The 139,915-nt window shown below is 40.3% G+C and overlaps 3 protein-coding genes across 3 annotated transcripts; all 3 read left to right on the top strand.

Moving 5' to 3' along the window:
* The first annotated feature begins 924 nt into the window (after positions 1 to 924).
* Positions 925 to 34,395, top strand: myo9b (myosin IXb). Its single transcript, XM_034702847.1, has 41 exons — positions 925 to 1,122; positions 1,334 to 1,571; positions 1,669 to 1,696; positions 9,171 to 9,265; positions 9,450 to 9,513; positions 9,728 to 9,827; positions 10,995 to 11,095; positions 12,162 to 12,285; positions 12,596 to 12,685; positions 12,781 to 12,897; positions 13,108 to 13,242; positions 13,495 to 13,616; positions 14,605 to 14,746; positions 15,068 to 15,257; positions 15,424 to 15,499; positions 15,611 to 15,703; positions 15,815 to 15,854; positions 16,033 to 16,155; positions 16,830 to 16,910; positions 17,010 to 17,120; positions 17,421 to 17,543; positions 17,830 to 17,979; positions 18,184 to 18,326; positions 24,036 to 24,371; positions 24,593 to 24,674; positions 26,138 to 26,247; positions 26,380 to 26,459; positions 26,920 to 27,107; positions 28,384 to 28,491; positions 28,650 to 28,820; positions 28,906 to 28,947; positions 29,025 to 29,136; positions 29,230 to 29,303; positions 29,402 to 29,594; positions 29,951 to 30,079; positions 31,180 to 31,285; positions 31,418 to 31,549; positions 31,671 to 31,794; positions 32,062 to 32,162; positions 32,253 to 32,377; positions 33,237 to 34,395. The coding sequence occupies exons 1-41, from the start codon at positions 925 to 927 to the stop codon at positions 33,512 to 33,514; spliced, it is 5,175 nt and encodes a 1,724-aa protein (XP_034558738.1). The 3' UTR covers positions 33,515 to 34,395.
* Positions 34,396 to 35,160: 765 nt separating this feature from the next.
* On the top strand, positions 35,161 to 55,526 carry mfsd14a2 (major facilitator superfamily domain containing 14A2). The gene is made up of 12 exons (XM_034702549.1): positions 35,161 to 35,430; positions 38,339 to 38,434; positions 43,117 to 43,179; positions 44,241 to 44,368; positions 44,595 to 44,709; positions 44,869 to 45,087; positions 46,789 to 46,902; positions 48,167 to 48,238; positions 48,933 to 49,045; positions 51,749 to 51,846; positions 52,032 to 52,189; positions 52,285 to 55,526. The coding sequence occupies exons 1-12, from the start codon at positions 35,347 to 35,349 to the stop codon at positions 52,495 to 52,497; spliced, it is 1,473 nt and encodes a 490-aa protein (XP_034558440.1). The 5' UTR covers positions 35,161 to 35,346; the 3' UTR covers positions 52,498 to 55,526.
* A 15,622-nt stretch (positions 55,527 to 71,148) lies between these two features.
* insra (insulin receptor a) lies at positions 71,149 to 139,493 on the top strand. Its single transcript, XM_034702921.1, has 21 exons — positions 71,149 to 72,333; positions 84,263 to 84,811; positions 106,393 to 106,729; positions 111,811 to 111,950; positions 113,730 to 113,874; positions 114,219 to 114,433; positions 117,313 to 117,439; positions 117,937 to 118,190; positions 121,106 to 121,273; positions 123,149 to 123,347; positions 123,499 to 123,785; positions 125,449 to 125,588; positions 126,177 to 126,336; positions 130,950 to 131,049; positions 131,140 to 131,207; positions 131,785 to 132,014; positions 133,999 to 134,109; positions 135,047 to 135,206; positions 135,912 to 136,041; positions 136,654 to 136,788; positions 137,589 to 139,493. The coding sequence occupies exons 1-21, from the start codon at positions 72,228 to 72,230 to the stop codon at positions 137,944 to 137,946; spliced, it is 4,119 nt and encodes a 1,372-aa protein (XP_034558812.1). The 5' UTR covers positions 71,149 to 72,227; the 3' UTR covers positions 137,947 to 139,493.
* Positions 139,494 to 139,915: the final 422 nt, after the last annotated feature.

A 139,915-nucleotide genomic window follows, 5' to 3' on the forward strand; every position in this document is an offset into this window, starting at 1 on the left:
TGTTCACCCGTAACGCTCCTTATTAACTTCTCCTCCTCGGTAAAATGAAAGTGTCACCTTCTCTGCTTCTTTTAAAAGCCCTGTAGTGTTTTATTCTCAGCAGCTTTATCTCCTGCTGGCTGACTTCTTACATTTCTCAGGTCAGTGAAGGGAAAGGTATCCATTTATTTTCACACCGTCGAAGGGCTGAGTGTGTCAGAGCGTCTGTGGAGAAATCTAGGAAGTAACGTGAGCCTAACTTAACTCCTCGACCAGGACGACGCAGAGAAATCAGTCCTCAAATTCCTCAAATATTGTGATTTAAACGAGGAATAACGTGGCTCAAGAGTTGGAAATTACTGATCATCAGTTTTACCTGCCATAGTGGAGTTTTTTGACTCACCTTTTACGTGGAGCACAGGTGAGGAAACTTTTTCTCCCCATAACTTGTGATTGGAATTCGTCAACTCTCGAAAGTGCTAAACAGATCCTCTTGTCATCTTTGCTTTCAGGAGTATTTCGACTTTTTAAACTGCAATGAGGGTTTAAAATCGTAAGGTAAGTCTTGTTTTGACATTTTGTACAGTTTGACACTTTGTTAGTGTTTGTCATTTGTGGGGGGGGGGGGGGGGGGGGGGGGGTTGTGTGGAATTTAGATGAAGGTATGCACATGTACAAAGTAGACTATCAGATACTCCCTGCGTTTTCAACTTTCATTTAATACCAGAAATAGTGAATTTGATTATGAAGAGTATGTAAAAATGTACATAGTTTAAAGCAGTATTAAAGCTAATGTTAAGTCACTTCCATTACATTGATCCCAGCTCTTTCCCTCTTTTTAAGATTGTACTTGTTCTGATTCATTGCGTTTTTCCACAGTGGAGGCTGGCATAGAGTTGGCACTGTGCGTTATGCTGAAGCCCGCCTGTATTTCAGCGTATCAGGATGAGCACTACAGATGGAGCCGGGGCCCCTAAAAAGGATGAAGAGGCCCGTGTTGTGCAGATCTACCCCAGGCTGTCCCAGAACACAGCCTCTCACTGTCCCCTGCAGGTCAGCTACGGGGACACGACAAGGACAGTTATCCACAATGCTTCGATCACTCTGGGCCTGGATACCAGCCTGAAGTACTGCCTGCTGGAGGTGAGGGAGAGCAGCAGAGAAGAGAGATTACTACAGGCAGGGGACTCCCTTTTGGAGAGAGTCCTACTGTGGCCACCAAACACACAGAAATGGCATCCAAAGAGCCAAGGTACTATTTCATCCTGCAACAAGCTGTCAATGGAGACAACCAAGTAGAAAGCAGCACAGAGGACTATAATGATTTGTGTAACCTCCAAATGTAACTGAGGAGAATATTCTGGATGCTCTACGTGAGCGTTTCTACAAGCTCAAAATCTACACCTACGCCAGCAACATCCTCATCGCCCTCAACCCCAATAAGTTCCTTCCTGTTTACTACAATCCTAAGTACATCAAGATGTACGAGAACCAGCCACTGGGCAAACTGAGCCCTCATATATTTGCCATAGCAGATGTGGCTTTCAGGGCAATGCTGAACAGGCAGGTTAACCAATGCATCGTGATATCTGGTGAGAGTGGCTCGGGGAAGACTGAAAGCAGCAGTTATCTCATCCACTGCCTGACTGCACTCAGCCAGAAGTCGTACTCCAGTGGGCTGAAACGGACCATCCTCGGAGCTGGACCAGTGCTGGAGGTAAGTCACTGTGAGGGGAAGTCAGCCACCTGCTAAAACCACAAACACTCATTATAGCGGTCCTCATGCGTAACTTTGCATTAACGAGGCTTTAGAGAAAGTGGGTTTCACCTTCTGTGCTACACAAAGAAATGTAAACAATCATGGTCTTTCTAAATTCATATCTAAAAATGTCCAACAGAAGAACTCGAGTTAAAAGTAGAGAAAACTGTCAATCATTTTCTGCTTTCAGGCAGAAGATGATGCAGGATCTTATTCCAAATAAGGATTTCAAAACACTCTATTCGTTAAAGAAATACATTTCAATTATATAGAAAATCATTAAATCAGAATGACTGATGATAACTCAACATGAGCACCTTTTAAGAGTTGTGAACTCACAAATAGACAGCCCTTCATTTATTTATTTATTTAAACTCCTTGATGCACAGAGGCCCTAACTTATGATAACCTGATCTAAAGTTGCATGAAGAACAGGATGACGTTTTCAAGGATTGCAGATGTGGTTTACATGAATGATGATGTACAGTGAACAAGTGATTATGTGAATTAGAATCAGGACAGGGTTAGCAGGATCCATATGTGAAGTGGAAAGGTCTTGTCCACCCTGAAGGGGTTCTATTTCGCCTGCTCACTGTACGTTATCTCATGTATTACTCGACTACCACCTTAAAATACAAACAAGTTGACTGAATAATGTTTTGAAGATGATTTATTTATTTTTAATTGGAATATTTATGTAGCAAAAGTGCCCTGTGATAGGTTAGCGACCTGTCTAGGGTGTACCCTACCTTCTGCCTTAAGTCAGCTGGGATTGGCTCCAGCCCCCCATGATCCCAAAACGGGATAAGCGGTCAAGATAATGGATGGATGTAGCAAAAGACAGTTCCATAGTGGTTCCATTGGGATGGTGGTCTTCTCATCATCCTTAGGGGTCAATTCACATTTTCATATATGTTGAAGTTTTCTTTTTTTTAAGTTATGTTTTTTAGACATTTTTGCCTTTATTGGATAGGAAAGCTGGAGAGAGACACGAAATGTGGGGAGTAGAGAGTGTGGATGATACAAAGCAAATGGTAGAGGCCAGGAGTCAAACCTGAGACTGGACTATAGCCTCTGTACTGTATATAGCGCATGCTTAAACGGCTAAGCAATGGCGCCCAATGTATAAGGTTACACATCAGCCAGCTTTACTAGCAGAAATCACATCAAACTTCAAATTTTTATTCATGGTAAAATCAAAACATTAGCATTTTCCTGTTAGCATTATAACAGATTTAGAAAGTAACAGCAGCACCTCTATAAGGTCTTCTTCCTGTAAGTTTTCTGTTTTTTTTCCATCTCCCTCAGTCCTGTTACTCTGCTAAAACCATACAATATTGCAGTGTGTGCCTGTTTTCTTCAGTTTCTTCCTCTTTCGCTAGTTTCTGTACTGTTGTCCCCCTTTTGTCCTCTTTTCTCTGCTTGTGAACGGTCAGCCATTAGCCATGTATCTAAAGTTTGTGCTCTTTTATAACTATTGGATAGTCAAGACGAGTAATGTAAAGATGCAAACTTTGTAAGTCTGTAGACCGGTTGAACTAACTCTATATTTAAATCAGTCACCAGCGGCAAGCACTCAGAAGATGGAATATTGTGTAGGATTCTCATTGTTCGTGCAGCTTTTATCAATCCCAGCATACCTTGTTCGTGTCTTGTTTTTGACTGTAAGTTCAAAGACGAAGAAAAAGGGAAAAACTGCTGTTAGAAAATCTGGAAACAGAGAATGATGAATGTAGTTATCATTCAAAACATTTAAAATGTAGCCTCCCACAATGTATTTTGTTTTATAAAATAAAATTTGGAAGACCCTGCTATGATCTCTGTAAAATGGTGGTAGATATTTTTTATTATTTTACTCACAAAGACTGGACATCTTATTAAAAACCTAATATCAGGTTCATCAGAGACTGATGTGAGAAATGTATAGTTCCTGAGAGCACACAAATTAAGCCCTCCAATTTTTAGTTAGCAAAATATTTTAAGGCATTTCCTTCTGTTAACTTCCGTGCCTGTCTTCAACCCTGACAAAGACTGACTTGCATATCATCAACAAACCAGAAGTGACGCAGACAGTGGTTGGATTTGAGAGATAGATAATCATATTATGTTAACCATCTGATCGTAAGCATTTGCTGATGTCTGCATCTGCAGTTTCTGTTCGCTGGGTTAATGAGACTTTCTTTTGACTGTCTGATCCTGCAGAGTCTGATCCTGCAGAGTCTGAACCTGCATTTGCTTCATACAACTCCCCATTTTAGTCTCGTAAACCCTTAGTTTTAGATTCTTGTTCAAAAACAGAAAGTTTAAATATAACCCACTTTGAACAGGAAATATGCATCAGCATGATTTGTTCACACTTCCTGCGGAGTAATCAACAACAACCACAAAAATGCTACATGAGCTCATTAGCTTTCACTGAGAGACAATCTGTTAGTCATTCATCTGTAAACATTCAGCAGATTGAAAAAGAAGCAGAAAAGCTGTGTTGTCTGTGCTGAACTCTCTAAATCAGATCAGTCACATGTCCAATAATCAGTGTTTTTAATCCTCCTATCAAAGAGCGTCACAATCAACAGGGAATTCACACATTGCTATGTCACAGTTTCACTCTCGCACATCTGCGGTAAAAGGTCTCTTTGTTGGCTGACACTTGAGCGTTGTGCTACAGTAACCGTGTCAATGAGTAACAGAAGACACATTTGCCTACATTTCCTGATGTGTGTGCTTTCTGTTTCATTTGTCTCTAAGAGTACACAATGTGTTGAAATGATTACTGATTTGAAAATAAGTCAAATACTTCTTTTGGGGGAACATCTGCCTGCTTGACACTGAACAAAACACTGTTTTATGGGAGAAAAACAACAATGATATAATGTAAGTGTGTTTTTAGTGCTCAAAAACACGGGAGAGAATCAGCAGGTGGGAGCGAGGCGTTAGCTGGTCTCAAAAAAATCATTATGAGACAAATAAGTCTATCTATTCATGTTGAAATCTGTTCAAGTGAACCAAACGTGAAGATCTTGAAGGAACAGTAGGTGTGGAGATTATGGTTTATCTGTCCATCTAGAGACCAGCTAACCTTTTGCACAAAGGATCCTGGCCCGCACTGTTACTGATCACACCCACACACACATGCATTCAATCCCAAGGGGCCCTGTGCGTTGGCAGAAAGCAGTTAGATAAAGATTCTTCCTCTTTCTGAACAAGTCTGACAAGTTACTCCTTGAAATACGCAACAGCTCATGTGTTTTTCTCCTGAAAGCTGATCTTTCTGGTTGTCGGTTATTTTGTGTTTTTTGTTCCCGGGATTAAAAGAGGACAAGATTTAGCACGTGGGAAAAGAAGTGTCATGTGGTTTAGGGGTGATTTGAAAGAAAGAAATAAGGAAGAAGTCAACTGTAGACAGAGGTCACACCACAACAACAGAAGAGGAGGCCCTGCACAAGTGTTTACACTAGAGCTGAATATCAATAGAGGCTGAGCTCAGACTGAAGAGGGTCAGTTGATGTGTTGATCTCTTTTAAGATGTAATGGTTTTGTAATTTGGGTATTTTGTAAAATCACTCTCACCATCTTGGGGTTTCCTTCATGTAATTGAGTCACACCCTGAAGTTATTGTTCCTGTTAATCTGAAATCAGAGACGTGTCACTCCTTCCCTTGTTACTGTTGATTGAATTCTACTTTGTCTTTTAAATTGCACGTTATTCCCCCGGGTGCAAGAAAACAGCCTCTGACTGATAAAAACAAAGCATCTTTAAATCATGTCAGATATGAAGAATTTAAATCAGTGAGTTTTAAGTTATTGAGATTTCAGATCAAGAAAAGATCTTCAGTCTACAGTCAGCAGGTGATGGCATCATGGCACCTTGCTTTCATGTGCGATGGCTTCCTGAGTCCAGGTTTGTGTCGGGTGTTGGCAACCAGGAAGCTGAGAGCTGAGCTCCGCAGCTGGGGGGGGGGGGGGGGGAATGTGCAGGGCGTTGTCTCTAAGGGAACACCAGAGAGGAGAGAGAAAAAAGGAACGTGTCAGAACAGGCTCGGCAAGGTCTGCTGGCAAACCTACACAACAAGTATAAACCTCCTCCTTTCGCTCTCTTTCTTTCTCCTCGTGCAAACGCAACCGTCTCTGCTTCTCCATTTTCATTCAGACTCCAGGATCGTCTGTTCTTTCAGTTCAAGTTTTTAAAGCAGAAATACAGTCCCAGGGTTAATATTTGAAGATATGGCTCCATATTATTTACATCTCTCCTTATCCTGTTTTCCACTTATCTTAGGTTGATTTATTGTTAAGGGGACTGCAGTTATTGTTGGGGAACGCATGGCATAAACAAAAAGTCATCAAAACGATCTATTAAAAATTATGTTTAGGTCATTTATTTTAAAATTTTAATTTTAAAAATCTATCTTTTATTTGTTTTACGTATACACTGATTATCAATTTGCAGCTGATGATGATGAGTCACAACCAGAGAGCTTTTTGGAGCTGCCAAACCTACTGAATGAAAGAGCCACAGTAGAACATACATACAGTAAACTTCATTATTTGTTAGATGTCTTGTTGATTATTTATTTTTATTTTTTTCTTACCTTATATTTTTTGGGCCATTTTTGCCTTTATGATGGGACAGCTAAAGAGAGAGAAGAAATATGGGGAGCAGAGAGTTGGGGAAGACATGCAACAAATGGTCATGGCCAGGAGTTGATCCAGTGTTGTGATACATGCGACTATGTTACCAAATCCCAAGGACACCATCTGCAAGTCCCTTTTTTTACCCAACAATTGTGAACCACTTAGCTACTTATTCATAGTGGTGCTAATGAAAAAAAGCAGAATTCTTAAATTGAGAAGTAAGAATCAAAGAAAGTTGGAACTTTTTCAGAAAGATCACACTGCATTGCATAATTTTGGAAGGGAAGTGGCGCAGCTCATTCTGCCAGCTCCAGGACTGTCACTTGTTCCATGCCACCGCTAGTGTTTACCACATTGTTGGCCTTTTTTTTTGAAGGCCAGACTCCCGGTGATAAACTGGGATAATTGTTGACTTAATGAGCTCAGAAGTTCCTCTTCAGTGTGTCATTTTTTCTCAGTTAGGAAACAGAAGCTCCTCTTAGAGAGTGACAACCAGACCGTCCAGCCCCCCAGAGTGGGACGTGGCAAACACCTGTTTCTCCCCCTCTTCCACATACCATCTTCCCTCCTCTCTCTGCATGCCTTTCATCCAAACCATGCTGCATTCAGCTGCTTCATATAAGTGTGATTGATCTTATCTAAAAAAATAAAAGCCAGGTCTGAAACATCTCGTGCTGTGTTTGCAGAGGAGCACCGGGTAGGAACATTCCAGCGATTCAAAGCTTCACCTGTGTTGGTTGAGTACAGTGTTCAGGTGTAGCTCACTGTCAGTGCAGGCGTCACTCTGGCCTGTTAAGACACGACCCTCAGCAAAGCTCACATTGGAATGAAGGAGAGTGCTACCTTAAGGATTCTTAAAATGGGCTCAGTCAGCTGCAGCCGATGAGCGTCATTTTACCCAGGGACTGGGTGGTGTCGTTTTATGTTGTTGATGGTAACCAAAACAATCATTGCTATTGTGAGAAGTTTCCTCTGCAGCTAACGTCATTTATTATCCTATCATTTTTTTTCATTTCATTTTCACTGATACAGTTGTAGAACAGGTGTGAGCCTCCTAGTGTTGCTGGTGATGATAAAGTTGTAGAGCATACGAAGGCGGATACACTACAACTTCCTCTCAGTGTTAAATTGAAGGCAAACTGTTTCACTTAAGAGATGTGAATAAAAATTGTGACTTAAATTGTATTTTTATATTAAACATCCTTGCATCAGATAGTTAAAACTAACTTATCAAGTTTGTAGTATAACTGATCAATTTGAGATGTTTCCATTAGAGGTTGACCAATTAATTATCATCAATTATGTGGATAAAGTGAGGTGATAAATACCTGTGCTCACAAGGCTGTGACAGCATAACAAATCTAAAACATTTTCAGGCTGCTGTTTATTATATATTCTGTTATGATGTTTAGAATAATGCAGTTTCGTATTGCTTCTGACATAATATCTGTCATATTCTGAAATCTATAGCATCACCCAGTGTATTTTTCTACTTCAGGAATCTAGTTAAAAACCCATCAACTAAAAGAGTTAAGTATATTAGATTTCTACATGGGTAAAGTAATTATAAATTACGTTTTGTTGACGTTTTTTTTTGTTTTCTATCCTAAATTTTACCTTGTAATTTTTCTAATTTCATACCTCCAGATGGTTGACTTTTATTTATCAAAATTTCCATCCACGCTCAGCGGCTTTGTTTCTCATTTTTTGATATTTTAAATTGTTTTATCTTATCAACAGCGTGAAATCTGCATATATATTGGCCATCATTTGACCTGCTCTCATTATTTGCATCAGCATCGGCTATTGAAAACAACATCAGTCAATAGTCTCTATATACTGCACCCTGTGATCTGCTTACGCCTAATTAGTTCAGAGTGGGCCTGTGACAGTTAAAGGATTCAGCATCATTTTTGTTTTTAAATAACTTTCTTCCTTTTATGATGTTGTGAAGAAAAAGATACAATGTCTATATTCATCCTTTTTATGTGAATATTTTCTTGTTTCTTTTGTCTTTTTATTTCTAAATGATATGCCTTTGTGTTTTTGACAAAGCAAACAATTTAACCCCCCCAATGCACTTGGAAGATGGCCTGAACAACGTGAGAAAAAAATGATATATGATTACATTGTTGAGTTGTACGATAATCATGTACTAGTGCATACCAAAAAAATTGAATATCACAAAAAAAGTTAGATATTTCCTATTAGTTATTTGAGAAAGTGACATTTGATATATTTAAGACCTATTACACATAAACTAAAACACATTCAAAAAATAGAATATTTTATTTTATACTTTACTAATTTTGAGTTCTGAAAAAGAAACCTTATCACGATATTCAGATTCAGAAATACACTAGTAGGAGCAGTGAGTAAGTAAAAATGAAAGTGTTTTTTTCATCACTTCATTGGCATCAATTAATCTGTGGGAAAGCAGAGAGCTTCATCTGATGTGAATTGTGCAACCTCTCTGGACAGTTGTGGTAGACTTTTTAAGAGCATAGAACATTGTTTAGACCAGAGATTGCTCAATGGGTACAGAAAATAATGAATGAGTTATAGAAATAAGGAATTGATAATGAGGATAACCGACAACAGCCCTAATTCAGAATCCCACAAACCTGATAGTCAAGTGTTTCATGAGGTTGTTTACAGACACAGTGCCCAGTCAGAGATTTATTTGATAGCTGCTCTGTGTTTACAGTGTCAAGGTGCGAGAGCCAGCGTCTGTGAGAAACATGCCCACAAACTCTTCTGTTTACTTTAGTGAAAACTTATGTTCCCTGTGTCTCAAACAGGCCTTTGGCAACGCGAGGACTGCAGAGAATAACAACTCCAGTCGCTTTGGGAAGTTCATCCAGCTCAACTATCTGGAGGGCGGCGTCATCAGAGGGTAAGGCTCTTCATGTTTGAGTCTTCATACCTACTGTCTGTGTTTCCTTCTGTAGCAGAGTAACAGTTGTTTGGGTTGATTTATCAGTATGTTAACATTTGCTCTATCATTGGACAAAGATAGCCAACCTTCCAAAGCCTCACAGGTTTTGTTATCATGCTCCTCTTGTTTTTTTCTCTTGCAGGGCAGTTTGTTGAGAAATACCTGCTGGAAAAGTGCAGAGTGGTATCCAGAGACAAGAATGAGAGGTATGATGGAGGCTCAGCCGGCTGAATTTTATACCCTCTCAGGAATATGCCTCATTCACATAGTACTCTTTATTATTGCATTCCTGGTGTATGGCATAAGCAGAACACTCTCAAAGAAGTCAGTGTATATAAACCATGTGGAGTGAAATATTCAGTCTATAACAAGTCTGATTGTATCTGACTGTATTGGCTCTGTGTGACCTCTGGCCTGCAGGAACTACCACGTGTTCTACTATCTGCTCATGGGAGCGTCCAAAGACGAGCAGGAGGAATTTCATCTACTACAGCCACAGGATTTTCTCTACCTCAAGCAGGTACCTTTGATCGCCCACTTTACAGTCACAGTAATTAAACAAGGGGAGGGCTGGCATCCAGCGTGATGTGTCATTTGATGTTATCGAGTGGGGAGAAACCAGAGGTAGATGTTTGATAGAATCAGACCCACAATGTCTGGAAGCTTCACAGGAGTATATTGTAGTGCTTCAAAGTTTCCTGTGGGTGGTGCACAGATAAACACTCTCATAAAGCAGTAAAATGCTGACAATGCTGCCCACATTATGATTGTATTATGTGAATGTACTCATACCTCTACTTGCTTTTTTAAAATGGTCTTTTTGAAAAGGTGTGGACTAAAGATGTATATCATCATGCTGTTGCCAAATTAGAAACAGCTCTTCAGTAGTTTTGCAAGAGCTCTTTATTTATAATTCATGACGTCATTTCAGACACATAGTTTGTAACTGTATTAACTCACAACTTTATGTCATTATGTTGCTTTCCTCTGAAATTAAAAAAACAAACTGGTATAGCCTTGTAGCTCACCCAGGTGCAGCAGAGTTTGCTGTGAATCATTGAATGGAACTTTCAGGATTTAGGGCCTCAGTGGCAGTAGCCCAGGCTGTAGGGACAAGGGTTGGAAACTGGAGGGTCTGTATGGAAATTGGGCTGTTAGCTGGAGAGGTGTCAGTTCACTACCTAGGCACTGCCAATGTGCCCTTGATTATTGCACCAAACCAGGCATCCTACCTCTGATATCTTTCCATAAGTGGATGATCCTGTTTGTGCATGTGTGTGTATTCCAGCCCATGTGTGTGCAGCATGTTCAGCACCAGATTGAATAAAAGCCCCTTGGGGATTAATTAAGTAAATCTTGGACAGTTTTCTGATGCAAACTGTCCTTGAAGAGTTATCAGTCATAAGCGTTTAGAACTAGATAAAAGCTTGAGATATGACCTGGACAAAAATTGAATATAGCTAAGTAAATTTACTTCATTGTAACTATATACCAAACTACTTAACAGAAAGTCAACAGTTACAACCAGACAATATGAAAATCAGGAGATGAGATCATATTTCAAGGGGAACTAATGAAGAATGAAAACAAAGCTTAAGAAAAGATAGTTTATTCATAATGACACATTTCATCTGTTGCCATGTTTGCTCACCTCTCTTTCTCCATGTCTCATCGGATTATTCTGCAGGAAGGCTTCAACTTGGATGATGAGGAGAAACTCAAGCAGGAGTACAAGAGGCTTCATCAAGCCATGGAGATGGTTGGCTTCCTGGCCACCACTAAGAAATAGTGAGTATGATTTTGACCAGATTGCTGCAGGTCAGTGATTTAGCTGTGTTTGTGGTAGACAAATAATGGACCAGTGTAAATGATTTGATGTTAATAGAAGATATGACTTTAAAGGGTTTTCTATTCTGGGCTCAGTTGTTTAAAAATAATAAGTAATGTTTGGGGTCAGACATGTGGGATTTGTCATTTAGAACACAACATTACATGCCAGAAAGCTTAGTCAGTCTGAGTAAAGTGTTATTTCTGTAGAGCTCACTCACTCGGTCCTCAAAGTGGGTGAAGAAATCCTGGAATGACAGAAAATATTTTAAAGAGGAAACTTTTTGTTTCACTCTGACTCTCAGTCTGACGGTGTTTACAGGGTTTGTACTGTTTACAATGACGCAGCACATCTCTGTTAGTGTTACCAATCCAAAAAACCCTGTGGATACATGAAGTAATTTATAATTTAACTGAAATCCGTTGAGCAGTTTTTGCTTTCTGTACTGGTGTCAGCAACAGGTCAGAGCTTGTCAAGTCAAGCAGGAGAGAAAAAAATGCAGTGAGCATGTCGATGAGCGCCTGACAGCCTGGGGACACTGCACTGAAAAAAAACCACATACACTGTTGATGGTAACCTGTTCAGGTTGGGTCCCCTGGTGAACAACCACAATAATGACACAGCAGTAAAACATGTGAATACATCATTAAGTGAAGATTACAACATGACATGAAGTCAGAAATACAATCAATTAACTATTTTCTCTTCAATAAAGATTCTTCATACATTCCTTAACACAACTGTAAACTGCTATCAGCATAGAAAACCTGCATCCCCACAGTTAGCTTCTCCAGTACTACATGTGCTTGCTCAAAGGCAACACTGATACACTTATGTCAACACAGTGATGTTTAGCCTTCCATGCACTGTTGTTAGTTCCCAACTGTTCTGGCTTCTTACTGACATGCTATCAATAAAAAATACCAGCAAACACAGTAAACCGCAGTGTCCAGATCTGCTGTACGGAGCTGTGTCATAAACAGAATAACCTCATCATGTGTCTTTGTCTTTCTTTCCACATTGCAGCATCTTTGCTATCCTCTCTGCCATCCTGCACCTCGGCAACGTGACCTACACACTGTCAGAGGAAAATGAAGTCCTGGAGGTCGGACCTGATGAAGTTCTGCCCACACTGTGTGACCTGCTGAAAGTACGTTTCCTAAACTGAGAAAGCTGATTATTTATCCTCACTGATGATGGCATTTCTAGGATTGTGCAAGATCAATAGAATGTTGCTCTTTGGATGAAATCACAGTAACTCAGTGAGGAGAGCAGTTCCTAATGATAAACTGTGTGAGTAATCGCTGTGCTTAAAATAGCTCTCTGTATTGTGTAAGAAAAAACACACTGCAACTTGCCCTGCTGCTCGAATTAAAAACTTAGTAGTCTCTTTTTTATGCATTTATAGTTTGTCACGGATTTGTCATAAGTGTTTGTGTTGTTGTTGCTGTTTATTCAAGGTAAAAAAGGAGCTACTGGTAAAGGCTTTGACCAAGAGGAGAGTCGTGGCCGCGGGTGCCACTGTAGTTTCACAGTACACGCTACAAGAGGTACAGAGTTTAGATTTAGTTTCCTCACATTATTCTTTTTTTTTTCCAAACTTGAGTTGAGATAACTTATTGATCTGATGTGTCTGCACATTTAGGCCTACACAGTGCGGGACTCCATGGCCAAGTCTTTGTATGGTGCTCTGTTTGACTGGATCATACTTCACATCAACCACGCTGTGATCAACAGACGAGACATGGAGGAGTCTGTCTCTGTAAGTCATGTTCATGCAATTTACAGCTGCACTACCAGGACGTAAAAACCACCTGCATGGGGGTTATTTTATTAAAATGCAACGGTTCTCCTCATTAAATGAATCTGCAAGATTTTGACCTTATTACTCTGTTTTTTTTTAAACATATTTATTTATCATCACTTGTCTGATGATTGTAATGAATTCCCTGTTTTGCGATTTTTGTTTTAGTGTTTGTCCATCGGTGTCCTCGATATGTTTGGCTTTGAGAACCTCCAGATAAACAGCTTTGAGCAGCTGTGCATCAACTACTCCAACGAGAAACTGCAGTATTACATCAACCAGCACATCTTTGAGATTGAACAAGTAGGTGTTTTTCCGTTGGAATATCTCAAATAATTTATCAAAAAACAGGACTGTTATTGTTATTAATCATCGCTGTGGTTTAGGTATGTTTAGTGCTTCTTTTTTCTGTCTTTATTTGATACATTTTTTGCATTAGGGAGCGTGAAACATGTTATTTACTATTTCAGATGTTGCCCCATGTCCTTATTTCAGTTTTTACTTATTTCTGCCAGGCTGCTAACACTAGATAACTGTGTTTGAAATATATTCCAGGAAGGCTACGTGTCAGAGGGCATCACCTGGCAAAACATCTACTACTCTGACAACAGTGACTGCATTCAGCTGATCAGTGAGAAGTCAACCGGACTGTTTGACCTGCTGGATGTGGAGAGCAAGTATGTGAATACTTTTTTAATAACATTAAGTGTAAGTGAAAAAATAGTTTGTCCAGGGTCTAGCAGAATAGTAGTTCAATAAATGTAACCTCAACTACTTTAAAAAAAGCTCTAGAAGTATGTGTAGAGGATACAGCTGATATCAGAATCAAAGTATTTTCTGTGTAAAGTCAGCATGTCTATTTCAGCGTGTGTACAAATAAATCTTTTAAATTTGCATAAAAAACATCCTCATCCAAAAGAAATAATTTAAAAACCCTTGGTTTCATAATAATAATAATGATAATAGTGATAATAATGACAATAATGATAATAATAATAATAATAATATTAGTAATAATAATAATGATAATAATAATATAGTTATAGTTATATTTATAGCAATAGTAAAAGGTTTATAATTATAATAATAACTATAATTACTATAAAAAAATTAATAATAATAATAGTTTTATGTTTAGAGCACTTTAAAAAAAATAATAGTAATAAAACAAGCTGTTCATAAAATCACACAAGGCAAGTTTAAGACACAAAACCTATTTTAAAAGACATTAAATTCCTCTAAAATAACTCTACATGAATACAATTATTTTAAAATATATTTTAGAATGGTTGAAATTAAAAAATAAAAGTTAAAGAAAAATCAGGAAAAAATGCAGAAAGGCTCTGTGATAAAAGTATGTTTAAGAAGGGATTTTAAGAGATCACTGACTCAGCAGACTTGATCTCCTCGGGCAGATTGTTCCATAGTTTTGGACCCTCACAGCAAACCCTCTTTCCCCTTTAGTTTTCATTTTGGCATTTGGAACACAGTAAACCTCTGCCGGAGGATCTCAACATACGCGTTAGCTCCTCCTTTCAGGAGTTGAACCCGAATGATTCTGTCTCTCGTCTTGTTCCATATTTCTGCTCCATCAATGTCTCAGTGTCTCATTTTCTGACCCAGTTATTACACATTGATGTCTCTATCTTCTCTGTGTATCTTCAGCCTCCCTCAGGCAACAGATGAAACCCTGTTGAACAAGTTGACGCAGCAGCATCAGGACAGTCCCTTCTTTGTACCCTCTTCAAAAACGGAGTCAACCTTTGTCCTCCATCACTTTGCTGGCAGGGTCAAATATCACATCAAGGTGGAGTATATTCTCACAATTTAAACTTGTAATATTCTGTAAAGTTTATATTTGAAGTCATCCAGCTTGTCCACAGCAGCATAGAGCTTGTCATTCAGTAGTGTTGTTGATAAGCCACCGTGGGAAAAGCATTGAAAGTCTTTGTGCTAAATGAATCATTAATGAGGCTCCCACCCTTTAGCAGACTAGGAACTGTTGCACTGCACAGTTTAAAGTTGTGAATATATGTAATGGATGAGACCGATACTGTCCTGATTGTCTTTTTTAACTGCAGAGAGAATTAAAGAGTTCAGCATGTTAATCTTTGTTCTCGTTCTTCAGGATTTTCGGGAGAAAAACACAGAGCACATGCGTCCTGAAGTCATATCACTTCTCCGGAGCAGTGAACGAGCGTTCCTGCATCATTTAGTGGCATCGAGCCCGCAGGCTCTTTTCAGATGGGGAGTCCTCAGAGCCACCATCCGCATCCTCACAGTATTCAAGAACTTTGGACGCAGGAAGGCAGAACTGAGTAAGTGACTAAGCCTAATCCTCATCCGCTAACCTTGTGCGCATGTTTGTCTGTCTATGTCAAAATCACATGTTACTCTGCTTGACTTTTTCCTAACTAAATATGATATAATTTTCTCAATGCTCTAAGCTTTCTAAATAACTGACATGTTGTTTTGTCATCACAGTTGCTAGAAGACAAGCCTCCCGCAAGTCCCTCAAAGAGATGAAGCAGTGCAGCAGTCCTATGAACAGGATGTCCAGGTAAGCTCACATCCCTGGTTCATTTAACATGTGTGGCTTTACCTTCATGAACATATTAAAGCTAATGCACTTTAAAGATATGAAAATAACCACCTTCTCTGTTATTTACAGCAACAGCCTGACCCTGGACTTCTCCTTTGATCGCTCTGACGAGCTGCCTCTTGATGTGTTCGAGGACATCTTTGCAAATTTTGAAAAGAAGAAGTAAGTTAGCTGCATGGCTTAAGAAACTGATTTATTTAATGTCAGGACTCTCACTTTCTATTTACAGCTGCATGCGAAAAATAGAAAATAATGTGTCTGTATTTTCTGCAGGAAAAGTCGAGGTGGTCGTCAGAAGCAGCTCATTCCAAAGGTAGAGTTTTAATGTATTTGACGCTTCAAATCATCTTTCAACACAGATTTAAGAAAAGGAGCATTCATTCTGTTTTTTGCATTTTTCAGGTCAACTTTCTGTCAGCCTGTGTGCCTCGTATTGAACCATTCATGAGTTGGTGTAATGTTTACAGACTTGATTATGCTTTATTTGACAGAACCTTATGAATTTCAACTCACTTCAACATATTGTTGGCCTGACTGCGCATGACCGAACCAGCAAAGTCATCCTCCACCCTCATAGGACATCAAAGCCTCCTACAGTCAGCACACAGTTTCAGGTTTGTCCTCTCAGTGCCTTGAAATGCTCTTTTTCATCAAGTGCAACATAATTTTTGACTTTATGTGACTAACAGGGAAGAAGATCAGATATTTAAAACGTGACATTTCATGCCAGGCCCCCCTTTTTTTTGTTGTTGTAACATTTAGAATTTGCAAACATTATCATCTCTTCTTCTTTTGGTTTGAAGCATGAAGTTTTTATTTTATTATTGTGTCATGCATACAGTCATATGCCAAGCCCACATGGGCTTACAAGAAACCATAAAAATTCGTGCAGTCCAGGGTCAGAGCGCACAGCACGATCATTGCTTGTAAGGAAACTTGGTATTTATGGGGCGATTATTTGGATTTTTTAAAAACCTGTCCCCTCTCTCAAATCACTTCACTGTTACTAAAAAACTAATTAAGCCCATCAAATGTTCTGAGAGCTGAAGTTTTAGTCTCAGGTATCCACATCAGTACATTACAGCACAACTTACATCTGCTGATGAATAAGTTTGTACAGTTCAAAAAGACAACTTACTCCATTTTTGTCTGTAATTTCTGTCATTTTTGTTTCAGCACTCATGCACTTCAAAGGAGATTAAGTTGATACAGCTTTAAAAATCTCAAACGTGTTTCTCTTTATTATAGAAGAAAATGCATCACTCACTTTATAATCTGTATCTCACAGGCCTCGCTCAGAAGGCTGATGGAGACAATTGAAAAAGCCGAGCCATTCTTTATTTTCTGTCTTCGCTCCAACGCTGAAAAGGTAAAGTTCTGTGTGAATCTGTGCCAACATGCTGTTAAATGAATCCATACATGTTTGACTGTGAAACAGTTAATCATACTGAAACGTTTGTTTTTGCAGAAGCAGCTCCGCTTTGATGATGAACTAGTGCTGCAACAAATCAAGAGCACAGGCTTACTGCAGATGGTTCAGGTCCAGAAGTCTGGCTACAGCGCCAAATACACTTTTAAGGTGGGCGATATTAGAGAACGAGGATTTATGTCATGTTTAAATTAATGTAACTATCCCATGATGTAGATGTTCAAGAGAGTACAATAAAAAGGACAACAGAGTAACTACTGGACCTGACAATGCCGGAAAAGTTTATTTGTACTCGTGATCTTCTGTTTTTTGGGGCGAAGCTGGCCTAGCAGTCTAAGCTTGCCCAGTGTACAGAGGCTATAGACCTCGTCACTGAGGTCGTCTTGTCAATGGAGGTGAAAATGCCCTAAAAATATAACTCATGATCTTCTGTTTTTCTTTCACCGACAGGAGTTTGTTGAGAAGTTCAGAATGTTGCTTCCAAAAGGAGCAACAGCAACACCAGAGCACATTACAGAACTATTCGAGAGGATGAAGCTGAACAAGAACGCCTATCAAATAGGAAAAACAAAGGTAAAGATGTGTATTTTTATATTTTTGCAGCAGTATAAGAAAGGGGATGAAAATAATGTTGCTATGCTGTGGTTGGAAACTGGCTTCACATTGGGGTCATCCAACCAAATCTCTGTGATGGGTTTTAGATTTAAAACATCCAACACACAACATGTAAAAAATGTTTTTGAATATCAAATGTCTCTAAAGGCAAAAGGTAAAGGTGAAACCTTAGATCATTAAAGTAATGACAGTAAAATCTTCTCATTGCTTTTATAATGAGTAATCTTCTCTTTTATTCACTCAGGTGCTCCTGAAGGAGAAGGAGAGACAGCTGCTGCAAGATTCACTAAACAAAGAAGTGATAAGACGCATCATCGTCCTGCAGCGCTGGTTCCGTGCCTGTCTGATGAGGATGCACTTCCTGCAAAAGAAAGATGCCACTATGATCATACAGGTACCGCTTACAGAGCAGACTAGTGCAAAATACAAGACAAATTAAGACATTCAAAACACTCAGCTTGCTTTAGTTCTAATAAGGTTGGCGTCTTGGCTTGATAGTTTATTGTCCCAGTAAAATTATAATTTATTCTAAAGGCATAAAGCAAATAAAGAACATACCACAAAGCTTTATTTGACAAGGACTTTTGGTGTTTTCCAGAGGAGCTGGCGTGAGTTTTATGAGAAACAAAACAAAGCTGCTACAGTGATCCAGACAGCATGGAAGACTTCCCTGAAGAAGTCGAAGCACCCATACGAGAAGGACAATGAGAACAAATCCAATGCACGGCATGGACGGGACAAGTATAAAAAACACACAACTCACAGAGATCACATTGTAGAAACTCAAAACACTTTTAAGAGATTATAACTTAAAGAAAGGATGCTTACATATAGTATAACACATCCTCAGTACTGCAGCAGGTTCACACAGATTGTTAATGCCAATAAACACGACGTTTATTTCTTGTTACCGGATCATTTATTACCGCTCAGGTAAAAACACACAACGTAACACATCGGCTGTCTCCCCGCGCTAGAACCACACACCGCGCATGCGCCACCCAGTTCAAGGGTCAACCTCAAAACACATTTTACCGTAACAAACACAGAGATACATGTTAACAATCTCACTGTACTTTAAACAAAGAAAAATAATATATATATATGCTTTTTAACATGTCTGTTTTCTGACAGACAATTACACAGTAGTTGTAAACAAAACAATCCCTTCCTTTCATATTAGTTATTTGTTTTTTTTTTTTTTGTTTTTTTTTGAAGGGTAGATCCCTGATACTCAGTAAATACAGTATTTAGCTCAGAGTCCATAGTCCTGCGCTTAGTGCCTTCAAAAGCACCAGGGCTGATGCTCCCTTTTTTGTGAGACAATCAGCAAGTTGGGCCTTTGTATCTGACCAGAGTACTTTCTTGATTTTCTTGCTTTCCATGAGCTCTTTGATGCTGCTTATGTCCAGTCGTAGTCTTTTCTCTGTGACCTGTTTCGTTGACTTGAGAGCATCGAACAAGGAGTGATTGTCTGTCACACAGACCAACGAAGGAGCATTCAGTTCAGCATTTCCAGTGGTGAGCTCAGAAAAGAGAGTTGCTAAGAAAACAGCATTGTCAATTCCGTCTGACATAGCAAGAGTTTCACCTGCAAGGGTGCTCCGTACTACACGTCTGATTCTTTTGGATTGCCAATAGAGGGGAGAAAACTTCCCTCCTTCCCCCATTAGAGCAAGGAGAGCCCCTCCTTGTGTCCCACCATCTGGAAGGTTTCCAAGGGAAGCATCACTGAAAACAACCAAGTTTAGAGCATCATTGTTCCCCAGATGTTGAAACTTAAGAGTCACCTTTTCAGACTTAAGTTTACGGATTACTTTGTTCGCTTCATGAATAGACTGCACTGTGGCATTTTTGGTATTTGATGCTAGAGCACAGGCATCAAACATAACATCTGGTCTGGTCTGTCTAGCAACCCACAGGATCTGTCCTATTTTTGATCTAAGCTGCTCTTTCTCTATTTCATTAAGGGGGTCATCCCTCTGTGTGGCACGAGTTGCTTGCATGTGGAGCTGTTGAAGATTCTCAATGTAGGTGTGTTGATGTAACTGTACAACACCATCAGCAGTATTAAAGTCTATTCCCACATAGCAGAAGTTTTCATGCTCCTCACGCCCAACAAGAAATGCAGACTTCAGCTGAGGAATCACTTCAGATGTAAAGTCTTGCGAGCCTGCCCAAAGAAAATCATCTACATGGCATGCAAGTACCCCAGTAACCTTACACTGCTCATCTAACCAATAGAAGACTGCTGGATCCACCTGTGAGATTCTACCACCTGTCTTTAACATGATGTCTTTTACTTTGTTGTACCAATATAGTGATGCATCAGCAAGACCATATACACATTTCTTCAGTTTCCATAGGACACCTTCACTGTTTGCCTCAGGAGGGGGGCGGATATGGATATCTCTGGACAGTTCCATCCCCTGTAAGAATGCAGATTTGATGTCCATTGAATGTATTTGCCAGTGGTTTTGACAGATTACTGCTAACAACAACCTTAGAGATTCTGACGCACAGGTTGGGGAATCTTTCTGCAAGTCTTGAATATGAAGCTCTTCAAAACCTCTGGCAACAAGGCGAGCTTTAGGTACAATACCCTTAGCAGTTTCTTTGAGACTACAGACCCATCTAGTGGAAATACACTTCTGACCTGCATCTGTTACTTCTTCAAAAACACAATTTTTGTGCCAGTTATTTATTTCCTCTTGTTTAGCTGTGTCAAAAGAGATGTCTTTGGTTATAAGTACATCAGCCTCTCTGTCTTCTGGTTCAATACTAAGACTGTCAACGCATGAAATGTCAACTGGTTCTGTCTGACCATAACAACCATCAGGTTCAATATATTGCAGGTTATACCAGTGTTTGTGCTTCCCTGTGGCTTTGCCAGCTCTGCCTAAAACTTTGGCTTTTCGAAGGATCCCATCATCTCTGTTCTGAAATGTTAAAGTCTGTCCTGTTTTGAGTTTTCTTTCAGTTTGTGTTGTGGAAGGATACATTACTTCTGTATTGTTTTCCTCTCCACTTGTGTTGTCAGTTTGTGTTATCATGGGTGTTGGCATATCACTTGTGTTAACTTCACCTTCACTGGTGTTGCCCTGTTCATCTTCTATATTCAGGTCAATATCTGCTGCATTGTTTACAATGCCTTTCTCACTACCTGTCTCTCTATTTGCATCATCTTGTGTAGTTTGCTTTTCGTCATCATGTGTGTTAATCTTAGAAAGTCGAGAATGATGTACTCTCACAAGAATTCCACCATGACGTACAAATACCACAGCTCCATCCTGACCAATGACTACCCCTGGTCCCTTCCACTCAGTACAGTCTGCTCTTTTGTAATAAACTTTTTCTCCTGTCTCATACTTGTCATCTGTAGGTCTAAGCTGTTTGCGGAGTGCTCTTCTTATCCTCTCTGAGCACTCAGCTTCTGTGAATGCTTTCCTAGAAGCATGCAGGGCTGATATGTGTTCTCCTACCCTAGTACTTACAGTAGTACCCTCTAAAGCAGGTGGTCTATCAATGAGTACAGAGGGAAGGTTGGGATTCTGTCCAAACACCAGTTGATGTGGGCTGTAGCCATTGACATTCAGCATGCTGTTCTTAGCCATAAGGGCCCAGTCAAGTGCAGTGTTCCAGTCACAACCATTTTCTTGTTTCACCTTCTGGATGATCTCTGTCAGGGTGTGGTTGTGTCTTTCTAGTAATCCGTTGCTCCATGGGCTGTATCCAGCTGTTGTTTTGACCTCGATGTTGAAGTTTTCTGCCATGTCTCTCATTTCTTCATTATTAAATTCTCCACCATTGTCGCTGTATAGCCTCTTGGGTGGACCGTGGACACTTATCCAAGAATGGATGAAGGAGTTGACGATTTCAGAGGCCTTCTTTGTTTTCACAATGTTTCCTGCACTGAAACGTGTGAAATGATCGATGATATGAAGATACCATACACTGGGTTCCAGCTGATGCAGATCTACTGCTACAGTTTCATTGTACTCTGAAGCTAAAGGCAAACCTACAGCAGGTTTTGGTTTTGTCTTCCTGTGTCTCAAACATATGTCACAGTTTTGTACTATGTTTTGCAAGATAATACTGCATTCTTTGTCTTTATTCCCAGAGCTCAGGAGGAGTCTTTGTAGTCTGTCTGCAGATGCGTGGCCAAACTGTTTGTGGAGCTTCAGGAGTGCTTTCTGTTTTTCCCCTGGAGAGAGATTCTCTGTCACTGCAAGGACCTCATCTTCTGTCCGATCCTTTTTTGATCTTTCGTCACTCTCTGTCTCTTTATCCCTTATGTCCACACAGTAGTGCCCGGAACTGGTGAATTCAAGAGGAACAGGTTTCTTAAACATTACAGCCCTGTCTTTCTCCATGTCCAAAACAGTTCCTGCCTTTTTCAAAGACTCTTTACTCAGCAGCAGTGGGATGTCAGCTTGGACTACTTCAGTTTCAATGTGACATTTTGTCTGTCCTATCTTGGCAGGTAGCTTTACTCTTCTGTTTGAGTGAACAACATTTCCATCTCCAAAACGAAAAGGCCTACAACTGGGGGCTTCCGTTTTCAAAAGGCGATTGACTTGGTCTTTGCTGAGGTCATTAATGTAGCTTTCCAACCATTTCTCTCCACAAACTGTTCGAGTACAAGCAGTGTCAATAATAGCTGATCCCAAAGATTCCGTCAAGAAAATCTCTGAGTGAGATGGGGAAGCTTCTGTAAACAATGTGATGTTGCATTCTTCCACATTTTCAGTTAGTCTTACTTGTTCACTCTTGTGTGGACAGTCTTTGGCCCAGTGAAAAGTACTCTGACAAATGGCGCATTTTGATCTCTTACCGAATTTATCCAGTGGATTTGTACCCTGCAATGGCTGCTTTTGTTGTCCACTCTGTGATGCTGCGATCCGTTTACCTCTTCCTTGCTGCCTTTGCTCTGTAAAGAAGGCTACGTCCTGGTTTACTTGTATGCCGTTTGAAGAGCCTGTCGTCTTTCCTCCAAAGATTCTCTTCAACCCTGACTTCATTGATGAGAACGTCAAATCTGTGCATGCTGTCAGCGCCAGTTGCCTGTTTTTTTCGTCTAAACAGGCCGTGTCCAACAGCTTAAATGCTAACACCGCATCTGGAAGAGTCATATTATACTTTTTCATCCGGTTATACCGCTGTTCAAAGTCAATAATGTAGTCCGCCATTGAAACAGGGCCGTCTTTCTTGATCCCGTCAAAATGAGAATAAGCTTCGTACGCGCGGTCTTTTTCCTCCTTTAGAAACACACCATCCAATTTGGCTAGCAGCGTAGTCATACCGTTATCACTGTCCAGATCTTCTACGGGTATCTCCATCGCCGTTTCTCTGGCTCTCCCTTCAAGCCCCAATGCTACAGCGAGGGCTTGTTTCTTTTTGTCGAGTTCCGTGACTCGCGTCCATATACTGACTTCATTTTTCCAACATTCATATGGCCTGGCTTCATCAAACCTCGGCGGGATTTTATAATTAGCAGCCATCCTCTGCTACCAATGTTAATGCCAATAAACACGACGTTTATTTCTTGTTACCGGATCATTTATTACCGCTCAGGTAAAAACACACAACGTAACACATCGGCTGTCTCCCCGCGCTAGAACCACACACCGCGCATGCGCCACCCAGTTCAAGGGTCAACCTCAAAACACATTTTACCGTAACAAACACAGAGATACATGTTAACACAGATAACTTCATTTAGTACGTTAAAGTGCAACATGTATCAACGTATGACATCCACAAAAGATGTGTTTACAATCACAGGGTGACAGATTATTTATTCAAACACCAGGATTAATGGTGTACTGCTGTTGCAAAAAACAACTCTCACTTTAAGCTACAGAGGCATTCAAATCATTTATGTGTTGCTGCTGCATTCAAGTCCAAGCTGCATGGAGTAGCATCACTCAAAGCTTGCACATAATATTGACTGTGTACATTTCAAGTCACTGTTTTGGTGGATGTTGTCTTCAAATATTCTCAAAGCACTATTTCAAGGTGGCCTTCAGGCATTATGTTTTGTTTAGGTGTAGGACAGGTGGGCTGTAATTCAGAGACAATCATACATTTGGCTTTAAACATAATCATGTGGGAACAAAATGCAGCCTTTACATTTTGCCTAAAAAAATTTGTGATGAAGATATATGCTGAGAAGGACAGTTTAAGATTTAAGAGTTGCATCCCAGTGCTCTCTGGTGGCAAAATATTAAACTGCATGAACATATTAGAAAGGCTGCAAGCAAGTAAGCAGAAATACACAGTACACTATAAGACCTTAATAAGAGCAACTTATAACTAAAGATGAGGCGTGTTTTGTTCAGCTTACTGTCCGTCTATTTGAACATAGACTTAGTGCAAATAGTTACGCATTAGTGTATAAGATACAGTTGCGATGATGCCAGTCTGATTATGTGATTCTCACCATAACAGCTCAAAAAAAGAGCTGAAGAGGCAGAGCAAAGTGGAGCTCAGCCCCAGCAGAACCCAGCAGCCTGACCCGGTCAACGGCCAATCAGCACAGAGGGACCGGAGCAGAGAGAAACGAGAGGGCAGAGGATCCCCTCCCCCTCTCAACAGACCCCTCTCCCTCCCACTGGACCCGAAAGTTGTCATTGATGATTCCTCAAACAGCCCCTCTTCGACAAGCTCACTACAGCGCTACATGGGAGGCATCAAGGAGAAGGCGGTGAAGTGGCGGGGAAGACAGAGTGACGACTCAAGTCCGGAAATGCGGCGACGAGAAGAGGACCCAAAAGATGAATTTCAGTAAGAGGCACAAACAAGGCTTTCTCCACCAATGGAGATGATATGTTAACATGACCCCTACCACTTCATTGAATTATGTACATTTTTGTTTAACCTTCAGTATAAAATGACATGGCAATCATTTTTAAGAATATATATCCTGATAAAGTTATCATGAATTACAGGTTGATTCAGTTCCAAAATAATCCACAGCTCCTCTTTTATTGTCTTCTTCAACACAGGCGCAAAGGAAAGTCCATGTCTGTTGATGAACTATCAAAGATCAGCTCATCAGGCTCTGATAGCTCACCCACCACCAACGAGGTAACCTTTACAAATATGTTCTCAAAGGAAACGTGTCTCCATCCACATCCACAACATCCAATTATTTCTCCTTTGAGCTTCTCATGTAGTTGTTGTTAGTATCTTCTGCAACTGTAAATGTTGGTTAGTACCTTTTAGAGTGTAGTATTCATTTGTGCTGTTAGTTGATTATCACATACAAGGAGGCTCCTCACACATGAACTAAAGCAGATATCACAGTCCCTGCCTCATCACATTTCCTGGCTCAATTAGGGCCGGGTGCGTCTTCGCAAGCTGCCCAAACGCAAGCGGCGTTTAGCCTACGCCCGCAGCGGCTTGATGATTAACTTTGGGGGTTCCAAGGAGAGCGAGTACTGGAGCTTTCCGCTGCCTCCAATCAGCCCCCATGTGTCAAATCTGAAGAACTCGGCCAGTAGCATGGATGTCCGGGACCTCAAATCCCAGGTCAAGGTACCTGACCGAAGAGACATTTCCACCGACCTCAGCACTTCCCTGCATGCAGGCCTTGCATGTGTATGCCCCAAACTGACTGAAGGTTGCATTGTTCTGGAACTTCTCATTTCTGCTTTGCAGCCAAGGACAAAAAAAATGAGCTGTTGCTTTAGGAGAGGAAAAGGAAATATGGAAGCCCGTTTCCAACGCTCATTTTTTTATCTTTTTTGTCTCATCGTCCAAATACGGCATGGGACAGCAAGTACAGTCCCAGTAAAGTACAGTAAACAGTGAATTTCTTTATGTCAGTGTTTTTGGTTTCTTGAGAAGTCAGGACGGGATTTAAACTTAGATTATGTTAGCATTATGATTCAAAAGCTCTAAATACGATTTCAGAATTTAAGACAGCTGTTTGATTTATTGTCATGATTTCACCTAAATGATAATAATTTTTTAAATCAGCATCATATCCTCATATTAACCAACCATGAAATTAAACCTCAGTTTATAAATTAGCATATAAATGTATGCAAAATCATTATCCTCCAGCAAATGTCAATATTATCCATAACAGACTAAATTAATAACAGAGAAATGTGTGTACAAAGATCTGATCACATCTAACAAAGAACTTATTAACACGGGTGTAAAGGAAATCTGTAAATTTGTCAATGAAATCTCATCTGATGTGTGTAACGTTCATAACACACTGACAATGATATGGTAACTAACTTGGATCACACTAACTAACTGAAGCAAAAAAGGTCAAAGTTCAGCTGGTGGCAGGTGACAGTTCAGCTTTGCATGAGGAGAAAAATCGGTGGAGGACTACCATTACGGCGCTATGATGTATCATGTTTATGTGGTCCTGTTTGGTGGTGGAGGAGCTGTGCTGCTCTTTGCAGGAGGACGCGGTGGGGAAGGAGGCCTAACTGTTATTCTGAATACCACAACTATTTTGTTTTCCTGTGAAGTTGCTTATTCTGATTTTACACCTAAACTCAGAACATGTTAATGTTTTGGTGCTGTAGCGGATACCTGCAGAACCTGATGGGGCAAGGTTCAGTCTACCAGCTACAAGCAGCAATGAAAACTCAGGACAGCAGGGATCGAACCAGTCACAACTCACAACTCCTGAGAGGTAAAACCCATCACTCAGCTTAAAGGAAACTGAGTTTTCAGGACTAAGTTTCAGGATTTTAACTAAACATATCCCTTGATTAATTTCTTTGTTTTTTTTTGTGAAACTGATACACTCTGTTTTTTTCTACAGGATTTGGTTTCTTAGTAAATTCCTCAAAAAGCGTGGGCCGAAATATGCTCCCGGCACTGACCCTCCACCAGAGAAAAATGGTCAGTAAATATTCAAACACTTATTCCTCAAAGCAGCAGCATTGACATATCAATTTATACAAACATCTAAATTTACTTTAAATAATGAACATAAAGGAATAAACAGACTGAAAGATCAAAAAGATATAAGAAAAAGGAAGAAATGGACAGCTGTGCCTTTTTTGTGTATATTTTATTTTTCACATAGTGTCTGTGTCACTTTTCTGGACATCACTTTGTGTTTTATGCTCCTCTTTCTTTACATCTTCTCTTTACTGCCATCTGGAGTTCTTTGTAGATCAACAACAGGCATTAAACTTAAGAGCCGTTGTTAGAGCACCATATTATATTACTATTATTTCAAGGGTTGAAGAGACTCTACTTGATTTATGAAATTATATTGGTGTTCTTTTTTTAACACATTTAGTGTTTGATTCTGTCTGAATGATAATAATAATGCCACCTTTACCTCTTCAAACAGCAATAACCCTGGCCAGCTACACTCCCCAGTCCTACCACATGCCCAAACAGGACGACGAGAGGGTGAAACGAAACCCAACCATTCGGATCAGCCGGGCGACACGGGTGGCGCAGTGTAACGTGTCTCTGGACCGCGAGATCACAGACACCGAAGAGCTGCGTAACCTGGACGAATTCCTCGGCAACCAGGTGAGGCCATCAGCTGATAAGGGGAAAGTGGAGCACAGCAGATTGCCAACTCAGGTGTTATTTATAGCACCTCCAGATCTTGACCCACATATGGCTCTCTCTGGTTTGTGCTGCTGGTTTTGTATGTTGTTGTTTTTTTTAATCTTCTTAGAATAAGACTGTGTAACTTTGTACACATTCAGCTGTCATGGGTGAGACTGTGTGTGTTGCTGAGGCACATGACAGTGTTGTTGAAAGTTCACTATGATATGAAAGTGTAACTAGGAAAGCATAAAAAAAGTGTGAAAACTAGGGAAGCATATTGCATTCACATGAGAAAAAAAATCTGTAAAATCCCAACAGCACCTCAAGGCAACACAAGAAAGTAAACATGCCCTGGTTGTTCAGTTTAATCCAGTATTATTTTGCTTTGGGTTTAAGACATTGGGAGATACTAGTGTCTTTAAGAAACATAGGTGGTATTGTTATTAGTTTGTCCACTATGCACAGGCACCTGTTTTTAGACATAACTCGACTCAACTTTATTTATTTATATAGCACCTTTCATCCATACAAGCATGCAGCCCAAAGTGCTTTACAAAAGAACAGAGACAGACAGTAAAATTAATAAAATAAGTAAGAATAGAAAGAGAAGTTAAAAATAAGGTTAAGTGAAAAAGATCAGATAAATACAAGAAATAGATAGATAGATAGATAGATAGATAGATAGATAGATAGATAGATAGATAGATAGATAGATAGATAGATAGATAGATAGATAGATAGATAGATAGATAGGCATTCTTCATGGACATAATATGATGCATCTGAAATGCATTCAAGCTGGCTACGTGGTGACTCAAGAGACAATCAGACAATTGTGAGGCTGAGGCTCTGGGTATCTTGTTAATTCAGGAAAAAAGAACAGGTTTTTTTTTCTTCATGTGAATGCAATATGCTTCTGTAGATAACAGCATTTTAAATTAGAAAAAAATCACGTGAATCCTTTCTTGAGTGGGGTTTATAATTTACAAGACCAATTAATTGTTTTCTTTTTATATTGATTACAAACTAATTCATGTTTTGTTTTCTTATCAAATTTGATTTTGTATCTTAAGGAAGCTTTACAAGATGGAGATTAGTTGTGCATATATCCTGTCCAAATAATCTTGCGTTTCTGCTGTACTCCTGCAGGGGACCTTTGTTGCATGTCATACTCCTCTCTCTCTTTTTATACCACAAAGAAAGAAATGGAATGAGTCATGTGTCTTAATCACAAAGTCATCTTTGTCCTCAGGTGAATGAACTGCGATCAAGAATAAAAGAGCTCTCACCAACAGAGAGCATCTTCCTCGCATCCACCATGCAGTTCAGAGACACCATCAAAGGAATGTACTCTATGCAGGTCAGTCCAAATAGTCCTTTACTACATTTTACAATAACATCAGTACAAATAATGATCATGATCATGCAGTAAAAACTACATGTTAAAAGACGTGTTTCTCAGCTTTGGAAGTGGAGATTGGTCACCGACCAACCAAACTTTTCATTTGTGACTACCAGATGCCTAAAATTGGCTACAAAGATCTGATGAAGGGCTACCACAACAAAGTGAACACTCTCGCAGGAACCAAGGAGAAGTCAGAAGTCTCTCTTGTGGTCAACTTGTTTCAGTCTGTGCTGGACGGCTTTATCAGGGGCGAACTGAAACGAGCAGACTGTGAACCAGCCAAGGTGAACTCAAGTTTCAGCCAATCAGATCATCCAGTTAGAAGAAAACATTATCAAACTCACTCGTGATCTCTTGTCTTGCTCTCAGACCACCAAGACAGAAAAGAAGAGAAGGAAAAAGGACAAATGCGTAAGTTGATTACTTTTACCTGCAGAGTGAATTTCTGTAACAAAGTCCAGGTAAATCATCCTGTCCACTCCCTACAGCCTAACAATCCTCTGGATCACCGATTCAGCACGTACCAGGTCAACATTATGCAGTCATGTGACCTGTGTGGCTCCTATATCTGGGGAATGGAGAAAGCTTACATGTGCAGCGGTAAGTTCAATGAGCTGCAACTAAACAAAGTGAAAAACAAACACAAGAAGGACAGAGCTGATTTGAACTCTTTGTTTGATTTGTTTGTTACAGCTTGTAAGTTAATTTGCCACAAGAAATGTCTCGACAAAATCATCACAGATTGCTCAACACGGTGTGCCAGGCAGGTAGGGACCAACATTTTAAGTGATTGAAGAACTTGGAAAAACAAGACTGCTTTTCCATGAGTTTTTGGTGTAAACTCCTCTCATCTTGCTCATGATAGGATGACAGTGTACCAGGCTCACTTCACTTTGGGGTGCAGGTGTGCGTCCTCACCAGCAAAGTAAACCCTGTGCCCAAAGTGGTGGAGGCTCTGCTGATGCATGTGGAGCTGAACGGCCTCTACACGGAGGGAATTTACCGCAAGTCGGGCTCAACCTGTCGAGCCAGGGAGCTCCACCAGATTCTGCAGACCAGTAAGAAAGTCTTAACCAATCAGATACAACCTTAGAAACACCAAACTCATCTTGGGAACCAGAGGAAACCAGTTAGCAGTATGGTTGGAAGCAAAAAAATGACATTTTTGTGAACTTAAAGTTGGATTGAATGATCCACAAGGGAGACACTTGAGAGGGTTTATCGCTCCCTTGATTTCCCATGTTTCAGCTGTTTTCCTTTTTTAATTTCTGTTATTTCTTAGTCTTTATTGCTAATAATAATTATAATCTGCAGAGTGTATTAGAAAAACAATTTAAACGATTTATTAACTCAATCCTCTTCTTGGGATCTTTGTCATATTTTTAACCCAACTTCTTCATGTCTTTGCCCTCAGATCCAGAGGCAGAGTGTATAGAGAACTACCCGATCCACACCATCACAGGGCTGGTTAAACGTTGGCTCAGAGAGCTGCCGGACCCGCTCATGACCTTTTCCCTGTACAGTGACTTTCTACAAGCAGTGGGTAAGTTCGTATAAAATATTGAGGTTTAAACACAAAGATTCTAACAGCACGTGTTGCTCTGTAACTGTGTTGTTCATACTGTAAGTTAACTGTTTAGAGGGAAGTATTAGTAACTACTACTGTTTCTTTGACATCAAGCTAAGGTGGCCGTTGTGTATGCACTGTGACAGTTATGTTCTGAATCAATTGTCCCTCAGTAGATCATCAATAAATAATTTCCGATCAAATAAATGTTGATCATAGCTTCCCAGATGCAAAGATGAAGACTGAAGACGTTCTGTTTAAGATGTCAACTGAGCAACACTCAAAGCTCTTCAGCCTACATGTTAAATAAAAGAGAAAATAGCCAGTCCCTTCTAATAAATACTGCAGTTATTTTCCAATTATCAAACTCAACTTTATTTATAAGGTACATTCCATACAGACAAGCATGCAGCCCAAAGTGCTTCACAAAAGAACAGAGAGACAGAAAACAACAGAAATGAGTAAGATAATAAAAAACTAAAACAAGAAAGAAGATGATGATCATAAAAATACTCCAAAATAAAATAAAATCAATATAATAAAGTTAAAAAAATAAGTGAGGGTTGAAATGAAAATTTAAAATCAATTAAAGTTGAAAGGATCAGATTAATACAATAAATGAATAGACAACTAAATGAATAAGATAAATACATGTTGTTAAATAATGAAGTCCAGGGCTAAAAATGAATGACTCCAAATTAAAAGCCAGATTAAAAGGGTATTTAGTGTACGTTTAAAAACCCCAGAGACAGGCAGAGAGTTCAGAGTTAAGAGGCATAAAAACAGAAAGCTCTCTCTCTTTGTTTGGGGCACGTGAGGAACATTTAAAAGGGAAGCCTTCGAGGACCTCAGGGATCGACAGGAGTTCTGTGACGTATGGAGGAGCGGGGCTGTTAAGAGCTTTAAAAACAAGTGAATGAACTTTAAAATCAATTCTAAAAAGAAATTGATTTTACAGATTATCAGATGGCTACTTATTCATCAACTTGTGGATCAAATGATGATTTTTCTAAGCTTGTCATAAGGTAAGAAATTTTGATATTAACTTGTTCATTAATCTCTGTGTCTGTCCTCAGAGTTTCCAGAGAGAGCAGATAGAATCAGAGCTATTTACCAGAAGGTTGATGAGCTTCCTCCTGCTAATTACAACACCTTAGAGCGGCTCATCTTTCACCTTGTCAGGTTGGAAAATCTTTGTTACTCTCCTCATTTCCAGAACATTCAAAAGTACATGTTTCAAATAATATTGCCCTCCTCGTGGTTATTATCTGTGTTAATTTAAGTCATGAGAGTTATTGATCTGTGTTTTCTTAGAGTTGCAAAGGAGGAAGAGCACAATAAGATGACATCAAGCTCTCTTGCTATTGTCTTTGCGCCCTGCATCCTGCGCTCACCTGATGTCGACGACCCCTTCCTTGGTATGAGGGATGTAGGAAAGACTACAACGTGAGTCATTTGCAGCTTTTCAAAATTTGTTGTGTTAAGGAACAACAAGTCTTGCTTCAAAATACCTGATGTGTTGTTGAACATATGGGAGTGTATTGATCTCTGACTGTGTTGTGTGCAGGTGTGTGGAGATCCTGATCTCTGAGCAGTTGAGACGCTACAATGAGAAGATGCAGAATATCCAGGAGCTGGAATATGCAGAGGCCCTGGCCGTCAATCAGCTCAAACTGAGGAGACAAAACACGGTGAGAGAAATCAACAAGGCCAAAGAAGGTTGCCCCAAAGAAGGAACAGCCTCTTTCAATAATTGAACTCTGTAAGATTGTTGATACAGCTGTTTGTTGCAAGGATGCATAACTCAGAAACAGAGAAATCCAAATTCAAGCACTGTTTGAATCAGAGTCACTTGTTGAAAGAGAACATCAGAGCTGTTTAAACATTGCTCTTCTTTGGTATAAACTTAGTGCCACTGTTTTCACCTGACACCACAAACTACTCTGAATCCTGTGCAGGTTGTTGAAAAGACGTCAGAGGTGGACGCTCCTGTGCCGATATCTTCAGATGAAACAGAGAGGACTCTCATCGACAGGATCAAGTCCATCAAGCAAGAAAAGTGGGATGACATCATTTTCATGGGAGTGATATTTACTGTGCATTCTTCATTTCAGTGATGTTGAATATGATCTTGTGTTACTTCTTTCAGGGTGGACTTGGCCTGCAGGTTGCCTGAATTGGAGCAGGACACCTCTGACAATGACAACTTGGACTCGTCATCATCAATGAGTACAGAGAGCCTAGAGGACCGACTGGACAGCCTGGACTCCGAAGGTCAGTAGGTAGGTAAGGTACTTTTACCTTACTCTGAGTTTAAGGTGAAAGATAAAGTTAAAGTTATCATATTCTTTTATCATTGGGGAGGTGGATCTTGAATACTCCGTTATATTTGATGTTCTCAATTTACACTGATGTCAAATTCACAATCAATACATTATTTGTTATAAAGGAAAGCTTGTTTCAAGATTTACTCCAGCCAGCTCTGGGCTAAAAAAGGAGCAGGGGCAAACTACTACCATACTACTATTTTTAGAAAATGACTACATCAAAGGCTGCAAAGGGTGCATAGTTAACAGGGCCATGATTGGGTTTGCAGTTCAGAGTTGAGTTGAATCCATATTTTCTCACATCCCTATTTATTACATCTCCAATAATGGTTTGTGTTAAATTGGCTTATATGTTCTTATGACATCTGTGTATAAAATATAAGAACCAGCACATGATGGAAACATTACATTCATGTGTTTATTTTTCACGACAAATTCTTGGTCGTAAGAATTTGCCAAGCCGGCATGTTGTTTATACAAAGTTCTAAAGTTGGCCTAAAAGTGGCTGAAGTAGGATGTAAATCAGATTTTTTTTTTCGTATGAGTGTCCACAAAAACAGCCAATGGGCAACACCATGGATGTGTGCCGCAGGCAATGTGTCCATAGCACAACGAACGCCTGAGAAACACTCACCTCAGTTGTTCGTTAATAAGAACAACTGGTGCAGTCAAAAAACATGAAGTGTTTTTGTTCCCCGCTCCATAAAAATAACCTGCATGAGCTAACCTACTGACCGACTTTTACAATGTGCTTTACAAGAATCTCATGCAAAACAAGTTAACTAGTCTGTGGTTTGTGTTATCAGGAAAAGTGACCATGCGATCAAAAACCCAGAAACCTGAATGCCCGCCTAAACCTCCTGACTTGGCAGAGAGAGTCAGAAGTCTAATGGCTCTGTCGTTTGACGATCAGCTAGAGTTCAGACAAGGACAAAAACCAGATGTTACCCAACCCATGTGCTTCCTGCCCAGCCAAGACAACCCCTCTCCAACAGACAGACCACAGGACGCCAGCAAGTCCATCAACAGGAGCTTTGAAGATCTGGACATCCCTTACATTGATGAGGATGAAGATCCATCTTGAACAGAACACTAAAAGCTGTTATATTTGAATTTTTTCAAGTTTGTGTTAAAAGAAGATTTGTGCTATATCAAAATGAAACTGTGCACTTTGTTTTACAGAATTTTCCATTTGTCTATGCTGCTATGGAAACAAATTGCTTTAAGAATTTATATGTATTTAACAGGAGATCGTACAGACTATGCCTTCAGGGTGTTCTTGGCAGATCTGAACCCAACAGCAAGGACTGTTCTGCCTCTTTTGTCAAACCATTACACCATATGTGATTTTAAACATACTTCATGTTTGTAAAGTACACTTTTTTATAACAGGTTGGTGTTCTGGACCAGTTCTGTGAAGCTGTGTGATACTAGTGTTTCATCTGTGGAGAAAAACAGGACAGCATGATTAGGAGCAATCAAAAACACAAGCACCTCTTTTACAAAAGGACTTCATTCTGAGCATGATCAATGTGCTACTTGTGGGAGATTGTGGTGTTTTGTGGAGAAAAAAACAAGTGTGCCTTAAAATTAGGATCAGAGTGATCCTCAGTTGTACAAAGCAACGTTGAATTGTTTTCTCTCAAGGAGCACATTTTGTGCCGTTTAAACGTTTTTCCTCTGTTCATTTTCCTGTGGTTCATATCATTGCTGTGACTGACAGTTAAGTCATACTACTGTAAAGAGAAAGGTCATAATGCTGCCTTTAAGACTGACTGAAAATACTTGCCTCTGTCACTTTTTGTGATATTGCATACAGGTACAGTTTCACCAAGTAAATATTCTATCTCTACATGTAGGTTTTTTTTAAATATGCATGAATGTACATTTTATAATGGGTATTAATAATTCATATTTAGGTGAAGACCCTCAAAGTTTGAAATAAACTGACCATTTTCAAACGTCTCCTGCTGTAATATAAAGATCAGATGTATACAAGTGACTACAACTAACAATGCAGATTTACAGCGAACAGTATATTCAATTCAAAACTTTGATCAAAAGCACTAGATAAGAAAAATATACAACTTAGAAAGACAAGAAATTGCACATAAAAAGTGTAGAACTGATTTATGATGCTTTATTAATTATTCAAAAGATAAATGTGCTGAAACAGTGCTTTTGTGATTTTTTTAATCTATAGTCTAAGGTTTTCAGACAACATAAGAGAGAAAACAGGTTATATTTGATTGATTACGGAAATGCCACATATTTAAGAACTATTTTAATTTCTATGGTGTGCATAGGTAGAATGTTACTCACATGTGAAGCAATATAAACTGGAGAGAATGTAATCACAATTATTGTCAGTGATTTTAATCCTTCCCACAAGTATTATCAAGCGTTTAAGACATTCATCAGAAGTGTTGAATCCGTTTTTAAGGTGAGAGCATGAAAGGGCGGATGTTTTATACACAATTCACGCTTTAAATTCATCGTTTATGTTCGTTGATGTAGCTGAACATCTTGTACACTTTCTTCGTAAACACAAACCATTCCCCGTACATGGTACTTCCTGTGTGTACATCGAACCCGCGGTGTGCTGCTCACAAATCACCATGTGAGGATCAATAGAACAGCGTTTCTCTTAACCAATCAGAAGCTCAGCCTGGAGTTGCCTTACATTGGTCAACCAATCACTGAGCAGTATTTCATTAGAAGGGGCGGGTCCATGTTCGGTTCAGGAAGACGGGTTAGCAGTGAGGTGGGGAAGAGAAATCATCACTTAGCCCGCTGCTAGCTGCTGCCTCCTGTAGCCGAAGTGTTATGAGCGAAGTAGCCAAAATCAGTAGATTGTTTTACTCTCGATAGGTGCAACGATGACCCTCTGACACCAAGAATGGACATAAGTTAACAATGACGGGGGAGAAAAAGAAGAAAAAGCGGCTGAACCGCAGCATTCTTCTTGCAAAGAAAATTATAATAAAAGATGGAGGAAGTGTGAGTTAAATATTTATTTATCTTCGTTAGCTTAACCACTGAGCTGACCTGGCTCACATCAAATGAGTTTTTCTTATGTTGACTAAATCGAAGCAGTGAAAGCAGTGTTTGTTAATATCTCGGTGTCTTTAGATGGTCGAGCTCATAATGTTCACCGTTAGCTGGTCCGACTCGCTACCTGGACGCCAAGCTAACTAGTGCTAAGCTAATGTTAGCGGCCTTCGTTTACACGTCAGCTCAGGTAGCCGCTAATGTCATCGTTAGCTATGTTTTCTTTGATGTTATCTCACCCTTGTACATATTTTAACCTGAATACAATCTAATCTAACTTGAATCGGCTCTTTATATAAATGCAACATCACTACTGCTCCAGTCTTGTTGAGAATACTTGTGATTAAGGCATCAACCCGGGGCTAACATTAGCTCACTAGCAGATGTGTTTAATTGGGAGTATTTTTACTCCCTTACGATAAACAGTCTTTATTTAGCTTTAAGATACGATCGTGTGACCCAGCTGATTGTTTAGGAGACACTGCACTGTAACTTGTCAGGCAATGTAAGAGGTCTTTATTCCGTGGTTTGTAAAAGGGCGACGGCATTTAAACAGAGAATGGCAGCGTTGGTTTAACACAAGCAAACATTTGAGTCAACAATTCAGAGCAAACTCTGAGTGGCCAACATAGTATGTAGCTGTATGATCCCTGTGAAGAATTTCGTGCTAAATATTCCTGAAATAGCAATACAGACTTGTTTCTGCCACCCTGTTTTCTTTGCCTAAGATGCCCTTGACTGTATGCAACAATCATACTAGAGAAGAAAAGAATACAATAGAATGTACTTTATTATATTGTTATCAAACTATTTTACTACACTATTATTTATTATTATTATACTTCATATACAATAAGCAGATCACATATTCATCTCTTTAAAAGTACTTATTTACCTTTCTTCGACAGATAGTATTTTCATTTAGAAATTTTGGATTTTTGTTTAGGTTTATATATTTATTGTCCTTACTGTCTTGCTAAGTACCAGTGTTTCAATCACCACGTCAAATTCCTTGTGTGTGCGAGCTCACTTGGCAAAAAAGCTTTCTTGAATCTTGAACTAACACAGGATTACTTCTTGTATTTGTGTATCCCAAAGGGGTTTGAAGTTGTGATGGTCCCTATTTAATGAGGCTGTTGGCAAACAGCGGGTAAGCTAGGACTGTTAAAAATACAGTGCAGATTATGTAATCAGTCAGGATGCTTTGCCAAACATGCTAGATATCCATTAAGAAGACAAACACAGTTGTAGTAATAATGACGAGAACCAGACAATGTTGTTTTCCCCAGTTTTGCTCCTGTCATCCTCATTACTGACTCTTCTCATGACATACTCTCAACACATGACATATTGCAGCTCTATTTCCATTTCCATTCTTGTTTCATATCATTGTGATTGTCTCGTGTTATTGCAGCGAGGTCTGACCACTTAGCCATTATGATTTCCCTCGGTGTCCAATCTGAGCATCCAACAGGCTTGGATGCTCTCTTGTTAATAGCACTGTATGAAATCCAAAGATATAAAAGGCCATTGATTTAATGGAGAGGAAGTAGCAGCATCCATATAATGCGACTGCTACAGAGAGTTCCTCATTTTCTCAGCAAAGCAGGTAGTGTGATCATCGAAAGACGAAGGGAGGGTGTTTTCACAGATTTGCTGTCACACACACACCTAGCAACTGGTTTTCTGTGATGTGATGTTCTGACTTTCTCCACATGGAGAAGTGACAAACCACATGAGATGATAAACTTCGCAGTTAGTGTCTTTTGATAGGGCGGCCCTGGCCTAGTTTACTCCACAGTTGTCACACCTTCCTGCTCAGCATCCTCTCGCGTCACCGCAATTTATCTGTACCTTACAGTCTGCAGGTTTAACTGCGTTTTATTTCAGAGGGGAGTTAAATTAATATCTATTTGTGTTTTAACCATTGGGATTTAGAATGACCCAGTAAATTTTAAGACACTTAATGCTTTTTTTTACCTTCTTAACTCAAAACAAAAGCAAAAAAGTGACACCACTGATTCTTCTTGGTGTGTGTCATAGTGTGATTACTTGCATTCAACACATTTCATTAATAATAATAATAGTAAGGGCAATGTAACTGATACTACAAGTGATGTGAACAGCTTAACCGTGTTATCCCACCCCCATCATCTTGTAATCATACTAAGTATGACTGAATTAATGGAGCCACAGTGTCTGCCTGCTTTTTAATTAGTCTTAGCACGTACGCAGCTTAGTTACTTTGTGTTTTGGGATTTTGATACTGTGACACAACAAGGTGAGATTGGGTAAAGCAGCCGAACACTGACGTCATATTAAAAAATGTATAGTTGTATCCTAAGATGAGCAACTCTTGTGTAGAAAATGATTCCTTTGTTCACTCTATTCTCAAATCCGGTTTATCTTAAGGATACAGATTTCTCCTCATCTTGTAAAGCCACCTTCAGGGAGTCGCTCTGAATAATGTAAATGTCTTATTCAAATATTTCCCTCTCTTGCAGAAATCAAATTATTTGAGTACATGTAAATCTACGGATTGTTATATATGTGTGTCATGTGATTGTGACCTGAGCGTAGAGAAAAAATAATCAATGTTATAATGTAATTTGATGATTAGATTATTGCTGTTGTAGATTCAGTGCTGTGATGGTTTAGTCACAGTCAGGTCATTTTTCGTACCCAGTCCCACAGGATCGGCTGATGCAGAGTCTTTGCTACCTTGAAATAGATTCCAGTTTAACGCTGGATCTGTTAATGTTTTACCACTGAGAGGCACCTTGATGCATGTAAGAATCTTTGTACCTCTCAAGCTGATCTCTCCTGTGTGTGTTTCTCTCTCTCTGTCTCCATCCAGCCTCAGGGAATCGGTGAGCCCAGTGTGTACCATGCTGTGGTGGTCATCTTCCTGGAGTTCTTCGCATGGGGTCTCCTTACCACCCCGATGCTCACGGTGAGCCCTGCTACACACACTGTTATGTAAACTGACATCATGGTTTGTAATATATTCATACGCCTACACCTCTCTCCTCTCTGGAAACCAAGCCAATGAGTGGCATTTTCCATTGACTGGAATCACACAAGGCCCCTCAATGTCTATGACTGATTTAATTCCTAATCAAATGAGCAAGGCCTTGTGTCACACAGGCTTTTTTTGTGTGTGTATGTGCTAGTAGGTGTTTTACAAAGTGCTAATGGACTGAGAAATATGAAAAGAGCATCAAATAGTTGTATTGTTTGAGCTGCAGTTCTTTGTTAAACAGGCTTAAGAGGGGGTCAGTGGTTTGTGTTGTCAGACCACAGCACAGATGCCTGTCAGGCAAATACAACACGCTCACTTCGGTGCACAGCAGAAAAGTGTGGTTTAGGTATTTGCCACAGGCAACACTAACTTTATTTGAGAGGTTTCTGTTTAAAAATTATGGCAACAGAAAGTCATTTGTCAATACTTCGAATAAACATGACTGTTTCCCAGAAAACAGATCTCCTCTTTGAGAAAAGTGATGATGACTCACTGAAATACTTCATTTCCGATGAGCAGGAATCATGGCTTTATAGTTTCACTTTCTCACTGTAGTTTTTGAATTTTCATCCAAGCTCCAAATTAATTAAATTCCTGCGCCTTTTTTTCCCTCAAACTTCACATATTTTCCAACCAGCGTGCATATCTTCAGCTAGAAACTAGTGTCTGAAACAAATGATGAGCACACATCTGTGAGCCACATGAAGTAGACCAGACAGGCTTAAGCAAGGCATGTGTCCCAGCCATGTCTTGTTTGAAGAGGTGGTTGTGTGTGACTGTTTAGCTTTAATTACTGGAGGTGTGTTGTCGTTAAGAGCCCTGGGCAGAGGCAGGATTTGCATTTTGGACTAATCAGAGGGCGCCTGAAGATGAGAGGGACTGCTTCACTGCTCCCAATAAGAGCTGTGCTTCATTAGTATCCAGCAGCAACAGTCCTCACTGAGCATTCACGGTCAGTGTGTGTGTTGGGTAACAGCCTCCCAGTGGAGGAGAGGGGGGGATTCTTCTCAGCAAGACCATGAGCTAAACAGAACCACTAGACAATAACCAGACCCTGAGGTTGAGTTTCTTTTAAGCCCCTCATGCTCTAAATGAAACAAAGGCCTCATGTTCCTGCTCCATGTCATTGGCATTTTCACTCTGCATGTGATGCACACTGACGTTATGGACTTTGGACTGAACATCCCATTGATTTTTAACTGCGTGAACACCCCTTTCACCTATTTGGAGCAAAAGTGGAGCATTTCAGCACACAGTGTCTGGATGTATACGTCTTTGAGTACCCTCCTATGGTTCTTTGTATTTGCCTGACAATATTGACAAAGTAAGCAGGGTCAGGAAAACAAAGAAGCTCCCTATAGCTTTGTTTTCTTTGTTTTTTAGTTGTCAAAGTCCTCTTGTGCACACAACAGTAGTTAAGTTTTCATTTTTCTTTATCCTAATCATTTTCTTACTTTCAAATGATAAAAAAGAGCATCTCTGAACTTTTGAAGCATGTAGAGTAGCTCTAAGGAACACCTTGGTGCTCAGCTGGTAAATAAGCATAGCATTGAAGACTTTGTCCCCTCTGTAGCAGCCCAGGTTCAGTATAAACCTGGACCCTTTCCTGCATGTATGTATAGTTTTTGTACTTTTTGTTATATAAAGTCCATTATGTCACTGTTGTAAAATGACATCAGAGATTTAACAAAGGACATTGTTTCGCACCCTGAACCTGTGTACCTTATACCAAGGACCTTTATGTCGGGGTTGAACTAAGCCGCCATGCTCACTTGTCTGTTTCAGGCTGCTCTGTTAAGGTCGGACATTTATTCTTTCATTCAATACAAATGTGAAACAGTCAACCAGACACAGGTTTCAGACAGAACAAGAGCTCAGCTTTTCAGTCTGACGAGAGCTGTGAATTCACCTCTAACCATCCTGAATATCCAAAATACGATTCAAAATATGAAAACGGAAGGTGCCTGAATGGATTGACCTGAAGACGACCCTGATTACAAGGCATCTGTTCAAGACACATTTTTAGGGAGAGACTTTTGGGACCAAATCTTGTTTTCTTAAAGAAGATTATTTTTATTGAGCATAATAATAAATCAAACAGGAAAAGAAGAGGGTTGTTTTAACACATTTTAGATAGGACTATTGGATTTTCAGTGTGTTAAGATTAATAGGTTGCATTTCAGTGAAATGCCTAGCGGTCTAAGCAAGCACCCCGTGTACAGAGGCTGCGGTACTCGTCGTAGGTTCAACTCCCAGCCTCTACCATTTGCTGCATGTCTTCCCTCCCTCTCTCTACTCTCCACATTTCCTGTCTCTCTCCAGCTTTCCTGTCCAATAAAGGCAAAATGCCCAAAAACATATCTTTAAAAAAAGAAAGAAACGAAAAATGATCACATGTGTGCATTAAGCGCTAAAGCATTGTTATTTAATCAACATAATAATTCTAATAACCTGCAGTCTATCAAATAGATGACAGGTCTGGTAATGTGCAAACCTTTTATCTGTTTTTCTTTGACAAACCTACTTTTAGACTATCTTTATGCTCTTGCCATCTTTGGACATAACGATCTGTGGCACCATTTCATCTTAAAAGGCACCATAACTCTGCCTCAGTTGTTTGTTTACTTGTCCTACTTCTGTGCTATTTCGCTCTGGTCACCATGTCTCTCCAGCTCTTATTTTCGTGCTACTGTAGCAGTGAGTGGCGTGACGTCTGGTCTCAGTCATGAGGAGTGTACCCACTAAGGGGGACTGTCCACTGTCTTGACATTGAATTACTATACCCTGAAAATATAAGACAACCCCACCTTTTTTTTCAGATTATTTCAAGTAAAAAACCATCTTGTATTCTGGTGGTGGTATTTAAGCAGCTGACAGAGTAAAGAAACACCAGCTTCCCAATCGTTGCCCCTTTGTGAATCTCTTTGTCTTGTGATTTGGGAAAACCCATGATCCCGCAACATCAAAACACATCCAAGAGAAGGAACCACTTCTGTGAAAAGAGAGTAAAACGCTTTTTAAACTTAGATTTACTGTGAGTGGCCACCAGAAAGACAGTCTGTTGCTTTTATGAGCATAGTGCATTTGTAAATTTGACAGGGTTTGGGCTCACATGAAGAATGAAGGCTATGTCTCTCTGCAGTCATGCTGGCATTTAGTTTGAGGAGGGCCTAAATGTAAACACTACTGTTATATAAGTTACACATTAAAAGGACCAGTTTAATGATTCTTAACTAGAGCAGAGGGAGAAGTTATATTTCACATTTAGAAAGATAATTTGATCATTTTTGGCTTTTTAAAGCTGGGGTTGGTAGTTAGATTTAGATACATTTTTTGTCATACTGGTTAAAATGATCTTTATGTCCTGATGGCAATCAATACATGATGTGTTCCTAAAAAAGAGTGAAAAAAAAGAGTGAAAAAAAACTGCTATCTACAGCCGGAGTAAACCTGGGAAAACACCAACCAATCACCGTTTTTTGGGTCCCCAAATTTTAAACCAATCAAATCCCGTCCAGCCGTTCTGCCCTCCTCCTGTGCGTACATTTCCCCGGCGTGCACTCCTCCGAGTCCCCGTCTCCTGCCTCTACTTTCCCTGACTCTATTTACTGCCCCTCTCGCTCGTCCTCGGGCCTGTCCCCTCTGACCTGCTGAGGTGCTTTGCTCAGGACTGTAGTCCGGATCAGAGTCTAAAAAGCTCTCACCAACAAGCAGAATAATTAATGACATTCAGTAAGTCCTACAGAAAATATATATGTACTGTAGCGTCCGTCCGGACACAGGAACCACAGGAACTTTACCCCTGAACTATGTGCGTTTCAACCGGAGGAACCAGGGTCTAAATTTGGCTCAGGGGTAGATAAACTCCCCCCTGAAAAGCACCTGCTTGAGGGGTAGTACTTTTCAATGGTCCTGGGACTTTCGGTTGAACGTTACGGTGTTTGTGGATTTTACACAGTTGTTGAAACACAGAGGGAACTCCTGGGAGTGCATACTAGCTTAGTTTTTCATTAAGATTTCAAAATCTTATTTTATAGAATTTTTTTTCTCCATACGTCACTGGCCTGATTTGCACAATTTACTCAGGACTTCAGCCCATGGTCAGAACGCAGACAACAATGGGGGCACAGGAACCGTTTAGTTCCGGGGAAAGTAGTTCTGGGGGATAAAAGACCCCGGAACTCTTGGTCGAAATGCACCTTGTGCACTGATTTCCTCTCCTCACACGGCTGTGTCACATGTCGACACTACAACACAACAACAAACATGTTACATGATTTCCTGTTTTGACGTGACTCTTGTACTCCATGATAAGGAGATGTTAAAGACGGTTGTATTTGTGATGTGCCTTAATGGAGGTCTGCATTAATGCATTGTAGTGAGTCTGCTCCATTACTGTCAGTGCGGGCTGAGTCCTCACACCACTGACGGTTATTCTAGCCTGCAGACTCGCCTGATATACACAGCTCTGAAGAATATCATCGAGGCTCTCACAGCATCACAATTTCAATGCTACTGTCCATGTATGCAATCGCTGAGAAATCCACTGTGGGTTTCTGTTTGAAGACTCTTTTCATGAAGTTGATGAAGTGTGATCTGTGTTTGTTCTCCAGGTTTTACACCAGACATTCCCCCAGCACACATTCCTGATGAATGGGCTCATCCATGGTGTCAAGGTAAGACATCAGCACACACAAACAACACAACAAGGCTCTGTGTGTTATCTGTAATGAGGCGTATAACAGTCAAGCATGCAAACAGACAGAACACACGCTCTGCATGTTATCAACACAGATATCTCAAGTGTTTTACTGACTGCTTCAGCAACAAGTGATGTCTTTGTGTTGTTCAATTAGTATGATTTTAATAATTTTGTGATACACATTTTTGTTGATTCAATTGAATATAAAAGATTTCCTCTCCTGGTGTCATGCAGCCACACAGTGCTGATAAACTACTCCTGATCTTCAGCCTTGCACACGTGTCCCACTTTAACTCATCTCTGTGACACTCTGCTGAGCTTTCGTTCAGCACCTCACCGCTTGACACTTGTTTAATGACATGTTAACACCTGCGAGCTCTCCAGTAAATATTACTGGTTGTCCTGCGGGCTGCAGAATAGCTCACTGAATCACCTTCTCATTTAAGTGTCTCAAGTGCAAGTTGACAGTGACTTTTAAATCAGAGGAGAGTGTGTCTAAAGAGTGTCAGAGAGTAGAAGCTGGTGGGAAAGAAAAAAGGATACGGAACTGATTCAGATGTTGAAAGACTTCTAATCCTGTGTGTTGCATGGCCGCGTCTGTCCGTATCTGTCCTTGTTATCGAACTTTAAACTAGACCTCACAGCAGCAGGCCCTAGATGCTTCTTAGTCCTGATTCCTCAGACCATCTGAATTTGAAAAGGGAAAAACATGACTTCTCCAGTCTGATGGCTGTGAAGGCACCAGACATCCTAGTTCCTGTTAAACACTTCTATTTTCCAGCAGCCAAGCAGTATAAACTAGAAAAGGTCTTGTTAAAGATCATGTTTGCCATGAGGTGAGTTCAGCTAGTAACAACAAAGATGATTTATCACAAGACTGTTATCCACTTGAGTTGGAGAGTCGTGTTTGTGTCTGAGTCTGCACTCTATCTGTGCCAACAGCGTGCCGTCCCTGTGAATCTCTAAGTGGTAGCTCAGTCGAGTTATCCGTTTACACTCTTGTGATTCATCCATCCCTGTCTCCGTCCTTTCCAGGGCCTATTATCTTTTCTAAGTGCTCCGCTGATCGGAGCACTGTCAGACGTATGGGGTCGCAAGTCTTTCCTGCTGCTAACGGTCTTCTTCACGTGTGCGCCCATCCCACTGATGAAGATCAGCCCATGGTGAGTGGAAATGACTGACAGTCATTTTTAAGACTTTTAAGGTCAAAGATGAAGTTCTATCCTGCGCTGGCTTTCAATATAAAATACAAATCAACCTGATTACAAAAGGATAAAACTTAAAGGTAAAATACACAAATAGTATTTGAAACCTCCAAAAAGTAGAGTTTAAAATATTGAAGAGGATTATCTTGTTTTCCTGATGAGACTATCTCCTTTCTTCTTTCAGGTGGTACTTTGCAGTCATCTCCATGTCTGGCGTTTTTGCCGTCACCTTCTCTGTGATTTTTGCGTATGTGGCAGATATCACGCAGGAGCATGAGAGGAGCACAGCATACGGTTTGGTAAGCAGATGTTTGACTAAAACTCTGTCCTGTTAGAATAACGTCTCCCGAAACTTCTCCAAGAAGAGCCTGTATCTGTTTAAACAGCTTGATATGTTAACTTTCTGAATGGACAGATCAGTCACTTCCTTTTCTCTCCCCTCATCTCCTTCCCTCCAGGTATCAGCTACCTTTGCAGCCAGCCTGGTCACCAGCCCGGCCATCGGAGCGTACCTGTCTGTGACTTACGGTGACACCTTGGTGGTGATCCTGGCCACAGCCATAGCCCTGCTCGACATCTGCTTCATCCTGGTGGCCGTACCGGAGTCACTGCCAGAGAAGATGAGGCCAGCGTCATGGGGAGCACCCATCTCCTGGGAGCAAGCAGACCCCTTCGCTGTGAGTAACAACACAACACTCTTTATTTATCATTATCAGCCAAGGGACCCGTTCTTCCGACACATTCTGAATCATTACTGCATTTGACTTTAGCATTGTTTAAGACTTGTTTTCACAGTTTGTTTATAATGTAGCACAGTGTTGATATTGTTCCTTATAACAAGCGCCATCAGCCATGGAACTCAAATCACTTCCTGATGCTCCAAAAATTAATGTTTAGGGTAACGATACTAATATTATAAATGTGTGACATCCTCACACTACAGGCCGATAGTCGAGTCAGAGGATCCTAAGTCTGGGGCCGTCCTCTTGATAGGCGGTGTCGGGTGTGGAGAGTAGTGTGTTCTTAAACAAGTAACCACACCCGGCAGTTATGACATAGCATCATGTGCACTTGTATGTCACGGTAGCAAAACACGAGTCATGTGCCGATATGTGTATCAAATTTATTATATTGACAACAGTCTTCCTGTTTGTGCCTACCATTAAAAGATCACTTCATAATTAGAGATGGGCATCTGACTACACATGGTCACTAGGAACTATTTGAGAATTGTTCAAATAGCACCCCCCTTCCTCCTGTGGGCACATGCAGTCATAAGGTGCTTTTCAACTGCAGGAACTTTCCCCACGAACTAGGAACCTTTTGAGAAACTATGTGCGTTTCAACAGCAGGAACCAGGGTCCAAATGTTTGTTCTGGGGTAGTTAATCTTCCCCTGAAAGGGACACATACGCAGTAGGCTCAGAGAAGACGACTGTTACACAGCTATTAAACAAAGTGAATCCCAGTTATGTGTGGTGAAAAAAAAACACTGCATTTACTCTACCGATCAGAAACCACCCCCCATATTTTCCTGGACCTTTGGAAAGTACTACCCCTAAAAGCAGGGCCTTTTCAGGGGGAGATTAAGTACCCCAGAAGCACATTTAGACTCTGGTTCCTGCTCTCAAAACACAGTTTCTCAAAAGATCCCTAGTACCTGGGGAAAATTCCTGCAGTTGAAAAGCACCTATAAAGACAGAAAGACACCCGTGAATGTGCATAGCTGCTGTATGTATGCAAGTTAGATAAATGTATGGATATGATGCTGGTTTCAGTTGCAAGTATTCCACTTGACCTCCTTTTTTGTTTGTTATAGTTTTAGTTTCCAAAAAGCTCCACATAGAATTCTTTGACTGCTTCAGAAGTCTGAATTTTTCTACAGTTCTTTTCTCAGTTTGGTTTCCAGCCACTACTAGAACTTACGTTTTCTTCTTCTGTTGTTATTTAATGCCAGTTAGCAAACAACTCAGAGTTCACCTTATTTCAATCAGACAGGAAAAACAACTGAATAAATAGATTTTTAAGATGTGATCAATTTGTTGTTGCTTGAATATTTGATCCCTGTCCACGACTTCCCTAGAACTTCAGTGATTGGGGCATAAAGTCCACAGTTCTTGTTCTGTATAAGATTATGTACTTTAGATAATAGCCAGTTGTCTGTGATCATTAAATCATCTCTGAAGTTGCAGTTATTTAAAGTTTTATTGATATGAAATGAAGTACTAGCAGATAAGAGATTTAATCTGCTTCCATGTAGAAATGACGGTCAAAGTTTGGCTATTAATTGAGCAGTTGATGTGTCTGTTATTGCAAAGTCGTATTTCTCCAAATCACTCACCCGTGCATCAAGTTAAATGTTTTCTTTCTTCTCTTCAGTCTCTGCGTAAGGTGGGCCAGGACTCCACAGTGCTCCTCATCTGCATCACAGTGTTTCTCTCCTACCTCCCAGAGGCCGGCCAGTACTCCAGTTTCTTCCTCTATCTCAGACAGGTAACACTCTGCTCTCTGTGTCCACACATTACCACAAAGTCCACAAACATGACAGAACTGAAAACACAGAATTGTGAATTTATAACCCACATGTTGTTGCTCATACTCAACTGAACGTGACAACAGATCGTGAAATGATTCAACTGTAACCTCAATCTGCCCTCATCACACACAGCTCTTTCTGTAGAGAGCTAGTAGAGATGTGGACCGTCAAATACATGGCTTATATCGCAATTAGGAATGGAAGAGATTGCCTTTTTAAGGGGGTAAAACTGTCATTGAGAAGGACAGGATAATTTTGTATGCTACATCATCATTAGTATTACCAAGGAGAGACTGAAGTTTCCACAGGAGACTCGGGGAATAATCTCAGTACCCAGGAACTTGTGTAAATTTGCCAAACAAACATTTTCATCCACATGGCTTAGAGATGGGATCAGCAGGTTTGTGAGCAGCCTGTTAAAGTGAGTCTCAGCAGAATGCCAATGCAGGAAAATATATTTTAGTGTGAAGAAATGAACCATGGATTGTCAGGCTGCTGTGGCTCAGGAGACAAAGTGGGTGGTCCACTTATTGGAAGATCTGAAATTCAGTTGCATGCTCCTCCAGATCGCATCTGGAAATGTCCTTTGGAAAAATACACCCCCCCCCCCCAAGTTTTGTGAGTGTGAATGCCATTAAATGAAAATGCTTAGTAAGCAGAGAGCTAAGAGGGCATTTCAGTCTATGTGCAGCTTCATCATCGGACAAGGTGTGATCTCCTTGTCCAAGCTGCTTGAAGTGAGAGCTGTGTAGTTTGTGTACATAGCGTCACAAGAACCAGTCTGACAAGTGTGTCACACAAATGCACACTGTCTCACGGTCCTTCAACCATCCGGGGTGTTCCTGGAGCAATGGAGCTAACGTTACTCCACACGCCTCCCTCCCTCCCTCGTCCCCAGGCTCCTCACTCTGCTGACGCTGCTTTATTCTAAATCTCTCCACATTCATTGTCATAAATTTAACACACCTTGCACCAGCTGCCTTGCCACACATGTGACCCAAATACACCAAAGAAAACAAGAGGAGGAGAACGGCACTCTTTTTCTCTAAGAACCAGCATAAACATCGTCTTTCCACAAAAGAGCAGAGTGAAACCCTCTCCTTCCTTTGTGTTCAGGGAAAAATAGGTGAAGTCTTTGTGTTTGAGGTACATGTTTGTCTCTCACTCTGCTTGTCTCTTCTTGCCCTAACCCCTGTTATCTGAATGCTCTCTCGCCCTCAGGTCATAGGCTTCACCTCAGAGACAGTTGCTGCCTTTATCGCTGTGGTGGGGATCCTGTCAATACTAGCACAGGTACTTAAACAAACATGTAGGCTGTTAGATTACATGTAACATGGAGGCATCCTCTTCTCATGATTGGACTTAATGTCTTGTTCATCTTAGATTAAAGAAGAAAAACAACAATTAAAAATATTTCCTGGGGCCAAAGTTGTTGACTTGGAGTCAGTTGTGTATCTTAAAACCGCAAAAAGCTTTTAAAAACTTTAAAGTTTCCACACCCATCATTATTATATTCAGTTTGGATAAGAAAGAAAAAATTTAACATGCTATAAAGGATAAAAAGGAGGAGCGACAGAGGACAAATCCCTCCCTCCTCCTGGGTCATCATTTATTTTAGTTTTTCTGCATGTGTGATAAGAAGCATGTGCTTCTTTATAGAGCTTCTTTTGTCCTAATTGAAGAATCTCCAGTCATCCAAAACACAATGGTGTCTTTTATATTTATATATATATATATATATATATATATATATATATATATATATATATATATGGAGAGAGAGAGAGAGAGAGAGAGAGATTTTTGAAGTGGAACTTTAAAAAAAAAAAAAGAAAATATTATAACAAGTTTTCTATCCATGCATTATTACATCCATGGATATTAGTTAATTTCAGTCAGAGTCCCTGTTAAAGAGTGTTTTCAAAGTATGACAGATAGTTGCTGCACTGTTTCATGTCGTCTTGTGTGACCTGTGCTCTTAAAACAGACGGTGGTGCTGGGTATCTTGATGCGCTCAATAGGGAACAAAAACACGATCCTGCTCGGCCTCGGCTTCCAAATCCTCCAGCTGGCGTGGTACGGCTTCGGCTCCCAGCCCTGGTAAGTAACATCCGCATCCTGTTTCTTACACTTACAAACACCTTTACACTACAGTCCTATTAAAGGGATACTTTTACTGTAAAAACCAAACACATTTATTTCTATTGATTTTGTAATTACAGTGCATGTAAGCAGTGACGGTGTGAAAAAGGAGAGACAAACAAGTGTGTGCACCATTAGCAGTACTAAACTACAACAACCATACTGTCATTATCATAAACCCAAGCCCCCCAGCCCCCCGAAACCTTCTACGACTTTTATAAAGAAAAAACAACAACAATTGGTAATTAAATGATATCAATTATAAATAAATGAATACAAAAAAGGTTGAATAAAAATATGAGATTAAAGAAAGGGGTGAGAGAGGGAGAAAGAGAGAAGGTGGGGCAACTAAACCTCTTCTAGTTGTATGATAGTTTTGGGTAAATATTCAGTGCGGGCTCTCCAAGACTTGTCAAATCACCTGTTTGACCCATCAATTTAGAATCGGATATTCTCAAGTTTAATATGACTTAGAATCTCTTTGAGTCAGATGTTGTGTGAAGGAGGGAGTGTGTGCTTCCACCTGAATAGGATAAGGCTTCTTGCTTGCAAAGTTGTAAAGGCTAAGAAATGCTGCTTGGTCGCTGAAAGGTTGAACATTTCAGGTGGTGGGACTCCAAATAGGACAGTGAGTGGGTCAGGCAGAAGGACTGTATCAAAAACTGTTCAGTGTGTTGAATTTTAGACTCCAGAAGTCTTTTAGTTGACGGCAGGGCCAGAACAAATTGGTGTGATTAGCAGGTAAATTCTTGCATGAAGTACCGTCAATTTTTGGGTTAATTTTAGCCAGTTGGACATTTGTGTAGTGTGCTCTAAAAAGGATCTTACATTGCAATAAACCATGACTGGTACACAAAGCTGTGTGGACAAGAGCAAGGCTTCAGTCCCACTGGTCATCATATAAAGGCATGTGAGGAAAGTCTGCTGTTGATTGGTTGCTGGGTCAGAGTTGGGGGAGTCAGTGAAGCTGTACAACAAGATGAGGTCTAATAACCAAACAGTTAATGAGAAATTGAGTTTTTATTCCTTTTATTGGTTCTTGAAAGAAACATTTTGACCTTCTGTGCATCCATTTGCGTCACCTGTTCCACCATGTTCACTTCAGCTCTGGATAGACGGTCAGTAATGATCAAGCTTTAATAAAGATGTCCTGCAATGATGCAATGACATTTAATCTCTATGTAAATATAATTCAGGCAAGGGAAGAAAGTTTGTCTAACGTGACTAAGCATTTCCTGCAGCAGCATGAGAAGGCCCTGTTGTAGTCACGTGCTCGTGTATCAGTTAATTGCGGCTCATTCAACCTCAGTAAAATGGCAAATATTTAACTTGTGCCTGACGAGATACAGAACATTTCTGTGTCTCAGTTGACTAGGAATGTCATCTAGATAGTTTAGGTAGATGTTTGTTTGGGTGAAATATACTGTGAACTTTCTCTCAATATATTTGTTTTTACTTTCGGCTTTAAGAACCTGAAGCACAGACGCTGACCAAAATCTGAATTTTTCAAAAACTAAATGATTCCTAAATCCTCAAGTTTCAGGCTGAAGCACTGCATCCATCAATCAGCAATCACTCCTTTAAAGCAGCAGGGATCCATGATGTTTTTGTCCACTGTTGTTGTACTGCTCTGACAAACCACCAGATGGCAGCATAGCCTAAATCAATACCACTGCCACAGGCTGGTTGTTGACACTGCCCTGTGAAAACAGTGAATCCATTACAGTCATCAATATCATTTTGTAACCTAAAGATTTTGTTTGACTGCTTTAATTGCTTTAATGGATTTGCTGTGCTGTCACAAAACATGCACAGACATCATAGCTTTAGAAACGTCAGTAAAAGAGCCAGAACCATTCAGACAAATCCTTTTTAGATGAAGATCTTTGTATTTATATGTTTTAAGTAGACGAAGGCACAGAAACACAACAGTTCACACTCAAACAGGTGACACCATCAGTTTCATTTCTCTACCTGCCTTTCCTGTTGATTTGGCCCGGAGGCAGAGTGACCATAACATCTATTGATTTTGAAAGAAAACATTCACCACATGTCTCCTTGTTGCTCCTCTCCGCCGTGGTCAATACCTTGGAAATGAAGTTAGAGGAAGGTCAAGTTGGCTGCTTTATACATCAAGAGGAAAGTCCTTCTGCTTTAATCTTCAAAAAAACACACTGTCAGTCTCTCTACCTTCAGGACTAAGAGAAGTCCTTAAGCAGAAATGAATGGATGGGAACACGGCTGGTTATGATCGTCATTGTGTTGAACATCAAATTAAAATAATTCACTTTGTTACATGAGGTTGACATTTTGCACTAAAAAAAATCAACCACTGCTTTATTTAGCGCCGTAGTTTAACAGCATTTAAAACTCCAGTGAGGAACTTTCTGTTCTCTTTTGCTGGTCGTGTTCTGCACTCAGCCTGCTTTCTTTTAACAGTCTAATGCTCGCTAGCTCTCTCTGAATATTTGCTGTAGAACATGTGAAGAATGAGGCTTTTTCTTCAGGGTGCTTGTCTGACACCTTCCCCCTCACTGTGTTTACAGACCGGTTTAAATATACATGCACCATATAACACCAAATGGTCTTTAGCTCACCCTTCCATACATGCATGAATCTAAACTTCTGCAAAGGTTAATTGATGGGTGTTGTTGTTTGTAGGATGATGTGGGCAGCTGGAGCAGTTGCAGCCATGTCCAGCATCACCTTCCCTGCTATCAGCGCCATTGTGTCTCGCAATGCTGACCCCGACCAACAAGGTACGTTTCTGAACGGTTATCTTGAATGAATTCATTAAGTAGAGCAAGAAATGAAACTTCTCTAGCTTCTTCTTTTCCCACTTAGAAAAACAGTGTATGTTCACTTTAATAAGAACACCATTTTCCCACCCTGTGATTGGTCGCTGTAATGACATGACATGTTCTTGATGTATTTGTGCCTGCAGGTGTCGTGCAGGGGATGATCACTGGAATCCGGGGCCTCTGTAATGGCCTGGGCCCTGCTCTTTATGGTTTTGTGTTTTACCTGTTCCACGTGGAGCTGACTGACACCGACGGCAACGACAAAGGTGCCAAACCCAACATGGCCAACCCCACCGATGAGGTAAGCAAAACACTCTTATCTGTACTACATAAATAAGAAACTCCATGTTTGGTTGTTGTTTTAACAAATGACATCCTTGTTTTTTTTTCCTGCAGAGTGCCATCATCCCAGGTCCCCCCTTCCTGTTTGGAGCATGCTCAGTGTTGTTGTCTCTGCTGGTGGCCCTGTTTATCCCGGAGCACACAGGGCCCGGCGTGCGGCCCGGCGCCTATAAGAAGCACAGCAACGGGGCACAGAGTCACTCTCACAGTCCTCAAGGCAGCGGGGCTGAGGGCAAGGAGCCGCTGCTGGAGGACAGCAGCGTATAACCTCAGCTTAGGGGGGGGAGACACCTTTGCTCCAACCCAAAAGCTCCTGCACATGTGGACAGATGCACACAATTTGGACACGCTCTCGCCTCAGGCACACATCTGACTCGAGTGCCGTGAAGAGGTGTTTGTGTCCACAGCACAAACGTGGCCACTCCTACCTTAGCAGCCCTTTTCTTTTTTTAAAGCAGGGTATTGTGAGGACTCTCTGAAGACCCTGTATGAAGAGAGTGTGTTGAGTGTTTTTCAGGCTGCAGTGGAAAGGTGTGTGTGGCTTGGCTGAGCTGGACTCTAATCCTTGGTTTCCATAAAGCAGTAACAGAGTGGAGTATGCAGCAGGTTGCCCCCCACCTGGTGTTAAAAAGAACAAAGTGATTTGGTTTAGAGTGTGAGCGGGGTTTATCTCAAACGTTACTAAATCCCTGTGTGATTCTTCATAGTCCTCTGTAGCCAGTGAAGTGGCAACTTTGCCTGTTTGTCCAATGAGAGTGTAACACTTAGTTGCGCACTTCTTCGATGGTTTTTTGAAGCTAACAACTGTCCAGATGCTTGTCGCTGCTACTACAGCTCTGTTAAGCATTGATGAAGGGAACACAACACAGATCTCAGACCTGTGAGGGGAGACTCAGACCAAGAGGCGCTGCCTGATTGAGGTTAGGATGGGTTGACCGGGTATCAGACTTCATGAGACCACATTTTGTTCAAACCCCACACTTCTTACAGAGAGAAGTGTGCAGAGAGACCACTTTATGAGCAGAAACTCTTTTTCAATGTTTACTTGCCATTCTCTAGATACGTAGTACAGTTTGGGTTGTATATTTTTTCTGTTCAGACTGAAGGCTAGTTGTGCTTCAAGTTCTTATTCAAGAAACAAATGTTGCCTCCAAGTGACTTAATATATATATATATATAAATGTATATATATTAATTACGTAACCTGTATGAAGACCGAGGTCTGAGAAGGCTCTGTAATCTTACGCTATTGCTCCCATCGGAGCTGTTACACACTTTTTATTCCCTTTTGTTTTCATGCCCTTCCTGTTGCTTTGTTTCCTGACATTTATCACCATCAGGGTTAAGGCTCACAGAACCATGGTTTTATTTTGAAAAGCCTCCGGACTATTATTTGAAGCTAGAGCATTGCTATCAGCAGGTCAGTGTGTGCGCTGACTGTTAATACCACGTCTTTGAATTAATATCACCAGGTTATCACTCATGCTGCTGCAGGAGATCATTCAAAGGTTAGGTGTGATATAATGTGATACATTTATAAGCTTACATTCTGTTATTAACTCACGCACAGTCTCATATTTAGCAGTCTTTAGATTCTCTGCAGTGTAAGCTGCAGCCCACGTCACCTTTTGGAAAGTAGCTGCAACAGTCAGAACACAGTCTATCGCCCCCTTCAGGCAAGAACGGTGAAACTGTCTCAGTTTTATTGGATGCTGCAGCTTAAATTTTTCTTAACACTTTATTGCAATATCACTGTGATGAAGTAAAGAGATGGTATCATTAAGTGCTACTTAAAGATCATGGTTCAATTTGATCTATCATCTAAGCAGGAATAGAAAAGCGCTCCTGTCCTAATCAATCAATGCTTTGATCCAAAACAAAGAGTAAACATTATAAAACTAACATAAATTAAGCAATAGATTCAAAAACTAAGACTTGTAGGTTTCATCTCTCTCTCTTTCCTCCATTAGGTATTAAATCTCTGGTTTTTAAAAATCGAGCAAAACTTAATGAGTGTAAGGACTTGATCTGCACATTATCAACAACCTGTCCTTTCCAGAGCTGCAGTATCTGTTGCTTTTCTTGCCTGTTGGTGGCGCAGGTTGGACATGACCTGCAGGTCTTCAACTGTTGCAGCTTCATCGCTGGGTAATTTTGATGGCACCTGTTTAACTGTGGTGCTTTGCATCAGTGACTGTGTGTTCCCTTTTGTTCACACACTGCTTCAGCGACTAGTAAATTTCCCCTCGTTGTGATTTTTAACAGTTAATTTATAAATGCCCTCAAGTGCATTTAAATAGCCCAAACACAAGCTGATAGGGAAACGTAGCTGAAAGTGGGTTTTATGTTGTTTAACACCTATCTGAAGAATTATATGCGTCATACATTTTGTGCCAAAATTTGTTTTGGTTTGTTTTTTCATACTGTGTGTGTGTATGTGTGCTTGCGCAATTGAGTGATTTTGTTATTGTTGTTATTTTTTGTTATTATGTTTTCTCTTGTCTTAATTTCTCTGGCTAAAGATTTAAGTTTTAATGCTTTTTGTTTTAATAGTTTTTTTGTTTTTTTTTAAACCTCATCCAGTCACCTTCAGAATCTTTTCAACATCGTGGCTAGATGGTTAAACTCTCGAATGTCCATCTGTCTGTTTTTCATCTAGGTCTTCATTTTATAACAAGCATTTCACAGTGGTTAGTTACATCTGATAAGCTAATTTTCCCCAGATTTATCAATAGATTATAACAAAAGTCCCTGAATGTTCCAAGCCAAGCTGTAAATGTTGACCACACTATACCCTCAGCATTTTGACTAAACCGGTCATGTTGTTAAAATTCTTTCTGAGGGGGAGTTACTAGACGGGAGGCCATCTGTGTTGATTTATTCTCTGAATATCTTTTTTTTTATTATCAGTTATTGGACCAACACATTGGTAAACCCAAAAATTAAAATTGGTAAGATTCTGCACCAGCCCCATGTGTACTCGTACAGCTTCCAAGACTGTAAATGTACAAAAGAATCACCTGTACGTACAGTAAATGTATATATTTATTGCTCAAGGAGAAGGCCACTTCTTGGTCTATTCGGTTGTATGGTGCAGTTATTATTATATATTTCTCAAGACTTACCTGCTAGCCACTCCTGTTTTTAGTACAATGTGGTTTGTGGCCTGAACCCCCTCTCTGTGTGCCTAAAATTAGCCAAGAAATGAGTATGGCAACATAAGTAAATGGTGGTTATTATGTAAATATGGGAAACTAATGACAAACTATTTATTAAAGGTTTATTGTACAATGAAATGTTTGGAGTTTGAGTCTGTGGGTTGTGGGTTGTTTATAAAATGCTTTGATGGCTATTTAAGGAAAAGGTTTTGAATGATCCTTTTGTGCCAACTCTAAACTCTGTGTTTCAAACTGAAATTTAACTATGGGGCGCCGTTTGTAAAGTTGTGCACACTGAAAATAACAGCAACATTTCTCCACATTTAGCGCCAAAACATCTTAAAATCGTGGTGTGAATTTTTAAAAGTCCCTTTTTTAATCACATTTGGAGCAATATTTGTGAACATTTTCACATTTATTTTTGTTGTGAAATATTTCAGATAAAATCACTGTTAAATCTAAAGGCTAAATGTAAATCTAAATATTAAATACAAATATAAATGTTAAATGCTACATCTAAATGTTAAATCTTAAAATGAAATATAACTCTTAATGTTAACTTTTCAATCTAAATGCCAAACATAAATGTTAAATCTAAATGTTGAATGATTTTCTGCAATCCTAAATATTTAGCTTATTTGCAAATTCACCCTGTCACCAAGCGGAAGTACCAAAATAAAAGCTTCGTTGACGAAACAGATATCCCAACTAAAGCTCTATCTAACTCCCCCCGGAGCTCCTCCAAAACGACGCCCCCGCTCACATGCACGAGCGGTGCTGTTTCGCGACCATATGTTGGTGACTGATTCAAAACCGGTCCTCAGCACATCGTTTGTGTTTTGCACTACAATAACTCATGTCTCACTCAGCGGTAAGAAAACACCAAAACATTATCATAGTGAAAGTTAACAACACAAACAAACAATGAAATGTACGCACAGGAGGCGGGCAGAATGGCAGGACAGGATTTGATTGGTTTGATATTTCTGCTCCTGATGGCAGGGATTGGTTGGTGTTTTCCCAGGTTTACTCCGGCTGTAGATAGTGGCTCTTTTTCACTCTTTTTTAAGAACACATTATGTATTGATTGCCATTGGGATATAAGATAGTTTTAACCAGTACAACAAAAAGTGTATCTAAATCTGACTACCAACCCCAGCTTTAATGACCTCCAAAACTGTCCTTCCAACATTTTCTTCTAAATCAGTGCACATTTTTGACTGCGGGCAGTCCCACTCTCAACCCGTGGGAGTGGGTACTGACAGACTGCAGGCTGGGATATCTGTATTGCTTTATGAAGCTTTTATTTTGGTACTTCTGCTAAGCTGCAGTCTGAGTTTGCATATTAGCTAAACATTTAGGATCTCAGAGCAACATTTAGCATTTAGACAAAACATTTATATTTAGCATTTAGATTGAAGAGTTGTTTTGTGTTAAATTGATTGGTCACAACAATAGTAAATGTGAAAATGACCACAGATATTGATTTAAATGTGATTTAAAAAGTGTCTGAAAAATTCCTATTCACACTGTTATTATGATGTTTTGGATCTGAATGTGGAGAAATGTTGCCGTTAATTTCAGTCTGCAAAACATTACAAACAGTGCCCCATATGTAACAGCTGCTAAACCCCATTTGATGTCATTACTCCAACAGTTGCTCCATTGTTAGCGTTTTCTTCTGTTCGTAAGCCAAGATTATTTGTTCGATGCTCTTTCTTGTGTGTTTGTTCAGTAATTCAGAGTTGTATTGGCCTCCAATACTTCCCTCCACCTGCACACTGTATAAACTAAACTGTCATTAATGCACAGAGCTAATCTCATTTACTTTCTGAGCCTTTCTTTATTAAAGCCACATGGAGGCTGTAGTAAAGTCTGGCAGAACTCCTTAAAGAAGCCGTGCTTTCCTCTGAGCGTTTGTACTGAAAGTGTGAGGTTACTACAGGAAAAATAACAGAACTCTCAAATGCTGGTGCTTCAAAATCATTTAGCAGAAAGAAATGTGAGTGTCAGATGAACATGACTGAGGTTGAACTGTTGAAGGAATGTTCTACTGTCAGTGTTGACATTGGGGCTCTGTGATGTTTTTTCTAAGGAGCAAAGCTTTGCAAAAACAAAAAAAGGCTTTGATAAATCTTAGCACATTACCTCTCTGTCATCATGATTGATGATGGGTCTCGTTCTCTTGAGAGATTAGTGGGAAAGAAGACTTGTCAGCTACTGTCTCTGTAACTGAGCATTTCCCTTCACATTTAGAGGATCACCTCTGCATGCCTAAGCAGACTGCTGTTCTGGCCGAGGAGGATATGATGATGTAGGCAAAGTGTCCAAGTGGAGCAGCAGCTGTTATGTGGTCTTAACCTGGGATAGAAGAGATAATAATAAGACTCTTAACTGTAATCCATGCCCATTGTTTCCTGGCTAGCCTTCTAGCAGTCCTGGGCACTGAGGTGGATTTAGTTACCGTGAACTCATCAGCACAATTGAACATCCATAATCATCTACTGCTGTGAACACTGTGGTATGTGCACTTCAGAAATGTAGTACATAGTGGAAGAAAAATGGAACCTCAAAGCAAAATACTTCCTTGCTCTTCTCAGCTCGCTGATGTTTTATGGCTCATTCACCGCTTGGTTTTCTGCACTCATCAACTCAATCCCACGATGCAAGAAAAGAACAGTTGAAGGAAAATGGCAAAAGGTTGTGGAGGAAATTTTAGCATTTATCGGTTTAAGCTTTTTTTTTTTTTTTTACAGAAGTTGGTGGGGGCCAAAACAGAGTTTATACACTAATAATACTAAATGCTGTTTTTCAGCAAGTGACCTGAAATATGATTTCAGCTAGCATGTTAGCCATAACAAGTTAGCATTATGTTCAGCCAAAAATTTATTAAACAGCTCCAATTTATCTCTTGAGGTTTTTGATGTGTACAGTATTGTTATGGGCTTCAGAATCTAGTAGATTTGGAAAGAAAGCTGAAATTGCAAGGAATTGTTATCTGTATTGGCTGCCAAACCAAGCTTTTTAGCTCATTTTAATTCATTATTTTTTATTCCCCATTATGTTTAATTTAGTGTGGATATTTGAACAGGCCCATTATTCTGCTGCAAAAAGAACAAAAATCTAGAAACTCTTACTTCAGCAGAAGAAATAGCTAACTTATTTTTTTCTTAGCCACAGCAAGGCAACAAGGCGTTAACTAGCTTGTTGTTTAATAAGTCTGCCCCCTGAAGGCTTTAAAAATAAGTGCACAAGGCGATGTTTCTAAATTGAAGTACACCAATCATAGACTGTATAAATAATGGACATAGTATCCGTGACGTCACCCATTTGTTCCTGAGCGCTGTTTTGAAGCCAATCATTGGTGGCAGCCATATTGGAAATGCTGAACTCAACCAGGCAGAGTGTGACGTAAAGAGTGTGACGTAAAAGTTTGAGCCTCCTAGCCAACAGCTATGTGTTCCCATCTGGGAGTCAAGTCAGTCAAGTCCTTATTTGGGCAAAAACTCGGAATCTTAATATCATCTGAACCATTGCGTTAGAAAAAAATGTATTAAGGTGTCTTTAAGTTTGTTAAGAATTATACTGCTCCCTCATGGACAAAAATATCTTAATGAATAAATAAACACGATTACATCTTTGAGTTTTTAGATTCTCTGTATATGGGGCACCTGCTCTACCCTGAGAGCCAAACTGGCACAACTTCCAAATTGTATTGTAATAAATAAAGTAATTTCATGACTTAAATCTTAATCTTTTGTTTTGTTGTTGATTTAATTATGAGGGAATCTTGAACAATTAGGGCTTTTATTGAGCAATCCTAATCTCCAACTGTAATTACTGTAACATATGGGCTTTAGAAATCCAGTGCTACTCTTTTTTATCGCATTTATATTTCTGTTTTTTGCACAAACTAAGGCTTGTAGACACATGTTTGACAAAAAAAAGTCTGTTTTACTCTTCAGACTGGGAGGGGGGAATTCTTTAACTTGCGGCCTCCAGTGCTTGTAGCTACACAACACATCAACAAACGACAGGTTCCAGCTTTCCCGGAATTAGGGGCACACAGCCTTGTCAGGATTAACAGCTCTCTGGCAGGGAAAGGATTGGGCATGTTTTAACAAGAGCAACTTTACTGAGCACTTTAGAGAAGGTGGCTGATCAGATCACTTCCAAGGCGAGTAAGAGTGAGCTCAAGAGCCTCTCTAGAGTTTCCCCCCGTCGTTTATTTGTGCTCGTGTTGGGGATGAAAAAGGGGCCATGTGACTATTTGGGGGAGCCGCTGGAATGTATTGTGATGCAGAGTCGCTGTCATAGCACATTTACCCTTCAGGCTTCAATTAGGTGCATGAGAGTGGAAGAGTGCTTACATGTTTGAAAACCAGGCCTCCTGGACTTGGCTTGAGGCCATGCACAGTCCACATCACCGTTACTATAAATGTGAGTGTCCATTAACCTCAGAGGGGCACTGCATCCATCAAAATCTGCTTTAAAACCTAAGGTATTGTCTTGGAAAACACTGTAAAGTCAGCAGGAAGAAATCTTTCTTTAGAACCACACATCTTGAGCCACGCAGATGCACTGGGAAGAGGAAGTGGGGTCCAGAGGTGGATGTCCCATGTGGCCCGGACATACGGCAGCATCTCTTCCTGTGGTGGAGAAATGTAGCAGATTGTGGCGTCTAGGAAGAGCCCAGGGATGAATCATGTGTGAACCTCATTGTTCTTCCAGTCAAACAAGTCTGTGTGAACCTTAGTTTTTCACTCACCTCTGCCACACTGTCAGCTTTCCCATGTTCTATATGGAGACCGCCAATATTTCCTCATATGACTTCCCAGCACATGTAGTTGATGATTAACTCGGGAAAGGTGTGGGCCTCCGGGCGCTGCATGTTTCACACACAAGGCTTGAACATCTCTGTGGAAAAAAATCAGTTTTATCCCTTTGAAGTCATAAACTGTGTATATTTACCTCTCAGATGTCTCCCACAGCTCTTACAGTTACTGTAAACTGAGGGAAGTAACCCCTGTGTGTCACAGCGTGTTCATAATAACAGAATCAATCAGCCTTATCTTCCTGAACCCTAACCCTATTGTTTTTGCTGTCTAATTCAAACATGCCTATAAGACAGAAAAAAGGTACAGGTTACATGGTGATGTATGGATGTTGTTAATGCAGCAGCAGGATGCAGACACCCTAAGAGAGGCAGAAAGTGCAGCTTCAGGCTTTTATGTAAGAGCACTTTAATCCCTGCCTGCAGAGAGCTGATCATTTCAAGCAGATTTATGTCATTACTGAGAGAGACTCAACATAAACTAACACACCTGTTCTGTTAGAGGCAGATGATGAACCACCAATCACATCTGCTTTACGATGTTTCCCATCATTTTCCAAAGTGTACCATACGCAAAATTAAATCACTCTGAACTGCCTGAGCCACATCAAATGACACACACACACACACACACACACACACACACACACACACACACACACACATCACAGCCTTTTAGCCTCACGAGGAGTCACAGTACCTCTGATACAAAAGTTCAAAAAGTCACACTGACTCTTCCTAAGAGATCTTAACAAACAACAATTATTTTTTTAAACCTATCTTTTTTGACATGCCAAAAAAAAAAATTGATTCATTGAGTCCACCGAGATTAATGACAAAAATGAACAGCTATGTTGCTAGTTTGTTTTAGCTTATTGATTTCTATCGCACATTAACCGTTTGCCACTAAGACTACATTGGCTCAATTTACAGTTATAGAAGGGTGTGTTTAGATAAATAAGGATTCTTCTTCAGTACCAAAAATGGCAACTAGGAGTTGGAAAAGAAGCATGTGACAGCTGAAAACACTAATTATTTCTTACAGGAGTTGGTGGGGACCAAATAGGAGCAAAAAAAATGTGTGAATAATGGTTTTATAATGAGGCTGGATTAGCTGAAACTTTACACCAGCAGCAACATGATCTTTTCCGTATTTATCATATAATTAACAAGTTGATAATTGAACCATATCTGGACATTCAGGACAGTGGTGAGCTAGTTAGCTAGCTTGCTAATCACACTGGCTTTCTGTCGTCCTCTTTTCCTTCTCTTTTGTGGTACAAATGGGAGGACACATCAATGAAGCATTCTTGTTTTCTCCACAACTCCACAAGTTTCTCCTCCTTTTCCACCAAAATAAATCTGCATGTTCTTTCGCCTCCCTGTCATGTTTGTTTTGCTAGTTTGTTTGGAGCTTCCTATTTAGTGCTGGCAGGCAAACTTATCGGATGTTGACAATGTTGACGTCAGTAACAGCAGATTTGCACAAGAAAAGTCTAAAAACAGGCAAAAACATATTTTATCATGTTGCTAATACAAGAAAAAGACTCAAACAAACAAACAAACAAATAGGCTAAAACAGTCCAGATTGACTGTTATGACCACTTTGCACCAAGGCCTGTACAGCAAGCAATAGATGTATTTCTCCAGCTCCATTCCTGTTTCTGAAACTGCTAGTTGGACTGTAACCAATGGCAGCCCACATAACCAGAAGTCTTGGCCATGTTTTATTTACAACTAATCACTGTACAGATGTCTCAGAAAGTTGGCCGTTGCACAGAGGCAAAATGATCTGCATTCGGTAGCTGATGAGTTTGAAGATGTATTATTTGTTTGGGGAATCTATAAGTTTATTCATCTGCTCACTAGTGGCAACTGAATCATTAAACAGCTTTAACTTGAAAGGCTGTTGATGTTTTTCTTTTCAATTTCTGTGATCTTATTTGTTCATTTACAAATTTTTTCTAAAGCTTTCAACAATATACCTCCTCCTTACCTTAGTGAACAGAAATCAAATGCTTTGTCAAGATTTCTTAAATTTATGAGCACAAAAAAAGTTTAATAATTGTATTTTCTTTGATTCATAATTTCAATTCAAAATATTTCATTTTATTTTATGTAATTGTGTTCCTGACGTCACTTTTAAATTGATTTTGGCTGGCAAAACCTTTTTGATGCTTGTGCAAAAGTCATAGTCGTTTCCAGGATATCCATGTTTTCTTATTGTTTGTCTTCCCAGCCTGATATCCTGACTACATAACCCACGAATGCACTGCTTTACAACAGCCAACATGTAAATATTGGAAGCTGATGCTTCCTTTGAACCACCACAGAGGAAGAGTTTTCGCTCCATGCAGCATTACAATACATTTAGGACGACAGGTAAGTCATAGAGGAAACCAAAAAAAGAGGATCTCTTTTATAAGTTTCAACTCACACCCAAATTATTTTCTTGCCTGTAAAAATGTATAATTCATAGAAAAAAGTGCATTTAGGGGAATTATACTAAGATACTTGTATTGTTTTGTAAAGTAGCAACCAGTAATTCTACGTACTGTTGCTAGTTTGCCTTCTCTACCACAAGGAATGTTGGTTTTTGGCAATTTCTCAATACAGAGATGTTTTTAAAGGTGGTTTTGCTGTATATTCTTCACTTTCAAGGGTGGTCTTCTGAGTGCATTGATTTTTGTGAGATGTGAAAATCTGCTAACGCATTCAGATCTCACATACCTCAAGAAAGTTCTCTTTTGTTCGATGTATGGAAGGTTCTGGAACATCTTGTCGGTAGTTTTGATTTAACTGTAGTGAAATCATTTTGGTGTAATTGTTACAATGTTACAATATCATTTAGCAGATGCTTTTATCCAAAGCGACGTACATACGAGAACAAGAACAACACAAGCAAAGATCTAGACAAGAGGAAACAAGATCAGTAAGAGTAACAAAGTGCTTCATGTCCATTTGGGTGCAGGTACTGCCAAGCAGTGTAAAGGCAATGCACAAAAGTAAATAAGGATTTTTAAAAAAAAAATTATTTATTTATTTATTGTAAAATAAGGAACACCTACAACGAAGCAACCAAACCATTTAAGACTTTCCGTTATCATCATCAACAATTAACATCATCACAATAATTACCAAAGTACCAAGTGCTGGGTCCCTCAAGAGCTGAACACAGATTCCCAGAGTAGAGCAGGAAAGTGCGAGTCAATTGTAGCTGGACGACATGATCTGCCACTGGGGACAACAGTGAAGAACAGTCTAGTTAAGTGCATAGTGCTTCCTAAAGAGCTGGGTCTAGCTGTCTTTTGAAAGTAGAGAGGGACTCTGCAGATCGAATGGAGTTGGCCAATTCATTCCACCATTTAGGGGCAACAAGAAGAGAAGGGTCAAGCTAGTGATTTTGAGACCTTGTGTGCTGGAAGCACTAGGCGCCCTTTCAGAGGCTGAGCGTAGCGGGCGAGAAGGGCATTAGACCTGGATGAGGGGTTCCAGGTAAACTGGAGCGGTTTTGGTGACTGCTTTGTAAGTCATGATTAGAGTTTTGTATCTGATGCGAGCTGCAACTGGAAGCCAGTGTAGCGAAATGAGCAGGGGAGTGACATGAGCTGTCTTAGGCTGGTTGAAGACCAGACGTGCTGCTGCGTTCTGGATCATTTGCAGAAGTTTAACTGTGCATGCAGGGAGGCCTGCCAGTAGAGAGTTGCAGTAACTGACCCGTTTTCATTCAAGGAATTAAAAAGGAATTGCCTTTTTTAACTCTTTGCTCAGAGAATAATCACAGTGACAGACATACTGTGTGTGTGTGTGTCTGTGAAAAAAAGGGCAGGATGAGTTTTTTTGTCTGAAACTACTACTTACACATGCACAGGACAAAATCATTAACAAATAAGAAGCATCACTTTGTCCATGAGGGGAGCCAAAATCGACACAAAAAGTTCTTTACAGGAGCTTTAAAAAACTGCAAAATAAAAACCATCCCAAAATTAGACCCAATCATTTGGATAATGTGTGTCCGGAGTGGGTTATGGAGACCACCTCTCTCCTTCTTCAAGTCAACTCAAGCACCTACTTTAAAAGCTCCCTTACCTTTCACCTGAACTAGACTAATTGAGGCTACGTCAGGCACGCAACAGCAAGACCACTCTTCCCTCCACAATCCGCCCTGACCTCTGTGTTGGCCCAGCAGAGGTCAGGATTAGGAGGTTGTCAGGATTAGGAGTCACAGCTGAAAAACAACCTCTGTTTTAGTCCCCAGCAACAAGCAGCATCCACATTATGTGTTTATGACTCATTTGTTTTTCTGCTCATCTCAGCCTCCAATAACACATCAATAGTTCTGAGCCATAATGACCCTAATCTGGTCAAAATAGCACAGTGGGGAACATGCGCTGCTTTTGACTCACCACTTATGATAAAGATAATCGAGAGTGACCTCATCCATTGGCAAAACATATTTTGAATTCACCGGTGTTTTGCCTTGAAGAATAAAGAGATTTCTGACATTGTTAGAGGAGCTCAAAGAAGGTTAATGGAAATTAATATTCATATCACATTTAGAGCCAATGTTTGTGTTTAAAAGAAGGTAAGGGACCATTCAAGTTCTCATATTTGAAAAAAGTTTTAATACTTTTTTGTAATGATTGGTTTCATCTACACTTATTTAAATACATTTTATATTTCAGTCAAACTCATTTGATTTTATTTGTTTGCTTGTGCTGAAAATATTTAGATTTTTTCCTGTAAAGCACTTTGTTGAAAAAGCACAATTTTAAAAGTTGAAATTTAAAAAGATAACATTGTTGGCATAAATATTGTACGGCATGTACTAGATATATGCTGCAATAGAAAATATTCATTACAGATATGAAGAAAAAACTGGGAAATCAGACAAAACCTGAATGTCTCATTTCCATTATTTAGTGCAAAAAGTAGAAAATGTGGTTGAAAAACAAATAAGTGGAGAGTTAATGAATGATATGAGACACGGTGTCATCAGCTCACTCACAAAGCCTTAATCTCATAGCTCATCATTGGATTATTTGAAGATATAAAATTCACAGCCATGCTTTTCAGCTCCACTTCCTGAATAATGTATGGAGTTCCTGCAGTGCATGATGGTCCCACCAGCTCCTGGATAATCATCATTGTTGGAGCTGTTGGAAGTGTGTGATTCTGAATGAACTTCTCTCTGTTTGAACTTCACCTCTTCACCCCGTGGCTTCAGCTTTCTTTCCATCACCTCTGACGTGATAATGTGAACACATAAGAACTTCATAATGGGAGTTAAAGGAACACTTCGCCATTATAACACGAGAAGTTTAATTAACTCATCATGAAGCACACTGTTCAACAGTTGTTTAATTTCTTATTTGGCGTTGGCAAGAACTTTCTTCAGACTGGGAACAGAGAGCTTGCAATATTAACTGAGGAAGAATTGGGTTGTTTATCAATAGCCAAGTGTCGCAAAGATTTAACTGCATTAGCATAAACGTAGTGATGTTTTAGTTTGAATTAAAGGAAGCAAAAGTTACACCAGATTGACTTGAATCTTTTCCTTAAGTTTGAAAAGGAATTCCAAACTTGGCTGACATATTTAGCAATGCTTACAAATACAACCTTAATAGAATGCTATGTGACTTCACAGAAACAGTAATACAAATATATTTTACATTGCTTGTTTAAAGGTGCAGTGTGTAGAAATGGTAATAGTTTAGCAAATTAGTGGTCATATTCCGTATTGACATGCATTTATTCCATTAAAGTAACTAACCATAGAGCTTTTCTTGAGTGTGTATTTCTGATCGATGTTTATACTCCCCTTGTTGCTGACAGGCGTTGGCGAGCATCACCTCTTGACCCATTGCTTCTGTTCCCCTCCACCATTTCCGACCCGTGTTGTTGTGAACACACTCTCACGTGTCCTCCTTTCCTGTGGTAAATAACTCTGATTACAGAGTTCTGATCTCTCAAGTGGTCCCTTCCCTAAAGAATCAATGCCTGCGTCAACAACATAAAGGGGTTTGTGTTCATTGTCACCACCTGCCTGCTTCACATCCAAATCTCTGCTCAAATATTTCACAGTAACCCGATGAGAAAAAGTGTCACAGCTGCAACAGAAATCCTGTAAGTGCAGCTTTTCTAGTATTCCAGTAAGATCTATTTCAGTGCACTGTAAACAACAGGACGTGATTATCTGCTGCTGCTTTGATGGAGGATGTAAACAGGTAGTGAATTAGCAGTACTGATGGAGATGGCATTATGGCACGAATGCAACCCACACAAACATCTTGGACATTGTCACCCCTCCCCCCCCCCTCACTAGTCTGTCAGTGTGAGAACACAACAGGATCAAAAGGAAAATCAGTGTTCTTAATAACAATGGATGAATCACACAAGGATTTTTCCTTCCTCTTCTTTTCCCCTCAGCTTCTTATGATCATCTCAAACTTCAAACACTTATAGAAGGCCCAAACCAATCAAGATACAATCAATCTTGTGCACTTGAAGAAGTACTTGCACATTTTTTCTAAATAGCATTTGATCATGAAATAATTTGGATGGGATATAAAAAGCAAATAAGGCTAAGTGTGAGGGACAAAATCCTTCCTATTTGTCTTTCTTGCACTTAAGTATACTCCAAACCAGGATTCATATATTTGGCAGTAAGCTCTTAATACAGTGTTTTACAATCACCTGGACTTGTTTGTAGCATGCTTAAATCAAAGAACCCATCACTATAGCTGTGCAGCCTTAAACACAAAATACCTTGTTAATGTATAAAACCTATAGCAGAGCTATAATGAGCTTAAGAGCTTATTAGGGAGCAAACATGGGTCATGAAATCAACTTAACATGTTTTTTTTTTAACTTTCTGATACTTCTTTCAAATCTTTTTTCACATTTGCGGATTTGTTTACCCGTTCCTAAATCTTTATATGTACAGTGGGGCAAAAAAGTATTTAGTCAGCCACTGATTTTGCAAGTTCTCCTACTTAGAAAGATGAGAGAGGTCTGTAATTTTCATCAGAGGTACACTTCAACTATGAGAGACAAAATGAAAAAAAAAAATCCAGGAAATCACATTGTAGGATTTTTAAAGAATTTATTTGTAAATTATGGTGGAAAATAAGTATTTGGTCACCCACAAACAAGCAAGATTTCTGGCTCTCACAGACCTGTAACTTCGTCTCTAAGAAGCTCTTCTGTCCTCCACTCGTTACCTGTATTAATGGCACCTGTTTGAACTCGTTATCTGTATAAAAGACACCTGTCCACAGCCTCAAACAGTCAGAATCCAAACTCAAACATGGCCAAGACCAAAGAGCTGTCGAAGGACACCAGGAAGAAAATTGCGGACCTGCACCAGGCTGGGAAGAGTGAATCTACAATAGGCAAGCAGGTTGATGTGAATAAATCAACTGTGGGAGCAATTGTGAGAAAATGGAAGACATACAAGACCATTGATAATCTCCCTCGATCTGGGGCCCCACGCAAGATCTCATCCCGTGGGGTCAAAATGATCATGAGAACAGTGAGCAAAAATCCCAGAACTACACGGAGGGACCTGATGAATGACCTGCAGAGAGCTGGGAACAAAGTCACAAAAGGCTACCATCAGTAACACACTACGCCGAGAGGGACTCAAATCCTGCAGCGCCAGGCGTGTCCCCCTGCTTAAGCCAGTACACGTCCAGGTCCATCTGAAGTTTGCCAGAGAGCATATGGATGATCCAGAAGAGGATTGGGAGAATATCATGTGGTCAGATCAAACCAAAATAGAACTTTTTGGTAAAAACTCAACTCGTCGTGTTTGGAGGAAGAAGAATGCTGAGTTGCATCCCAAGAACACCATACCTACTGTGAAGCATGGGGGTGGAAACCTCATGCTTTGGGGCTGTTTTTCTGCAAAGGGGACAGGACGACTGATCCATGTTAAAGGAAGAATGAACGGGGCCATGTATCGTGAGATTATAAGCCAAAACCTCCTTCCATCAGTGAGAGCATTGAAGATGGAACGTGGCTGGGTCTTCCAGCATGACAATGATCCCAAACACACCGCTCGGGCAACGAAGGAGTGGCTCCGTAAAAAGCATTTCAAGGTCCTGGAGTGGCCTAGCCAGTCTCCAGACCTCAACCCCATAGAAAATTTGTGGAGGGAGTTGAAAGTCTGTGTTGCTCAGCGACAGCCCCAAAACATCACTGCTCTAGAGGAGATCTGCATGGAGGAATGGGCCAAAATACCAGCTACAGTGTGTGCAAACCTGGTGAAGACTTACAGGAAACTTTTGACCTCTGTCATTGCCAACAAAGGTTATGTTACAAAGTATTGAGTTGAACTTTTGTTATTGACCAAATACTTATCTTCCACCATAATTTACAAATAAATTCTTTAAAAATCCTACAATGTGATTACCTGGATTTTTTTTCTCATTTTGTCTCTCATAGTTGAAGTGTACCTCTGATGAAAATGACAGACCCCTCTCATCTTTCTAAGTGGGAGAACTTGCAAAATCAGTGGCTGACTAAATACTTTTTTGCCCCACTGTATTTGCAGATCTGTAAATGCATTTGCTCATTCTTACACATTTGCTGATGTGTGTACACATTTGCAAACTGTGTGCACATTTGCATACCTTTTTTCACATTTGTGGATCTGGGTGCACATTTTCAAATCCATCTATGCATCTGCAGATGTGTGTACCCAAATCTTTTTATGTATTTGAACACATTGTGGATCTGTGCCTTTGCAAACAGTTTTGCAGAAATATTAGCTCCATTGTCTTGTTTTAAATAATTCCTTCCTTTTTTTTTTAAATAAAATTGTGTTTTCTATATTTTTCTTACATTTTAATTTCAATATCTGTCATTTTGTACTTCTTTTTGCCTGAACTTTTGCTCACTTAATATTTGAATACTCGTCTGTAAACTTGATGTTGCTGTTGATCTTACTTTGCCTCTACAGTGAAAAGCAGTTGTACAAAACAACATTGTGAAGACATGTAATTAAATATAATCACTAGTGCCATTAGCCTTATACAATGTTATCATAATAGTCATGCAACCACCCTGTAATCAACCTAATTAAGTTTTGACTGACTTCAAAGACTTGCGCACCCCAGGGTGAGGGGTTTTGGGAGGTGGAGGGGTAGTGGTGTGGAGGTATTTGGAAAACAAGGGTCAACCCTTCACCAAAAAGCAGCATCTTGGCAAATGTCCATCTGATAAGTAGAAAGATATGGAAGTGCAACTATCATAATACTGCACTTAAGCTATGTTTGCTGGAAATAAACTGTTAGAGTCCAACCCTTATAAGACCTGGTCTGTTTGTGGACACTCAATAACAGTAATTTCAATCTGCCTAATATTGTACAGTACATAAATGAACTTGCATATTTGTTCTTTTCAGTAGCTCTAATAAATAATTGTGCAACTCAATATAATAACTTTATTTCTACTCTTCACACTAACAGTTAAGTCTGTGTTGAGACTGTAGTTTGAATTAAAAACGTTATTAAACCTTAGAAAAGTAACAAAGTTTAATTCTTCCAATTTTACACAATTTTTATGATAAAATGGTTGAATAAGCAACTTTGAGCTGTTCTTGTGTTATATTTGGATGTGAAAAATCAAGCTGTGTTTCAACAACAACAACTGAGCTATCTCTATGACAACATGGCAAACTCCCACAGTGGAGGACAGAGGGAAGTGATTGCAATGTCTGCAAAAAGCTAGTAGGAGTTGCTTGATTAAGTGTTTGCTGCGGTCCAGACCGAACTGTCAGACTCAATCTTCAGGATTTATGTCTGAATCTGATTTTCTCTCAGCTGCACATGGACATAGGCTGACAGTTTTAGTAGTCCACAACAGTTACGATCTAAAAATATTTATAGTACAAATTTAAATATTCTCAACTTGTCTGTTTCATCTGAAGCAAGTTTAAAATAAACTATTCCCAACCTTTACAAAATATCCATTATAATGCTGAGATGAGTGGATTATAAATGAGTAATACAATCTTTGATATTTATTACAGAACAATCGTTTTTATGGAGAAAAACAATCATCAATTATTAATGTCTTAATAAATCTGTTATCAAAAAAAGTGTTTGGTTTTTAAAATTTCACAGAAAATTATTTCTCACTTGTAATGTTTGATCAACAGTCATTCAATTCAGATTATTATCATACAAAACAGAGACAATATTTTTCATGTTGAATTTATTGTTTGAAAATGATTTAAGCAATAATAAATTATTTAAACATTTGCTGATATTTTTTTTGTCAATGAAAGCATCAGTCAATAAAATAATTTCTTCTGGTTGTTTCTTCTGTTTTGCTACCCCTGCATAATCATTTTAATAAAAAATATATATAAATAATAGTAATGACATAAAATCCAAATCAGCTCTCTGGATGTAAATACATTTTGGCTTTCCATCCTCTGCTTCTTTGTATTTCTACTTCACTTAATTTATTTAACAAATTTGTTGCTTTCCTGATACAGATTATCATAAAACAAACTTTTCAATATGACACGTTTGATCCCTAAGGAGTATGTAAATATACCTGAACAATGCATAGAAAATAAGCCTATGGAAATCTGAAATGTGCTTTTATGTAGATTTAGTGTTAGGGACTTTGATATATTTTGTTGCCAACATTTTTTTTTTTTACTTTTTACTACAAAATGCATTCTCCGGATAAATTAAGTATTTTATTACCTGAAAATTAAGTGCATGCTTTGACCTCTAACATGATCTTTCTGCACTGTGCTAATCCTGGTTTACCTTCTCTGTGCCAAATTATCTGAATTCTTCTTCCACCGCGTTACACAGAACAACTGCATTACGTTTTTCCCCACCTGACAGCAGGATCGCTTTGTTGTGTAATCCAATAAGCTCCAGTCCGTATTTCCCCTCGAACCCATCTGGTTCAGTGGCAGGGTTTGTTTACTGGCGGAGAGGCTGGGAAGAAGGGGGATCCTGCAGGACCTAGGAGACTGTACAATCTACCTCTGTGGCGTGGAAGAAGAAGAAAAGGGAGAAAATATCAATCGGAAACTTTACCAGCTACTCTCATAATCAAGTTGTTGCGACAGCAGTCAGCTGTGTGGGGCATGGAGACAACTCTTGGTGTGTCTGTTTTTAATTCCCAAACAAAATAGAAGAAGGAGCAGGAGCGAAGTGAGCCACGAAGTCGGTCCGTCAGCATGCAGGGATCTCACTCAAATCTCTGCACGTACTGAAGAGGAGCTGCTGCTTTGGAGCTAACACACAATAATACTTTATATAAGGGATAAGTCTACTGTAATGTTTCGTGCTCTCTGGAGGACTTCAGGTGTTTTTGTCCTATTTTTCCTCTTTACGCGCTAACCTTTACGCCACGCTGACACAACCATCGAGTCAGCAGTGATCAGAAACTCCATGAAATTAAGTTAAAGGACACTGTTACTGCGGTGTTCACATGTGCAGCTTGTCTCTTTTTCGGACGAGTATAGCCTTCTGTAGTGTGTGTTTAAGTGGTATTAGTTAAAAGTGTAAAATAACAGAGGGGGTTGGTGTTCAGCAGCGCAAACTTCTCCCGTGGCCTGCTAGCTTCAGTGCCGTCTGTTAGCGCTAACGCTGCCTCCTGTTTGTTCCAACAAGTCTTCGTTTCACTTTTCTTTACCACCTCAGACAAAGTCAGCTGGGACACTGAATCAAACCACTGCTGCACAGGACACAAAGAGAGATCTCATGTTGTTTGTTAGTGGTGCTTTTCCATGAGGTGGCTAACTTTAGCAGCAGCAGCAGCAGCAGCAGCAGCCTCGTTAGCTCATGTTTGACTGAACACGTTGGATTCCTTCCTCCGCCCATCTTCCGGGATGTCTTTTATTTATTTTTGTTTAACTGTTGGCCCACGCCGAACGACAAAACCCGTTTCCTGAAGGCATATCTTCTCCAGTCTGAGCTGTCCTCTTCCAAAGGATTATTCTGTCTGTATTTGACCCGGAATAGTGCTGAATGGTGTCTTATCCCGACTCAGTTATGAGGCTCCGGACTTTGTGTTTGTGTTTTGTTTTGCTCGCTGGCGTCTTTGAGATGAGCTGTCATCGAGCCAATGGAGAGGGTAAGAAACACAATTTCTTCACATTTATTTCACATTGCATTTATTAAACATTTGTGACTTATCAAAGTCTCTGAATACATGGCTGGCTGCACTTTAAAACTGCTCGCAAGAAAAAAAAAACATTATGCAACACAGTGAGGAACCAGAAATGATAAACAACACACTGAGAGTCACATTTGATCGCAATAAATTATCTAATTTTGTAAAGTTTTCTGTCTGCTGCAGGTGAATGCTTATACCTTTCATTGCACACAATCAAGTGCAAATATTATGCACTTTTTGAGCTGCGACCCTCAGGCAGACGTTTTTAGGACATTAAAAGTAAAAGACAGTTTTTATGCAAGACCCATTATTGCTCTCAACACTGTTTGAGTATGGGCATTTTTTTAATAGTAACTGTGCAATATAGTCAAGTGAAATACACAAGTGCAATAATAACATAAACTGTGCAATAATAAGACTGGAGAAATAATTCACTCTCAAGTGTGAACTTTGCTGCTCCGTGATTTGATTTGTATGTTGTGTGTGTATGACAGTGTTTTTTTTGTTCCTGTATTTATTCCTTTTTTATACCTTGATTGTTTTTGTCTCTTTTAAATGGCACTTAATAAGGACTGCACCTTTCAATTTCGTTGTACTTGTTGCAATGACAATAAAGGCATTCTTTTCTAATCTGTATTATATTTTAAAGGGTTCAATTATCATTATTTTTTTATACATTTTATAGAGATTTATATGTATGGAAATTATGCGCACAAACAATTCTGACTTACAATATTATAGGTTACTAAAAATTAATTATAATGTTAAAAAATGTGCATTAATTCCATCTAAATAAAAAAGATAATTCATGCAAATGTAGTCAGTAATGCAGAGACAGACAAGTACGTGCTGCAGTGTTGCACAGAGTAATAAAACAAATCATGTAGTAATCATTTAGACAGATAACGATGTAAATTTGTGATATGCTTCAAAAGTAATGATCTTTCTTTTTTTTCTAAACTGCAAAAAATAATTTTATCAATCATGATGATGTGACAATTCTACCAAACAACATGTGCAAACAATATTTGATGACCGAAGGCATCTCTGCAGCACAACAGCACTTTATTATTTAAAACAATAACAACAGAAATCGTACAGTTCTGTTATCAGTTATTTTAACATGGCCTGATAAGGATTTCAATATCACATTGAGTGATTGTGTCGCACTTATTGTGTTTCTAATATGTAAGTTTTGTAAACGGGGATTTGTTGAAGAAGTGGAGCAGCAACAGCTGTTTTAAAGTCAGCCTCTGCATTGATGGGACAAAGGTTAACACTTATCGCCTGTTTGAGTCTGCAGGAACTGTAAACAAAGTGTTTTGTCCCCAAAAAAAGCTGTAGAAGTCTGAGAATTTAGAAGAATTAATTGCTTGTTATTGTAGAGGGGAAAGCCTGTTGCTTTGGTCAGTGCAGGAATGTAACAATAAGCCCTCTTTACAGCTCCTGACAATCCCTTTATATTCACCAGCCAACAAGCCCGGGTGATAAGAATGAATGAACACATTTGCAATCGCCCGGAGACATTTTCACATTTCTCAAACCCTACAATGGCTGCACACACGCTCACTGTGTCTCTCTGTCAGAATCTGTTAGTTTAAGCAAATATTGGTTATGAGGAAATGTAAAGCAAACCTGCGGGGCTGCTTGCTGATTCAAATGTCTGCACAGGAGAGTTTTTAGGATGACATTAGAGAGCAGTCTGGCAAACGTGACATTGCACAGTTTATTCCAAACCAAGTAATAGAATAAATTCAAACATGAGGAGGTGATCCATCGGAGGTCACAGAGATGAAATGAAATGTTGCTCCTGTTGAAGCTTTGTGGTTTCTGTATGGTTCAGACTCGATCAAATAGCCAAATATTCTGTTCTTTTGACTCTTGCCATAGTTGGAAGGAAAGTTGGCTTGTGTTAGTTCATGTGTCTACTTTGCTGTGAGTTGTGAAATGAAAACACCAAACTGCTGAAACTGGTCGTTAAACAAAAACAGTCACCTCTTCTAAACAAAATTATGAATATTTTAAAATCATTTCATTGTTTTATCTAGCCCAATTTATTGATTGATTGTATACACAATTGCAAAACATCCCAGCTTTTCAAATATGTTTTTATTTAGATAATCTACAAAAGAGCTCTAACGCATCAATCCATTCATATTTTCTTTCCTGATTTGTGAGATTAGTTGCTTGTGTAGCACTTAATCTTGACAAGAGCATGCACACAGTTACACACACTCGTCCTTTGTTCAGTATATGTAAACACAGTTTGGACCCCCTACCCCACCTCCCCCAAACCAAAGCACTGCAGTACATGATGTCGGTAGTTAGGCGAAAGAGGCACGCTGAAGGAAAAGAAAAGCACACACTCTCTCAGCTTTCATCAGATTGTATCGAGGGGCGAATGGAGCGATGTCATCAAACCAGTTTCAGCAAGAATTTGAAGACATAAATCAGCAGTAAGTTGTGTAATTGCCCCTTGACTTGAACGTGAACCACAGGGGAAATGTGGAACCTGGGCCTCACAGTGGCCGATTTCTTAAAAGTGTAGACTGGTGTGCAAGGCTGAAAATCTTCTTGTTGGCAGCTGTCCAGCTCAGCTTGATGGAAAAATCACTTAGTATTGAAAGCTTATATTAAGTTGAAGTGAGTGGATTTAATAGATTTATTTAGCATTGCCTGGCAGATTAAATTTTCAATGCCAATTTGCAAATATTTCACGCATTGCATTTATCTTACTGTCAGTTATCCCCAGTTTGGCCCTCTCATGACGCGAGTCACAGAACGTAGACAGTAGTCTTTATAAAACACAGCACATGCTTAACCAGCACGTACCTACTGCTGTTCTGGAGGTATCTCTAAAAATCATCAGAATCCTCACAACTGAATGAAAAAACATTCAGTGTGCATGACGAATGAACATTTTTATTTTCTTAGCTAAGAAAGGACGTGCGCATGTGCTCAATTTGTACATCGTAAAGTAAAATGTCAGCTATGTTGCTGCTCCCTCAGGCTGTATGACTCGTACGCTGCAAACCCCGGCCACTTGAAGGTACATCTCTGTTTTTACTTCACCAAGGAGGTTATGTGTTCAGGGACGTTAGTGTGTCAGTATGATTACGAAAAAAACATTGCTCAGATTCCCATGAAATTTGATGGGAGGCTGCAGCACAGCCCGAGGAGGAAGTCCCTTCATTTGTGAGTCAGACAGGCTATGATTCATGAGAAGTTGTAGGGAAAATGTAGTCTGGAAAGGACGTGGAAAGGATGCTTTGGTAGTAACTGCACAACACATCCAAAACGGTTTTTGTTTTTATATCAGCTTGATGTGTTATTGGAGGAATTCACAGTATCAAGGAGTGAGAAGCAGATCACAAAAAATGTATGAGGTGAGCTTGATCATCTGCACCTCACTCCCACCAGTCACTGTTACACACTAGGTGATGTAAACGACCCCGCCCACTAGCTCCCCGTAGATTCCCCTGAATACTTTCTGCTGCATTCGCACATTGACTCACCCCAACCTCTCGTGGTGATTTTAAGAAATCTGGATAAAGTCACAGTGAAAAATACACCCACATACCTTCACCCTACTCAGAAATGATTAACAAAATGTTCAGGAGTTTATTTTCAAGTGTCCTAACCAAGACAGGGAGCAGTACAGAAAAGGGTTTAGAGCAGCCATACATACAAACACAATACAAGAGGTGTTTCTAATACATTAAAAAATGTGTGAATGGGGCTAAAGGGACTGGGGCGTTGAAGTTGATGGATATCCGTCTCCTTCTAATTTACTTAGCACAGTTTTTTGACGTTAGTATTTTGATACTGTTTATGATAGTTTTTGACTTCTTAGTTGCAAACGTGTGTTGTTAGCTTGCAGCTCTCTTCAAAATGAATGGTACTTTGTATTGCTTTGTATAAAGGCACGCTCATTACAATGTCTGTTGTAATAAAGTTGACTTAATTGAAGTCCTTTAGCAACTTCTATTCATTATTGCTTATGCTCTGTTGTATTTTTATACAAAGTAACATTTATAGTTTTGTAGTTGGTAACAAGACAGAAAATGTACCAAATCTCACCATCCTGATAGCATGCAGCATAATGATTTATGAAAATGTCCTCCCATTCCTTGTGCATTGCAACCATCTGCTTCCCTATGCAAAGAATTCTGGGATACCTAGCAGTGCAGATCTTACTTGCCCAAATAATACATTTAAAGTAAACAGTTATATTAAGTAAATAAACCTTGTGGAGTGTTGGTTTTATTGAAAAGTTCTAAATTTAAGACAAAAAGTAAAGCAGCAGAGATGGGTGGCGCATCTCAAGGTGATTTGACTGCATGCAATGGGTCCACGCCATTAGAAACAGGTTTAACATTGTTAATTCAGCAGCAGACAGAATGTCGTTTTCCTCCACAGTGGTTTGAAGTTTCTAGAAATTCTCTCAGAAAGTTGGTTAGCTGTACTTTAAGACTGTTATTGTTAGTTCAGTTAAACACAAGTTCTTATCAATGTGACTGAAGTGTAATGGCACTACAGACAAAATCTGCCGTCAACTTCCACCCTGGTTGGTGTCACATTATGTGTCGAGGTCTCAGCTGGTCAGACTGCAGCGTATTGTCGTGCCATGATAAAACATCACTTTGTGAAGAGTGTCAGACAGCAGGGGCTCGTTGTGAGGCTTCAGGCAGCCTGTTGTTGAGCACAGATCTGTTCAAAGCAGGTCTTGTAAGAGGGTACAACAATCAGCAACCTGGCACCTTTGATTTGTGCCTCATCACATGGAGAGCAATCATGAGGTGATGAAACCGCCCTCGTCTGACACCACTAACTCTACAAAAACACTCAAACAAAAACAACACAGTTAACTGCCACTGCTGTCTTAAGCACTAACATCATGAGTTTGTGACATGTGCACAATAGAGTGATTTGTGCACATGTCACTCTCGCCAATGGCTGTGTAATCCGGGTCGACAGGTTCATATTGAAAATTGGCACACCTGTCATTTTTCTCTTCGACCACACAGGCGTCTGACAAGAAAGCCTTGTGTCGGATCTGTACGATTGACTCTGTGACCCCGCTGTAAGGAAATGCACTTGTTATTGTGCATTCACGCTTCAGAGGTAATAATTACCTCACTGCCAACGTTGGCAGAGTGAATAATTGGTAAATGGTTGCAGCTGGTGGGCAACTGAAACACAAAAGGATCTTTGGTCTGAAACAATTTCTTGACAAGGATTCACATCAAACAACCCAAAGAGGGAACTTTGTGGCTTTATAGTCTCTCGCTTTTACTCCACTTCCCTCCACATAAAGACTGCAGCCAGGAGTACTTTGGCTTGTTTTCATTCTCTACACTGTTGCGCTGTATTGCACTGACAATGCACTTCCATGTCACCCTGACCAGCTGGCACATTAGTTAACCTGCCTTACCCCTGACTCTGCTTACAAGGCATTCATAGTAGAGCCTTAGCCTGTGAGACAACTTTTGGTCATTTCTCAAGTCTTTTCACGAAGCATTTAAAGGTTAGTTTAAACTTTTGGGATGTTTCTGCACTATTTTCAGGGAAACAAATTTTCAAACCATTTAAATCAGTTGTGAACAGTTTGCAGTGTACCCCTTCTCTGGAGTTGAGGTTGTATTTTCATTAATCAGCATTGCCTTGAGCGCCAACAGTTTAAAGATTTTTGTTGATGACGCAGCTGTGTTTGGATTTTGCCATTATTCCCCCAGTTCAGAAGAGGGATTGAAAGTTGTTTCCAGTGTTTACCGTGTATACCTTTAAACTGATGCATCATTAGATTTTACAATGCTCCTCAAAGTGGATTACATCACATGTCAGTTTGGACACGGTGAACATGTATCTGGGTGACCTCGGCATTTTGTGGATCCAGGGGTTACTTTTAGTCGAGGTTGGAAAACAGCAGAACAGCGAAACCTTGAAAAGGGAAGTGTTGCAATCACCCTGTGTTTGTTTCTGCATGCGTATTGAGGCCTCATCTCTCTGAGGCCCAGCAGTAATATATGCAATCACTCTAACAACATGCCCCCCCCCCCCCCCAACAACACACACACACACACACACACACACACACACACACACACACACACACACACACACACACACACACACACACACACACACACACACACACACACACACACACACACACTCACACACACACACACATCCTCCCTTCTACCAACCTTCTCAAGATGCCTGTTGATGCTTGCAGCTGCAGTGAAAGGATTGCAGGTTTGCACTTTGAAGCTCACTTTGTGTAGAGATATGTTCAGTATCTATGTTCTCACTCCAGAGTTATAGCTGAGTGCATGTCTATTTAAATTTAGGAGCACCTTGCAACCCAGATATGATTTACACCAGACTTTCACAATGATATCTGTGTGGATTTATAACAAGATAACAGCATAATTCTCACCTGCGTATTAATAACTTGGTGTTGTTTTTAACTTGTCTGCATTATTGTAAAGAGTTGTGTCATGGGATTTGTGTAAGCAGTTTCTCAGCTGAAGTCACCTGTTAGATGTCAATATATTGACACTTTCTCTTGCGGGTGTTTTTCCCCCTCTAATGTGATCAAGCTGTATGGATTACCCTCATGCCTGGATGATTTAAACCACTTTCTGATGTCTCTCAAAATATCTCAACACAGTCTGATTGCAGTACACACGGCATGTGCTTACTATTTGCATTGAATAGAAGGATTGCAACTAACAACTATTTGCATTATTCATTAATCTCCTGATTGTTTTCTCCATTCATAAACTCGTCAGATTTATAGAGCTCACGGTGTCGTGTTCAAATAGCACCATAGTTTTGTTTAACCAGAAGCTCAAAACAATTCCATCTGCTGCCTCCATGATCTTGTTTTGAAATAGATGGGCCAGATGTGGCTATTGATCAGTCTCTGGAGGGTCTGGCACTGTGTGTTTCCAGGAGCAGTCACTTCAGTTTGCTGTAAATTATATCAATAAAAAGCAGAAACTAAATCCTTACATTTTTGAGGTTTGGATCAAAAAAATGTCAGCAATTTTACTAATTCTCAGTTTTTCAAAATCAACTAAAACAACTAACTGATAATTTACGCCTACGGAGACTGAAATCATCAACCTGCCAACAGGTGTTGTAAGGAGTCAGCCGCATTAGGGAAATGATAAATAAGTGCAATGTTAAGACTTTTCACTCCCAAGAAACACCTGGTTCCTAGACTTTTGATTCCACTGTTTTAGTTCATATTATACATTGATAGAGTTGTTGAGTTGGCTTTATTATTTTATTTTTTTGTTTTATTTTATTTTTAAAATTGTTCTTATTTTTTAATTTGATTATTCCATTTTAACTTTGTAAGCATATTGTAACAAAAAAAAATCCCCAAAAGGAGATCAGTAAAGTTGATCTTATACCTAATGACGGTATCTGATGTACTGTAGCGACTGAAATAATTTAATGCTCACTTCTTCTAAAACTTTTCCCGTGATGTTCGTCGGCAAATTAGTAATAATACAACAGCAGTGCATCTATTGACATACAAGCTCAGTTGCTTTTATGATTTCATTTATTTTACATAAGCTCCTATTAGGAACTTTCAGTGTGTGTTGACTCTGGTGCCTCGTGAAAAAAAACATAACTACAATCTCTGCTTATCTTGACTTCTGCTTGTGTTAATAGTATTTCAGATGGATAATTGTATGTCTAACAGAGAAATGTTGTACAAATTTAGTATTGTTGCGCACTAAAAAAGGACAAATAGAAATGGATGTGTCTGCATCATGCAGTTAGGGACTTTGTCCAACACCCAACCTTTAGCAGGGGTTACATGCATTTAAAATAACTAGAAATGATCTATTTTAGTGCCAATGTTTTTTTTTGCTTTTATGGGCCACATAAAGGTGTCAGCATTCATTTCAGACTATTTCTGAACCAGTTATATACTCCTCACAGGAGCTTTAAGTTTAGTATCACAATCTGGGAAGACTTTGAAGACTTTGAGAGACTTGAGAAGCATTTGTGTTTTAAATTATATTTTCCCTTCAAACCTCACTGATGTTTCTTCTGTCAGGTTTTATGTTGACCTGCTGTTGGTATGATTTACTCATGTTTTTGAAATATATTATTCCTGAATCCAAAGTACATCCAATAAGACCCTGACACTGAGATGGCACCAATTAATCTGAGGTTGGCTGATAGCTGGCTCAAGCTGATGTGAAAGCACAGTCATCACACTCAGGCCTTCCTCCAGTTGTTAAAACTCATGCATGCTAAGTGAGAAAGTATTGTTTGCTCACGGAAAAATTATCTCATGTAGTGCACTGAATTCAGACCTCTGTGATGTATTTATCACCAATGCTCATATTGCAATATCAATAAAGTAATGTATTGTGCAGCCCCGGTCTTAGGGTGCCTTTGAGTGGACCTGTGTTTGGTTATATTTGAACAAATCACCTTGTTTTGCTCGGAGGATCATCTGATTGTTTTTGTTTTTCTTTGGATTTATTACTAATGCTCAATCTCAATCCTTACCTTTACATTTTGATAGTGACTCTCAAGGGTGGCAACAATCTCTGTGAATATCAACAGGCTTTTCTTTCTCTCTGTGTTGCTAGACTTGAAAACCATCATACCTCCCAGTTTTTGATTAACCTTAAAGTTGATTATTCTCACAGGTGCCGATAGTGAGAAGCTTCTGAGGGCAGTGGTCAGTGAGGATCTGCTCTCCCTCTAATGACTCTAATTGATGACTCAGAGCACCGAGGCTGTTTTCAGTGTTTTCAGTCTTGTCTGGCTCTTAGCCGGGAATGTATGGAGAGCTGGAGCTGGCCTGGTCACCATAGTAACCTTTGTGAAATTCGCCTCTTTTTTTCTCCTTCCTCACAATACAGGCTGCATTTGAATTCTGCTGTGAACCTGATTTGTTTTGCTGAATTTTTCACTAAGCCTCAGTGCTCCACTGTACAACTACAACAAAAGTTGTCATAAATAAAAAGTTGATACTTCTGCTAAGTTTTTGTTTCTGAACTAAGTCCTCCCTCGTGAAAAAGTCAGCTCGGGCCAGCCTTTCTCTGCTGCTGCTCTAAAATTCCTCACTTACACACCAGGACTGCCATGTTCCAGTTTCCAATGAGCACCACTATCGGAGCGGCTGGAGTGTATTAAATTCTCTATTGGGAATGTGTTGCTAAAAATACTGGCCTGGCTGAAAGCGTACACTGAAAGGAGCCTGGACTCGCCGCCCTGTGATGATTTGCCTTCTCCACAGGGTCACTGGGTATTCTGATGCTGATTAAACTGCGACTACAGAACCTCTGTCCCCTTGTACTGTACACTGCAAGCGTCTTTGTCTATCAGGCGGCTTTGTTTGGGAGTGTGTGGGGTCTTGTATGAGAGAGAGGGAAGCTCTTTGTAGTCACAAATGTGGTAGGTTCCCTGATGCAGGCTCCCCTGGCAGTTACCGTCACTTTGATGAGAGTTTTTTCATCTGGATGTGTTGAAATCACAAGTTTAAGGCGTTCAACTCATTGTTACAAATTGACTTGACTCCACAAATCACAGAGATGATTCAAATCTAGAAGTAAAGAAGTGAAGAGAAATGTTGCCAAGTTGCTTTTAATAGCTCACAGTATAAAACCATGTTTGGACATTTTGTGTGTTCTTTAAACCAGCATCAAAGTTGTAGTCTGAACTCGAGATAGTGAGCATGCTGGTTAAGGTCATGCAGTGAAAAGCTTGTTGTTTGGACACTCTGTGATTGGACACTGTGTGTGTGTGTGTGTGCTGCTTGTCTTGTACTCTTATGTAACAGAAGGTGTAAAATGAGCTGCTGCCATAAAGAGGTGCACGCCTAGCTGTTATACCTCTTCCCCACATGGCTGACCAGTTGGCCTGATGTGCCCGGATCTATGGTGGGCCAGTTGGTAAACAAATACAGCCCCTCACTAGGCAGCGCGCCTCCAGCTGCACCCATGACTTTTGAACTGTGAAATCGGGCCTGGAATGTCCCACGTAGCACCTGCAAAGGAAAATGTTTTTTATGACCATCATTACTTGTGTTATGTCACACAAAAGCATATGCTTTGGAGTATGGCTGATTTCCAGAATAGTTTAGGAAATCCTTATTACGGTTGTCTCTCTTCAAACAGAAACCCCCCTGAATGTGATAGTACTTGATATGTTTTGCAGAAGGTTTCAAGATTACATCAGGAGTGTAGTTATAGTACAGCTCACATTCAGTACTTTTCCCTCAGGGGACAAAAAGCATATTGTATCCTATCCAGTCCTATCGTGCCTTACCAGACTGTGTTGAATCGTATCATATCATAATCTATCTTACATTATCGTAACGTAACGTAACGTACCGTACCGTATTGTAGTGCATCTTATTGTAACGCACCACACCGTAACACATCATATTCTATCATATTGTATCACTACGCAACTCTTCGCATTGCAACATGTCATAATGTAACATATTGTATCATATTGCACTGTATCTTATCGTATCATACTGTAATGCACTGAATCATATCGTACTATGGCGTATCGTATCCTGTCATGTTGTGTTGTGTTGTGTTGTATCGCAATGCACAGTATCGTAAGCATTAAGCTTTCATTCTGCAGGTTAACGTCTGTTCCGGTCAAGTTAACCAAACACAGCCTACATACAAGTTAATCTCCATTTTATAGATTAAAATACTGTAAAACTGCGCTGCGCTGTGAGATGCAATCTGTCATCCACGCTTGTTAACATCTGGAGTGGAGTATTAGCATTCTCGCAGTCTCCAGCTCCGACCACAAGTCAGGACTACAGCTTGGCTGCGCTATGACTCAGACACAACATTTGACCTGCACTGAACTCTTTAACCAACTAGAAGTTGTGGTGCTAACTAGCAATGTTGACACTGTGTAACTGTCTAGTGGACTAAACGCACGTAGCCCAAGTTTATTGATTAAGTTGCTAATACGCAGAAGCTACTAAACTTCTTTCCAAATGTTTAGGCTGGTTGTTGAGCAAATAAGTGATAAGAGGCCTTTTTTATCAGTATGTTTTGATACACATCCTCTAAATGTTTTATCAAAAATAGGAATTTTCAGATAGCTTTGTAACCCAACATCAATCTTCTGCTTTATTATATTGAAGTAGGATTCTTATCTGTCTGCAGAGAGCGCAGCTAAGGAATTTTTAATCCAGCAGGCTCATACTGTATGTCTGGGTGAGGACTGACAAAGCCACAAATCTCTTACCGGTGCAGTACGTGGCTATTAGTGCCTCAATTCCCATCACAGATGAATATTTTTAATACATTAGCTAATGTTTTTTATGGGCTTGAGTTACAGAAGCAACTCCACAAATCAACTCAGCGTAACCAAGGATGAGCATGGCCTCACTCTGATGACAGCGCTCCATATTTGACAGCGGCTCACTGCCAGATATGTGGTTGCTAAACAAAACGTCAGCGAAGATGGTCTGGTCTTCATCAAAGCCAGAGACATGACCGCATATTTTTCAGTAAAATATCCCCTCCAATTACCAAGAGAGCTATTTTTTATCCTCCTTTAAACGGCCTTAAAACTTCTGCAACTCCGTTTTTCAAGTTTGCAGAACAGACGACTTGCCTAATGCATCAGTCACTTTCATAAGGTGTAATCCTCCAACAAACACACAAGATGAACTGTCTTTTGGGGGCCTTGGCATCATATTATGGAATCAACACGTGCCCTGATCTTAAGACTATACTGTGCTAAGCTTTATAGTTTTATTGTGCATCCCAGACTGAAAACAAAGAGCCTCCTTTGGGGGAATTTTTTTTTGTGCATCATACACAAAGTTGCCTTGTTTCTAATGTGTTTGTCTTTTCTGTCTTTTCAGTTTGTCCAAGCAAGGACATCCGGAACAATGTGACCAACCTGCGCACGCTTGAGAACTGCACTGTGATCGAAGGCCACCTGAAGATCCTGCTCATGTTCAGGACCAAGCCAGAGGATTTCCGGGGCCTCAGTTTCCCCAAACTGATGGTGATCACAGACTACCTGCTGCTCTTCAGAGTGTACGGCATGGAGAGCCTCAGTGATCTCTTCCCCAACCTGACCTTGATTAGAGGCAACAACCTGTTCTTCAACTACGCCCTAGTGATGTTCGAGATGCTCCAGCTGCGAGAGATCGGCCTCCATAGCTTGATGAACATCACCAGAGGAGCCGTGAGAATCGAGAAGAACCCAGATCTCTGCTATCTCTCCACTCTGGACTGGTCCAAGATCCTGGACTCGGTGGAGGACAACTACATCATGGCCAACAAGAACGACAGAGAGTGTGGGGACGTGTGCCCGGGGGCGGCCATTGGAAAGACCACCTGCCAGACGACCACCATTAACGGACACTTCAGCGAACGCTGCTGGACACAGAACCACTGCCAAAGAAGTAAGCAGTCATTCCTGAACTGTCATTAGATAGAGAACTAAAACCATAAAAAATAAGTTACAAATTAAATACAGTAATCTGGTAAATCTGTGGTGCCAGTTAAGCTCACTTGCTATAGAAGAATTCTCGTGCAGAGGCCACAGTTCTCATAGCACAGATAAATTCTCTATCCAGGCAGGATTTGTTGCATGTCATCCTCTACCCTCACGTTTCCTGTATCTCTCAAGCTTTCTTGCGAATCTAAAACATAATGAACTTTTGCCATGTACACATAACTTGAGTAAATTTAAATGTAAAAGAGAAATGAAAACATCCTTTATAAAGTCTTAATTGTGTAACTGGCGTACGAAAAATCAAAAGGTTTAGGCTGAGGTGGTGCTTTAAGTGGAAAATTATGTGTTAGTACTCCTTAGAACGCTACGTTCTACATTTTTACAGTTAGTAGAATACACCAGAAAATAATACTTCTTTCATGTAAATTCATTTGAAAACTTCTTCAGTGTGTTGCACCAAAAGGGAACCTCTGCATCTTTGCATCACTATGCTCCTGTCTGGTTGTCCTTCAGGCTATATAAAACTAACTTTGGAGTTATCAATCAATCATCAGACTTTATCTGCAAAGCACTTTTCATACATCCTCATTAATCCAACGTTGCAAGTGCGATGTGCAAGTTTGCTTCTATTTGACGTTTCTCTATAGCAAAAACAGACGGACAGTAAGTGTAGTCTGCACATGGGGGATTTATTTTAGGTGCTATTATGAATTGCCAAGAGAAACTGATATATAGAGAGGACAGGAAAAGGCACTGGCAGCTGGTAAGAAGTCCTTACACACCGAAAGATTCCTAGTACACCAAGGGGTTCAATTTAAAAGTAGCACAGCACTTTTTTTACCAAAGTAACCATGTCGGTACGTTTTTAATTTATGGCAGAATGTGACATAGAGGTGACACAAAAATAAATTACAGACCTCAGGTAGTTCGTCTTATCATTAGTGTTTGTGTCGTTTGGCCAAACATCCCAACATTTTCTTGAGAATTGAAGACTATATGCTGAATTAAATACCCAGAGGATCGCTTTGTAAATCTAAGACCTTCTCCCAAGGATGAAGAAGCAATGCAGCCTAAAGTAAGTTTTTGCATAAAGTTAAACTTAGTCGAGTCCCTTCGTTCTGTTGAAATGTCAGAGCTGTGTCGTTTCCTCCGGCTCGTTCCACGTTCTCTGTCAGTGCAGCTTGAACCATGCTCTGAGGTGACGCAACACCTTTCCAGTTGCATTTCACCTTTCCACTGAATGTTTACACTGAATAGACTGACGGCTTTGTCATTGCTCATGTTGTGTGGAGGAGGTAGAAGAGACATCATTGCACATTTCTTCTTGTTCCTCTTTTTAAGAGCAGCTCCCGTGACATGGGCCGTTCCCCGTGCGCTCTTTCTTTTACTGTAAAATGACAAGCCCACCCATTTCACACTGCCAGAGAGTTCAAGTTCGAGTGCTGGGAAGAATTTTGCGCTTGGGTGCTGTCTGAACACCTTGACTCACACCATTACACAACACTGCGTACACGAGTTCAGCAGCTCGTTTGAAGGATTTCCTCTGCTCATTCAGCCTCTTAGTAAAATTTGTTTGCTTTAGTGGCTGCATTCAGTGTCTGTTTTGGCTGAGGGAGGTCCATTATTAAGCTATGTCTTTCCACTAATGGCTTGAGGTGACTGCTCACTGAAGGCCTTTTGTCAGACTGTGTTGTTTGTTAAGGGGGACTAAAGTGTTGTATGAAAAGTCTTACAGCACAGATGATTTCCTCATTTGCGCACAGCGACGATGAATGAAGACCAGACCATTGCCTGGCAGGCTCTGATCCCGAGTCATGGCTCTGCATGCAGCTGGGGCAGGGCCTGTGGTCTTGCGGTCTGGGACCTGTGGTTTATTGCCTACTCTCACTAAAGCATGAAAAGAGCCGTTAAGCCCGAGCAAGAACCACAGGACAGAGTGAGAGGCATTCACTGACCTCCTCTGTTTGTGCTTTTTATAGACCTGCTGTAGCTCTTTAAGTAAGCTACTCCCCCCAAACTTGCAGATTTTCTTTTTTGCTGTCCTGTGCTCGTCTCAGGTGATGATTTCACGCAGTAAGGTGCTCAGATCTGATTCCAAAAGACGCACTTTAACGTAGTATTTATTTATTTTTATGCACAATACCTCTCACAGAAGCAAGGACTTCTTTGAGTCCATTAGTGAGCTCTTTATATCAAACAGATATTGAACATTGTGACATTGCTAGGCTGTCATGGGCGTATTACCCAAAGTTAAGGTAGTAGTTAAGAGCTATATCTGCCAGAGAGCACTGCAGGTCATACACGCGTTCTGTAGTCTGCAAACCAACAGAAAACAAAGCTGCAGAACCACAAGGCTTGGCTTAGCTCCCATGTTTGGAGTCACGACCCATTTCCTTTCCCAGACTCTACAACAGGGGTCATTTGAACTTCTCCCAGAGCAGCTTTAGCTAATGTCTTCCTCCTTTTTTAAACCAAACTCGGTGCATTCTTTGTACAAAGTGGCCAAGCACGGTTGCAGGAGATGCTCATTACCAAAGCTGATTAGATTTGGCTACAAGCACACATGAACGCATGCAGCTTTAATTGTTGCAAATTCAAGACATCATCCCATGGAGCATCTTTCTTATTTCTGCAATTAAATGTTTGAAAGTTTACATAACTTAGGGCCAGATTATGGTTGATTAGTTCTGGAGTTTTATTAAATGCCAAAAAAACACACAAAACAATTTTCTATAGAGAGATTCAACACTTATATATGGACCAGTGAACATTGTACGTAAGTAACAAGATCAACAAATTCAGGTGCAGAACATGTCAGGGTTTTTTTAATACGATTCTGCAAGTTCACTCAGTTGATCACCTTCTCAGTTGAATCATACACACACTGCCTCAAGTAAACCAATTTCCTGACTCATGATTACATTGCTATTACTGCATGATGTAGCACATGCATGCTGTTTTCCAATACAGCTTTCAAAAATATAAATTTTAACTCAAAAAATTTGAATTTTCTTTATGAACGGCGAGTTGGAGAGCCTCCTGCTTCAAATAAGAAATGTGTGCGATCTTAATTTTTCACAAATATAAGTTCAGCATCATCACGTAAGCTTTGTTTAGTTTATGTTAACAGATGTCAGTGAGAGTCTCTGTAGACATCTGAATTTTGTTCAAACTTAATGAACAGATTGGCTGTTTAAATGAATAAAGAAGTGCGCAAGCATTAAACGCCTAAAATATCTTAAACAAATCATGTGCTATACTTTAGTTTCCTTCTTTTTTCATTCTGTGATGCATCTTAAAAACCTGAGTTACTGGTAGTAAATTCAATATTTGTTGTCCGTTACAAGCCCATCCATTGCGAATCCCTGTCACAACATTGACAGCCTTTATTCCCCCTTAAAATTCAATAGAAATAATGAGCCGACTTAAAGGGAAACACTACTGTTGAGTCTGTTTACTTGTAATGAATAACAGCTCCTTGCCAGGCCCGATTTGAAGATAATGGGCATTTGATTATGTTTTGGTAATGGCTGTTATGTGGCACAGCTTTTTTTGGCCGTTGGAACAGATTAGCCTGAGCCCTGAGCGTGACTGCCAGCTGTAAATATTGGCTTTGTTTCAACAAGAAATCAGGGACTTCCCTTAGGGGGAGAGTTTTAAGCATCAAATTTGTTTACAATAAATATGTATACACAATAGTTTGTGAATACACAAATATATATTTCATGCAAATATTTGACAAATGTATATATTTGTTTTGATTGAAGAAGTTGAAGTAGGGGTTTTTATTTCATATGTAGAGAGTTGATAGGAAACACAAGGAGGGGTGGACGGGTAATGACATGCATCAGTGGATGCCAAACTTAAACTCTAGATGTTGAGGTTCAATGCCAGCACTGAAAATCCCCTAAGCCTTCAAGGGTTCTGCTAATCTTGCATATCTAATGATGTCCTTTCTATTCAAATCTAGAAGAAAAAAAAAGTGTGACAAACTTTCTTAGTCATATCTACAGAAGAGGATTACGGACACTGAAAACACTTTTTTTTTAGGAGGGCGGACAAGCAAGAAAGAAGAAAATTTAAGCTGTAATTAATTTTAAGTTCTGAGATTTAAGTCAGAATTCTTTAATCTCAAAATTCTGACTTAATCTCTGAATTCAGACTTTTTACTAGGAATTTTATTTTTAATCTCAGAATTTAAAAAAAAGACACCATAAAAAAATATTTTGCTTGCGCATGCTCAAAAAAAAGTGTATTCAGTGGCCCTTATCCTCTTCCATACATATCAGTGCACAATTATGTGATCACTGTAAAATAAATCATGTCAAAGAGAGTTTCCTTATTTGTATTTGTATGAGAGCATCATGGTAAACAACATCTGTTATGAAAGTCCTTCTCAAACCTGTAAAAAAAACACCTCAGTTATCTTTAAGTGTAGGCTCTTAAAGGTGACATATCATGCAAAATTGACTTTTTAATGGTATTTACCTGAAATATGTGTCCCTGGCATGTCTACAAACACCCCGAAAATGAAAAAAATCCATTCTGCCCCTGTTTTGATTTCTACACCTTTCTGTAAATGTGTGTGAAACGAGCCGTTTCAGACTTCCGTGTTTTTGTTACGTAACAACAATATCCGATCTATCACGGAGTCAGAGCTCGGAGCTTGTTCAGCCCATAGACTGTATAAAATAATACTGAATCCCTCCCCCGTTTTTCATTCCCTGCACAAATGTGTGTTAACAAGGAGCTTAGGAGGGAGGCATGCTAGTTGTAGGCTGTCTTAATAAACACAAAGGTTGGTTTTACTCCCCACGTCTGCAGATTTGAAGATCTAGTGGATGATTTTTATTTGTCATGGATAAGTGCTAGCGCTAATTATCATAGCCACATAGCTATATGTTCATAGCTGTAGCTGTAGCTGTGTACCAAGACACACGTCGACATACTGACAAATAAAACAACAAGAAACACTAAATCTGTGACCAATCCTTCATAAAAGGTCCTGCTGCCTTTCTGGCAGAGGTCGGTTTTACTCCCCACGTCTGCAGATTTGAAGATCTAGTGGATGATTTTTATTTATCATGGATAAGTGCTAGCGCTAGTTAGCATAGCCACATAGCTACATGTTCGTAGCTGTGTACCAAGACACACGTCTACATACTGATAAATAAAACAACAAGAAACACTAAATCTATGACCAATCGTTCAGAAAGGTCCTGCTACAGGCGCCTCTCCGTCAGGATCAGATTCAGAGGGTTGAAGTAACGCAATCTCTGAGCAGCCGTGTATATTCAGCCAACATGTAAACATTAGATCAACGTGCTGGAGAGCCGAGGCACATCCACTTCCGGAGGGGGCGTGGTCAGAGGGAAAACAGAGTGTTCTGATGAGGAATGAAGAAGAGGACTTTTCAGGCATGCCAAAATCTGATTTCAAAGTGTTTTTTTGAGCATAAACTTTAAAGACATGTTTTGGGGACCTCTTAGACCAATATATATTGATGAAAAAAGCGTGATATGCCCCCTTTAAAGGTCAAAGAAGCATATATTTAGTTAACTGTGACAGAGAGTAGAGCATCATCACACAGTGGCTCCACACTCATCATCTCAGAATGGAGTGCACATTTTTGCAAAAACTTTCAGCATCCACTGATTTTTCATTCATCATTCATTAATTCCTTCATAATCAGTTGACCTTCTTATTGAAGTGTGTGAAAACATAAATGATACGTATTTTCTCAAAAAAGCATGAACAACATAGCATCTACAACATAAACAAAGACTAGCAGGATAAAGAAAACTTATAATACCTGTTAGTTTCTTAATAACATCATCATTTGCAGTGATTTTACTGAAACAGTAAAACACAGATTTACTCATAAGTTTAAAGTTTCCCATCACGTTGTCTTCATAAATTCCTTAAAATTTAAAAATATTTGATGACATCATCCATAAATTTCCACAGTTTCACACCATGAATTTAAATAAACATTTACTTTGATTTAATATGTGCACAAACTAATTATGTAGATTTTCAGTTGATAATCTATTTCTGGCTCTAAACATAACTATGTTTTTTTAAGTTAACTTGATCTTTAAATTTCAACACATCTTTAGTCTATTAGTCCAGTTTTGCAGTTTAATTGAGTCTATATTATTTAAATTTTGCTGAATTATACCATAAAGATTTAAAGGAGTCATGTCAATTCTTGCAAACTCTGCAGAAAGCTTTGTTTTTCAGGGGCTGTAGGTAGAAACTTCCAAACATTTTCTAAAGGATTATTTTAGTTACTCTTTTTTGTCATCACATGCAGCTTATTAAAGTTCCCTGTAAGGAGGAGTATCTGTTGCAGACCTTCCACCAAACCCTTAGAGATAACCCAGCATGTATTTCCCAGTTGGGCACTATTTTACACATGTCAAAAGTGATCTTAATAACCCCCCCTCTGCTCCAGATGAGACAAAGGGGGGATCTTACTCCTCCTCAGCAACCGAGATCTGTTACATCTTAATGTGCTCCCTTAAGGACGAGGATAGCTCTCAGCAGACGCCTTAGCCTCTGATTGTGTTTGTCACTTTGCACACTTGTAGCTTGTGTGTGTCTCTTGTAACCTGCTGGCGTTAGGAGAGGACGCTGGTTGTCACTATTGGTGTATTGCTGTGAATCACTTTTGAGCCAGGTCAGGTGAGAACCTGCTGCCGGACCTTTCTTGATATGGATGTTCCAAATTTAGTCTTGGCTCAGTTCACAAACGTCTGTCCACCAATCACAAGAGGACTCAGAGATTTGTCAGGGTCAGTATGCGTGTAATGGCAACACAGACACGGGTATAAATCAAACAGGGACATAACCTGTGTGTGTGTGTGTGTGTGTGTGTGTGTGTGTGTGTGTGTGTGTGTGTGTGTGTGTGTGTGTGTGTGTGTGTGTGTGTGTGTGTGTGTGTGTGCGTGTGCGTGTGTGTGCGCTTGTGCAGACAGAGTGGACAGAGTGGACAGCTATTGTTTAGTCTTGCAGCTAGGAAACAGGAGAGTAACACTGTGGTGTAATCATGGATATGAACAAATCGGCCTTTCAGCCAGGTCGTATCGGAAGGAAAAAGCAAGGTCAGCGGTTGAGGTCACTACAGGGGGTGAGGCGGGGGGGTGGGGGAGTTAAAGTAGGAGGGGTGTGTGTACCGTCTCACCGTTGACCCTCAGCTCTCCTCTTTGCTTCTCCCACACGCAACACTGAGCTCCGGCGCCGCATTCCTCTTCCAGCCCCGACAATGGTGGTCGTAGAAGATCATGGAGCTCTCTTCCCCGATTGTTTCCTGTCTTTGTTGATCTACTTCCTCTCTGAGGTTATGAATGGACACAGGGGAATAGGATGTAGCCTCAATAGCGGTAGACACTTTTATGAGACCAAAATACTGATGCGTGACCCTGGGAGGTCGGCAAGGCAGGAAAAGAGGACAAACTTAGCTGCGAGTAAAGCTGTCTGTGGGGAGAAAGGCTGAGATTGAACTGAGCTTTATTATTTTGAGATGAAAGTGACTCCCGCCAGGACAGAACGTGAGAAAACTTTATTAGAGAGCGGTTACATTGCTTTATTTTTGGCACTTCACTGAAAACTGTGAATACATGTCACTTTGAGCCCATCAGCAGCCTAAAGACACACCTCTGTGATGTCTTGATGTCAGGTTGAAGGCCGGTGTGAGTCAATTTCCTCAGCTTGATGGGGCTCATGTGTTCGTTGCTTTACAAACACTAACTGTGTCTGAAAGCAGAGCCGGCCCTTCCTCCTATCACATGAACCATGCCTTCTATTTTGGTCACGGCAGCTATTCGTTCCATGTCCTCTATATAATATTAAACCTTAAAGCTTAAATCTGAAGCCTTTGCCATGTAGTGCTGCTGTAGTAAGACAAAGATTGAACTGTACAGACAGAAAAAGTGACAGAAAATCCAACTCTGTCTCTAACATTAGCAGTAATGTCAACATCCACAAATCACCAACAGAGACAAAAAAAAACGTATAATAACATTTCTGTAAGAACTCCTTCGTGTAGACCGCTGTGATTTTATTACAAGTTGAGAGATCTCATGTAGTGTTAGAACAAACGTCATTCAAGCACAGTGTTTACTGAAAATGCACATATGGCCAACAAGTTTACAAGATAACAAGGTAAAGGCCATCAATGTTCTTCAATGCTCATAGATCACCTATTCGTAACAAAAAACCCTCTACAGCCCTGGCACAGTGTTGCATTGTGTGTCCTTGTGTCCTAGAGAAATGCGTCACAGTTTTCTATCTGTAGTTCATAAAAATCTAGAACTTTTAAGAGCCATTGCACAAAATGGTTTAGAGTTTCTAAAGGGCACCCAGTGTGTAGAACTATGCCAAGACAAATTATGTGCAACCATGGTACAGCCTATGTTTGGATGTATTTCTCAGACTATAAGAATTATTGTTCCTCAGTAAGGTATCATCATCATCAGAGTTAGAGATTGTTCTCAAACTTAAAATAACTGTCTGTCCGTCTGTCCATCCGTCCGTCCGTCAGTCAGTCTGTCCATCCATCCATCCATGTCAGTCCACTTATCCAAGATTTGGTATCGGGGAGCAGTCAAAGCAAACCGAACCAGATATCCCTCTCCTCAGCAATGTTCTCCAAGAGGATCTTCAGGCATTCCAATGCCTATCCCTCCACTGGTCTACCCCGAGGCGTCCGTCCAGGTGGATGCGCCCGGAATGCCTCCACAGGGAGGCATCCAGGAGGCATCCTTATCAAATGCCCGAACCACCTCAGCTTACTCCTTTAGGTACAAAGGAGCAGCGGCTCTTCTCCAAGCTCCTTCTTGATGTCCAAGCTCCTGACCCTATCTCTAAAGTTGAGCCCAGCCACCTTACGAAGGAAACCAATTTAGGTTGCTTGTATCCGAGATCTTATTCTTTCGGTCAGGACCCATAGCTCATGACCATAGGTAAGGATTAGAACACAGATTGACTGGTAAGCAGAAAGCTTTGCCTTACAACTCAACTCTCTCTTCACCACAACAGTCTGGCACAAAGCCTGCATCACTACTGACACAGCACCAATCCGCCTGTCAATCGCACGATCCATTTTACCCTCACTTGTGAACAAGACCCAAAGATACTTGACCTCCCTCACATGGGGCAAAGACTTGCTCCTTCAAATACCTGGAGGAAAAAGCAACAAAACATTTAATTACTATCTACAAAATCAAACCCTTTCATAAACATGGCAGCTTCTTATCTAAAACAAGTGTTTTAATCACAAGGAAGGAATTTATACTTTCTCAAAAGTGGGATCCTGATCTGATCCAACTTTTGATGTGTTCTTCCTTGGTCCTTATCCACACCCTTCTATCAAATTTCATCAAAATGTAGTTTGTTGTTTCCTTTTTCTAAAACAAATTGGAAACAGAAAAAGGTGAAAGACAACGTCCCTAAAAAGAGGCCTCTTTGGCAAAGCTGGTAAAACACTGACATGCAAACCCAAATCAGAGCCAGGAGGCATCGTTAAGAAGTCTGGAGATGTTTTTTGAAAGATAAAACCTAAAGCACATTAAGCTGTAGATCTTTAGTTCATTTTTAACTGGAAGTAATGAATCAGCTCTGTCTTTAACTCTTGCATTACCAAAATTTAAAGTGCATGAAGTGAGAGCTGGGACAAATATAGAAAACTCCTCTCTCAGGACTTTGTAACTGAATTAGCAAACTTTTAGTCTTTTAGTTGAGTTTCTTGCCCGTCTGACCTTATTTCAAAACCTGAGTTTGAAATCAGTCGTACAATTTAAAAAAAAAAGGGATTTTTCAACAGCAGACAGATGCAGAGAAGTCCTAAAATCCACCCCCTTTCTCCCCAGCCTCAGGAGTCTCCACTTTTCATGGCTCAGTATGCTCTGAGCTGTTCCACTATCATAAATACACACACACACACACACACACACACACACACACACACACACACACACACACACACACACACACACACACACACACACACACACACACACACACACACACAGAGCCCTTTCCTTTGAGCTGACTTAACTGCTCTGGCACTCGGGCTTGTGGAGCTGCACCCTGTGAACCCTCGCCGGCGTTCAGCTACTGGAGCCTTTCCCATGGAATCCCAGACATTTCAGGCATCTGTTAAAGCCGGGCCGACAGGCGTTTCTTCACCGCTGTACGCGCTCACACTTACCACAGCCGTCCGATTTACTGCGTCACATTGCTGCTTTAATTGGATCTCCAGGGAAATGTTTCTTTTTATCAACTCTCACAAGCTACATGTAACCCTAACCCAGATGTTTAATTCATTAGAGAGTTTGTTGTTCATCAAGTTTTTCTATGATATAAGCAAGTTTGATTTACCCTTACCATATGTGCAAAATATTCCCCTAATTTTAACTATAATGAAGCCTAATTTCTTCAATGCAGAGGCCTCAAAAAATCCTTTATTTGTACACAAGGCTTCAGATGAATGAAAAACTGAAAAACATCATTACCAGGGTTCTTGGAAATGCAGTGCTGTGAAGGGGAGTTTGATTCAGAGGCTAAAGATGATTTATTGAGCATGATTGATTTTGGCTTTTTAATGATATAAAGGTTTTGTGTGAGTCACTGATTTTATTGCATTCCAAGAAAAGCTAGATAGAAATATCTGCTTGCAGAAATATGGATGTAGAACAGGTCAGTAATATCTAAAAGGACAAGGACAAACTTCATTCAACAGATAGAAACCTCGAACAGAACCAGACTCATGTTAGACAGACATCTGCCTCGACCAAGTTTGGGTTGGAAAAAGGGATAGAGGGAGATGAAGAGAGAGAGAAGATAGTGTTGAGACGTATAGTAGTAGTTGTAGCCGCTAGAGTCTGGCGCATCCACAGCAGCAGGCCGTCTGCGACTCAGAGGAACCTACGAAGGGTACTCCAGAAAGGTTTTGGTGAGAAACTTTAATGGGACAGGAAGACTTAAGTACGTAATAGGCGTGTGGAAAGTGACCGCTGAGACTTTGTATTGGGCTTTTATTTGCCTTTATGATCTTTAGCTGCCTCTTTCTCTTAACTTGTACAGGCCTTCACTCGCCTGCACTCATTACACTTTCCTCTGTGCTGACTCATGCTTTGATATAAATCACTACGTAACGACTGTAAAAAAAACCCAACACAAACATTTAAGGGAACAATAATGTAAACAAGAGAGTGTTCATAAATTGTTCATTCATCAGAAATGTGGCCTGCAAGTTAAAGTTTCCTGAACTTCTTCACAGATCATGCCTGAGTTGCAAAAAAAACAAACCCTCGAAAAGACAAAACAGTCATTATAGCCTCTTTCACCCAAAGAGCACCAATTGTTCCTGAGTGTTTTAATAAATACATCACTATTAGTTACGCTAAGGTAGCAAAAAACAACATAACTGGTCCCTCCGGCAGCCTAAACCTTCAGCGAAACTGAAGAAACACAAACGGTTAATTGTGCTGTGGTGTTTCTATTTCTCCAGTGGGCCTTTGCACTCTGAAAGGAATGAACCGCGTTGATTTTAATAAAGACAAAGTGTTTTGTGATGAGGCATTAATGACACAAATGTGACAGTAATTCTCCTGATGTCATAACAGGTAGTCAGGCACAGATGTAGTGATTATTTCAGACACCTGGAAGGAAATGAAGATTCAAGGCCGTGGCGTGCGTCATTTGCCTGTCAAGCGGGCAGCGTAATTTGTCCATCAATGTGTGCACAGTGTTTATCATTTCTATTCCAGTCACGGACAAACTGGATATCCTGCCTTCTGATGACAGGGGCGGCAGACCAGCGTTAAAAAACAAAAAGTGTTTTTCCATGTTGTTTGTGTGTTTTTGTTCTATTAACAGAGGCCGAGGCCGGTTAATGAAATTGTTTACGGTTCCTGTTGGTACCAGAGTCGTCTCAAAGTGGCCCTGCTGCTGCTGCTGAGTCAGAGCAGCTGTTGGGTGGTTACACAGGAAGAATGAGACAGACCAAGGTCTTAAACCTTTGCCATTTTTTCTGTTATGAGCAGGCAATCCAAAGTTTTCATTTGACCTCATTATGAACTACATGTATTACATTAACATAATCCAATTTTATCTGTGTTTTGATTAATGATAACATTTTTAACCTATTGATTTATATCTACTTTCAGTTGTAGCTAATATGAAGAAGGCAGGTTTTATGACCTAAGGCCAAATTCCACCATAGCAGTCTCGGCTCCGTCACGGCACAGGATCTGATAAGCAAGACTTCTATTTTTGCTGGATTCAGTTGCACGATGCATCAGCTACATTGAGCAGATCGAGCAGGACAGGAAGTCAGGCACCGAAACAAAGTTAAAACATCCGGCTTATTTTCAGAATAAAGCACTCTGTGTTATCGCCAGGTCATATTTCACTTAACTATAACAACACACTGTCATAATGAACGAGGGCTCTGAATATTTTGGTTTCACAGTACTTGGACACTTGTAGTGCCCATTGTGATACACAGACTCTGTTGAGAGGGCGGAACACCAAAACATGCCGTATTTTTTCCTCACAAGTGCCTCAAACAAATGAGTCTACTATTAAAAATAGTTGTTGGTTAAATTTCTGACTCACTGATAGTTTCAGCTCTACAATAACTGGAAAAGGGAAGTAGTCCTTTTCATAAGAGAACTGGGAAATTATGAAGTTCAGGGTTATTTTCTTGATAAATATGTTATATATTTAAAATCAATTAACAGACAAATCTCATCAGCTCCGCCTGATAGTCAGCTGTTTTGTTTTTCGAAATTCTTCTGGAAAAAAAACACTCACCGCTTTTATTCTGTCATCAAAACACAATTTCTTCGTTCTTACTGATAAATATTTGATTATAAGTCATTACCCTCAACTTAAATAAACTCAGCTGTGAGATATCAATTCAGAGTGTCCTCAGCAAACAAAGCCTGGGGATGTAATGATAACTCAAGGCGACACAAAGGATTCATTAATTGTTATCCTAAATGTCAGTGGGCGTTGTCAGGGATTCGTTTCATTGGAAGTTTATACTTCCCAATGTTCTGTCAATACAGGACTCTCTTTGGTGTCAACATCTCCACTCAAATGTTACTCTTGATGTAATCATGCTTGTTGATCTGACGCCATTGATCCATTTTAACTACTATCTCATTCTAATTTAAGGTACAGAGGGAGCTGCAGTTGACAGAAAAATGTTTGGAAATAGAAATTGGGAGTTTGTGGCATCTGTTCCTCACTAGCAGAGAGGAAGCCAGGCAGCTCTGTATGAATAACAGACGTTAGTGCACATCATGACAGTCATCAACCCCTGAGGCCATTTAGGAGAAATCATACATTTAATCTGCTAAGATTCTGTTATAGGACTTGAACATTAAAGATGGTGTACACTGATGTTGTTTATTATATTCACATTGGACAGAATGGAGGAAAAAAAGGCTCAGATGTCTGGCTCTAATTTGCAGCCATTTTGAAATCTGTCTTTTTCTGGCTCTATAAAGTTAAACCATTGTGTTTGCAGTGACCTGTAGCTTACAGAGCCGACTCAAAAAACTTCTCCTGAAGATTTCTGTCATACCAAATGCTGATAACAGCCTGATTAACCCGCCTTTTGAAAGAGAGAAAGCAAAAATGTCAACCCTTCCCTTAGTGGCTTCTATTGTACACTCTGCGACTACTGTCAGATCAGTAACACGCTTGTCCACAAAGTTCACATATTCATATGACAACAAATGACAAAAAGTGCCGACTTTTTACTCTCAAAGATATTTTAGAAAAATAGGATTCAGACCACCATGATTAAGGAGTTTGGGCCAGAACTTCTGGTGGTTTACTGAGCTCATAAACAGTGTTTCTGCAGTGGATGAAGCACAGACTCACTCCTGTATACAGTTTGGTGAGCTTGCACCAGCATGTCTGTTGTAACAAAACCCTGATGTGGCCAACAGGAACAAATAAATTAGCAAGTAGGGAATGGTTACACACAATTAGCATATGAACCACAGCTAGAGAGCGATCACAAGGGGGTGAAACAGCTGCTTGTAGATGAGGCCATTCAGCAGTGACTGTAAATTAGTCCATTTTAGAGGCTGCATGAATTGATGGTCGCATTTCAGACAAACAAACAATACAACATTCAGAGACAGAAACAAAGAGAGCACTTGGGGTACTTCGCATCATTACGGTCATGGCCAGCATAATTAATGATAAATTAGTTATTAGTTATTAAGTATTTGGAACAATTCCGTTTTTCTTGCTTTGTCCCATGATTGCGAGGTGTTGGGATGAGTCAAGAATATAGTATAAAAGACTGTATAAAAAATGGACGTAGTCATACGCAGTTTTGAAGCCTATCGATGGCAATAGCAATAGCAATTTTATTTATAAAGCACATTTTATTACACCTGAGCTCAATATGCTTTACATGGAGAATTAAAGACATAAAAACATTAAAAAAAAACAAAACAATATATACACCCAACATACATAAAACACAGCATACAGCAAACAAACACATGCAGCCAGTCACAACACTCATTACATCATTCATACGCTTTATGGCGATCGCCTGATTAGAAATGCTGACTCAACCTAACTTACAGTCGACCTAACATGAGGCAAAAAAGGTGGAGCTGAGGCGGGCCATCAGACTCCTGACTAGGAGGTACAGTGTACCTACTTGTCAGTCCAATCAGCTGCGCCCCGAATTATGCAAAACTTGTGACCCTAATATTTTCAAAAGAAAATTTGGAGAAACCAACAAGAGCACTGAGATTTTAAAGGTTGATCCAAAAGTAAAATAGATTCAGTTTTATGCCTGAGAGTGCTCTGCTTTCTTTTCTTTACCTATTTTTAGTGTTTGCATGACCTCATGGACTAAGTGACATGAAGTCCATTTTATGTTATTCAAAGCCTGAATCAATCTACTTACCTCAATACGTCTCGTTCATTTGACCCTGTTTGTTTTTAATTGTCAGTAGTGTAGAAAATGAAATGACCACCATTTTTAGAAACACTTTATTTGTTCTTCTGTAGATTGTTCTGTTCTGGACCCTCAGCAAAAAAAACTTGCTTTCATAAGAAACTAAACACTGCCCTCGTCATGGACCTGGAATTTTAATTACCAACCAGCGCACCGCCGCATTCCTGTTCTTCAAAAAAGGCCTGAATAAGCTGCTGTTTCGTCACTGCCAAAAAAAGAAACTTGGAAAAACTCACCACAGAATTATCTTAGGGACGATTGTGGTTAATGACAAGTACAGAGGCTATTAATATTAGGTAGAAACCCCAGAGCTGAGAGCACATAGTAAAGTGTTTGGTGTGCACTTTAAAAAAGATAGGAACTCTTTTTAGACTAAATTTGCATGGTGTCAGACAGCAGACAAGGAAGCATTATAAGCTCTATGAGTCATTTCTTGCAATGTGGATTCTTTCTGCCTTTCTGACACCCCACGCTGCTGAAACTCTCTGTTGGCTTGCGAGCTTTGCAGATCTGTTTCTTCACCTCTCATTTCCAAGTTGGCATCACCCAAACAATGTGTTGTGTGAGCTGTTGATTTCAGGGATCGGGCATCTCATTGTGTTTCTCTGCCCCCTCCCGATCCAAGTGACACCTCCTCTGATGAGATGAGGAGCCAGGCCTTTCTGCAGCATTATTCTCTGGCCTTCATGTGATCCTGCTGCACTTCGCACAAACCACATGACAAGAGATCAGACAGGCCCTGACCGGTGTGCCAGAGGAGCCAGAGTAATAAGGATAAGGAGTTCAGAGACTGGAGGCAACCAGCCAGTAGGACTTAAAAATAAAGAAAAAGATGGAGCCAGTCGTAAACAGACCTAAGTCCAACTGCCGACCCAGCACTTGCCTCCCAAAAACCCATTGATTTATTGTTGTGGAGTGATTTCACTCTGTCCAAATGAGAGATAAGTAGAGGCGATGCTGATGAGACCAAACTCAAGCCGAGTGTAACTAATTGACACAGACTAAACTGAGAAAAGACCTCTGCTCCTCTTGAACAGTGCTAGCAGCAGGGTTTATAACCACAATAAAGAAACTTGGCCTGCATTAAGAGATTTGCATGTTTTAAGGAAAGAATGACAAACTCGTCCAAACAGTCTCCTCAGCGTCGCTCTCTCTCCGGGAGATCAAAGATGGCTTGGGGTGGCCCCACTCTCAAAGGTCCTCAGAGTCTTGACCTTAAAACCATTTTTGACAAGCACACAAGAAACAAGTTTATCCCTTCAGTGTGGTCACTCACTGATGATATCAGAAAAGCCTCTATGATGTCTGACTGTGAATAACACTGTTAATTTAGGCTGATAACAACTTGGCACACACAATGGAGTCAGCTACAGCTGAAGGAAAGTCTAACAATCTTTTAGACAGTGAGTGGTTTGTTTTGGTGCTCGATGAAAGCGGTCGGCGGTCACGCACTTGTTCTTTCTCAGGTGGCACCCACTGCACGTCTTAAGCTCGACATCAGTCACCGACATTTACTGACCTACATTAACACTTGTTTATTTTTGTCATTCTCCTAAAAGTCTGCATCCGCTGATCTACTTCAGACATGTATCATTTGAGTTGCACAAGCAATGCACACATTATCTCTCCTTCTCTACATGGAGAATGATACGCCGTAAAAAAGTAGAAAGAGCCTTAAAAAGCTTCTATATTGTGTGCATTCTCAAACACAAGATCTGGTGTTGTTTTCACTGTTTATTGGATTTATTGGTTGACCAGTGGATGATTTTATTGAAGAACCAAACAATGAAAAAAGTAATAAATATAAATAGATAATAGGTATCTTAATCATGTAGCCTTTAAGTAATAATTCCTAAACTTAGATCATCAATGTGTCAGCCTCTTGTATTTATTTCTTTCTTTCTTCAACAAACACTAAATACAAAAGGAATCTATCAAAGTAAATGTAAAACGGTGGGTTAACTAGAGCAAAATGCATGGAATATTAAATAAAGTGGAATTAACTGAGGTGAAAAGTCCACCAGAAACTGACATGCTGGTCCTACTTGTGCCGATCAACTTGTCTAGCTTGGTGTGGAAAAAGTCAGACCTGAGGACAGGCTTTAATAATGGCTCAGTCAGGTGTGCGGAGACTTGTGATTTTACAGTGCCCATAAAATAAAAGTTCAGAGCATAAATATAGTCACTTCAAAAGGGCGAGGACAGGATATGAAGCTGGAACTAGATTATGTTGACATTAAAGTGACATTAAAGACGAAGACAATCAAACAGGGGCTCAAACATGTCATGAAATAAATAAAATAATAATATAAATAAGATGAACACAATTATAGACTTAACAAAGAAGATCTGGTCAAGATGGTGTTGAATCATATCTGCCAATATAGCATTAAAGTAATGAAATATATAACAGTTTATAAACACTGTGGTAATATTTGGTATTGGTTAAGTGGAACAGCTGAGGCTAACAGTAAAAAACATCATGGCTCTGAGTTAATCAACAAGTTGTTTCAGGTTCAGTGTGATCTTTGATATAAGAATAGGTCTTCATTGCTTCCATAGATAAAAAAGTTGTCCCAAATTTTATCAGCATCTTTATAAAACGCCTCATCTGACTTTGAACTGTACACGTCCGTTTCGGAAGACAACATTTTCACCAACAACTTTTGAAAATATTCTCAGTGGTTCACACTGGAGTCTTTGAGCAGTCTCAGTCTGTTTGATAAAGATGGCATCAGTGCTCTCTGTTTTCTGGATCTGGATGGGAACTTTCACTTGTTCCAGTACTTTTTAAGTCTGTTAAGAGTTCTTAATGAGTTGTGGACATGATGAGACATGATGCATCACCTCAGGCCCTGAGCTGTTCAACACCTTACTAACATCACATGCTTGTCTCTGTATAAATCTGAACCCATTTACTACAGAATGCATCCCTTCTCTCTCAACAAGGACTAGGAAATGAAAAGGTTTTGCAGGGGCACGTTTTCATTCCTCTGCAAACCCAGCGTTAATATGCATTATGTATGACACACTAAATTCTCTCATTGGGCACAACTTGTGATTTGCAGCTGATATGTGGTTGTTAGGAAACAGAAAGAGTGGAGCCTTGCACCTTTTTTTCCACTCCAGCCTGTTACTATGTGGCTCTCCGGTCGATTTGTTGAGTACCACCCATCGCTGCTGCTGTCTGACTGGCTGAGAGGGAGGAGAGCGGGACACAAAGGGTTAAACTGTGCGCCTGTCTTCCTTGGAGATGGGTGAGGCCATTTGAATGGCTAGCTTCTGCAGCTAGCTAACACATTGGCTAAGGCTGAGGGTGGATCTGCAGCTGAGCCTGTGCTCCGGCATGGAGTTGGCTGGAGGATCAGGAGTCTGTGTGAGCACACAGCAGAGCTTTTCTGTACATTCATGAGGGGGTGTGTGTGTGCCTACGTGCGTTTTAGGAAAAGTTGAAGAGCAGCTTTTGGAAGAAACTTTAGACATAGAAGGAAAGCCACCTATCAAGAGGACATTTTTAAACATTTTTTAGTGTTTTTTATCAATCTCACTATGGGCCAGCAGACTGACGTAGGTAAAAGGTGGTTATATCATTTGTTTTTCCAGCACCAATCCCCCTTTAGCACCCTCCCACTCCCCTCGTTCGCCTTTCTCATGTTGCTGCCGCCTGCAGAACACACGCTCTTCATGTGCTTCAAGAGCTTACCTCTGTGAATGCAGGAGGACACTGGGTCCATATTGCTTTGTTCATTTAAGGGCTGACCTGGAGCCACTAATGAAGCCAAGCAGTTTTGAACATGTGCTCATGGAGTCGTGCTCAACAATAGGAAGTGAACAAAGAAAGCTACAACAAAGAATAGAATATGATGATTAATTAGAAGTGAACACACAAACCTTCCTCTCTCATCTTCGCGCTTGTTTGTCTGAGTATTGGATCAGACATGTAAAACACTCGCACACTCACAACTTTACGGTCTAACCTGTAACCTGCCCCTAACCTTTGTGACTCGTTTTATCCCCTGCTGTTGACCGCTCTTAATCTGGCTCTCGTGGACAAGAGGCTAATCTCAGCAGGCAGGTCAGTCAGCTGTATTTACCTCTGAGAAGCCTCCATACATCCTCACACACTTCTCCTCGTACTTATGCTGACACAACAACATACTCGTAAACTCTGGTACACTTACTTAAACACACACACTTGCCAATCCTGCTAGTCTGTTATGTAACAGTGCGGTTTACAGGCACACACTCATGCAGATGTGTGTAAACAGCTGACCTACAGACTGGGATCTCTGTCCTTAGCTGTTGGTTTTTACACCCCAGAAACATCACTGTACTTGAGTGTGTGTGTTTGTTTTCTGACTGTCAGACACTGTATCTTTCTGAAGAAGGCCTGTGCTTACATTTTACACATCCTCCTTAGATAATTCAGGACTTGTTTTTACTGTAGATATTTCAGCCAAGTGATAAGTAATGCAATGACATCTGTAAAAATGTGTCCTTACTAAGATGTGAGACTACGTTGAATTCACATTTTTTTCAAGCAGCTACATGCACTGGGGCTTCTGAAATTGTCTTCATTTCGATGAGACTTATATTATTTTTTATTATTTTAAAACTTTAACTTTCAGAAAATAGTGATGTATGTTTCTTGATTTCTTATAATTTGAAGTGACGACGATGGATGTTTTTTTTTTTAAGAAGTAAACTTTATTTGAAGGCATTAGAAAACATACATTTATCATAGAAAGCATTGCATACATACCGAGACATAATAAAGTTCATTTAAAGAAAGAAAATAAAGATTACTGAGCTTTATCAGAAATAACAATCTATTAAATTCTTAAAGGAAAAATACAATACAGGAAATGTAAGACGTATATAAACATAAACAGTGAAATGAGTGTAGATGAACACATTTCTTTAAATAAATCTTGAATCAAATCCAAAGTGTGAAAGTGTGCCCAGCTTTTTACTTATTAAGTTTTAAAGGTGACATATCATGCAAAATCAACATTTTAATCATTCTCTACCTGAAATATGTTTCCCTGGCATGTCTACAAACCCCCCTGAAAATGAAAAAAATCCTTCAGCCCCTGTTTTGATTTCTCCACCTTTCTGTAAATGTGTGCTGAAACGAGCCGTTTCAGACTTCTGTGTTTTTGTTACGTCACAACAATATCCGGTCTTTAACGGAAGTCAGAGCTCGGAGCTTGTTCAGCACATAGACTGTATAAAATACAACTCAACTGCTCCTCCGTTTTTCATTACCTGCACACGTGTGCTAACAAGGAGCTTAGGAGGGAGGCATGCTAGTTGTAGGCTGTCCTAATAAATACAAAGGTCGGTTTTACTCCCCACGTCTGCAGATTTGAAGATCTAGTGGATGATTTTTATTTATCATGGAAAAGTGCTAGCGCTAGTTAGCATAGCCACATAGCTACATGCTCGTCGCTGTGCACTAAGACACACGTCGACATACTGACAAATAAAACAACAAGAAACACAAAATCTGTGATCAATCCTTCAGAAAGGTCCTGCTACAGACGCCTCTCCATCAGGATCAGATTCTGGATCAAATTCAGAGGGTCGAAGTAACACGGGTCTGTGAGCAGCCGTGTATATTCAGCCAACATGTAAACATTAGATCAACATGCTGGAGAGCCAAGACCACATCCACTTCCTGAGGGGGTGTGGTCAGAAAGAAAACAGACTGTTCTGAACAGGGCTGAAAAAGAGGGTTTTTCAGGCATGCCAAAATCTGATTTCAAGGTGTTTTTTTGAGCATAAACTTTAAAGACATGTTTTGGGGACCTCTTAGACCAATATATTTTGATGAAAAAGACCGTAATATGTCACCTTTAAAGACTGTGTGTAGGACTCACATGCAGTGTCAAAGACTGGGCAGTGTTGGTGAGATTTATTCAATTTGTTTTGGGATGTGAAATTTACCGAGCAGTATCAAAAGATTAATCGGTTGTTGCAACTTCTTATTTTCATTTTCATAATATAAGATGATTGTTCTAGGAGTTAAGTCAATTGTACAATTCATAAATTTGCAACACAATTTTCTACATTTCCTCACAGTATCTTAGCTGCTGGGCATTAGTAATATAAATGCAAAAAACACATTTGTGGGATATAAACGACTAGGGATTCGTTCAGTTGACTTAACAATTGACGTCACCCTCAGTAGTTAGCATCAGAATCACTAGTTGGTTAAGTGAATTATTATGTTTTAATATCCCAGACCTGAAATGCTGGTAATATGTTGAGTGTGATGCAGTTTGGTAGTATTTATGAAGTTGTTCAGAAAGATCTGATCAATATGAGATTTTTGTGGAATCACAGAAAGAGATAAGTGACGAAAAGCTGATAAACATCACATGTCACTTAGGAAACTAACATACCAAAATATAAGTTTGGATGATATGATGGTTTCTGTTTCCTTATATTTAACCTTGAGTCCTTCATACTTTTCTTTTTGCTTCTGTAACTGGACCATGTTGTTCTTCTTTCCTCTGCAGTGTGTCCAGTTCAGTGTAAACATCGAGCCTGCACTAAGGATGGGCAGTGCTGCCATGACCAGTGCCTGGGCGGCTGCCTGAAGCCCCACTCAGCCAGTCACTGCGTGGCCTGTCGCGGCCTACAGTACGAAAACACCTGTGTGGAGCGCTGCCCCGAGAACCACTTCACCTACAAAGGCTGGCGCTGCGTGTCCTTTGCTTTCTGCCAGGAACTCCACAACAAGTGCAAGCGAGAGAAGGAGCGCAGCAAGAACCCCGACTGCCACGAGTACGTCATCCACAACGGAGGATGCATCCCTGAGTGTCCCTCCGGCTACACCACCGTCAACTCCTCCACGTAAGTGGACTCTCATACCGGTTTGATTGTCTCTTTGTGGTCTGATGGAACGATATGTGATCACTGAAGATGGCTTTGCTCACGTCAGGGTTGAATCCAGGGCTGGAACACAAAGGCGGCGACTTCCTGTCCTAAAACCTGTTTAATTCTCTCACACAGCTTAAAATATAAATAATGCCTTAATTTACAAATGTGTTTGTTTTAACTACAGATTATCATAAAGTACACTCTCAGGTATTATGATGTAATCATTTTATCAAGGGATTTGACCCTGACACTCAAAATGAACTTGATTGTTTTTACACGGTAGGAGGAGTGCTAAAAAAATAAATTAGTGTGCTAGAATAGAACTTAACAGAATCCATACATTATTAGCACAGAAAAGGAAAATCAACACATTTCTATGTTTGAGTGATATTAAGGCCTAACAACATAACTCATACATTTGAATGAATTAATCACAGGTAAGATAAAATTAACAAGGATTAATCACACTCTGACGTCAGATGATAAAATAATAACACGCTGATGATACAATCCAGCCCTTCACAGCTTCACAAATTGCACTCGGCTGATTTTATATTTTTATGCACCAGAGAGAACATCAGAAACTGCAAACGATTCATATGTGCTGAATCTCCCCTCACTCTCTCACTACCCGCTCTGTTCGTGTCGCCAGTAGAATCCACACACACTCTCACTCTGCAGTGTAACAGACGCACGCAGAGATGTCCTCTTCTACATCCCTTCTGTAACTACATTTACTGCAGTGCGACCTCTCCATCTGATATAAAGCTTCACACATGCACAAACACACAGGGGTGGTGAAGTAACACGTACATAAAGTAAAGAATTTAAAGAACGTCAAATTAAAATAGCTCAGGTGCTTATGTCTGCATCCATTTTGACCCTCTGTCTTTGTGCAACCCCAAGGTAATCATGCACAGATCAGGACCCATACAAATAGCATCGCTAACAGGTGGCCTGGCTGACTTATGCGCAGTCTGTCTGACTGCATTAGATGCTACAGGGTACCTGGTGTGTCTGCTGAGATGCCAAAGAGGTGTGACAAAGTGCCCTTATCTGACAGCCTGAGAGTGAAAACTGGCTGCAGTGTGTTTGATGTTTAAAGAGCTGCAGGTGCAATGAAGGAAAAGCAAAGAGGGCACAGCAAGACGAAGAGCTGCTTCAATCAGGCATCTTCTTGTAGGGTTGTGTGGAGCTGTGTGTGTGTGTGTGTGTGTGTGTGTGTGTGTGTGTGTGTTGTGTGTGTGTGTGTGTGTGTGTGTGTGTGTGTGTGTGTGTGTGTGTGTGTGTGTGTGTGTGTGTGTGTGTGTGTGTGTGTGTGTGTGTGTGTGTGTGTTTATTTATTTATTTATATGTGCTTCAGATATAATATTTGATCAATCAATACTTTAGACAATCCCATGTACTTTCAAAAATATTTAGATCTGTAAAAGATGAACTGTCATGCCTAGCTTTAGTTCTCATCCCTGTGTTTCTGGCACAGAGTGTCACTGCAGGGAGGGAAGGTCCTCCTGCTAAGCTTCGACAGCCCGCAGTATACGTGCACACACCTCTTCTTCTTAGTGTGTGCATATGTGAGACTGCAGACAGCTGGGTCTAAGCGGCACAGCTCAGTTGGAAGGCTGGCACATCTCTGCTTCTGCATTAGACTCAGAATCTATGTGCTGCAGTTTTTTGTCGCTCACATTCTGCACAAAATTGACGGTTCTTCACAATCACTACATTGCAGTGGGCGAGCTATAGGCAGACAGCCGAACGTGAAGTAATTCCTCTCTTCTAGCCACATCCACAGTTTACAACCTGTTGTGTGTATGTTTGTAGCTGTGTCCCTTCTTTCTCTATAAAGAAGGGTGTTGTGGTTATGCTGCTCTGCTGCTGACCTCTGTCACCTCCCTCTTTCACACCTTCACTGCCTGTTTCGGGGGGGGGGGTCAATTGGTGTGGGTGTGCCTAGAAGCAGAGCCACTCAACACAGCTCTAATGGCTCTGCTCGGGCAGAGGTTGAAACCGTAGCTGGATACATTGACACTTGTTGTCTTTTGTTACAAGATATCTGTCGATCTGACCGTTAAAAACAACAAAACAGTCCGAGAGGTTTTCAGAACACTCTATCAGTGCCCCGTGGTGCAGGGCCTCAACTCTCTGCAGAGGGTCGGTCTGGCTGTCTGTCCTCACAGCTGTGACGACAAGGAAAAATGGTTGTACAACTGCTGCTGTCTTAGCATCCTCGTTTGTTTTAACCCTTATTTATCCAGAGAAGATTCATCTCAGAACAACATGCAATGCCACATCTGTGGGGTTACAGCTTGAATTTTAACACCTGAGAGGTGTTTCAAGCAGATCAGGCTCCATCAACGTAGATGAGGACAAAGTGCCTTTTCAAGATATTCCAAGTTACAGTCACAAAATAATAATAAGAAAAAATCGTAGCAAGCTCCAAATTAACAAATTTTGATTTGATCAATTAGAAAAGTTGTTCCAAGCTGTGCAGCTTTTCATCAGACTCTGAAAATATTTCTTACGAGACATTGTTGATATATTCATTACATTTGAGATGAAAATGCGTATAACAGGTTTTTTCACAAGCATCTGTGCTTTTAAATGTTTTCAATATTATCACACCTATAAAGTTACGTTTTTTGTATCATTTTAAAGCATGCAGATTGTCTTTGTCACCTACAGAGGCTACAGTCCTTGTTGCAGCGGTCGTGGGCTCGACTCCCGCTGTGTGTTTTCCCCCACTCTCTGCTTCTCACATTTCCTGTCTCTCTTCTGCTGTCCTTTCAAATAAAGGCAAACATGTCCAAACATATAACAAAGACAAACATACGGAAAGTAATGAAGAATTGAACATTTTAATAACCTTAAGACTAAGTCTTTTTATTCAATCATAAGGTTAAGCAAGGAATGAATATTGATGTTGCAGACATGGACAAAATTTAAGTAAGTAACCATGTGAAAGTAGAGAAATTGGAGGAAGGTTGTTAGAAGCTGTTTCAAGTAATTCTACCACAATCGTGTAAAGAGAAATCTAACTGCAGTCAGATAAGGTTTCATATAGCTCCATGTCTCTGTGCCTGTGTTTGACAGGGTTTCTTTAACTGTAATTGTTTGATGCCCAACAGCTCTCTGACTAATGCCTTAACAAATTTAGGAGCCTCTCAGTATGTTAATTTGATCACTTCTTGCCAGGTATTTAGATCAATAATCCCTCTAATCTCCATCTTTAAGCTCCTGTTCACCTGTGGTGAACCCTGCTGCTCTCCTGTCTCAGCCTTTTTTCTTTCACCCTGACTGCCTCTCTGTTCCCCTCATGGCCCATCTCTTCTTTTTGGCATCTACCTCTACAGCTGGCTTCAAACTAAGCTGAGGAAATAAAAGTGCTTTGAGGATAAGTGGTGTGCTTCATGGCAGTATGAAAGCGCAGATGTGGCATTACGGAGGGGAAAAAGGTCACAAAAGATCTGGAGAGTTATGAGTCTGATGAAGAAACAATGGCTGAAAACTTTCTTTCAGACACTCTGAAACATTTTTATTTTACAATCTCATTTGTGACATCAAGATATTTCTATTGTTATTAAATAAAAACGCCCTTTCTGACTAAATGATCATTTTAGTGCAGAAGAAGAATTAATCTGTTTCATACTAAAACGTCTGAAATCATGTGACCATTCCCAAACACTGGGCATGTGTGTCTGTGCAAACAGGAAGCAGATTGTCTACTCTGCAGCTGGAGAGCTTAGTCACAGAAGACCAGAGAATTCTTCGTTTAGACGGAGGATGAGCTGGAACTTTTCTAAGCTCTGAGACTGATAAGACCCAATCAGGAAGTTATTTTCAGTCTGTGTTATTTGGTTCAAAAGTCTGTTTTACGCCTGTACACACTCACACACATCTTCAGCGATGTCAGCAGTGCTTAAAAAAGTCTCAAGACACCTAAATATTGTGGATGCCAGGAGTAAACAAAGCAAAAGTAATGCATTTGCAAACTAAAGCGTCTCGGTGACATGAAGCATGTAGCACTAACTTTCATAGTTTGGCCATCACAGAAAGAAATGGTGCATTCCTCTGCAATTGCCCTGCCAGCTTACTCAATTGTTGCCAAACACAGGCATGCTCGCCTCAGAAACCACTCAAACCAGCCAGGAAAAGTTTTCGACATGCTCAGGACGACCAGCAGTCAGCCCATCATTGTGCAGTCATGCCTCAGTTCCCTCAATTTGAATCCTTCAAAATAAATAAATAAATAAATTCTGCAGCAGCTGCAGGTGTCTGATAAAAGATGTCCGTTCTCTCTGCTGTGTGATGCAGAGACTCTGCAGAGGTTGCTGTTTACTTTGGATTTAAGTCATCAAAGTTTGCACTTGCAGCATTATGAGTGTGGGGTTTGCACAGATGGCTTTTGAGGAAACGGGTTAATAAGGTGGGCACACAAAGCCGTAACCATATACCTGTTATGAGAAGAGACTTGTTATGAAAACATTATGTAAGCCAGGTTGTTTCTCTTGGATGTTGAGGTGAAGGGTTGAGGTCGGTTCATTTTCAGCTAACTCAAAGCAAAAGTTGAGCAAACCACGCTTTTCAATACCCTGTTCATCCTAAGAGCTTATTCATAGCAGCTTTAATATTTTGTACTTACATAACTCATGACTACATGGTTTGAAAAAGATGTCGCATTTAGCGGCGAAAGAGTCTCATTGGTCCGTCAGACGATGAAGAGTTAAAGCATAAAGAGGAGTGGATTTGAATTCTTCATGCGGCCACGACATGACTCCAAGTGAATGCTAATGCTGCTCTTGAACTGCTGGATGAGTAACCGAGCAACACCGTGCCAAACCACTGAAAATGTGATAAGTCGGTGTTGTGTTGACAACCTGTTTGCACTGCAGAAGAATCAGTTCATGCAGGTTTAGGTTGCAGATTTTTTTGTATTGAGAGGAATATTAAAGTGGGTGAGAATGAATGACATGAATTCTAAACACTTACCCACACTGTCATCCTGCGCATATGTTATTTTCTTTTCACATTTTTCTGTTGTTGTCTTTGTTCAACAGGCTCAACTGCACTCCCTGTGCAGGGCTCTGTCCCAAGGTGTGCATGGGTCTGAAAATCGTGGACTCGGTCACGAATGCTCAGGGTCTGCAAGGCTGCACTGTTCTCAACGGGAGCCTGGTCATCAACCTGCGAGGAGGAAGTGAGTGTTTGTGGTCTGTTTGGTTGACTCAGATAACAGAACACCAAGGGAAGTTTGACATGACATTAAAAATACACCAAATGACAGGACAATTTAAATCTGATTAAAATGCTGCTCATCCTTATGACTTATCTGCAGATCTTTTTGAGGTTTCAACAGGACATAACGTCCCTCAACCATTGAGTGTGGGTGGGCAGGGCAGCATCCCTCCATCTCAACAGTGCTGCATGTCAGGCCACTAGAGGAGAAAAGGACAGTGTGCTGCATTTAAATGGAGTCAGTTCTGCGTCATAATGTTGCAGTTGTCACACACTGAACATGCATATTAACAATTTGACGCATACATTCCAAATCATCATGTAGGAAAGAAAGGGGAAAAAAACACATGAATGTTTGAGAAGCATAATTAAAATGAGGCTGACATTTTGGGCGATTTTAGATTGAGTCAGACAAATATAACAGTTGATATTCCAGGAACTCAATCTTTATTTGTATAGCGCCAAATCACAACAAAGGTTTTCCCAATTTGTTTACAAATAGAGCAGGTCTAGTCCGTTCTCTATGTATTATTATTTACAAAGACCCAACATCAAGACAACACTCAGTCTGAGCTCATCGTAATCCACCATGAGCAGAGCACTTTGCAGCATTTAGCAAGTTACAGCAGCAAGGACAAACTTCCTTAAACAGGCAGAAACCTCCAGCAGGACAAGAGTCATTTTAGACAGACATCTGCCTCAACCGTGTTGAGGTTGGAAAGAAGGATAGAGGGAGATGAAGAGAGATGATAGCTGTGAGACTGACAGTAGTCGTTGTAGCCGCTGCAGTCTGGTTTGTCCACAGCAGCAGGCTGTCTATGGCAGAGACTCAGAGGAACTTACAGGACAAGGGAGCTCAGGGACTCCAGAAAGGTCTATGATTAGTCATTTCAATGGGACAGGGAGAAAGTAAGAAATAGGCAGACAGAGGGGAAAAGACAGGATCCCAGTATGTCAGTCTAAGCCTAAAGCAGAATAATTAAGAGTTGGTCCAAGCCTGAGCTAGCTCTAACTATAAGCTTTATCAAAAAGGAAAGTTTGAAGCCTACTCTTTAAAGTAGAGAAGGTGTCTTCCTCCCGGACCCTGACTGGGAGATGATTCCAAAGGAGAGGTGCCTGATAACTGAAGGCTCTACCTCCCATATTACTTTTAGAGACTTTAGGTACGATGAGCAGGCCTGCATGCTGGGAGCGGATCATTCTCGAGAGGTTATAGGAAATGACTAATTTTTTTTTTATGTGTTACAAATTGTTGACTCTATTTGATGTCATTTTGTACTCAGGCCAACAGTGTGGACTTTAGTTTATGAATGACTCAAAGACCTCACCCTCCCCTAAAATAAAGCAGGCTTTGCATGAGTCATAGTCATGGATCATAAGGATCTTTGCGGTCTTAAATGTTAACCGCAACATAAAGGAACCATTGACCTTCATTCTCCAACATAACCGGGCTTCTTTTCATTTCCTGTCTTACACAATGTCAACCATTTCTCCTTACCTCTGATGATCGTCTCTGTAACCCTTTGAGTTTGTTTTTTTTGTTTTTAAAAAAAAAGGTAGAGAGAGAATGGAAGAACATATAAGGTGCACTAATTTTATCCCAGTAGAGCCAAATAAATAAAGCTTTTTGAAATAAAGGGAAAAAGTTGACACTAAGATAACAAACACTCAGCAGATCATAGTGTTTTCAGATGTAGAATCAGAGGTCTCTTTAAAGCTGGTGTCTCCTTCTTCTCTGTAGGCAACATCGCCGCTGAACTGGAGGCCAGCCTGGGCCAGCTGGAGGAGATCACTGGCTACCTGACAGTGCGGCGTTCCTACGCCCTCGTCTCCCTCTCGTTTTTCCGTAAACTCCATGTTATTCGGGGAGAGGAGCAGGAAATCGGGTGAGACTTCGACTTCTCATCCTCGCCATGTCAGAGCCTCCTCCTGTAATTATGAGTTAAAAGCGGAAGGACTGACCTTTTGAAAATGTCTCTCTGTGGTAACAGCTTTTGGTTAGACTTTCCAAAATCATATACGAGGCTTCATACAGGCGAGGAGGAAGACGCTTGTAGCACAATGGACTACACTTACAGTAAAGATGAAAAAAGACAGCCTTATGATGCTGATTGTAGGCTCACTATGCTGAAATAGCTTTTTGCTCTTGAAATTCAAGTTGGTTTTTAATAACCTCCTCAGTTACATGTCGTACATTTTATGAATAATATGTTCTTGTAATCTTTTCTAGGAATTACTCCTTCTATGCTCTGGACAACCAGAACCTGCGACAGCTCTGGGACTGGTCCAAACACAAGCTGACCATCCTGCAGGGGCGCATGTTTTTCCACTACAACTCCAAACTCTGCATGGCAGAGATCCGCAAGATGGAGGAGGTGACGGGGACCAAAGAGCGGCAGGTCAAGAACGACATCGCCTCCAAGACCAACGGAGACCAGGCCTCATGTAAGGAAGAGTTGTTGTAGGAGTTACTATGGTAGCAGGAAACACAGAGTCCTGTCTGGTACAGACGCAAACATAGCCATGGTTATTGTTATGATGGTCATTTCCCGTCTATCTGTGTTTGCAGAAGTTTAACTGGGAACAACAAACAGAGCAAAGCACAGATAACTGCTAAACATGGGAACACAGTGATGGTGCTGTTTTTGTCCTTTCCATCTTGATGGGTTCAGAGACGGGCGTAGGATTGAGTTGATCACAAACAAAGAAAGAGATTACAGCCCTGTTTTCATTTAGAGCAGAAAGAGACAGGTAACAGAAGAAGATGGATGTTTAAATCTTTAGACACTTTATTTTCGAGTGGATACAACTTTACCTGGGATCTGAGTCCACCAGGATTTCTGTTCTGTTACTGCAGATCTTAGGTCTGTGTGTCAATATGTCTCACACCTGGTTAGATCTAAGCAGATGCATTGTTTTTATTATGTGTTTAAACCGCAAGTTCCATGGGAGATACATTTGAAGGCCAAGTGTATCAGTAGCAAAGATTAGGGAAAGTAAAATTCTGTAAATCTACTCTCTTCAACAGTGGCTCCTCTCTGATTGATTGCACAGAATGAGTTAGCATAACGCTTTGAATAAAGGTGGATATTAAACTCAGAGAAGAAAAAATATGTCTCAATGCAAACCTAGTGTTCATTTATTGTACATTTGGTCGACCGTGAACTTTGAATTTCAGTTCAACACAAGCGCTTTAAGAAAGGATGAGTGCTCATTGAAGAAACCCACCCCACTATACCCTCTACTGATAAGTTCAGTAGCCTTCTACATACAGTACCTCCTCAGGTCCCCCAAAGCAGCTGGAGATAGATAGGACAGATGGGTAGTGAGAGCGCTGAGGTACATGTTGTTTTTACTTTTGATCTAACCTCTATTTACGGACTCTGCATGAAAATGTATAATCTGTACTGGGGTAAGAAGTGTTCTGGTTTCCATTTGTAGTGCAAATCCAAGTCCAAGTAGTAATAACCAATGACGAATCAGCAGGCTTTGGTGTATGCAGGAAAACCTACCGTTGGAGTAAGCCTCTGCGTAACATACTTCCTACTGAAAACTCTCTTTGCAGATTTAAGCCGCACAACAAAGGAAGCCTTGGCTGGGAGTTGTTGAATGGTACAGCAGAATTGCTGAACATTGGTTTCTGTTACCAGAGGCATAAATACAGCACAGTGTCATCAGACGATGATAGGCAATGATTGCAGATGGGTTCTGAGATTGCTTTCACTGAAACGTCACACATTATGTTTCAGAGTACTCTGAGGAAAGACCTGAATGCTGTCAGATGTCAAGTTTGTGGGATAGAAATCAGGAGGAGCAGCAGCTAAACACTTCTCCATTGATCCTTAGAGAGTGAGAGAAAGGAAAGCTGATCTTACACTCCTGTTTGTTTGACAAGACAGTACAAGACAGACAGTAAAAAGGCCTCCTGCAAGTTGATTCAGATAAAGCCTAGATAAAATGTATGCATCAGAGAGTGACAGGAGTGACAGGGGGTACTTGTGCTGGCTTTGTAGATGGAAATAAATAAAAGTGCTTTTTAATTGATAATATATTAGCCAATAGCCAGATGATATGTACAAGGAAACACTTTTAAATGTCTAAATTATCACTCATGCACAAGTACTTCTCAGTGCATCTATATCTGACTTTTTCTTCCTGTCTTCAGGTCAGTTTATGTTAGATCGGGTCACTTCACTTCTTCGGGTCATGTTCTCGCTGAGTTTGAGTTAAGCTCTCCGTTTCTACTTCTAGGATTGTTAACCCCAGACAGATTTGAAGGTCAGCTACGTGTTATGTGTCTGAGCAGATTGATTCACTGATATTAGGAAGCCAGGCTTTTCTGTTGACTAATAAGGTCATATAGAAGGCATCATACTGACTACAAAAACTGGATACTTGCTGCTTCTTACTTTCCTTAAACAACAGAAAATTAAAGCCCCCCCCCAAAGAAGAAACAATTTTTGGCATTTAGGGGTAATTCGGTCACTTCTCTCTGTCTCTGCATCACCTATCCGCGTCATCAAAATTTACGCAAAACCAGTTTTAATTTAGAAAATACCACAAAAACGTTAGCAGCAGTACATCAAGCTTAATGTGCCAAGGCAGCCTCAACACATCCTAAAACCTGTCTGGTCTCATTGGTCTCATGTGGTGTTAGACTGTAATCCATTACCTGGAACACTTCAGGTCACTATAGAGCTCAAACAAATCAACTTCACTGTTCTAGTAAAAGCCAAATGCACTGACAGCCAGGCATTACTCTATTCCATTAAAAAAACACGCAAGCTAAAGAAACAGCAACATCTACCTGTAAGAGATACTTAAAAACAGACACAATATCTTACTTTACTTTGAACCTGTCATCAATCCATCTTTAATTATACGGCGCCAAATCACAACAAATGTTATCTCAAGACCTTTTACAAACAGAGCAGGTTTAGACCGTGCTCTGTTTTATTATTAACAAAGACCCAACATTGAGACAGGATAAGATCCAGTCCTATCTTACAGACAGGACTCAGTCTGATCTCATCTTAATCCACCATGAGCAGAGCACTGAGATGATAGCTGTGAGACTGATAGTAGTAGTTGTAGCAGCTGGAGTCTGGTATGTCCACAGCAGCAGGACGTCTACGGCAGCAACTCAGAGGAACCTACGAGACAAGGGAGCTCAGGGACTCCAGAAAGAAACGTCTATGGTTAGTAACTTTAATGGGACAGGGAGAGTGAAAGTAAGTGACAGGCAGACAGAGGAGAGAGAGGGAGGGTAGGATCTCACGATCATGCTGTTATTATTGCTCTAAATGATGAATGTCTTTTTGCAGGTGAGAACCATTTGTTGAAGTTCACCCAGATCCGAACTGGGAGTGATAAAATTATGGTGAAGTGGGAACCCTTCTGGCCTCCAGACTTCAGAGACCTGCTGGGCTTCATGGTGCTCTACAAAGAAGCGTAAGTTTATCTTCATCTCCACAATGACGCTCAGACTGGGATCTCTGCCAGACAAATATTATTCAAGCTGCTTAAGTCCGTTATGGATATGAGGAGCTGATGGAAACATGTAGAACAGTGAGATCTTGAGGATAGCGGTCATGGAATGTCCTGCTTCAGCGACTAAATCAAAACCCTTAACAAATATACATCTTCCAAGTTCTCAGATAACTTTGATGAGGGGAGCATCTCATTTCTTGTTTGTACTGATTTATCAGTCGACATTTTTTAATGTACATTCAGACGGAAACGATTATAAATCAGCCAGTGTTTCTCTGTTGAACCAGCAACATTTCAAAGGTTCCTCTTGTTGTCTTCCTCTGCAGACCAGTCAGATAACCACAATGATAAATAACTGCAACAAATCAAAGTGAAACTCAATATCCTGTCTCCTGTGAAACACAATATCTGCCCAAATGTAACACATTTTCCTTCTTCCTCTTCTTCTTCCACAAAAGACCTTTTCAGAACGTAACTGAGTTCGACGGCCAGGACGCCTGCGGCTCCAACAGCTGGGTGATCGCTGACGTCGACCCGCCACGTCGAGCCACAGACGGGGACAAAGAGCAGTTTGAACCGGGTCATCTCATCCTGCCACTGAAGCCCTGGACTCAGTATGCTATCATGGTGAAGACCCAGCTCTCAGCCTCAGACGAGCACCAGGTCCACGGAGCAAAGAGCGACATCATCTACGTCCGCACCAACGCCACAAGTAAGACTGATGTAGATTTGACTTGATTAAACAGATAGCACTCTAAGGAATTTCTGATCTTAATAATCTAATATTTGTGAAATAAATTGACTTATTTCTTTAACTAAAAGCACATTCCTCTCCTGAAGCCACAGCCAGCTCAGAACTGTTCAGAACTTAAGCCAGACTTGGAACAATTTTTCCACAATGTCCTGAACTGTCCCAGCAAACAGCGCAAGAGAAGGCCAACACTTGGCATGAGGAGTGTTGCTTTTTTCATGAAAAAAAGAAAGTCCTGGTGTGTTTAACACAATAGCAACATAAAGTTAGAATCTCACGCCAAAGCCTCAGAGTAGACCCATGGGGCGTTTGTGGCTTGGTGGTTGAGTAGGTCGCCTTTCAATTAAAAGGTCAGGGGTTCGATCCCAGGTCACAGTCCACAGTCCACAAACACGGTCTGTTTGCCATTCATCTATTTAATTGGCGTCTGGGGAACAATTTTGGTCCTTTAATTATGTATTAAAAAATGTATTAACAGAATATTTCCGAAAGAGAACTCCTTCAAATAGATGACCTCACCTTTCATGCTCTTGATGCAGCCAAACAGCTATAATATAAGCTATGTAGCTGTTATTTGAAATATATATCTGTATTTATGAGATCCAAACTGAATACAAAAAGACCTAAAATGAAACATCCTGCTGATTAAAAGAACAACTTTCTTCTCTCAGCTGTCTATTTTTAAAATGTTAAATCCTTAGCTATACTGCTGGGACATAGAAAGTGTTGTGATTCTCTATGTTGTGTATTTTTCAAAGCTTGCCCGTCTAAAATGAGTGACTGAACAATTCTGTCAAGCACATTTTTTAAAGTCCATGTGATAAGAAGCTCTGGGTTACAGGTGGTTGTATTCCTGCAGAGGAAGAGCTCTCTCCTGTACGAGAGTTCAACAATTTTTAGCGTTGTTTTAAATCCTCATTTCTTAAGGTGTTACTATCAATGACTGGTGGAGTCAGTGCGGTGTGTGTCAGTCTGTCTGCTGCCAAACTGTCCTTGGCACAGGAACAGGGAAGAGGAAGACAGATGGGACGACTCGCCTGGGGGGCCTCTGACCGACAGGGCGCTGCCTCATGCAAGGTGTCTGTCACGCAGCGATCATAAATCTCTTCCTACTTAATTACACTCTGACACCCACGGAGTGTGTCGTGTGCAGTTTGGACTCATTGTAGTCATCATGTCCTGTCTGACTGGCTTCCTTTTTAAACACAATCTGCATTTCCTTCCTGATGAATTGCATCCAGCATGACACTCTTCGCTCACAAAAAACAGGCTCTCAGTGGAGAAGCATCATTCAGTCCGCCAGTCGACATGTGGAGGGAGGCTTGTTTTCTACCCGTCTGGCAACTGCTTAGGGGTCCCTGTCTGGGTCATACCTTTCCAGAAGGGCAAAGCTGTCATTACCAATAAGCTGCTGATGATGAAGCTTAGTCTGACAATGCAGTTGGACCAGTGTGTTACGGCGTCATGAAACAGGGACATCATAATCACTCTGTGACAAAGACACTCAGATATCTGTGTCTCCTCAGGGCTCAGTCTGACATCCCTGCACGCCGCTCCCTCCTGGTATCTACTCTTCTCATCACACGCTCTCCTCATGAACTCTGAATGTCAACACCTAAATCTTTGTTCAATTATATTTTTGACACTCTTCTCAAGCCTCCTACTCCACCACAGGCCGGGACAAGTGTCTCTCATGTCGCCTCCCACTCGAAAAAGCTGATTCATCCGTCTACTAAAAAGACGACCGATCAGACAGAAGAGACACGGTGATGCCAGCCGCTGTCTCTGCCTTGCTGGTAACCTCATTTTGTGCCTGCAGCACCGGAAGAAACACTTTTGTTATTAGCTGGCCGCAGCTGACGCAAATCGAAGATCAGCCACAAAATGTTGATGAATAATATGATACGAAAATGCAGTCTGCTCCGAACAGATGATTATGCAGCATCTAAATACAGTTTAAGCCCTGTTTATTCTCACCAATAACAAACAACTGTGACCTTGCCAGAGTCCCATCCTGCTATTGCAGATCACTCACTGACTCATGTTTTATATGCCTTGTGCGTTAGTGCTGCTAATCTTTTTCCACAAAGCAGGATTGTATCAAGAGTAGAAAATGTGCGTCACCTGCATTTCATTTTGCAACGTCAAAGTGTGCAGTGTGCTGAAAGTTCATTTTTCATGCACCACACAGTAGGATAAATATGCTACGTTCATTTTAAACAACACCAAAACTAAATCTTGAACATTGACGATAAGTCACAGCAGACAAAAACAGACTTTTTGAAAGCACAAGAGTGAATCTAAATCATGTCTACTGCTTCTCTGTATGTCTTTTTCAGATCTGCAATCAGAGTTTGATTAGATCTAGCATACAGACATGAAAATATACATTTACAAACAATGAGACATGTAAAAGAAGCTTTGAAGCACTCATTTAAATTTAATTTACACGTCCGGAAAGGGGTGAGAAGTGAAAACGTATTGAATCCACCCTTTTCTCTCAATAACGAAACATCCAGTCAGCTCCCTTGTGTGTGTCCCTGTCCCATGTGTATTTTACTTACAATGACGACCCATGGGAAACAAATACACAGTAAATAGTTCCGCAATTCAGACTGCATATGCATGATGAGGACTCAAATGTATGGGGTTATATAGACGCAAACTGAAGAAGAAGACGGCTATATGAAGTAAAGGATCAAATGGATCTAAAAGTCATGAAAAGACGGAGTTATAGAATTGGACACTTGTGGGATATAACAACAAGAGTGTCAGCAGGATCTGCTGCATTAGGAATAAGAATAGGATCCAGTATCTAGCATTAACCATTCCTCTTTATTAAAGATGTTTCTCTGTACTTCTGTGATTCTCCCCAGAGCCCTCAGTCCCGCTGGACCCCATCTCCTCCTCCAACTCTTCCTCTCAGATCATCCTCAAGTGGAAACCTCCCAACGACCCCAACGGGAACATCACTCACTACCTGGTGTTCTGCCAGCGCCAGCCTGAAGCCAGCGAGCTCTACAAGTTTGACTACTGTCAGAAGGGTGAGCCGCATTGTTTGTGGTTTTTCTTTTTTTCTTGGTTGGTGTCTGTTGATGTGCGAGTGGTTTAGTGTGTCTGAGTGTTTCTGACAGACAGACAGAGGAAAGACTTTTGAAGTCCTCTCAAGCTCTTCTCTCTGTTTCAGCATGCTGCAGCATGTCGATTCTCTTTGTTTGCTGTTTTGTTTTGAGCATATTGTAATGAACATCTTTGACATTTTAACCCACAATAATTACAAATATTTAAGAAAAATCACACTAACAAACTGACTAAAGAAAGATCTGTGATGTTAAATAGATTACCAGTGCAAGGTAAGTTAGCAGCCAGTTATTTTTATAGTGAATCCGTCCCTTTAAATACTTTTTGCTGTGTAACGGTACACAAAAATATCGGTTCAGTTCACGATTTTGAAGTTTGGTTTGGTCAGGGAGTGAAAAAGCAACACATGAATTTATTAGGAACTTAAAGAAATTATGCACACTGTCTAAAATGCAGCATTGGCAGTTCAGACTTGTCGGCTCAGACTTTGTTGTTAGCATTTTAAATAAAACGATAAAAAATGAAATAAAAGAATAGAAAAAAAAAATCTTGAAGGATCTAAAATGAACTCCTGCCAAGCGCCAAATGTTGGTAGATTTTCCGTTTGATGAGTAAATATCAGAGGTCTAGTCAGCAAATAGTCACGTTATTAATAAATAACTATTCTGACTTTTTACCATGTTTGGCTGAAGCTGCAGCCTCTCTCTCCTGCTGCTCTGCTGTCTGCAGGTCGGCCTGACACACACACACACACAGACACAGGGACGCTGGACATAAGCTACTAAAGATTTCAGGGGGTCTGGCAGCTGGTTGGACAACAGAAGTGATCCAAAACAGTTTTTTGTCTGAGAAACTACAGTTTTATATAAGTTTCTGACCTTCTCTAGACTTTTTAATTAAGTGTGATAATTATCAGTTGTAGATATAATTGTTGGTTGCAGCCCCGTACAAAATAAAAACACAGAACGTGTATTAACAAGCGATCAAAAGCAGTCAAACTTGATTTTGTTGTTGTAACAAACTCATAAAAGCCCGTCCTTTAAAGACGAGGAATAAAAGGCTCCCTTTCACAAAAAGGTTTCAGTGGATGTAAAAGCCCAGGCAGGTTTTAATCTGAACCTACAGAAAGGATTTTCATATCAGTTGATTAATAAAAACATTAAACTCACTTTAACAGCAGCTCATCTCAGGCAGAGTTTATTGTCTCTCTGCAGGATGAGAGCTTCCACCAAAGAAAGCAGAAACCCATTTGAGGAACTGTTTTATCTCTGAGTGCATTTTAATCTTCATGAGCCATTTTGTGAATTGAACTGTGCTTAGAGTGCTGTCCTGTACCCACTCAGCAAGCAAATATATATCAGTGAAGGTGAATCTTTTGTTCGGGGAGTGTTATTTAGCTTGAACTAAGTGAAACCTGGCAATGAGACAGTCAAGATCTTCCTCCTACTCTGACTTGGGTTCAAGCAAAGTTCAGACCTTTATCTCTGTTGAATTATCTCCGTCACAGCCTGACCTACGTCGATTCCCTGCCATCAGTGCCCTTCCATATTATCACACAACCAACACAGACTTTCCTTTTTTTGAACTCCCACACACCCAGGAAGATTTGGGTCTGCAAGAGAGGTCGTGTCACTGGTAATTTATCTCCAGAAGAAAGGGTGAGGATCTCAGGGTGACAGTGACAGACATGCCCCTCAGGCACGTGTGGGAGGATGTCTACGTGAATATTTTGTCTTGCATGTCTGTGTTTATCGCACCTGTTACCCCATTCTGTCTACTGATATTTACATTTGTTTGTTTTTTTCCTCTCTCTCTGCCATTTTGGTCCTTTTCTCCAGGGATGAAGCTGCCGTCTCGGGTGCCCACCCAGGTGGACAGTGACGAGGAGCAAAAGTGGAATCAGACGGAGGAGCAGGGCCACGGGACACGGTGCTGCGCCTGCCCCAAAACAGACAAGGAGCTGAAAAAGGAGAAAGAGGACTCAGAGTACCGCAAAACCTTCGAGAACTACCTCCACAATGAAGTCTTTGAGATCAAGTAAGAGATCTAGAGCTAAAGAAATGATCGGACAGTCATCTACTCTAGTCCATTCTCTAAAGAGTAGAAAGTTGAAACTGTCCTCTTTTGGGATGTCTTCGTCTTACCTGCATTATGTATATAACTTATACCTGCCTTTTCTTTTTTTTAGGCGTTCAAGACAGCGACGCTCCATCATGGGTATCGCCAACAGAACGAACCTCTTCCTCACCACCGCACCAAGCCCTCCTCAGGGGACGGGCAGCCCGGAAGATGAGGACGAAGAAACCTTTGAGAGCACGAAGACTGTCGTCACCGTCCTCACCAAGGAGTCCACTCTCGTCTCCAACCTGCGCCACTTCACCAGCTACCAGATCGAGATCCACGCCTGTAATCACCCCAAAGATCAGGCTCGCTGCAGCATGGCGGCGTATGTCAGTGCAAGAACAATGCCTGAAGGTGAGGAGAGACTTCTTCTTTTCTTTCTTTGACTTTCGTGGAGAAGAGTGTTGTTCTGTTTACTAAAACCACATTATCACGGGGAGGGTCCAAACTGCCTCTGCCTGGAGATGATGATGTTTTGAACATGCCCGCTCTATTAATAAGTTTCCTCCAACATGCTCTTAAATTTAAAAAGGAGTACTGAAAGATTCTCAGATGTATGTTTACCAAGTAACCCATTGTCTGTTTCGGCTACATCATTGAATCTTACAGAGATGTTTTTGGGATGAGGTTTTCTGTTTCTCAGCTTTATTTTTTATATTTTTTTAATACATTGCACAGCTTTGACACCAAATAACTCCTTGAAGATACACAAAAGTCCTCCTTAAGACCTGTAACAGACTTTGTGTTGAGTTACTCTCTCCACTGTCATTGTAGCCGTAAACATAACACCCAAGGATCATGCTTTGAGAAGTTTTACATTGGTTTTGGGGACTTTTTTTAAGATTACATGTTTTGGTTTTTACACCTTTACTCAGAGAGGATAGGTGGTTTCACACACGCTTTGGTTTGAGTGCACACATAACAGGGATGTACTTCCTCCAACACAGATCAAGCCAGATTGGTAGGTAAAGATAATAGCGTATCTGTCATTTGTGACTGACAACAACGCTTGCTCTGCAGGGATTTGCATCTCTGTGGCAATGACTCTACCTTTACGATACGATGTCCTTTATTGTCCCCGTAGTGAAATTTGTCTTTGACATCAATGCTGCACATGTTACCTGCTCTTAAAAAATCAAAAGAGCACACAAAACACCACACAAACAAGAAAAAACAGCTAAAAAGCAGCAGCACATGAGTCAGGGTTGTCAACAGAACAGCAGATCCTTCAGCAGAGAATGGATGAATGTGTTGGTTGCCTAAAGTCCAACATGTGTTGGACCGATGACTGTAGCTGTGACATGAGGCCAAATGAACAACTGTAAATATTGTAACTCCTGAGAACCCCCAATAATTGTAGTTGAGATACTTTGATGATGAACATTTAATTCCTGGCAAACCCTTCACAATGAAAGTCCCCTCATGTTATGTCGTCAAAAATCTTTACTTGAAAGAGCCATATCAGGAAACAGTATGTTGTCAGCTGTGGCAGCTTGACACAACTCAAACAGTAAAATACAGTACCGGTAGATATCTAAATTATATGAACAGGAAAGTAGCATAAAAAGGGAAATTGAGATCACACAGATTTAGTAAGAAGCAACAGTGACTTCTGAACACAGAGTGGCTTCTAAAAACATCTTTCATCTACAAAAGGGGCCCCACAGAAAAAGTTTGGGAACCACTGCACTAATCCAAACCTGCGCCCCAGTTTTAGGACTTTTAATGTTAATTTTGTTTACATTTATTTGCGTTTTTGTCCCTCTTTTGACAGAGGACATAGTAGAGATGATGAAGCCCACAAAGAGACAAAACAAACAGGGTATGAAATGCCACAGATGTCCTCGGCTGGACTGAAACCGGAGACCTTCCAGTCACACATGGCACAATCAAACCACTGGATTGTCCCCACACCTCATTTACTATTCATGCCTTAGAAAGCAAAGTTAGAAAGGGAGAAAGGAAGTTAGTTAGTGGGATAATTATTGATGAAACAATGTGACTTTGTTTACTGCAGATAAAGCCGATGACATCACCGGTCCAATCAGCTATGACGTGGCAGAAAACACGGTGCTCATCACATGGCAGGAGCCAGCGTCCCCTAATGGTATGATCATCCTGTACGAGGTCAACTACAAGAGGCTGGGAGACTCGGAGGTGAGATTTCGCACGCACGCACACACACGCGTGCACACACACACACACACACACACACACACACACACACACACACACACACAAACTTCATGCCTTTATTGCTGCCGTTTTTTTTTTATGTGTTAGGTCACTGAGTGCATGAGTTCACAAGACAGATGCTCCTTCTAATCAGAGAGCACTTTTTATGTCCCCCCCTTCATTAAACACAAGAGCTCAGACAGTTTCAAACGGGCCATGGCCAAATGAGAGGCAATACTTATTACTGAGAATGTATTTTAGAATTAAGTCTTATGGCCTTGCTAATGTGAGAGGATGAAAACTAAATGTAAAAGTCATTTAAGCATTGCATAATGTTTTAGTTGCTGTGGAGACAGACAAAACATTTGGCTGATGCTGTGGACGACTGTGGAGAAGAATAAATAACTGCAGTGTTTCCTCAGAGGAAGAATAAAAACATGAAACAGTCAAACTTAGAAAGGAAAAAGTATATCCTGTAAACTGAGTCAGTGTCATATTTAAAACTCGGAAACATTGAAGCAGTTTTATTTTGCCATGTGATACTGATCCTCCATGTTCTTCCTTCTGCAGGAGCTTCACTACTGCGTGTCCAGGAACATGTTTAAAGTAACCCGTGGTGCAAAGCTGAAAGTGATGCATCCTGGGAACTACACAGTGAGGATCCGGGCCACCTCGCTGGCTGGGAACGGATCCTGGACCGAGCCCACGTTCTTCTACGTTCAGGACGCAAGTAAGTCTCCACCTGCTGTGAAGGAAAACACACACACAACTATGGTCACGTTCAGCACACATCCATATGACACATACATTATAGACATGTACAGTATATACTATTTTACACCAAGAGGAAATGATTTACACATTTTCCCCAAGATCTCTTTCCTTTTCACGATTTCATTGATTTTATTTCAGCAAATTTCTGAACCGGTCCTCATTCCTTTGTACGCCTGACATATAGGGAAAATTGTGACTCAACAGCACACTCAAAAGTTATCTTAAAAATCATGAATTATACTCTTTGATCAGAATTGACTACAATGTCTAAATCAGAAAGAAAATACAGACTGATCACTGGCTTAAATGATATATTTAGGGACATAGATTTAGTTAAACTCATTTATGAAAAGTGGCAAGTTATACATTGAAAGTTCTTGAGTGTGTATTAAAAAACTAGGGTTAGGGTTAGGGTTAGGATTAGGGTTAGGATTAGGGTTAGGGTTAGGGTTAGGGTTAGGATTAGGATTAGGGTTAGGATTAGGGTTAGGGTTGGGTTAGGGTTAGGATCAGGGTTAGGGTTGTGATAAGGGTTAGGGTTAGGATTAGGGTTAGGATTAGGATTAGGGTTAGGATTAGGGTTAGGGTTAGGGTTGGGTTAGGGTTAGGATCAGGGTTAGGGTTGTGATTAGGGTTAGGGTTAGGGTTAGGGTTAGGATTAGGGTTAGGGTTAGGATTAGGGTTAGGATTAGGGTTAGGATTAGGATTAGGGTTAGGGTTAGGATTAGGGTTAGGGTTAGGATTAGGGTAAGGGTTAGGGTTAGGGTAAGGGTTAGGATTCGGGTTAGGTTTAGGGTTAGGGTTAGGGTTAGGGTTAGGATTAGGGTTAGGATTAGGATTAGGGTTAGGATTAGGGTTAGGGTTAGGGTTAGGATTAGAGTTAGGGTAAGGGTTAGGATTAGGGTTAGGGTTAGGGTTAGGGTAAGTGTTATGATTAGGGTTAGGGTAAGGGTTAGGATTAGGGTTAAGATTAGGGTTAGGGTTAGGATTAGGGTTAGGGTTAGGTTTGGATTAGGGTTAGGGTTAGGATTAGGGTTAGGGTTAGGATTAGGGTTAGGATTAGAGTTAGGGTTAGGGTTAGGATTAGGGTTAGGGTTAGGGTTAGGATTAGGGTTAGGGTTAGGGTTAGGATTAGGGTTAGGATTAGGGTTAGGATTAGAGTTAGGGTTAGGGTTAGGATTCGGGTTAGGGTTAGGGTTAGGATTAGGGATAGGATTAGGGTTAGCGTTAGGATTAGGGTTAGGATTAGGATTAGGGTTAGGATTAGGGTTAGGGTTAGGATTAGGATTAGGGTTAGGGTTAGGATTAGGGTTAGGGTTAGGATTAGGATTAGGGTTAGGGTTAGGATTCGGGTTAGGTTTAGGATAAGGGTTAGGATTAGGGTTAAGATTAGGGTTTGGGTTAGGATTAGGGTTAGGATTAGGGTTAGGGTTAGGGTTAGGGTTAGGATTAGGGTTAGGGTTAGGTTTGGATTAGGGTTAGGATTAGGGTTAGGATTAGGGTTAGGATTAGAGTTAGGGTTAGGGTTAGGATTAGGGTTAGGGTTAGGGTTAGGGTTAGGATTAGGGTTAGGGTTAGGATTAGGGTTAGGGTTAGGATTAGGGTTAGGGTTGTGATTAGGATTAGGGTTAGGGTTAGGGTTAGGGTTAGGGTTAAGATTAGGGTTAGGGTTAAGATTAGGGTTAGGGTTAGTGTTATGATTAGGGTTAGAGTTAGACCCGGAACTAAATTTAAGCAAACAGAACCAGAATCAAACTCAAGCAAACCCAACCAGAACAGAACCAGACCCGAACCAGAAGCGAACCAGAACCGTACCAGAAATGAACCAGAACTGAACCGAAACAGAATCGAACCAGAACCAGAACAGAGCCGTACCAGAACCAACCTCAAGCAAACAGAACCAGAACTAAACTCAAGCAAATCCAACCAGAACTGAACCAGAAATTATTCAGTACCGAACCAGAATTTTTCCAGTACCGAAACAGAACAGAACCAGAACCAGAACCAAACTTAAGCAAACAGAATCAGAACCAAATTCAAGCAAACCGAACAAGATCTGAACCAGAACCCGAACCAGAACTGAACCAGAACCGTACCAGAACCGAACCAGAACCGACCAAGAACCGTACCAGATCCGAAACAGAACCGAAACAGAACCAGAACAGAACCGAACTCAAGCAAACAGAACCAGAACCAAACTCAAGCAAATCCAACCAGACCCGAACCAGAACCGAACCAGAAATAATTCAGTACCGAACCAGAATTTTTATCAGTGCGGAACATAACAGAACCAGAACCAAACTCTAGCAAACCGAACCAGACCCGAACCAGAACCGTACCAGAGCCAAACCAGAATTGAACCAGAACTGAAACAGAACCGAACCAGAACTGAACCAGAACCGAACCAGAAATAATTCAGTACCAAACCAGAATTTTTATCAGTGCGGAACATAACAGAACCAGAACCAAACTCAAGCAAACCGAACCAGATCCGAACCAGAACCGTACCAGAACCAAACCAGAATTGAACCAGAACTGAAACAGAACCGAACCAGAACTGAACCAGAACCGTACCAGAACCGAACCAGAACCGACCCAGAACCGTACCAGAACCGAAACAGAACCAGAACAGAACCGAACTCAAGCAAACAGAACCAGAACCAAACTCAAGCAAATCCAACCAGAACCGAACCAGACCCGAACCAGACCCGAACCAGAAATTATTCAGTACCGAACCAGAATTTTTCCAGTGCAGAACATAACAGAACCAGAACCAAACTCAAGCAAACAGAACCAGAACCAGAACCAAACTCAAGCAAACCGAACAAGATCTGAACCAGACCCGAACCAGAACTGAACCAGAATTGAACCAGAACTGAAACAGAACCGAACCAGAACCGAACCAGAACAGAACCAGAACAGAACCAGACCCAAACCAGAACCGTACCAGAACCGAACCAGAACCGAACCGAAACAGAATCGAACCAGAACCAGAACAGAGCCGTAACAGAACCGACCTCTAGCAAACAGAACCAGAACTAAACTCAAGCAAATCCAACCAGAACCGAACCAGAACCGAACCAGAAATTATTCAGTACCGAACCAGAATTTTTCCAGTACCGAAACAGAACAGAACCAGAACCAGAACCAAACTCAAGCAAACAGGACCAGAACCAGAACTAAACTTAAGCAAACAGAACCAGAACCAAACTCAAGCAAACCGAACAAGACCTGAACCAGACCCGAACCAGAACCGTACCAGAACCGAACCAGAACCGAACCAGAACCGTACCAGAACTGAACCAGAACCGAACCAGCACCGAACCGAAACAGAACCGAACCAGAACCAGAACAAAACCGTACCAGAACCAAACCAGAACCAAACTCAAGCAAACAGAACCAGAACCAAACTCAAGCAAGCAAAAAAAAGAGCCAAGCAGCGAAATGAAAAAAACTGGGGGCCGGCTCTTCTGATTCACTATAAAGCATCGGCTCTCAGAGCCGCAGCTTTTGATCATGACACATCACTAATGTGCTTAATCTGGGTTACAATTATGAGGGGTCCTTGGACAATTTTCTCACCTGTAAGGGGTCCCTGGCTCCAAAAGGTTTGAGAACCCCTGCTCTAGCTTGTAGGAGTGCAAACTCCCGATAGTGAAAACATACGGAACAAAAAGAGCGACACAGCTCCACAGAAACTCCACGTTGTAGACATCGCTGATCATAATAGACATCGCCATGCAGGAAGACAGTTTACATTTTTTAAAATCTCTGAGAGATCTTCAAATACAGAGTGCGTCTTTACATCGGTGCGATTTTTTCAGAGTTTACGGTAACTCAAATTTAAAAAAACGTGACATTTGCTTTGTTTTATATCGATCACTTAGCATGATGAATATCATGATTAAGCAGGTATGTTTTGAGTTTGAGTTGAGTTGAGAAACATTTGCGGCCATTTTTGTCATTCAGTTCTATTTAGGTCATTAATGCACTGATCCTCTGATCATTATTATTATTTAATTGTATCAGTAAGGCAGCTTCCTGATTCCTTTGCTGGCTCATTTGTTTTCTTCTTAGCTCATTTTATATTTTTTGAGAAAAGAGAAAGCTGAGATGTTGCCCATCGTTGTTACTTGGTTGCACTAATAAAGTGAAGTGCTGTACATCTGTGGTTGCATTATTCTATTATCAATTTGCCATCATTTTTAAGTATGAAAGAGATGATTTCATTGATAGCCATAGACTACATGTCTTTCAATGTAGACTTCCACTGAGAGGAACATATTAGACTATTTAGTAACTAAATCAGGAACTAAATTTAGACGGTCATACCAGCTTGATCATCAATGAAAATGTCCTGGAAAATGATCTCTGGAAAAGAGTGGGAACCCTGATTGTTCTTTAATAGTATTAAGTGTCCCAACGTGCAGCGTTACCATTAGATGCTCAATGCCGCTCCTTATATTCACAGAGCAGCGTATTGATTCTAACAGCAGCTCATTCTGAGAGATTTATTGGTTCTTCACATCAGATGTGACTCACTGTCTGTGCCGACATGTCTTCCAACAGGTGATCCTCTCTACATCTTCAAGATCGTCATCGGACCGCTCATCTGCTTTTTCCTGCTGCTGTTTGTGGCCGCGGCCGGATTCGTCATCTTCAGGAAGAAGTACGCAATTGCGCTCAATACTTTCATCGTTATACTTTTTGGAGCTGTTAAATTATTTGTTATTTGATAATCTTCTGTTTTTCCTTTTAGTCAAACTCAAGGGCCAAGTGGTCCCATCTACGCCTCCTCAAACCCTGAGTATCTCAGCGCTAATGATGGTAAGAAATAGGTTTAAGCAGTCTGATCAGTTATTACATTAGTTAATGAATTCTATTTAAGAACTGGCTGTTCTATCATAATGTCTGCACTCTTAGTTTGAAAGTCCTCATATGCTCTCAGGGAATCTGATTATTCCAACATTTCAGCAGTAACTTGTTTAAAAAGTTCAGTTTCCAATAACTGGTCAAAAGATTCAGAGAAATTCTGTCTGGATTTGGAAACGTGTTTCTAGGGAAGCCTTGTTATTTGATGCATGATTAGTGCACGTGTAGACTGACTGATTCACACAAATAAACTTTTGGCACGATAAGTAAAAACTTTTCTTCTCTCTGCATACTTTGTTTATTTGAAATGCTGCAAGCTAAAAAAAACCCACTCAAAATAAGCTGCAGCATCCCTCAGCTCTAACCAGGTTTCTCTAAGAATTTAATGTAACCAGCAGTCTTTCTCTAGAAGAAATCTGATGATCTACATCATCAGATTATCCAGTTTTCTTGCTTTAACTCACCTGCTTTCCTGTGTGCATGCGGCATTGATCCCTTTATCTATAACCTGTTCCTCAAAATGTGTCTGCAGTGTACGAGGAGGACGAGTGGGAGGTGGCCAGAGACAAGATCCATATCTTGAGGGAGCTGGGCCAGGGCTCCTTTGGCATGGTGTACGAGGGTAATGCCAAGGACATCATCAAGGGCGAGGGGGAGACACGAGTCGCGGTGAAGACGGTGAACGAGTCGGCGAGCCTGAGGGAGAGAATCGAGTTCCTGAACGAGGCCTCGGTCATGAAGGCCTTCAGCTGCCACCATGTGGTAAGGAGAGAGATCTTAATATGACGTGGATATGGTGCCTGATGAAAGCCATGCTATATTAAAAGTGCAGATATCAGAACAAAAAATGGCTGTAGTGGAAGTGAAAGTCAGCTGCTCAAATCTCAGTGGAACACAAGTCTTAAGGTATCAGATATTTACAGCACCTATCATTGGAAGTGTTTTCTGGATTTAATTGTGATGAAGTATAGAAAGTAAAAGTACATGTTAATATGTTAATTGAAAAGAAAGAGGTCAGAATTTAGGGAATTATGGACTTTCAACTTTACAGTAAACCACCTTAATCCTAATCTCTTAGCTTACATTCATTTAAAACTGTATTTTCTGGAGATTGGAAAAAGATCTCTAAAGGAAGTTTTCCCTTAATTTCTATACATGAACTCAATTCTTCAATTGTTTCATAGATCATACTTTACACCTATTCTCCTCCTCGCTCATAAAACCTTAGTTTGAGATATTGATACACATTTATTCATGTGATTTCGTCGTAAACCAGCACTGTAATGTGAAATCATGACTAAATCATCTGCATTGATGAGTAACAAGTCTATCCCCCTTCATGCATCCAGTCATACAAGCTTTTAGCTGTTCAGAGAGATTGTCCACAAGGGTGCCATTGGCCTAGTGGTCTAATTGCGAGCCCCGTATTACAGAGGCTACATTCCTTGTCGCAGTGATCGCAGGTTTGATTTCTGGCCACTCTCTACTCCCCAAATTCCTGTTTCTCTCCATCTTTCCTATCCAACAAAGGCAAAAAAAATTACCATAAACTTAAATTTAAAAAAGAGAGAGAGAGGAGAGATTACACTTCTGTGGCTCAGTGGCTTAGTAGGTTGAGTCTGTCGTCTATCAATCGAAAGGTTGGCGGTTCAATCCCAGCTTCAGCAGTCACATGCTGGAGTGTCCTTGAGCAAGACACTGAACCCCAAATTGCAGCCTCTACCATCAGTGAGTGAATGGGTGAATTTGACAAGTAGTGTGTAAAAGGGGCTTTGAGTGGTCAGAAAGGCAAAAATAGCGCTGTGTAAGTACAAGTCCATTTACCATTTACCATTTATGATAAGTCACTCATAAACTGGCATGGTTTGATGCAGAAACCAGAAATGGAGAAACCCTGGCTTTTGTAGTTTTTTTTTTAACAATTTACCATGATTTATTCTATCACAGCCATGGATGCATCTAAGAAACACATAAGTATTATATTCTTTTTGTCTTCTTGTCATGCAGAACTCAAAAAAAGCTGACTACATTTTTATATATATATATATTTTTTAATCACATGAATTCACAATTATACAGATTACATTTGTTATATGTCATCTATAATGATCCACCGTCTTAATTTTTTGTTACACAACAGAAAAAAAGAGGTATGACAGAATGTGGGGTGCCTTTTTCAAAAGAACAGAATAAATACAACTACTTTGATGCACATAAGTATGTTTAAATAAATATTCAAGCAAAAGAAGGTCGTTTTAGGAAATATGACATCCACTCCTTCCATATTTCCTAAAAAAAACAGACTGAAAAGAAACACAAACGAAATCTCCTGATACAGTTTTGAGTAATCCTCCATGGAAATGTATCTGTGTGAAAGTACAAATTTATTTACCAAATTTTACAAGATAAAAGTGAAAGTTGACAGAAATATAAAAACGTAAGTAAAGCAAATATACTCTTTTAATAAGTCCCATTTCTTCATTACATTACACCACTTCTTGAAAATAAATAGTGTATAACTTGTTGTGTTAGTTTGAGTTATGAAGATGGGTTAAAGTGCCAGGTTGTGTGTGAACAGTTTGTCCCATCAAGTGTAGATACCAGACCTCTACGACGTTTTGCGTCATTGTGTGTAAAGGCCTCCACTGTTACCCTGCTGTTACCAGGCAAACGATCAAAATGCATCATATAAAGTAAACAAACCAGACTACAATGACACAAAAACAACCTCCTCTTTGTCTCTCAGGTGCGTCTGCTGGGTGTTGTCTCTAAAGGTCAGCCCACGCTGGTGGTGATGGAGCTGATGACCCATGGAGACCTGAAGAGTTTCCTGCGCTCTCTGCGGCCTGATGCTGAGGTAACGGCTCATGGCTTAGAATCACAAACCCGGTTTCCAGTGTTTGAGTTCAGGACTTTATCATAGGCTGGACTGCACTTCTAGTTTTAGTGAGCTTGAATGAGAAATACTTTCAACCAGTCCTTCTTATTTTCACATTTCTTTCATGTTATATAAATAAATGTGACAACACTCTGTTATTCTTTTTATTTCCCTCTTCGATCCTGTGCTGCTCTCACTGACAACATTAGGGCCTCCTCTGGTACTTACAGACTAGACTGAGCAGCTCTCAGATTCTTATCGAGACTAAAGATCTGACACAGATGTACAAACACTGAACAACTTTAATCTGTTAATGTTTAAACAAACTAACAGTTAACACAATTAGGATTTGAAGACTTTCCCCCTGACACGTTTGACTCAATCTGCTGTCAGCCTGATTGTTCCAGACACTTGATTCAATCACATCCCTCACATGTAACTGAATCAGAGGAGGGCCTCTGAGGTTGAATATTGATCTCTTTGTGTTGCCACAAATACCTGGAACTGCTACACCTTTTCTGTTCACTGTTGCACAATGTGAAATTCCACGGTGTGTTTAGTTTTGATGTGTGTACAGATGACTAACAGTGTGTCATCTTTTGAAGTGTGTAAATATACAGATGGGAGTGGGGTGGGAATAGGAGGAGGACTGAGCTCTCGGATGTTGACTGAAGACTTTAGCAGTCATCACTTAAGTCATCTGAAAACATTTCTTGTTTGGAGTTCAGCAGCAGGCATTCAAAATGACAAAGAAAGCTTTTCCTCCTGAGACAATCGAGCCAATGTGACATTAAAAGTTTGGTTATGATATAATTATTTGTCTTTAATGCAGTCATGTGTTTTTCCGTATTAAAATCAACACTTCATCACGAGTTGTGGACGTTAAGGAGAATAAAACTTATCTTCTGTCCTTCAGAACAACCCTGGGCGTCCGCCGCCCACCCTGAAGGAGATGATACAAATGGCCGCTGAGATTGCAGACGGCATGGCTTACCTCAACGCCAAGAAGTTTGTCCACAGAGATCTGGCTGCCAGAAACTGCATGGTGGCACACGATCTCACCGTCAAAATAGGAGGTACATTTTTAGCACAATAGGAATGAAAGAGGTTTTGAATTAGGTCTGTGCTAAAGTCTTTCTTACCAGGATGCCTTTGTGTTGATGTCTGTTGCTGTTTTTGTTCATACCTTTGCGTTCAAAATAAAACAGTTTAGATGATTTTAAAGTCAGCGATGGTTTCAGAAAAGGCTGTGAAAGACAACCACAGTGCACTCTGCCGCTTACATTACTGACTTGAATATCAAGTAAGCATTTATCATATGGAGGCAGAGTGAGCACAGGTGAATTTCAATCTAACCCTGCAGTTTGATCATGTGAGGTTGATACCAGACGATGATAGGGCGAGGAGTGAGCAGGAAAGGTCTTATCAGGAAGTTAAAAAGTTTGCTCCTCGATCAAATGTAAGCGTGGATTCCTGCATCACGAATCAACTGTTTCTGTTGTTAGTGAGTTGTTGTTTTATACAGTGCATGAGTGTGTGTATCGTACATACAGATCATCAACTGGCTTTAAATTTGACCTCAGCTATTACAGCCTTAAACTTCAAATGAATTTAAATAACACTGTACGTTACAAAACTCCATTCTGATCAAACAAGTGAACCAAACCATCCAACGTCAACAGCAGCATTCAAGCCAAGATACACTGACAGGGAAAGCAGCCGTTAATAAGTGGTGGTAATAACATATTTGAATAATAATTAAATTCATTGTTTCCCTCCAGACTTTGGTATGACCAGAGACATCTACGAGACCGACTACTACAGGAAGGGAGGGAAGGGCCTGCTGCCCGTCAGGTGGATGGCACCAGAGTCTCTGAAGGACGGAGTCTTCACTGCACACTCAGACTGCTGGTCAGTGACAACTCTGATACTGGGTGTGGTGGAAGGATTGTTCGTGTGCAGATATAAAGCACAACAGTCTGTGCCCAGCAGTGTTTACATGAGAGGAAACCGAGCTCATACTGACATGTAGAGACAATTATTGAGGATGTTCATAAATCTTTGAGCAGATCCCACAATAAGAAATGAAAGTCAACCAGTGAGTGAGCTCACTCTTAAAATAATATAATTCTCTGACTTATATTGTGTTTTTATAAATTGCATTATCTTTTTAAAATGTTTTTTGTGATAATCAGTCAACAAAGCTATCTTCCAAAGGCTAATTATTTCCTGTCAGGTCAGTTTTTAGAGCTTTCCATAAAGCATAAAAGCAGACCGGAATAACAAACAGTAAACACATTACAGATATAAAATTACCAAACCGGAACACGTGTGTGTAACTAACCTGTTTTCAACCTTAACTTTGTTTACCAGTATCGCCCCCCCGCTGCCTCCTGCCCCGAGCCGACCCGCTCACTGCCTCAAGTGTTTACCAACAGATTAACTCTGTCAATTGTCTAATTGGCGTGTCCTCATTCTCTCTGCATCTCTGTTGTTGTCTCCCCTCACTCGCCTGTGTGTCAGGTCGTTCGGGGTTGTGCTGTGGGAGATCAGCACGCTGGCCGAGCAGCCATACCAGGGTCTGTCCAACGAGCAGGTCCTCAAGTTTGTCATGGACGGGGGCTACCTGGACCGGCCGGATAACTGCGCAGACAGAATGTGAGTACAAGGGTTGGGACGCATTTGTTTATCCATCACTTTTCTTATGATCAAATGTAATTCAAAGTGCTTTACAGCAGCTAAAAACAAGAAAGAGGAAGACGTAAAATAATGACAAAACATACTACATATAAAAAATAAGGATTTTTGGGGTAGAAACTAATGCACACTCAACAACAACAAAATATATTGAATTAAAAATAAGTTAATGTTGAAGAAACTTTACTGTTGAAGAAAGCAGGATGAGATACTTTTTACTGACACATGTAAAGGAATACTTCAGCACAGAGATCAGACGTGCCACAGGGGGGCGCCAAAATCTACACAAACCAAAAGACGATTTAAAAAAAAACAACTGAACATAATCCACGTGGAATAAATGTAATCCTGTTTTTTTTTGTGTTTTCATGAGATTTTGTGACTTTAAGAAGATGCAGAATATCACCAGCCAAATCCCTCGACTTGTCATTCAATGAAATAAATTGGATTTATTCATTTAACTTTTTTATTTATTTTAATTTTATTTTAAGATATTTGTTTATTTATTTTGTATTATTTATTTATTTATTGAATTAGATTCTTTTTTTTCCCTGTTTCGAACTATGGACTTTTTTACATTTTGTTTAATTTAATTTTTTCTCAAATATTACTGCATGAGATCTGCCTCTGAGTCTGATGGCTGTATTGTTGTTTTGTGTTGTGTTAGATGAGTCTAATAAAAAGTTGTATTTTTTTAATGATATGAAATTGGGGATGCAGGATAATACAGCTGTGATCTCTATCCCTCAATCCTCACACAGACACAACCTGATGCAGATGTGCTGGCAGTACAACCCCAAGATGCGGCCCACCTTTCAGGAGATCATCGAGATGCTCCGCGAGGACCTGCATCCTTCCTTCCAGGACATGTCCTTCTTCTACAGCGAGGAGAACAAGCCTCCCGAGACCGAAGACTTTGACCTGGACATGGAGAACATGGAGAGCATCCCACTGGACCCGTCATCCTGCTCCCAGAGGGAACACTGTTTGGACAGGGACGAGGCCTCCTCCATGGGCCTGAGGGGCAGTTACGAGGAGCACCACATCCCCTTCACACACATGAACGGGGGAAAGACCAATGGACGAATACTGGCCCTACCGCGGTCCAGTCCCTCCTAACATACTGTACACACCCCGCTCAAACATGTCCGTGCTATAGATTTAAATATATTTTTGTTTTTCGTTGTCATTTTATAGAGATCACACTCACATCACTCTCTCTCCAGAAGCCGCTCAGTGCATATCTCAGGACCTTATTTTTCTCCTCCGATGCCACAAACACACACTACAGCACGCCCAAACACGGACACCAGACGACACTTTTTGTATTTAAGGATGAACCTCCCGCGTCTCTTGTTCATGATTGTAGTTTATATACTGTATATATATATTGCCAAGTTTGTGCAAGACTGGGTGGATTAAAGGATTCAACTGTGAAACAAACTCTTGACAAACAAGAAGGCTGCTAAACCCACTGTCCCCTCCCCAGAGTCCAGACTGTGACCCTCCCTCCCTCCGTAATTCAACACAAGGGTTCATCTCTTTGTTGTTAAGTGTAAAAAAAAGAAAAAGTGCCCTTCTATTTTGTCTGTTGCCTACATCAGTTGTTATGGAACTTTGTCTGAATCTTTGTACACACCGTAATGACGAACTGAAAATGAAAGACTTTGGGAACTCTCTGCTGGACGGTCCACGACGGTCCATCCTCGAACAAACTCTTGTCCACTGGAGAAGCTGGTTGAAGTGGCTTACCTCCTCACACTCTGCAGTATTCCAAAAAGGCACACAGGATGAACACAGGACTTTTGTCGGGTTATATTTTTCAAAGTTGTTTACCTGTTTTTCTTTCTTTTTTTGTCTTCTTTTTTCTCTTTTTTGAGTTTTCACATTTACAGCTGAAGGATATTTAAACTGTTTTCAAAACACATTTTGGTGAACGAGTTCCTCAGATTGACCAATAGCTGCTTCTTTGGTATATTTTAGTGGGTATAGAAGATAAAAAAAGTATATAAATATATATATATAAATATATTATTGATGTTTTTGTACATAGCTGATGTGTCATTCTTGAGGTATTTCTGGTCATAGAAAATGTTTTTACATGTTAGTCTCTTATGTTTATTTTTTCTAATCCAGAAACTCATATTAAGTAGCTTTTTTTGGACTCATGATCAGCACTTGGTCTTTTTTGCTATGTGATGCCCTAGTGGAGGAGTGTTTGGCGTCTTCAGCTTGAGATGTCTGCCCATCATATCAAGATCAAATAAAATAGTGCTGTAAATAATGCAGCAAGGTGCATTCATGATCAGGCTCCAGCAGTGGTTCTCTGTCTTTCCTTTCTCTTATCATGTGAGTGTTTTCCCGAATCATGATGTGTTTCTCCGGTGAATACTGAGACTCATTATATATCAGAGAAGATGTGTGGGCAGAAAAGGTTGGGAAGGATCGACCATACCATGCAACAGTTGACACTTGAGGTGGAGCTGATCTGAGATGTGTTTTGAACCCACTGCAGACGTGGATATTTGTTGATCCTCAGTCTTTATATCAGCAGATATAACTTTCTTACAGACCCATTTAACATCACATAATCAAAAGCCTTCGACAGTGTTCTTTCTAATGTGGTTGTTCTGTTATTTTTTATTAAAGGTACATTCTGCCAAATATTTTACATTTCACTTTTACACATTTTTTTAACATGATGACGATGATGATGACATAAAAATATTCAAAGCAATTTCAAATATAGGGGAAGTATAGGTAATAAATCAAATACTGATAAAAACAATGAACTTATATTGAGAAAAACAGATTAAGTTATACCCACAGAATGGTTTTGAACAGTGTTTCTTTCATGTGAATATCTGCAAACATGAACATCACGACATATCACACACATTTCAGGCATTATTTTTAAACACACTTTATTTTGTTTATCCACTGAAAAGAAATCATACATGATCCTATCATTTCTCATTGCTCATCTAGCACAACATTAAACAGTATGGTGCTAAAATAGAAAAACTACAGCTCATTAGCAGTCTATCAATATTTGTATTTGTTTGCAGGTATCTGGGTTTGGCTTTAA

Source organism: Notolabrus celidotus, chromosome 15 (genome assembly GCF_009762535.1).
Source record: "Notolabrus celidotus isolate fNotCel1 chromosome 15, fNotCel1.pri, whole genome shotgun sequence".
NCBI classification, from domain to species: Eukaryota; Metazoa; Chordata; class Actinopteri; order Labriformes; family Labridae; genus Notolabrus; species Notolabrus celidotus.

Excerpts from the sequence above, each read along its gene's own strand:
- myo9b (XM_034702847.1), top strand. The coding sequence starts at position 925 with ATGAGCACTACAGATGGAGCCGGGGCCCCTAAAAAGGATGAAGAGGCC. Across the intron at positions 12,686-12,780 it reads CACAGTACACGCTACAAGAG|GCCTACACAGTGCGGGACTC; the intron begins GTACAGAGTTTA and ends CTGCACATTTAG. Across the intron at positions 24,372-24,592 it reads GACCCAAAAGATGAATTTCA|GCGCAAAGGAAAGTCCATGT; the intron begins GTAAGAGGCACA and ends TCTTCAACACAG.
- mfsd14a2 (XM_034702549.1), top strand. The coding sequence starts at position 35,347 with ATGACGGGGGAGAAAAAGAAGAAAAAGCGGCTGAACCGCAGCATTCTT. Across the intron at positions 38,435-43,116 it reads TTACCACCCCGATGCTCACG|GTTTTACACCAGACATTCCC; the intron begins GTGAGCCCTGCT and ends TTTGTTCTCCAG. Across the intron at positions 51,847-52,031 it reads TGCTGACCCCGACCAACAAG|GTGTCGTGCAGGGGATGATC; the intron begins GTACGTTTCTGA and ends TTGTGCCTGCAG.
- insra (XM_034702921.1), top strand. The coding sequence starts at position 72,228 with ATGGTGTCTTATCCCGACTCAGTTATGAGGCTCCGGACTTTGTGTTTG. Across the intron at positions 113,875-114,218 it reads GGAGAGGAGCAGGAAATCGG|GAATTACTCCTTCTATGCTC; the intron begins GTGAGACTTCGA and ends AATCTTTTCTAG. Across the intron at positions 123,786-125,448 it reads TGCAAGAACAATGCCTGAAG|ATAAAGCCGATGACATCACC; the intron begins GTGAGGAGAGAC and ends TGTTTACTGCAG.